This window comes from Hirundo rustica, chromosome 23 (genome assembly GCF_015227805.2).
Source record: "Hirundo rustica isolate bHirRus1 chromosome 23, bHirRus1.pri.v3, whole genome shotgun sequence".
NCBI classification, from domain to species: domain Eukaryota; kingdom Metazoa; phylum Chordata; class Aves; order Passeriformes; family Hirundinidae; genus Hirundo; species Hirundo rustica.
This window is the reverse complement of record NC_053472.1, coordinates 1,654,291-1,789,090: the sequence shown is the minus strand read 5'-3', so window position 1 is coordinate 1,789,090 and position 134,800 is coordinate 1,654,291. Positions and strand designations below refer to the sequence as shown.

Below are 134,800 nucleotides of genomic sequence, written 5' to 3'. Positions count from 1 at the left end.
GGAAAGAGACCTTGAGTCCGATTTGGTGGCTCTGAGGCTTGGGGAGCTCTGCAGTTGGGAGCTGCAGGAAGAATGGAACATCTTTGATGAACATGATTTCTGCCTGTTGCATTCCCAGAAAAGCTGTCTGGTGTGCCATAGCATCCTCATCCCAACAAGTCACGTTCTGTCCTTAATTCTTGCTTGTTCACTGACACTCTGTTCTTTTCATCCAGCCCTTTTCCTATTCCCTATGTTCCTGAACAAGGATTTAGCCTGATTTTCTGTCCTCAAACTCATCACCTTCCCACAGCAGCACATGGAGAGCTTTTGGTTTTCAGGTTTGACCTTAGAGCTGGGATTTTAAGGCAGGTGATGGAGAATTTGGCCAAACCCTTTCCAGCCTTGCCAGGATCCTGTGTCCTGCACAGGCTGATGCTGTTTCAGCCAAGCAGCAGGAGGTTTGCTGGGAATTTAGGCACGGGAAAATGAGCCTTGCCTTGTGCTGTGAAGCTGTTGTGTGAAGGCCACACAGCTTGGAGGTCACAGTCCATGGGGTCCAAGTTCCACAGGTGTGCTGGAACTTCATAGTTTCATCCTCTTCCAGCCATTCCAGGTGGCTGCAGTGACAGGATGCTCTGGGAAAGTGCACGTGAGCTCAGGTGCTGCAGTCAGAGCTGTGCGAGTCAAGGGGTCTTTTCAGGCAGTAAAAACCCGTTTTGTTTTAAAGGAATGTTCTTGAAATAATGGGCTCCAGTTGTTTCTTCAATACCAGATTTTTAGGCCTTTTTTTAAACCCGTGGGAGATTTTCTGCTTCTCTTGCTTGCATCTGTATGGAAGGTGGAATCAAAGATTTGTCCTCCTAATGGCACATTGCTCAGTTGGGCAGAGAGAACATTTCAGGGCTGGAAATCCTCTGGCTGTGGGTGCAGCTGGAGAGCCTTTCCCCTGCAGAGACAAATCCCTTCTTCGAAGTTGCTGTTAAAACTAATTTGGAGGCATTTTCAAAATGTCATTTCTCCAGCTACTGCAGAAATGTGAGTTCTGCTTTTATTTTGCCTTTCCCAGAGTCAATGCCAACCCATTGATTCAAAGAGAAGCAGTTCCAACATCTTAACTCCTGACTGAAGGGATTCCCAAGTATCACTGCCAATCTAGTTCTGCCTTTGTTGGGTTTCCTGTGTGTAGCAACCTCCTCCTCCACCAGATGGGTGACTGGAGGTTTGGGCTGGGTTGTGGTTGACCACAAAAGTAATTTGATTTTCAAAAGGAAAATAAATACCTTGAAGATGCTGGTTCAGTGCTCAGGAAGAACAAAGCACAACTGGGAGTGCCACAAACCCACATGAAATGGGAAGGGAAGGAAAACCACACCTGACTGTCAGCTGTTGGTATTTCTTGCTTTAGGCAACGCTGGTGATTGCGGGGGCTCGTTTGTAAGGGGGCTGTGGCTTTAGCTGCTCTGTGATGTAAACAATCTGTTTGTAAATCTTGCATGGAGTTGTTTTCTAAGGCAGGAAAAGCTGCTCCAGCAAAGCTGTCTCGGAAGCAGTGCTTGCTGTGATCTGGTGTGAGCTGCTGGATGTTAGAGGATTTCAGCCAGAATTCCAACCCTGCGTCAATGAGTGGAGTGGCTGTCTTTGTGATTAGACATGTCAAATGATGGAGCGTTGGTGCATTTCACAGCAATCAGCCAACCATCCACCTTCAGAGCAGCTTTGCCTTTGATTTGCACTGACAAGAAGGATGGAGAGGGACTTTCTCCAGGCGCCTGGAGTGGCAGGACAAGTGGGAATGTCTTCCCAGCGACAGGGCAGGGCTGGATTGGATACTAGGAAAAAATTCTTGTGACGGTGGGGAGGCCCTGGCACAGGGTGCCCAGAGAAGCTGTGGCTGCCTGTAGGTTGGGTACCTACACAGGCTTCGCAGGGAATGGTCATGGCCCCGACCCTGCAAGAGCTCCAGGGGGATTTGGGCAACACCCTGAGACACATGGTGGGATTGTTGGGGTGTCTGGGCATGGCAGGAGTTGGACTGGATGATCCTTGTGGGTTCCTTCCAGCTCAGGATATTCTGTGATTCAGTGATCTCTGCAAGCTGAGCTCTGTCTGGAGGACCATCCACTACACCTAAACTCTTTCCAAAGTCAGTGGCTTGGTGGGTCTGGAGGAGGGCTGTGCTTCTCTGCCTTCTCAAGCTCTAATAAGTTCATTCCTATTCTTTTCATCCAGTGCTGGGTTAAGAAAACCAGGAGCTCAGAGCATCAAGACACAGAGGCTGCCAGCCTTTCTGCAGGCAGTGCTGGAGTCTCCTCTCATTTAAGGATCTGGCTCAATTAGCAACAAATCCCTGAGAAGGGTCTGAGTATCCTCAGCATTCTGATAGCAGCAACCAATGGAGCATCTTCCCAGGCTGTGGATTTGAGCCTGCAGCACTGTGGGGTCTGTAGTGATAGCACCACACGTCACTGGTTTCCTCACCCTGATGGGACACAGCCTGTTAAACCTCAGCTCCGTTCGCTCTTGGCAAAGTCTTGTCTCATGGGGGCTGACCTCTGCAATTGGCTGTGGAGCTTCTGTTAATAATTCCTGTTATAACAATTCTGTTAATAATGTCCAGGCAACAGCCTTTTTTTATTATATTTAATTGTGATTTAGAAATTGGCAGTGGTGGCTGTGAGTTTTCGTTCGGTTCCAGCTCTCCCTAACAAAAACCCGTGTCTGCCCTGCCTCAGCTGAGATCCCCCGACCTGTGCTTTCAGGGTGACTTCGCTTCTGCATTGTCCAAAGTGAGCTCTGGTTCTTACTCAATCAAGACAATCAACTTGTCTATATTTACCCCCAACCCTTCTCCCCTCAGGGCACTCCCATCACTTTTCATCTGTACTGGACCCAAATCCTTCAGGAAGTCCTTGTGTGTTTGGGTAAATCAGGATACAACCATGGCCTTGCTCTTTGATGTAGAGAGTAACTCACTGTGACAGCCGTCGAGTCCCCGGGGCTGTGTCCCCAGGGCAGATGTGCAGCCAGCTGTGGGGCTGGAGCCTTTGCAGACTGGGCTGTGGCAGCTCCTGGGACTGGCTCTGGCTCTTGGGGGCCTCTTTGAGTGCTGGGCTCTCAGGTTCTGCAGAGGGAGATTCCTGTTTGTGTCCTCATGCTGGAGATGCAGTGATGTCATCAGCTGCTTTCCTGCAGTGGGGTGTGGCTCTCCCAAGAGCTTGAGGTGCTGCTCTTCTCATTTTGTTTTTGATAAACCACAGAAATGGGACTTGTTGAGGCAATACCCCATGTAAATCTTGTGTTCTCCTGCTTTGCACATAGCTGTTAACCTAAAAATTCATGAGCTGAAGCTATTGCACAGATTTGTTACCTTCTGCTCCCAGGAACTTAAAAATGAAGATTTCAAGGCCTTTCACTGTCCTCTACAACCATTCCGGGCTTCAAAAGCTGTTTCTTTTGTCCCAGTGTAGTTTCATCTTGTGTTTCCTGTGAGTATCCTGGCGTGATGAGGGAGGGAGCTGTTGGGCACTGCTGTTCTTAATTCAGGATATAAAGCTGAGAGCTCCTCTCCATTAAGTAAAAGAGCATCTTTGAAGCTGAGTGTTGTGCTAAGTGCTGCTCTGGGACATCAGGACCCCTTTAGGCTGCTATCAGTGAATCAATTTAAAGAGATGAATGTGGACACAGCCACAGGCCACCAAGCTGCTCTGCAGAGCCCATAGCTTCTCCCTGAGTAGGAGCATGTCTCAGATCAGGGATCTGGAATTCCGTGTTGGACGTCCTCAGGTTATATATAAAAAGCTTGCTGTGGATTCGTTCTCCCTCATCCTATTTTTTTGCTGGAAGGAGGACCATGTCTGCAGCCTTCCTAAAGGTTTTTCTCATCCTCATCCTGCAGTTCCTGCAGAGCTCCAGGTCCTTCGGTGGCTTCACTTGTAGAGATGAGGACTCGTGAGTTAGAAATGGTGAGAAAATCCACATTGAGCTTTGTGACTGTCTCCTCCTTTGGTTTTCCTAATTATAAATTAAGCGGGGCTAATATGTGTTCGTGTTGCAGGCAGTGTTGCAGAGCAATAAGCAAAAGCCTCGGTCTCTTCCAGTCTGAGCAGTCACTGGGCAGTGATCAGGTCTGTTTTCAGTTACTTGTCCTAAATTTCCCGCTTTCTGTATCTGTATCAATATCTGTATGTGCACTTCAGGAACCACGGAGCAGGAGTTGAGCTGGACACCAGGAGGAGTAGAGGAGGTGCGTAAGAAAAAAAAAAAAAGCAGATCTTAGATCCTGGAGATCAGAATAATGTGGTGAGAGAAAAGTTCAGGGTTTTAAAATGTCCAGGTTTCCTGAGGTCTGAGCAATTATTTAGGTCTTACCAGGCTCTCTGAAGAAGAGAAGCCTGTGGGCTTGAAACAAGGCTGACTCGTGGTATTTGGAGGGATCATCAGGAGAAGTTGTAGGGACTGCCTGTTGGAGACACTGGGAAGAACCTTCAAGAAGAAAGAGCTAGCAGGAATCTTGATTCTCCAGCACACAAAGAGTCCCCAGCTGCTTAGCCACAGGCCTTTTGGTGCTTTGGAAAGCCCTGTGTTTGAGATTATCTCCCTCAAATTTTAGGTTATCTGCTTCCAGAAGTGGAGGTAACACAACCAGGTGAGCATGTGGGCAGTACCCCTGAAGTATCTTGACCTTTAAGAGTAATGAGCACTCACACTATTGCACATTTATTTTCAACCCCCTTCCTGTGTTGCTCACTTTAGTTTTTCTGCTAGTCTGCATTGACTTGCTGCTAAATTATTTTGATAGTAAAATAAGCCACATTGCAGCCTGACTGAAATAATTAATTGCTACTAGGCTGCAACCTAGTGTGGGATCCTCCATAACCCCATTGGTGGGGAGAGATGTTTGAAGCACTTGCTGAAAATAGGGTGTGAAAATAGAGTGGCTGAGGGTGTAGGGCATTCCCAGCGGGCTTGGCCCGGCCTAAGGATGCTTTGGAAACAGTTTCTTTCACTTGAAGGCTGCTAATAAATTTTGCTGGAGGCTCTAAATCTATGTTTAACTCTTATGGATAAGCTGGGGCAAGTACAAGCACTGGGGTTTGGGAAATACATTTTAAAAAATCTAACTAGGGTGGATTTTGGAAAGAGTCTGGGAATGAAATGACTTTGCCCTTATCTGTCAGTGAGGTTTGAGCTGAAAGGAGAGAAATTGGAGCGAGAAAGCTGAATTCTAACAACCAAATGTATCTGTGCCCCAGCCAATACCACCAGGTTTCTAGGCTGGGGTTTGGTTCTAGGTTGCCACGGCAGGTTGTTTTCCACCCTGCTCACAGACACAAAGTTTAAAATGTGCTGGTGTCCATCCAAAGAGGATCTGCCTGTTTATCCTGAGGTAGTTATGGCAAAAGTGGGAAGGGTTCCACCCTAAACCGTGGAGTAACTCATGCCTGTTGCTGCCTGTGTGTTTCTATGGGTTATTTTTTTTATTTTGTGTTATTTTCGTGTGTTTTTGTTTAAAACAGCAGGGTAATACTGACTTGCTGCTTAGCGGTTTTGCTTCTGCCCCCAGGGCTCTGAATCTCAGGAGGAAACTGGTTAGAAATGTATCCCTTTGCTGCTGATGCTGTTAAACCAGTGTGTGAGGAGCATTAGGTAGGTTCCAGCTTTCTGGAGTTTTAAAAGTTCCTTTCTTTGGGGGGAAAAAAAAAAAACGAGTAGTTTTTGTAATGATATGTCCATTGCAGTCCTCCTGCAGAAAGCAAGGTAACAGGATTAATCCTTCCCAAATTAATGCCGCTCTGGAATTCCAGAGGCAGCTTTGCCGTTCAAGTCAGAACCTCAAAATCTGATAAATTTAATTTCTGAAAAAGTTAATGTTTTCTAGCAGTTTACCAATCGGAGAAAATTCCCAAGGCCCAGCAAACCCGGGGCGCATCACTGTCTTTCAAAATCAGAGCAGTGGTAGAATTAAAACCACGTTGAGGGTTGTGTAGAAAGCTTTAGTTTTTTTTACCCCCAAGTAATTGTCTTTTGCTCCAGATTAGGGGGAAAACATGGATGGAACCATTGGCTTATCCAGCAGCAATGAAGTGGCTTTAGCCCTTGATGGGGGATGTCAAAGGGATCACCAGAACTGGATGAGGCTTTGGCACCTGTGTGGGAGGTTCTGCCCCAGCTCTGTTTGAGGGGCTGCTCACACCAAGCCACCTCAGTGCTGTTACTTACTTGATGCTTGATATCAAAGTCTGGGAACTGGGAGCATTATTGATTTGACCTCTTTTAAATTTCAGCAGCTTCACAAGAGACAGAGTGAGTTAGTAAGGAATGCAAAAATATGTAAGTAATAAATATTTTCCTAGCTGAATAGCTTAGGCATATCCATTTTGTACCTTGTGTCTTCTTACCAGAGTAAGGAAGGTTGGACTGTCTTTGCTTTTGGGGGAAATCTTTCTGTTTTCCTTTCTCTCTCCTCCCTGCTTCCCCCTCTCCAAGCTGTGGGCACAACACCAGCTCTGCTTTCTCCTCCTCGTATTAGGTGTGCATTTTCCTGGCTGATTGGTGTCTCTGACTGGGGGGGCTCTTGGTATTTTTATTTTATTTTTTCCCTGCATCCGTAGGAGGTCCAGGGATTTTATTTTACTTTTTTTTTTTTAAGTGAGAAAGAGAATAAATCACCCAAGTTAAATCTGAAGGATCTGTAGCCGCTACACGACTTGTCCTGTGTCATAGATGTTAACGCTAAGCGGGAATGTCGGATATATGTGATGCTTCCTGGTGGGTGTGGATTAATTTGGGAGCATTGCTCATGAGCGTGGGGCAAATATGACCAACAGAAATAACCCCCAAATAACCCCTAAACTGTGGCTGTGTGTGAGTGCCTGTGTGCTCGCCCAGCCCCACGCCCCCTGAGTGAGCTGCTTCTCTCTCTCAGACCCTCCGCAGGTGCTACAGCCGCGTGAAGGAGCACGGCGTCGGCAAGAGGAAAAGCAGCTACACCTTTGAGCAGCTGGAGCAGGTGTTTGGGCAGGGAGGATGGGACTCCCAGCCCTGCCAGCCCGTCCTCATCAACAGCAGCGGCTTGTACCAGGAGCTGGAGTCGGACGGCAGCACCATGGAGGAATACTCTCAGGAGGACTGGGGAAACCACAGCCAGGATCTTCACTGCTACCAGACGGGCGAGCAGGAATTGGGTGAGAGATCCCCAGCCTTGGATTTTTCCTGTGCTGGTAGCTGTGTGGCACACACATATCTCTGTACCGGCTTTCACCTCTCAGAACGTGCTCACAGTGCTGAGCACATCCCTGGGGAGAAAAGGGACAGAAATTCCTCAGTCAGTCAAAAGCCAGCCGTGGTTCTTGAAGTGCTTTAGGATCAGGACTGGAGAGAGGAAGGGCTGTGTGGCGAGAAACAGCAGAGGTGGCACCTTCCCTGTCTCCTTTCAGTTTTACTTTCCCTCAAGGGATTCAGGAGATATTTTCCCTTTCAGTGGTACCTGGGTGTTACCATTCAAACACCATTTTAAATTGTGAACAGAGCTCCAGCCTGCTGCTGGCAACACCAACAACTGTAAAAAATGTTGCTCTTTTTTATTTACCTTGATATGTATTGATATATTAAATCTGTCAATATATTTATATTCAGAGGTGTGGCCTTTCTAAATGAAAAAATAGCAGCAAGCTCACACTCAATGTCTGACACTTAAACCGAACTCCTCCACGTGTTTTTCTTGCCCGAATTATTGCCGTCTCTGCCTAAAAGTCAATATTTTAATTAATTTGGAGGTTTAATTGTTGCCCATGGCTTTTTGAACTTTTATAAACAGATCGGAGTACCACATCCCTGATAGAAAGCACACTCCAATCTGAGCAGTTTGGGGTAGGAATGGGTTTCTTGAGGCATATTTCTCTCGAGCTACTGCTCTTAGGAGTGTGTGTGTTCCTCCCTTGCCTCAGCAGGGTTTTTTTCACAGTGGAAGCTTTAAGTTGATCAGACCCAATGGAGACCCAGGTGAAGAAGGTGAATTGTATAAAGGCATTTTTCTCCATTTTTAGGATGAAAGAGGGAGAGGAGATGCAGTCAGGTGTCTGTACACATCTGTGTTTGGGGGACTGGTGAGTCAGGATGCTTTGAAAGAGCCTTAGATCGCAGTTTAATGTTAAAATTTGCAAATTGGCTGTTAACCGCATTCCTGATCCTCAGACTCCTTCCCTGGGGGATTTAAAAGTCAGAAATATGTGGGAGAGAAACAGTGGGGAGAAGAAAACGTTACAAAACATATGTAAATGATGGCTAATTCTGTCTGGTGTGGCTGGTTCTGGTGAGTCAAGCTGGGAGCTCCTGGTTTGTCACCAGTTTCGGGGACATTTGCGTGCGCTCGGGCTGGCGATGCCCTTCACGCTCAGAAGTTGTGAGCGAAGCGCTTGGCACACAGCATCTGAATTGAACACAGATGCACTTCTACTGCTGCTCCCTCTTGAAATGTGCCATTAGAAGCAGAATTGCTTTTTTTTTTTTTTTTTCTACTTGAAACAATGGAGTTTGCAATTCTGTCAATGTGTGATTTAACAGGAGGGATCGGAGCCTTGTCCGTGAAAGGTTTTGCACTTGCAGAGAGAGATTCAGATCTTAACTGACCGTATCTCTTCCAAGTTGAAGAAAAACCCAATCAATTACAGAGGGTGTAGGAGCTGGAGCTGTCTCATGCAGAACTCCAGCAGACTGCCTGGCTAAGGAAGCAACTCAGATTTATTTTTTATTTAATTTCAACCTCTTAAAAAAAAAAAAAAAAAAAAAGCCCTAAGAACATTATTTAAAATCTAATTATGTGTTGGAATTTTACCTTTCAGATGAAATGCCTACCACGAAAAGAACACTAAAGATAAAACAGGAATCTTCAGAAGACACGCAGTAAGTAATTTATGAATGTTTTACCCTGGAATGTATTTCCCTGGGGATGTTGTGCAGGAGGGGAGGATATTTGAAACTTCTGTTTATAATTATAAATACATTGTGCAAGACTATTCATACGGCTGAATCTGCTTTATGCATTATTCCCATTACCTCAGCACAGCTGAAAAGCTTCACAACTCTGTTTCTCCTTGGCTTTGCCACTCAGCAGAGAAAACGAGACTTACTACATGGATGTGAGGACTTAAACCACGAGAACAGCTCCCTTCTTTGGTGGGAAGGCATGCCAAAGCTTGGGAGTCTCCAATTTTCATTTTTATAACTTTCCAGACATCGCTTGGAACCTTTTGGCTGGGTTTAATCTCACAAACACTGGAGCCTTTTGAACGCTTCGAGCATGCCACTCTCCCTCTCATCTCCAACAAAAACACAGAGCATTCCCAAAAATGAAAGGAATTGTGCTGTATTTACTCTGTCCAGGGCTGCTTTCTGCCAGCCTTTAGGGGCTGTTGTGGATCTGTCTGCAGTAGGAGTGAGCCCAGACTCACAGATCCTTTGGAGTTCCACACAGGAGCTCCCACACCGGTGGGTTTTAGTGTCACTGGGGTTTTTTTGGTAGAAAATCAGCTGCTGTAGGGTAGGAGGTCAGCAGCACTGGGAACAGCAACAGAACGTCCCTGATGAGTCACAAAGAACAAAGATTTTTGTACTGTAACTCAGTGAAAAAAAAAAAAAATCCCCTACCAAATGTAACATAAATATAAATAAGTACAAGTAAATTTAAAATAAAATGACTTAAGAAAATAAAAATTATTTTAAAAGAAAAATAATTAACAAAAAGTTTCCATGGCGGTGGTGTAGCTTCAAGTGGATATTTACATAAGCAAAGGTGACTTTTTTTCTTCACGTGCAGCAAATTCACTTTAACAACTCAGGGGCAACCTGGAGAAAAATAGCTTTTTTCAGTATAAATTTTCATATACTGTCTGCTTGAACAGTTTCTTGGTGCTGTTCTGGAGTAATTTTACTTTTAAGGAGCTCCTTAGCAGAGAATCCTGAATTTTCTGAGGTGAAGGCTTGGACCACATGAGTCTTCTCTTCCAGGTTTTAATGTGTACATGAACAGCTGAATTAGATTTTGGTAAATGAGATCTTTCAGAGTTTTATGTTCATTTTTCCCCCCAAATTGCCCCTAAAATGCAGTGGAGTCTGAACTCTGGGGCATTTTGTGAAGCGTGCCAGCGATAAACTCGTCCTACGTGCAGAGTGGAAGCACAGAGCATTTTCCAATGCACAGATTTGCTGAAAGCTGCTTTTCCCCTTTTCTGTGAGGAGAAGGAACTTGTAAACTCTGACTCAGTAGGTTAAAAGCAGTCAGAAGATGCATGGCTGATGCAAAGATAAGCTGGGTATTTATTTATTATCTTAAAAAAATAAAATTTCATCTAAAAGCCGCAGTAGATAAATAGTTGTCAAACTCTTTCATCTCTTCGCACAGCATTTTAAAATGCAGATAGCGGAGTTCAAAGAAGGGTTCATCTGCCTTCTTGGTCAAGGGCAGACTTTCAGCAGAAATTTTCTCCAGAAATCATTCAAATCCTGGTGAAACTTGTGGTGTGCTTTTGGACCTAGAGAAACAGAATTCTAGAATGGTTTGAGTTGGAAGGAACCTTAAAGCTCATCTCATTCCAACCCCCTGCCATGGGCAGGGACACCTTCCACTATCTCAGGCCGCTCCAAGCCCTGTCCATCCTGGCCTTGTACATTCCAGGGATCCAGGGGCAGCCACAGCTTCTCTGGGCACCCTGTGCCAGGGCCTGCCCACCCTCACAGGGAAGAATTTTTTCTCAGTATCCCATCCATCCCTGCCCTCTGGCACTGGAAGCCATTCCCTGTGTCATGTCCCTCCAGCCCTTGTCCCCAGTCCCTCTGCAGCTTTCCCCAGAGCCTTCTCCTCTCCTGGTGAGCACCCCCAGCTCTCCCAGCCTGGCTCCAGAGCAGAGGGGCTCAGGCCCTGGGAGCATCTCTGGTGCCTCCTCTGGACTGGCTCCAGCAGCTCCAGCTCCTTCCTGTGCTGGGACCCCCGAGCTGGAGGCAGCTCTGCAGGTGGGGTCTCACCTGAGCGGGGCAGAGGGGCAGAATCCCCCCTCCCCTGCTGCCCACGCTGGGGATCAGCCCAGCACAGGGGGGTTCTGGGCCAGGGCCTGGCCAGCTCTCACCCACCAGCACCACGAGAGCTTCTCCCAGAGCTGCTCTCCATCCCTTCATGCCCAGCCTGGATTGATCCTGGGGTTGCCCCGACCCAGGTGCAGCACCTGCCCTTGGCCTTGTTGAAGCTCATGAGCTTCCCCAAGGCCACTGACGGAGCTTGTCCCAATCGCTCTGGATTCCACGCCGTCCCTCAGCCATGGAGCAGGAGCACATGGAAGGCGAGCACGTTGCTGCAGGTCACAGGGCAGGTTTATGTGAAAGCCAAGAGCTGTTTAAACCCCACCACTGGTGTCTCGTTCTCTCCTCAGATCCCCAAGGACCCAACGCAGCGATGGCTCCGGGAGCTCGCTGCACTGAGCAGTGCTGGGTTAATATTTGTGCTCTTTGCTTGTGCTCGTAATGGGCAGTTTTCTGCCATCAGCTCATACATCTGAGTGCTATTGGCACAGGAATGGATGTGAGCAAAGGAGAAAGCAAGGGGTAGGGAATGTCTGGACCAGGTTCCTCAAGTACCAGTTAATAAATATGGTTGAGTGAAGGAGGGCTGGATGAAGATAAGGTGTAACGGAGTCCCAAAACACTGAAAGGGCTGGGGAAAAGTGAGTTATAAATCTGGGAGGAAAAAAAGACCAATTGCAGCTTTAGGGATTTAGTGGGCATCCTTTAGATAGCTTTTAGTTAAAGCACATGTACAACCTGCCTGGGTGCCAGAGGGCAGAAATCCCACCTCCTCTGACCTTCCCAACAACGTGGGACAGCACAGCTGCCCCCACTGAGGCAGTGTGTCTCCATGTGACACAGAGAGCCATGGGCTCCTCTAGGGGGGCATGGGAAAGGTGCTGCAAAGGCCAGAGCCCCTCTGCCCTGGAGCCAGGCTGGCAGAGCTGGGGGTGCTCACCTGGAGAGGAGAAGGCTCCAGGGAGAGCTCAGAGCCCCTGCCAGCGCCTAAAGGGGCCCAGGAGAGCTGGAGAGGGACTGGGGACAAGGGCTGGAGGGACAGGACACAGGGAATGGCTCCCAGTGCCAGAGGGCAGGGATGGATGGGAGATTGGGCAGGAATTGTTCCCTGTGAGGGTGGGCAGGCCCTGGCACAGGGTGCCCAGTGGCTGTCCCTGGATTCCTGGGAGTGTCTAAGGCCAGGCTGGACAGGGCTTGGATCAGCCTGGTCTAGTGGAAGGTGTCCCTCTCCATGGCAGGGATGGGAATGAGATGAGCTTTTTAGGTCCCTTGCAGGCCAAAGTGTTCTGAGTCTGTGACACACAGGGAACTTCCCACCTTTCACTTTATTTTTGACAGTCGAAGCAGAGGGCAATAGGTGACCCGTGTCCATGTCCCATCCTCCATCAGGGTTCTCCTTCCCCATCTCAGCTCTGCTGTTGCCTGTCCTTGGCCGTTGTCTCCAAGTAACCTGTTTGGAGAAGTGAAATACTACTTAGGGACTTTGAGAAGTGGTTTTCTTCACTGCCGGTTTTGGGAAGATGAGCTGGAGAAAGCTGGTGGATCTGCGCTGAGAGCAGCTGTTCTGGGCCCTTTGAAGTCTGCCCGGTTTGGAAACAGCTCCTTAGAACAAATTTGCGCCTACTCTTGTCTCAAGTCTTTCCTCATTTGAATTGCAAAAGCTTCCGAGGAGGAAGAAATGCAGGTCCCAGACTCCAGCAGGGAGGTGATGGTTTGATGATGAGGGAAAATCCAGCTCTAGGGCACCTTCTGCAGCTGAAAAGTGAGATTGTCCTGAGACACACAACAGCTCCCATTGTCCTGAAAAATGAATCATATTAACAATATCAATAAAACAAATGCATAAGTACATGTTTAATAATTTTAAATACTCAAATGAAAATGACATTTGAAATAAATGATTAAATAATAGTAATTTTTACTGCCCATGATACCTTTGCTTGGCTGAGTTGTTAGAGATCCTGGATACAGCCTGGGAATGCAGAGCTCAGCCAAGTCAGGTCCCGGCAAAAGCGAGAAGATGCTAAACCTGAAAAGCAAAACTCCTTAAAATGAGTCTTTCCCAGTTTTCCTGTGTGCTGGAAGCGGTGGGTTCCCTGTGGAAAGCCCTTCTCTGTCTGCTGAAGCTCTGCTCTCATGCAGTGATTCCCGTTCCCTGCAGGAGCAGTGACTGATGCAGTCAGGCTCGGGCTCTGGGTTGTGCCGAGCTAAACCGAGCAGAGTATTTATAGTGCACTTAATAAAGGTGGGGGCTTTGCTTTCAGTTCCTCACTCTGCTCCTCAGCTGTTGAATGAAAACCTGCCCACGCCGTGCTCTCCTGTCTTTGCCTTGGGAAGGGAATAGCTGGAGCTCAGCTGTCACCAGGAGTCGAGCGTGTGTGCCAGTGCTGAGACACCTGAGCTGTGCTCCAGCACTGTCCTGTCTCCTCGTCTGTCCTACCCCCTTGTGCCCACACGGTAAACTTGCACTTCCAGAAGCCTCAAAAAGCTATTTTCCAAGCATGGCAAAGCATCAGGGAAGCTTTAGATCAGTTTTGCCACAGTGTTTGAGTAAGTGGAAATGGATTTGGGGTGAACACGCATTCTTCTTGTCTGGGATTTCTCTCTCTTGACTCCTCAGGAATAAGTTGCAGTAAGAAACAGAATTTCAGTGCTGATGGAATCAGCGTTTTTAATAATCCCTGGCACAGACACGGCTCTGCTTGTCCAGCCTGTCCTTCTTCAGTGCTCTAAAAACTCAGTTGCACACCAATTGTGGTGTAAATGCACTTCCCAAGTGCTTTTGAAGGTCTTTTCAGGGAACTTCTGACGTGGTTGGTGCTACAAGGCAGGTGGGATAGATGAGGTGGTGATGGATGTGATGCCAGTGTCACTGGGAGGAGGGAGCTGTCCCAACCTGGATGCTCAGAAACGCTCGGGGGGGCTTGGACAGCACAGGTGAGGTTTGCAGATGGTGTGCACCAACATCAAACCAGAGCTCTGTGTCCTGAGCCCAGTGCCCTCAGCCTGCTCCAGAGGCCTCCATCACCTCCAGCACACCCAACAGTTGGAGAACCTTGCCAGAATCATGTGCCTTTATTTACAGAATCACAAGTATCTAGACCTGTAAAAGCAGGGCTTTTGGGTGAAAGGCTCAGAAGTGGGGCCTCTCCAGCACCACAGGAAGGCTCTGCAGCTCCCAGCCCAGTTTTCTTTGAACTCTTATATACATTCTGATGGAAAAAGACCTACTCCCCATAGGGATTTATTGGGCAGGAATGCACCTGCCAGAGTCAGCCTTGGTTTTGGGGTGTCATATCTGCTCTTGGAGACCTTCATGTCCCTCACCAGTCTGATTCTGGACTCCACTGGGAGGCTGTTGGGTAGGGCAGGTTTTAGGGAGTTTAAGTGATCTTGAGGAACCTGCATGGGGAGGGAAGTTTGGCCTGCAGAAGAAAACGTGTGTTGCCTGGTACAGCGTGTCCTAGAGGGATGTGGAAGGAGAAAAAATCCTCATGGAAGTGCAGTGGCCTCCACAGTTCAGCTTTCCAGATGTGGCACAATGGATAAAGGAAGGAGAGTTCCATGGAAAGATCCTTTACATCCAATTTGTTGGACCAAGAGAGATTTCTCTGTTAGCAAATGAGTTGCAATATCTTCCTACAGCTTTGATTATAGGACAATAACTCCTGGAATTAGGAGTTCTCCCTCCCAGCTAATTGCACCCTAATGGTCTCATTTATCCTGGAGGAAGCTGTTCCAGCTCGCTGCAGGTGCACATGGATGTTCTCTCCTGGTGTAAACCCCTCTCTGAAACCTTGCTGCTGGGAGTGAAGACAGATTTTTGGGAGCATGGGGATTTCTTTATTGGCTGCTGTCTTTCCCTCAGCATCCAGGATGTGTCTGAGAACATCTTCTGCTCCAGAGGGTTGGTCACTTGAGCTGTGTTTCCACCCCAGCACCAGGACAGAGCCCTTGGGAGTGGATTCATGCCAATTTTTACAATTACAGTCCCATTTGCTGGCATTAATTTGGGGATAACAAGGAGGCAGAAGTGTTTTGAGTGGCATTTGTGGCTTCGGGATGCAGCTCATGGACCATATTCCGACAGAACCCCAGGACTGTAAAGAATGACCCAGTAGTTGAGTGTGTATTTATTCAGCAGTGCCAGGTGCTTCCTTGGAGATGCTTTGATATCAGGAGGAGTTGGGGTTGGGTTTGTTTTGGTTTTGTCAAGATTAATTTCAAATTTCCCCATCGGGGCATTGTTATAACCCATAAACTGCCCCATAATTTATAGAGTAGCAAGAACAATCAGGCAGGAAGGCTGACGGAATTAATGTTTTCTGGAGGTTGGTGCATTCGCTGGGGAAGTTTTTCAGCTCTGATGCCTTTATCCTTCTCTCCCCGTCTCTTCATTTCCAGGAAGCGCGACGTCATGCAGAACATTATGCAAATCTTGGAGTCGGTCCAGTTGAAGTGGGAGCTGTTTCAGAGCTGGACGGACTTCTCCAGGCTCCACCTTTCTAACAAACTGGCCATTTTCGGCATTGGGTACAACACCCGCTGGAAGGAGGACATCCGTTACCACTACGCAGAGATCAGCTCCCAGGTGCCCCTCGGCAAGCGGCTCCGGGAATATTTCAACTCGGAAAAACCGGAGGGTCGGGTGATCATGACCCGAGTACAGAAAATGAACTGGAAAAACGTTTATTACAAATTCCTGGAGATCACCATCAGCGAGGCCAGGTGCTTGGAGCTGCACATGGAGATCGACTGGATTCCCATCGCTCACTCCAAACCCACTGGAGGGAACGTGGTGCAGTATTTATTGCCAGGAGGGATCCCAAAAAGCCCTGGCCTGTATGCCATTGGATACGAGGAGTGCCACGAGAAACTCCCCTCCCCTCTGGCCGAGCACCGGGCACCCGACCCCGGCAATGAGACTCCAGGGGAGCTCGAGGTCCCCTCCCCACAGGCCTCCCTTCGGGTGGATATGGAATCCGCCCGGATTATCTACTGTTACCTCGGCATCGCCGAGGTCCGGACTCTCCAGCAGTGCCTGTTTTTACACTTCCAGGCAAACACCAAAACCTTCAGCAAAGATTGGGTCGGGATCAACGCCTTTTTATCTCAGAACTGCGTCGTAGAACCCGGTGTCTCGCCCAAATCCATCTACATCAAATTTGTGGAAGTGGAGAGGGATTTTCTGTCTGCTGGCTCTTTGGTAGAGTGCCTGGAAAAAGCCATCGGGTACCCCTTAAAATTTAACAACTGAGCCTCGTCCTTCATAAGGATCAGGGCTTTCCGCCCCATTTTCCATCTCACTCGGCTCCTGTCCGTTCACATCCGGGCGCAGGGGACTTTTCCGCCTGGAAGCGCGTTTCGGGGCGCGCCGAGGCTGGCGGGGCGCTCCCCACGCGCCGGCTCCGGCCGGGCCGGCCGCTTCCCCAGCGGAGCGGCGCGGCCGGGAGGAGCGCCCGGCCCACCAGACGACTGTCGGTACATTCCACGTGGGAACGAGCTCGTACACGCGGCGTTTTCGTACAGAAACTGAGGGTTTGGTCTGTTCCTTTATTCCACGGTGTCTCATTTGGATGCATCCGTCTCTAAGTGTTACTCTGGATCTGACTCAATAAGCAATAGATAACGGCGAGGGAAACCCCAACTCCCGGCCCGGGGACTGTTTTTCAAAGCCACCCTTAGGTATCTTGTATATAATTTAGAACTTCACTTTTTTCACCATCGAGTGTTCTCCTCTCTCCGAACAGTGTTGCCTGCGAAGACTTTGGGTTCCGTGACGTATTCCACATCCTTAGTAGCGTTGCCATATCTGCTTTTATTTTATTTTTTTAACGTTAAAATAATTCCTGGCCTTTTTTTTATTTTTTTCTTTAATTTTTTTTTTTCTCATTAATTTTTCCCTATTTTTCTCTCTTTTTTTTGTCTTTTTTTTTTTTTTAATCATTACATTTCTCTTATTTCTCTCACTTTTTCTTTTTTCTCTGTTCTTCATCTTCTTTTTATCTTGCCTTTTTTGTTTGTTTCTTTTTAAATTTCTTTATAATTTTTTTTCTTTCTTTAATTTGTTTTTTTATCATCGCTATTTTCACTTTTTACCCTTTTTTTTTTCTCTTTTTTTTTTTTTTTCCCCCTCCTTTCGTTTTTTTTATCTTATTTTAAATCGAGTTCCAAAACTCTCTGTGAGAATAACCTGGCAGCTGGGGGAAAAAAAAGCAAACAAAAAAACCCACGACGGTTATTTTTATTTGTTTTGTTGTCGACCCATTGCTTATGGATACAATCAAAGCTGTGAGAAGGGGAAGGTGGGGAAGGGGGAGGGAGCGGGAGGGGGGTGGGGGAGGACGCATTTATGCCTTTTCAGCGTGTTCCTGGTCCAGCCCCGCGCGCAGCCGCCGGGGCCGGTGGGTTTTATTTCCTGGAGCTCATCCATCGGTGACGTTGTGACATACGATGAATGTGTCGGTCCTAATAAAATCAAACAAACGCGTAACGGAGGCTTCCACGCATCCTTCTCCTTCCCTGGGGGAGTTTTGGGGAGAGGTGCTGAGTTCTCCCCTGTGGATATTCCCATCAGGGTTTTGTTCCTGGGGTCGTTGTTGAAGGAGTTGCTTATTTTTTGTTATTTTGACGTGGGGTGAGCACCGCCAGAGCCGGTTGCTCTCCGTGGCCCCCAGAATCCGGGAGAGAAGTGAGGATCGCTGCCCGTCTGGAAGTTGGCATCGCCTTTGGATGCAGCTGAGCCCTGAGGTGGTGGTGTGGGGAAGGGGAGCAGGTCACCAGTGGGTCACCCACGCACCCTCCCCGCTCCCGCTCCTCAAAGTGGAGGGAGCACAAGGTGAGTTGCCCCAAGGAGCTGCTGCCGAGTTGGAAGCGTGGGATGTGGCGGAGAGGGCGAGAACGCTGCCCGGGAGAGGTGGGGTCCTGCTGGGATCAAGCCAGGTCGATCCCCCAAAGCCTCCTTGCTCCTGGGATCCTGCGGTCCTGGAGGCCAGGCTGGATTTACGGGGGGGTGGCGAGGGCCAGAAGGGATTAACTCTGCCCCCACCGCCGCCTCCTCCAGCAGTGTCTAATCCCCGCTGCTGCTTCCAGCTCTGACCCCGCTCTGATCGAGGACTGGGATAACCCTGGCTGAGCCGGGGAGGATCCACCCGGGGCTCCCGAAAACCAGGTAGTCAAAAATCGCCCTTTTTTTTTTTTTTAGATACCGTGTTTATTTTTCAGGATCGATGCCTTTATCGATTGGGGTTGGACCGGGGCTGAGGGAGGCAGCGCGGGGATGTTCCACCCCGTGCGAGGGATGAGGCCGGGGAGGCTTTGGGGTCCCTTTGGGGAGGTGACATTTGACACTGAGGCGCAGCGCCGAACCCACCCTCAACCCTGACATATACCTAATAACAACCCCTACAATTAATTAATAATCAGAGAGGCCGGACCCCTGGGGGAGGGTCAGTGCCGGGGACGGGACACCCACACGGGGAGTGGTGTGGTGGGCTCGGGGACACCCACACGGGGAGTGGTGGGCTCGGGGACACCCACACGGGGTGTGGTGGGCTCGGGGACACCCACACGGGGAGTGGTGGGTTCGGGGACACCCACACGGGGAGTGGTGTGGTGGGCTCGGGGACACCCACACGGGGAGTGGTGGGCTCGGGGACACCCACACGGGGAGTGGTGGGCTCGGGGACACCCACACGGGGTGTGGTGGGCTCGGGGACACCCACACGGGGTGTGGTGGGCTCGGGGACACCCACACGGGGAGTGGTGGGTTCGGGGACACCCACACGGGGATTGGTGTGGTGGGCTCGGGGACACCCACACGGGGAGTGGTGGGCTCGGGGACACCCACACGGGGAGTGGTGGGCTCGGGGACACCCACACGGGGTGTGGTGGGTTCGGGGACACCCACACGGGGTGTGGTGGGCTCGGGGACACCCACACGGGGTGTGGTGGGTTCGGGGACACCCACACGGGGAGTGGTGGGCTCGGGGACACCCACACGGGGTGTGGTGGGCTCGGGGACACCCACACGGGGACTGGTGGGCTCGGGGACACCCACACGGGGTGTGGTGGGTTCGGGGACACCCACACGGGGTGTGGTGGGCTCGGGCCCGCCCCCACCTGCTCGTCCCCGCCCCGCTGCCCCCGGGCCCCCCCCGGCACCTGCTGCGGCGGCGGCTCCGGCCATGGGCGCGCTGCGACGGGCGGCGCTGGCGCTGGCGGCGCTGCTGGGTGAGCCCGGGGGGCACCGGGGCTGGGCACCGGGGGGCACCGGGGCTGGGCACCGGGAGATGCGGGCGGGACGCGGGAGAGCCGTCGGGATGCGGCGGTCAGGCTCCGGCGGTGCTGGGGGAAGCGCTCGGGACGCGAGGTAGAGCGGAGGGTAAGGGGCAGGAACCCGGGGAGAGCCCGGCGGGACTCGGGAAAAGCGGGATGAATCGGGGCAGGAACGAGGGAGAGCTTTTGGGAGGGCATGGGGCAGGACCCGGAGATAGCGAGGGGGTCACCGGGCAGGGTGTGGGAGCAGCCGGAGGCACCCAGCAAGAAAGCCGGGAGCCCAACACCGCCAGGCAGGATCCTGGGGAGCTTTGGGGTGGTACCGGGGGCGGGGGTGACAGCACCCACCTGAGTCTGTGCCCCCAGTCCCTACCTCAGCAGGCAGGAGGAGGGGGAAGGATCCACCCCGCTCCCCTTTTAGGAGTGCCCAGAGTGGAGAAAATCTGAGTCATCCCGGGAAAAGCCATTTATACTTTGGAGCTGCCAAAAAGCCGCTTCCAGCACCCCCAAACCCGAAGCACCCCCATATGGGGACACGCCAGGGACTCCAGTGTGAGTGTCCAGAGTTCACCTCCCTGCATTGGGCAGGAAAAAATTCGTTTGTTTTCCGTTTTTTGCTGGTGCTCCACAGCCATCCCGGCTGGTTTTGAGGTGAGGGGTCCCGACCCTTCTCTGACCGTGGGGTTTTTCCCTTCTTCTGCCCCTAATTTCCCACCCTATTTGAATTTTTTTGGAACTGCCACTGTTGCTCCAAAAGGAAACATCCTTTGGCGTTCCCAGCGAAGGAGAGGCCTTTGGAGAAAGGAAACGGCCCCAAAAACAATGGCAGCAGCATTTCCTTCCAGCAGAACACTGGGTGGGGGTCATGGAGCCGTCACTTGTTCCTCCTTGAAGGTTTTCTTCCTTGATAAAAGTTAGCTGAAGCATGTTGGTATAAGGCGTGGGGGCCGCTCAGCCCTTAAATCCCACCAGAGCGCTCCTTTGCCGCATCCCGATGGCATTTTTTGGATGAAATCGTGATGGATTCCCACAAAAAAAAAAAAAAAAAATCACACTTGAGCCCTGGGATGTGACACCATGGGCAATGACAGCTCAGAAATGCAGCAAAAAGACCCTTTCGAACCCCAGATGTGTGTTTTTCCTTTAGGTTTGCTTTCAAGCAGTCCTTCCTTGTCCCGTGGGATCCTCGTGGGACTGTGATGGGGAAAAGCAAAACGAGGGATGTTTGCCATCCCTGTTCTCTCCCCAGTCCCTATCCCCATCCTACCCCAATCCCTTCCTCAATCCCATTCCAACCTCATCCCCTGCCCATCCCATCTCCGCCTCTCTCTCCCACACCAGGGGCGAAGCACGTTTCCATCTATAGCAAAGTCACATATGATTATTGCATTATTTAATTTTTTTTCCCCAAATTTGGTCTCTCTGGAGGATACGGCACTTTCTGCCTCCCCCCCCCCCCCCCGCCCCCGGGGTCGTGAGAAATGCCTCTGTGGATTTTCCCAAGGGACACTGCTCCACAGCCCGGCCTGTCCTATCTGCCCGTTTATAAATAGTCAAAGTTAAGGGAAGAAGAGGAAAAAAAAAATTCCCCAAAAATAATTTAAAAAAAAAAAAAAAAAAAGGGGGAAGGCGACTGGCTGCGTCACAGCGCCGAGATGCTCCTTGACCTTTTTCCAAGCTTTTTCAAGGGTCCCTTTTCCGGCCAGATTCCCGCTGTGTATTTTAAATCCCAAGCTTGATCTTTTGGGATTTAATTTGGGTCTGGGTTTCACATGACTCCAGCGCCTTAATCCTATCAAGCAGGGTCATCAAACCCCAACCGCCTCCGGGATTTAATTCCCCACACAGTTAATGGTTTAGAGACTCTGGGAGGGGGCTGGATTGGCAGTTAGCTTTTTGGGGGGGTTCAGGGCTGTGCCAGAGTCAGAAAACAGCGGGTTTTTTGGAGGATGGGGCTGAAATTATTGCAATTTTAAATGGGGATAGGGTGATTGATATCAGCACAGGGATTAATGTTAAGATTGCGGGGATTTAAAGGTGATTTTTTTTTTTTTCCCCCCCCATAGGGAAAAAAAAATTCAAAGGGAAATTTAAAGCTTTTTTAAAATCCTTTTGTCGTGGGAAAATTTAAAGCATTTCGGAACGCTAAATTGTAAGATAGTTATTCCATGGGGGGGGGGTCGGAAATCATAGCTGTTTTTAAAAGGTAAATTTAAGTCTATTCTGTTTTTCCATATGCAAAAAAAAAAAAAAAAAAAATCCCAGCAGATGGGCTGGGGCCGGGGGGAAAACACCCGGGCAGGTGTTTAGCTCAGGGCAGCTGGGTAAAAATCCAGGTTTTGAGCCCAAAGAGCAGGCGGGAGGGGCTGAGGGCTCCAGGCCCCCCCCGGATGCGTATGAGCACCGCGAGCGGCTTAATTTTTTCGATCTGGTTAAAGCATTAGAGGATTTGGAGCGTCGAGGTGGCCAAAGCCAGAGCTGTGCCAGGGGGTTCAGTCCCGTGCCTGCCGCTCCAGACCCAGCTCCACCAGCCGTTTCTGGGGTCACATCTGTCTGGGAGGAGGAATTCGGGCAAATTCTGCAAGAAAAAAAAGGGGATTTGGGGGAGCCAGCGGCCTTCAGATCTGGATCCATCTCCCCAGTACGCTGGAGGGGAGATGATGGAGCCGGGATCTCCTGTTGCCGCAGGAGTTTTTAGGATGACGGAGCAAAGCTGCAGCCCCAGAGCACAATTAACACAATTAACGCGGTCGTCATTAGGTTTCGGAGTTAGCACTCTGCAGCTTTGAGGCGCACGGGGCTGTTTTAACGCCTCGGGGTGCGACGGGAAACCTCTGGCTGGTTTTCCACTTTTCCCTCTCTGGAGCCTGGATTTCCCCAGGAATCCCCAGCACCTTTTTTGTGCACAAAAACTCATGCTGCTGGAGGAGGTAGGATGAAAAACCGGGATCTTCCCGGCTGTTGGGGATGCACAGGGGTGTAGAAGCTGTGGAGTCATTTATGGATGCCATCTGCATCATTAATGAGCTATACCATGAAAAATATTTCATTTTTGTTATTTATTATCATCGTTATACTTATTATCACTCTTTTATTACTATTGTCATTTTAATCACTGCTATAACGGGTATTATGACTGTTATAACTGTAACGATTACTTTTATTAAATTACAATTATTCTACGAGGTCTAGTACCTGTTATCTCTAATATTTCTAATGGAAATTACAATACAATTATTGAGTATCATCTATTTTCTTCTAGATTAACCCAATTTAACACACTTTATAATAATAGAGGATCTGGTCTGAAAACACCTGGATTTTCCCAGCTTTTGGGAATGAAGGGAGGTTTAGGGCCTGTGCCATCTGCATAATTAATGAACTGTATGATTTTGATCACTGTTTTTAGTAGTATCAGTATTATAATTATCATCATAATTATTATGACCGTTATCATTATTGTATTGGAATCATTGTTATAATGATTATAATCACTATTACCATTATTATTGTTACCACTATTAATATCACTTTCATCATTATGGTTCCCACTTTTATAGTTATTATTCTCACTTTGATCATTACTCTCATTATTCTGAGCACTATTATCACTCTCACATCCCCACTATTATCCCCATTCTTACAAAAATATACCTGTACTTATAACTATTATAAATTACACGTTCTCGATGATCTGTTTTATTCTGGGAATTCCAATTTAATGAGTCGCCATCCCCTATTTCTTTCCACTTTCTCTAAATTTAATACAATTATCTGTACAATTACATATAAATACGCTATAATTACCATTATTTTTCCGTACTGTCTATTGGATCTGATGCCACAGCTTTGTACAATTAATAAATAATATTATCGATGATTTGGGACCTGCTGGTGCCTCCAGCATCTCTTCCCTCCCCCCAAACCCTCCAGGATTTAAAGGTTTATGTTCTTAGCCCGGGTGAGCTATTTTTACGCATCCTCACCAGACTGGGCCTTATTTCTCCCAGTTTTTCACCAGAGAAAGGAAATTTTTTTTATTTTTTTTTTTAAATTCCTGAGAAGACTTATCAGCCGGAGCAGAGTTTCCTGCCTGGAGCTGGAAGGCTCCGTCCGGAAATGGCACCAATGCCTTGCCAGGAGGAGGGGGGATGAACGGATGCAGGAGGAGGCTAAAAATACCCCCCAGCGCCTTGTTTTCCTCTTCCCACCCTGGAAAAATCCAATTAAAACCTCTGAGCTCTTAGGGAAAAGTGCGAGTTTATTGAAAGCTCCTGAAATCCTTCAAACCCAGCGGGGGTTTTCCCCTCAAACTGAGGATTTGGGGTGAGGGGGTAGCACCATCCTTTCCCCCCCCCCTGCATCCCGATGTGAAGCATCCCTGGGGCGCCGACAGGAGCAGGGCCAGCCGGGGTCATGGATCGATGGGCGGATGCAGGGATGGAGCCGCTGGGATGCGGGGCCTCGGTGATGTTCCCCTAGGAAAAAAAACAAACCAACCCCAGCACAAACCCGGCCTTGCCCAGGCAGATTCATTTTGTGGCCGAGCCTCAGGGGCAAAGCTGGGGAATGATCTTCCCCCAGGAGCCGAGCATCCCTCTCCGGCCCGTGGTACCCGCTCTTAGCCCATCGCCTCCTCCCAGTGCGGCTCGGGCGGATGCTGGGGTGCAGGGAACATGGTGACAAGGGGTTGGGTTGGGATATTTGGGGGCAAATGAGGTGGGGAGCCACTGGTGGATTATCCCAGTTTAGTGCTGGCAGCAAATAGTGAGGATACTGGGATGCTGAGTGAGGAAGTGCGTGTTGGGGAGCCCTGCAAATAAATCCCATGGGATCTGGTGCAGCATCGTGGGGGGCTGGGAGTGCCCCAGTACTGAGCTAAGGGGGGGGTCTGCCTGCTGGAGCTGGCCGTCTCCTGGGAGGGGGAACCTGGGCCTTAGGAATTCCCAAGCCGAGTGTGGGGCGGAAGCTGGGATGGGAGGGAACAGCAATGTCCTGCATCCTCTGGAGCAGGCGGAAAGCCCTTCCTGTGGGAGGGAAGGAGGCTGAATGTTCTCCTGGCCCAGTTTCCTGGTGATAACTTGGGATTGTTGGTTTTGTCTTGGGAATAGGTTTTTTCTCACAATGAGTGAGGTTTTGTGGCGAAGTAGCACCTGGGGTTGAGTCATTTCCCGGTTTCTTCCCTCTCCCGTGGACAGGTGTCTCCTGGGCTGTGCTGGAGGTGCACGTGGGGACGAGCTTGGTGTTCTCTGTGGAGGGGCAGCAGGCGGTGCTGCCTGCCTGGTACACCAGCCACTCCCAGAACGAGCCCTACGTCACCTGGATGCTGTACAAGACCACTGGGCCCTTCCAGGTGAGACGAGGGCAGGGGCTGCAGGATGGAGGGGGCCAAGCTGGGAGGTGACCATGGAGGGGGTGCTGGTGGCGCCCATGACGGGGGGAAGATTATGGTGCCAACCATGGGGTAGTGGCCACCGTGCCCGTGGTGGAAGGATGCCCATGATGGGGAGGTAGCCGTGATGGAGGGAAGCTCGTGGTGCCCGCCGTGTGATGCTCCTGGTGGGATGGAGCTCATGGTGCCAGCGTGGGGAAGATGCCCACAATGGGTCAGTGCCCGTGAGCACTCGTGGTGCCTGATAACAGGTCAGTGTCCAGGGAAAGGACACGGCACCCATGATGGGGAGATGCTCATGGCAGGGATGTGCCATGGGGAGATGCCTGTGGTTCCCACAGCGGGGGCACGCTTGTGCTGCCCGTGGTGGAGAGCTGGCCCATGATGGGGTGAAGTTCGTGGCGCCCACCATGGGGAGGTGACCACCATGGGGGACATGCTCATGGTGCCCATGGTGAGGACACGGTGCCATCCCCATACCCATGGGGAGCTGCTTGGAGTGCCCGTGATGGGGTGGTGTCCACAATGGGGGAAGCTCATGGTGCCCACCATGGCGGGGTGCCCTTGATGGAGGAAGCTCATGGTGATGTGTAGGTGCCCACAATGAGGTCATGCCCACAGTGCCTGCAGTAGGGAGGTGCTTGTGGCGCCCACAGCGGGGAGAGACGCAAGATGGGGAGAGATCCAAGACGGGGAGGTGCCTGTATGGGGAAGTGTTTGTGGCGTCCACAGTGGGGAGATGATGGTGGTCCTCATGACAGGAGGTGCCCACGCTGGAGAGGTGCTCCTAGCACCCATGAGGGGAGATGCCCACACTGAGGACCTGCACAGGGTGCTGCAATAGGGAGGTGCTTGTCCTGCTCACAGTGGAGAGAGACCCAGTTGTGATGAGGAGATGCTCGTGACGGGACGGTTGCTCACGGTGCCCATGCCAGGGGTATTTGTGCCTGTGGTGGGGAGCTGCCTGCAGTTCCCATGTCCAGGATGCTCAGGGGAGGTAAGGCTGGAGGGGCTCATGCAGCAACCATTGCTCTAGGAAATTTGGGATTTGGGGAGCTTTTCTCTCCAGCAACACCTTCCAGAAGTGAAAGCATGTGGTTTTTTTCCCGTGCAGATCCTGTCATACCTGGGCGGGGTAGTGAAGGTGGAAGAGACGGATCTGAAGCCCCGCATGGGGTTCCTGTACCCCATCCACAGCCACAACATCTCGGTGTTCATCAACGCCACCCGGGAGCAAGACTCGGGTCAGTACATGTGCTCCGTCAACGTGGTGGACGACACCATCAGGTTGGACAAGAACGTCGGCATCATCAACCTCACCGTCCTGGGTAAGGCTCCCCCTGTCACCCTGCACCTCCCCTGGCCCTCCCCGTGGTGCCCCTCGGGACTAACGTCGGTGCCCGCAGTGCCGCCGGCCGCCCCCACCTGCCAGCTGCACGGCAACGCCATCGTGGGGGCCAACGTCACCCTGAGCTGCTCCTCCAAGAAGGGGAAGCCCTCGCCCATGTACCAGTGGCAGCGCGAGCCGCCCGCCCTGCAGGTCTTCTTTCCCCCTGCCCTGGGTAAGGTGGCACCAGTGTGGGGCTGGGGAGTGGGGTGGGCGGGCTGGAATATCCTAAGGTTCAGCTGAATCTTGGGCTTCATCGCCTTAACCACTTCTTGCACGAGGAGGTGGAGGGTTTAGGAGTGGCTGTGAGGCAGCACCCACATTTCTCACCTGCAGACCGGGCCAGGGGCACCCTCAAGCTGACCAACCTCTCCCTGGAAATGTCAGGAGTCTACGTCTGCAGGGCTGAAAACCAAGCAGGTTCTAAGAACTGCAGCATTGTCCTGGAGGTACACTCAAGTGAGTACGTGTCCACAGGGTCGGGGAGGGGGACACAGTCCCCATGAGGTCCCTGTGAGAATGAGGGAGTAAGGGACTCTCTGTCTCTCCCTGGCAGCAAGCACCAAAGCAGTCATTGCCGGCGCCGTGCTGGGCTCCCTGGGTGCCCTTGCCACCATCATCTTCTTCGCCCAGAAGGTTGTCGGCTACAGGAGGAAAAAACGTGACAGCCAGGAGGAGGGAGCCAACGAGATCAAGTAAGGCGCCCTTCCTGTGGAGGGGACTCAAATCATCATTAGGTTTCAGGGTTAATGGGTCAGGAGGGTGTTTCTGCCTCTGGCCTGTCATTTCTCAGGTTCGGAGTTAATAGCGGGGAAGAATTCTTGATCTCTGGCCAGTCATCAATATGCTCCAGAGGTGACAATCAGGAAGGACGTTTTCACCTCTGGCCAGTTGTGGTTTCAGTGTTAACAAGGGCATTTTCCACCTCTGTTTTCCCCTTTCCATTTTGTCCCTCTGTTTGTGGGTCTGCGCTGTCTGCACAGCCCCATAGCTCAGGGGGAGTACGCAGGGGCGGGGAACGGAAGGGATCCCGGAGCCGATCCCCCTGACGCTCTCCCCTCTTGGCAGGGAAGACGCCGTGGCACCCAAAACCCCGACGTGGGCAAGGAGGCCAGCTTCAGACACCATGTCCAAAACCAGCACGCTGTCCTCCATCGGCGGCACCCGGCACGCCTACGGAGCCAGAGCCCCCTCCGACACCGCCTCCATCCTCACCACCACCGGCAGCTACCGGGGACCCCCGCCCCGGGGAGGGGGGCGGCCCCCCAACCTCTCTCCCCCTGCCGTTAACGGGACCTCCCGGCGCCGCCAGGATCCAGCCGCCGCTCCCGTGGGGTCGCTGCCCCCCTCCAGCCTGGCACGAGCAGGTGCCGTCCCTGTCATGGTGCCAGCGCAGAGCCGAGCTGGCTCCTTGGTGTGAGCACCCCCCCAAAAAAAACCCAGGGGTGCTCACAGCCAGCCTGCCCCGCTCCCTGTTTCCTGGGGTGGTTTTGTCCCTTTTTGGGTTTCCTTTTCTTTTTGACAGATGCCTCGAGCAGCTGGACTCATCGTGGGCGTGTTTAATGGGTGCAGAGGCTCTCTGGGTTTGGAGGGACCGAGACTCCCCATAAATATCAGCCCCCAAACCTGCCCCAGCCCTGCCTCAGGGGGGGTCCTCTTCTTATTATTATTTTTTTTTTCTATATCTATATATCAGGTGAAATGAGGGATTTTTCATAAAAGAGCATTAAAAGTGGGGGGGGGGGTGGGTGATGGGGACACACACACACACACACACTTTTTATAGGGGTTTTGTGATTAAAAGCTGCTGCGCTGCCCAGCACCGGCGCTTTGGGTGAGTTTGTGCGGATTTCGAGGCGGGGAGGGATGTCCCACAAACTTCTGGGTGATGTCATAGGGCAGGGTGATGTCACAGTGCACCAGCCAAGGTCCTGTGGGTGAGGTGGCATCGTGATGCACGTGTCACACCCCGTGACCGTGATGTCACACCCTGTGTCAGGAGGCATGATGCCACAATGAGTGTGTGACATCACAGCGTCTGTGTGATGTCATACAGGCATGTCACATGCCCATCAGGGGTGTCACATGCGCCTGCATGATGTCACACATACCATCACACAGCAGCAGTGACGTGACACGTGTCTGTATGATGTCACACCCACAGTCACACACAGTGGAATGATGTCACGCCAGCCATCACACACAGCTGCGTGGTGTCACACATCCACCAGTGACATCACACACAGCTGCGTGGTGTCACACATCCACCAGTGATGTCACACACACACCTGTGTGGTGTCACACATCCACCAGTGATGCCACACACACCTGCATGATATCACACATCCAGCAGTGACATGACACATGCCTGTATGATGTCACACCCACAGTCATGCCTAGTAGTGACATCACACACAGTGGAATGATGTCACTCCAGCCATCACACACACCTGCACGGTGTCACACGTCCAGCAGTGATGTCACACACACCTGCATGATGTCCCACATCCAGTAGTGACATCACACACACCTGCATTACATCACACATCCACCAGTGATTTCACACACCTGCGTGGCACCACACATCCAGCAGTGATGTCCCACACACCTGCATGATGTCACACGTCCAGCAGTGATGTCACACACACCTGCGTGGTGTCACACATCCAGCAGTGATGTTACACACCTGCATGGCATCATACATCCAGCAGTGATGTCACACACACCTGCATGATGTCACACAACCACCAGTGATGTCACACACACCTGAATGGTGTCACAGCAGCCATCACCTGTCCTGTAGTGACATCACCACCCCTCTCGTGCCAGCACCTCACGAGCCGTCTCCCACGCCAGCTGTCACACGCGTGGCAGCGCTGTCACACGTGTACCTGTCCGATGCCACACGTACACATGGGAAATCACTGCTGGGCACCACCTGCCCCACGCCCCTCCCACCCCTGCCCGCTGTGACCTCACCGCTCTGCCGGTGACATCAAAAGGCACCGAGGACAGGCCGGGGCTCTGGCAGGGGTGTTTATTGGGGCAGGGGGCGTCTGGGGTGGGTGAGGGCAGCCAGGGCCAGGGGCAGGGCCTGGCTGTGGGGGGACCCCGGGGGATGCATGCGGGGGGCAGGGGGTGAAGCGGGGGCTCCTGGACCTCGGCGGGCGGCGGCGGGAGGGGGTCGGTGGAGGGAGGTTTCCGGTGAGCAGCTGGTGGCCCCTGCAAGCAAGGAGAGAGCGAGTGGTCAGCCTGGGCCTGGGCCCGCCTGTACCCAGCACCCTGAGCCTTGTTTGTACCCTGTGCCCTGTCTGCACCTTTAGTGCTCTCTGTGCCTGCCTGCACCCTGTGCCCTGTCTGCACCCTGCACCCTTCACCCTGCCTGTACCTTGCCTGCGCTCTGTGCCCTGCACCGGCGCCCTGCTCACGCCCTGCACCCTGCCTGCAGCCTGCTCACGCCCTGCACCCTGCCTGCACCCTGCTCACACCCTGCACCCTGCCTGCACCCTGCTCATGTGCTGCTCCTGCAGCCTGCACCCTCTCCATGCCCTCCCCCTGCCCACACCCTGCCCGTGCCCTACTTGCAGCCCGCCCACACCCTGCCTGCACCCTTGTCCTGCCTCCACTGCTGCCCACACTCTGTCCTCACCCAGCCCAGGAACCCGGGGGGAACCCCTCCCTGCACCCCTCTAGGCAGAGCAGCATGGCAGGAGGAGGGGAACCTGGCTCCCCTGCTGCCAACCTGCTCAGCCCCCCATAGAAGGCATCCCAAAAGAACCTCTGGGCCCTAAGAAGCTGCATAGCACTTGCACTTGGCAGCTGCCTTCCCACTGCAGCCCTGTGACATCCTCGCTGCAGCCCCATTGAATCCCCACTGCTTCTCCACTGCATCTTCAGTTCATTCCCATTGCATCCTCACTGAATCTCTGTTGTTTCCCCACTGCATCCTCAGTTCATCCCCACCACATCCTCACTGCATCCCCTTTGCCATCCCACTGCAGCCTGTGTTTCCACATTGTCCTCACTGGATCTTCAGGAAATCCTCACTGCATCCTCAGTTCATTCTCAGCCCAGCCCCACTGAATTCTCTCTCCGTCCTCAGTGCATGCTCACTGAATTTTCACTGAATCTCCAGTGCATTCTCGATGCCACCCCATTGCTTCCCCACCACATCTCAGTTCTGTTCCCACTGCACCCTCAGTTCATCCCCACTGTGTCCCAGCCGAGTTCCAGTTCCATCCCCGCTACATCCTCCGTTCCTTCCCACCGCAGCCTTGTTGAAACCCCACTGCGCCCTTCTCCTCCTCCCCACCGCATCCCCTGCCGCATCTCCATCCCCACCGTATCTTCCCTAAATCTCCATCGCGTTCCTTCTCCATCCTCACCGCATCCCAGTCTCATCCCAGCTGCACTCACGTGGCCGAGGCGGCAGCACGCCCTCCCCGCCGCTAACCCCGAACCAGCCTCGCCGGCCCGCGGGGCCAGCCCGCGCTCACGGCACCGGCAGGGCACGGGGCACGGCCCGGGCACGGCGCAGCCACCACCCGGGCTCCGGTGCCACGCGGCCTCGGCACCGTGGGCGCTTTTTAAATTTACCTTTTCCTGCCAGGAGACTGTGACACAGGCTTTTAAAAATAGCATGTGCTGAGGCGAGGCGCTCGGGGTGGTGTTGCTAAGGGAGAGATTCAATCCAAATCTAGGGCTGCGCCTCCCCATCCTACTTCCCATCTTTCCCAACTACTACGGCGCGCACCCAAAATTAGGGCAAGGCAGGGGCTGCCTGCCTGTGTGGTTCCATCTCCTGGGAGGAAAAACCCCTTCTCCACCCCAAATCTGTGCAGGGAAGGTTGCTCCATCCCAAATCTGTGCAGGGAAGGTTGCTCCATCCCAAATCTGTGCAGGGAAGGATGCTCCATCCCAAATCTGTGCAGGGAAGGTTGCTCCATCCCAAATCTGTGCAGGGAAGGTTGCTCCATCCCAAATATGCACAGGGAAGGATGCTCCATCCCAAATCTGCATAGGGAAGGATGCGCCATCCCAAATCTGTGCAGGGAAGGATGCTCCATCCCAAATCTGTGCAGGGAAGGATGCTCCATCCCAAATCCACACAGGGAAGGATGCTCCATCCCAAATCTGTGCAGGGAAGGATGCTCCATCCCAAATCCACACAGGGAAGGATGATCCATCCCAAATCTGCACAGGGAAGGTTGCTCCATCCCAAATCTGTGCAGGGAAGGATGCTCCATCCCAAATCCACACAGGGAAGGATGCTCCATCCCAAATCCACACAGGGAAGGATGCTCCATCCCAAATCCACACAGGGAAGGTTGCTCCATCCCAAATCCACACAGGGAAGGTTGCTCCATCCCAAATCAGCTTGGGGAAGGATGCTCCATCCCAAATCAACACAGCAAAGGATGCTCAGAGCAGCATCCTAATGGGACTGACCCAGTTCTGGGGGGAAGAAGCGGGATTTGGGATGTACCTAGTCGCCGTTGCGGAGGTCGCCGCCGCGGGTGCTGTTGGCGCACTCGGCGTCCTTGGTTTTCCGGTCGATCTCACCCCCTTTGATCTTCTTGCGGGTCATATGGCCACGGAAACTAGCCTGGATCTTGGCAGCTGCCGCGTTGGCATCAGGATCGTCCAAAGGGATGTCCAGGATGTCCTCGTCCAGCTTTGTGCAGGCTCCCTCCTGCCGGTGGCAATGGCGGGGTTACAGCTCGTGGGACCTCAAACAGCGCAGCCCCCTCCCCGCGTGAATCCATTCAAGAAGGCCTTAAATGAGCCCCTGTTCTAAAAATTAGGGGGAGGGCTGCTAAAAATTAGGTCTACTCATTAAAAATCAGGCTGCTTTGCTAAAAATGAGGGGCTATGCTAAAAATCAGGGTCCCTTGAAGGTGTCTTGGGGAAATGGCAACCAAAGCTGCAGGCAAGGGAAGATGCTTCACCTCCTGCTCATCCCTAAATCCCACCCTGGACCACACAGCTGCAAGAAGCCAGACTCCAGTCAGGGTTATGATGCGGGGAGAGGAGAATCCATGGGAGCAGAGGATGGGTTCCGGGGGTTATTTTTGGCATGGAGCCCGGGACCATCCTGCACAAAATGACCTGGTCATGCCTCAGTTTCCCCTTCCCTTGTAGCCTGTTGCATCCTCTTGCATCCTTCCTCAGGGTTTTGGTTGAAAACTCCAGGAAATTTGGGAAAGGAGTGATGCCAGAAGGGAGGAAAAGCCCCGCCAAGGACAAATCACCGTAACCCATTCCCCTCCTGCCACATCTCACCAGAGCAGTTGGACTCAGCACCAAGTTCAGCAGGGGGAAAAAAAAAAAAAAGGAAAACAAAATGAGGTGGAAATGAGCTGGCACTGGATGATCCAAGATCCAAGTGCCGGCAGCTGTGGGGGTGAAGCCTTCGTGCTGCCCCATGAGCACTTGAAAGGACTTAAAGGAGTTTGGGGGGGCTTATTTGGAAGCTGTAGATTTGGGGAGGAGGAAGCTGGAGTGTGCCACAGCTCCACGAAGTTGCTCGGGTTGTTTTACCATTGTGAAAGGTGAGGACAGGTCCAAGGTGGAAATGATATGTCCAAGGTGGAAATGATATGTCCAAGGTGGAAATGTTCCAGCCAGGGCTGGAAATCCTATAGCCAGGGGAGAAATCCTATAGCCAGGGGAAGGAAATCCTATATCTAGGAAAGAAAGCCTATATTCAGGAGAGAAATCCTATATATGCAGAGGTGGGGGAGAACAACATACATCCAGGGGAGAAATCCTATATACAGGTGGGAGAAACCTATATCCAGGGAAGAAATACTATATCTGGAGAAGGGAATCCTATAGTCAAGGGAGAAAACCTATACATGGAGGGGCATATCCTATATCCAGGCGAGAAATCCTATATCTAAGAGAGAAATCCTATATTAGGAGAGAGGAAATCCTATATCCAGGGGAGAAATACCATATACAGGTGGAGGAAATCTATCTTTGTGGGGGCATTTCCTATATTCAGGGGAGAAATCCTATATTCAGGGAAGAAATCCTACATACAGGTGGCAGAAACCTATATCCTAGTTGAGAAATCCTGTATGGAGGTAGGAAAAACGTATATTCAGGAGAAAAAAAATCCTATATCCAGGGGAGATATCCTATATTCAGGGGAGAAAACCTATAAACAGGGGGCCATATCCTATATCAACAGGAGAAATCCTATATCCAGTGGAAAAACACATATCCATGGGGTGAAAACCTCTATGCAGCTGATGAAAACTTGTATCTAGGGGAGAAATCCTATATTAGGAAGGAGAAATCCTACATTCGGAAGGAGAAATCCTACATACGAGGGAAAAAGTCCTATACATAGGGGAGAAATCCTATAGCCAGGCAGGAGAAATCCTATAGGCAGGGGGTGAGCTTTGCTTCTCTGGAGGTGCCCAGGAGGAGAGATGGGGGCTTTTCCCTGTGCTGCTGTCTTAGCAGGAGGGTGAAAACAGGGGGAAAAAAAGTGGGGAAAGGGGAAAAAAGGGGGGAAAGTGGGAGGAAAACGGCAGGAAAAGTCAGGGGATCAGGGAGAAAGGGGGAAAGGATGTGGTTTCCTCCCCAAGCCGACTGGCGGGCAGGAGGGAGGGGAGCTCACCCTCGGGTGAAGGGAGAGGGGTCCAACCCCAAAGAAGCCCTTTATCCACACGCAACCCCCGATCCCACCTGCAGAGCAATTGTGGGGTGGGGGCAAGAAAAAGCCAAATGAAAGCTGGATTCGAGCACGGGGGAGTTCTCAGCGGGCTGCGGGGTGCAGGATGCTGGCCGTGCTGTGGCCCCGGTGGGATGGATACCGAACTGGGGATTTGGGAGGTCCGGAGGGAAAAAGGACAAGGGGGGGGGGGGGGGGGGGGGGGGGCCGCAGCAGCGCTGGGGAGGGGTCGCGGAGTTGGCTGAGCTCTTGGTGGGTGCAGCACCCATCGAACCCCCCGCCCCCACCACCCCAAAGCCCCCGGCCGCCCCCAGCCCGGAGCAGTGAGAAGGGATTCAAGGCAGGAGCGGGTGCTGGGGGGATCGGGAGAAGGGGGACCTACATTGCAGCAGTCCATGGCGGAGGGCGGGTGGGCGGCCAGCGGCGGGCGAGGGGCTCCGGCAGGATCTCGCTTCCCCGGCAGCTCTCCCGGCGCAGGTGGCAAGTTGAGCGGAGCCGCTTGCCTACGTAATGCGCTTTCCTCCGGGCGAGCCTATCAGCCCGACACCCCTGCCAGGCTTTTGGGGGGGAAGGAGGGGTGCCTTCTTCTTTTTTTTTTTTTTTTTTTTTTCCCTCTCCCTTTCTCCTATTTTTTTTTTTATTTATTTTTTTATTTTCCCTCCTCCAATTTTATTTCACAGCCTCCAACTCCCTCCTAACATTTAAAGGAGCCGGCAGCTCGCCCTGGAGTTTCGTGGAATGCAACATCACATGCAGGGGATGTGAGCCAAGATGTGATGAGCCTTGCCTTTGGCGTGGAGAGTTTTTTGGGGGGTAAAGCTATAGTAAATGGGGGTAATGGGTTCATTTTGGGGGGGATACGTGACCCACAGTGATGCTGGAGGCAGGTTTTGCCCCCCCGGTTGACTTGCATGGGGGGGAAGAAGCCTTCTTGACCTACTTAGGACTTGGTCCTGAAGAAGGGTGAGGATGAGGATGGCGAGGATGAAGATGGTGAGGAAGGGTGGGCATGGTGGGACACAGAGTCCCACTGAGCACCCGCAGAAGCCCGGGGGTGATGTGCCCAGCTGCAGGCTCCAAGCAGAGGAGTGGGCTCCACTTCTGGGGTCTGGGGGTCCATTCCCCACCCATAGGAGCATCTGATCCCCTCACATTTGGGGTGTTCTCCAACCAGACCTGCACTCCCAGCCGCTTTCACGGCCCTTGGTGCCCCCTGCAGACCCTGCTGCCACCCCTGGACCATGCCGAGGTGCTGGGACGGGCAGGACGAGCTGGGGCACCCCGGAAACAGGAGGGACCCCCAGGGCAATGCGGGGGGCTGCAGCCCACAGCCCCCCCATCGCCTGCCTCGCTCGCCTCTAATCCGGGTTTGGGAGTTGCTAAGCAACTGCATAAGTCGCCCGTGGGCTCCGCGCCTAAGCTGCTCCAGCCAGCCCCCAAAACACAGTGTGGCCCCCCCAAGGCGGGCACCAGCACCCCCCGACCCATCTGCACAGTCGGGCCCCGCTGGCTCTCCCTGGCCAAGATTGCTCACACGGGTCATCCTGCTTGGGGGCCTGGTGGCACTGACCTTCCTCCTTGCCACCACCACCATCATCATCATCCCTGTTAGCATCCCTGTCCCACCGACATCACTGTTTCTGGCACTGGAACGGGTGCTGTCCAGCAGCTGCTGTCCACCAGCCCTGTCCCCATCCCTGACCTCATTCCTATCACCTCCACCACCTTCTCCATCCCTACCGTTGTCCCTGTCCCCACATCTATCACCATCCCAGTCACGATTCCCATCCCACTTCTTGTCCCCATCCTCTTCATAATGCCAATCCCTGTCCCCTTCCCAGTTTCAACCCCATCATCTCTGTCCCCCGCTCTGTCCCCATCCCCATCATCAGCCTCATCCCCGTCCCTGTCCCCTGCTGTATCACCATCCTTGTTCCCATTCCCTTCCCATCTCCATCTCTTTCTCCAAGACCACTCCTGCTGGGTGGAGGTGGTGGCACGTCTTGTCCCCTGACCCCCAGCTCCCCAGGACACCCACACACCCCGCTCCCCATCCCCAGGTACATCCCACCACTGCCACCTCCCTCAACTGCTTCACCCACACTTGGAGGCTGATGGGGGTCACCCCCTGCTCCAGCACCGGCCAGGCACCCAAATTCCCCCTTGGGAAATGCTCCCAAGCTTTCCTCAAATTCCCCTGTGAGCCACTGGCACCCAGCTCTCCCCACTGGAGCCACTTTTCCACCGTCACTTCTTCCCACCAGCACACCAGGGTGAGGGGAAAGGGGGGATGGGAATAGCTCTGCTCCAGAAAACCCCGCTCCAGCTTCCAGGAGAAGCCTTGGCAGCTCTGCTGGGATTTTTCATGGAAAGAGATCCTTTTCCCTGGATTTTAGACCCTCCAGATCCATCACTGCCTGCTCCAATGAGAGAAGACCAGGTGTTTTGGGCGAGTTAAGTGGGAGGGGGTTTTGGAGGGATTCATCTGTCATGGATCTGAGAAGTTAGCCCCAAAATTAGGATTAGTCCCTCAATCAGCCCCCCAAAACTGCTCCATCCGTGGCACCCGGGTCCTGGCACAGCCGCCGAGCGCCGCCGTCTCCCGCAGGCTGTGGCTGCGGAGGAGGGACGCGAAATGCCAGAACATTTCTAATCATTAATGGCGGGTTTTGAGCCCGTTCCAGGCTCTGCATTTTTCCTCCCTGGACCCCTTCATCTGGATGATGCTTTTTCAGGTGCTCCAGCACCTCCAAAATTTGGATTCCAAGGAAACAACTCGGATTTTGGAAGGGGAGAACGGGAAGTGCAAGCTGGCGAGACCTGCTGAGAACATCCCGCCATCGTGGTTCGAGATGGTGGCACCGAGGTGTTAAAAATCCTTTTAAAAAAGGGGAAAAAAAAAATCCTTAAAAGAAAAGGGAATTGGATGCTGGAATGATGCCCTGGGCGGGCAGTGCTGCCGGCTGCCGAAGCAGGAGCCGGCAGCCGGCGAGGCGGTGCTGGAGGGGGGGGGGTCAAGGCGTAGCTGGTTGGCATCAGCCCTGGCACGGGGTCCCCGCCAGCTTTTTTTTCCCCATCCCTCCTTCCTGTTTTTCCCGGGGGAGCCGCTGTCATGCCCCATGCCGTGGGCGAGCACCACATATGGCGATGGAAAACAGGAAAGAGGGGGTAAAAACGGGGTGAGTATGGATGGGGGGGTTCAGTCCTCGCCAAAAATAGAGCAGCCGGCTTCGACGCAAACCCCAGTTTTTGGGGGGGATTTTGAAACCAATCTGGGTGGGAAAATATGAATTTCACAGGTAGGAATAGGACTGGGGGGCCCTTAAGTGCACCCCAAAATTCCATGGAGGTATCTCAGCTTATGGAGGGGGGTAGGAGAGGAGCAATGTCACATCACTCCTTCACGCTGGGATGTTATGAAGTTTCTTCCAACCTCCAGGGATGCAGGGGCCTAAATATAGAGGCTAAAAATATCATCTGGTGCTCAGCTCAGCCCCAAACCCAGGATTTTTCGGGGAGAAATCTCAGGTGATCGGCGCTAATAACGGCGGGGACCTCGTTAATAAAGTTCCTCATTAAAACAGCACCGCAGGGGTGGGATGGGCACGCAGAACCCACCCACGGGAAAAGGGCAGGAGCCAGGGGAGGACCAAGGGGGTTTTTATAGTTTTGGGGTTGGACGGTGGGTAATGGGGGATTTGGGGCAAGTGCTGTGGTTGCATCTCCGGAGAGGTATCCCAGTTCATAAGGGTTATGGGGACATGCTCCCCTTTGGCTCCTCTCCACGCATTTTGGGGCGGGATCACGGTGATCCAGAGCTGTGCGTGCTACCTGCTCCCCCTGGTGCTGCCCGCTCCTCTTCCGTGTCCTTGGCCTCCTTAGGGTGCCGGAGGAAAGGAGAAAATTTAGATGATGTGGCACAAGGGTGGCAGGGACGGGGTGGGAGCAGGAACCCAGTGCAGCTCTTGGCACCTCAGATTCTCTGGAGGGGCCTGGAGTGGAGGGCAGCCTACCTGGGAAGGGGGCCAGGTGAGACGGTCGTCCTCCAGCATGGCTCCCCACGCCACCGGGTCAAGGCCACCAGCTGGGGAAGGAGGAGGCTTGATGCCACACGCAATGGGCACCTGGTACCACGGGTGATGGGCACACGGGACAGGCACAACTTCTTGGCTGATGGCCAGAAATGGAAGGCCTGATGGCCAGAGGTTGGTGGGCATTTGGGACAGGCACGGGGCCATGGGCAGGGGACAGAAGGGGAAGGTTTGATGCCCTGGGTGATGGGCACAGAGGAGAGGCCCGATGCTGTAGATGGTGGGGACATGGGGCAGGACTGACACCCTGGGCAAGGGACACCTGGGGCAGGTGACGGGCAGACAGAGCAGGCTGGGCAGGGCATGGCAGTGTGAGGGTGGATGCTGGCCACTCACCCTCTCTCTGCTCCAGCAGCTTTTGGAAGTGCTGAGCTGCAAAGGCCACCACGTTGGTGGGCTGCTCCCGCAGCACTTCCCGCACCAGACCCTCCAGCAAGTTCCGGAAGCCGGCAGGCACCCTCATGTTGGTGTTGGAGTAGGCGATGGACATGGCCGCTTATCCCGGACTCCCTGCAGCGGCACATCCCGGGATTAACCACGACTCACAGTGCCCGGTGCCACCGGGCACCGCCGGGACTCGAACCCACGGCCCGACGTCTGCCAGAGCCGCCGCTAGGGGGCGACACGCCCCCTGCCCGCCGCGCACGCGCGCTGCCGCCTCTGGCTGCGCTCGCGCGGCCCCGGCCGGGGCGGGGAGAGCGGCGCGGGGGGGCCGCTGTTCCCCGCCCCCCGTGTGCCCTTCCCCCGGTGTGCCCCGGTTTCTCCTCCCGCAGCCCCGCAACCCTCGGCCCCGCGCTCCCGGCCTTTCCCCTCGGCCTCTCCCGTCAGACCCGCACCGGGCCGCGCCGGAGCCTCAGGCCGTGGTGCGGACGCCGTCGCTTGGCAACCGCGCTCCCCCTTCACGGGCGGTGCGTGCACAGGCCCCGCCCCCGCGCTGGGCCCGCCTGAGGGGCGGTACCGGGCGGCACCGGAGGGGACCGGGCGGTACCGGGGGGTCCCGGGGAGTAGCGGCGGTCCCGGCGCCCTCGCAGCCCGTTGTCCCCCCAGGATGGCGGCGTGGCCGCTGCTGGCGCTGCTGGCTCTGGCTCCGGCTCCGGCGGCAGGTAAAGGGCTGGGGAGGGTCAACCTCCGACCCCCCAGCCCCGCGGGTACCCTCTGCAGCCAGGCCCTCCCCTGACACCCCCCTCCCGAGACCCACTTCGGAGCGCTTGGCGCCGCCAGAACCCTTGGCATCGTAACAGCCCCGCTCCGATGCCCACGGAATTGCCTAAGCCCTCCCAAGCCCTGATTTGGTGCCCTTGGCACAGTCTGAGCCTGGTGTGCATTGGCACTTCCTCAGCCCCGCTGGCACGGGTGCCCCTCTTGGCACGTCCCATAAACCTCCCCAGCCCCAGACTGGGCTATCAACTTTGACACCCTTTGAACCCCCAGACCCTGTTTGATGACCTTGGCACTACTCTGAGCCCCACTTTGGGGCCCTTGGTGCCCTCCCAGCCCCACTTTGATGCCTTTGGCATCCCCTTTAGCCCAGTTTCGATGCCCTGGTTGCCCCTCATCTTTCACACTCTTTACACCCCCAAGCTCTGCTTCTGTGCCCTCTGCACTCCCAGAGCCCCAGTTTGACGCCCTCTGCACACCCTGAGTCCCACTTTGACACCCGTGGCATCCCCCCAAGCCCCAGTTCAATGCCCTTCGCATCCTCTGAGTCCCACTTTGATGCCCTTCACACCTCCAGCCCCTCTCCAGCACCCTTCACACCCCCAGCCCCTCCCCAACGCCCTTGGCCCAGCACTGCTGCCGTGGGACGATGCTTTACGTAAGGTGGGAGCCGCATGCGGCTCCTTGGCGGTGTCTCGTGGGCTCTCCTCCCTTCCCTCCTCCCTTCTTCTTCCCTTCCCTCCTCCCAGCTGCTTTTTATAGCCTCCACTCTTCCCTGGCGTCTCAGTTTTAATTTTTTTTTTCTCCTCCGACTTGTTTTTTATGTAACTCCCGGAGCCTCGTGGCATGAGGCAGGGGGACCAGCAATGCAGCTGACTCCTGAGGGGCCGAGGACGTTGTTCCTTTCCTTCCTAAAGCCCAGCCTAGGATGAGCTGCGGAGAAGATGAGGCTCCATGAGCTCTGATTTGGTCACTGGGGTTCTCTGCCCAGATCACCCCTCACACATTGCTCCTGACCCCCTTTTCAAACATGTTTTTCTTTTCACACTGCAAAAATGGGGCTTTTAGGGGTGCCAGGGCTGAGCCTTCTGCTTCCATCCCCACTGAAGGTGCCTTTACCAATGCTGCTCACCCGATGTTTTCCATCCCACCCCTTGACAAACCTTTTTCCATGGGAAAAATACATCAAAACATTCATTAGCAAGGCTGAGCTGGGAGAGACACTTCCAGCTGTTATTAGAGGAATTTTTACCAAAATCTGTATCCAAATCCGTGTAATACAAGATGTAACATGCTCCCTCTTCTTTGGGAGGTGAATTCCCTCTTGTAGACTAACTTCTGCCTCTTCCTTAGCTCTGTGGTGATTTTGACCAACTTAAAGCCGACCAGAAAGCTGTAAAATAAGTGGGATCTCAAATAATCTGTATTTAAGAGGGGGTCAGAGGCCATGCTGAGGGTATTTTTCTCTCAGAGCTGATGTTTGCACTGTTTGCTGATTCCAGGGGGAATGTTCAGCTTTGCCTCCTACTATGGTGACCACATGGTGCTGCAGAAGAAGCCGTCAGGGGCCGTGGTGTGGGGCCACGGGGAGCTGGGGGCCACAGTGACCGTGACTCTCTCAGGGGCCAGTGGCCTCGTCATCATGGAGAAAACAGCACAGGTTAAAGGTCCGTCCCACTGAGCTTCTCACTAGAAACAGGGGCCGATGGTTTTGGTGGCCAGAGAACAAATCAGAGCTGATGGTGGGGTGAGACAGGGTTTGGCACCACCCCTGTGTTTGTCACACTGCTGGCCTGGGGCTCCAGAGGTGCTGGTGGCATCTCCAGCTCATGCTTTTCCCTCTCCAGGAGACCTGGGGGGGTTCAGCCATCCCCCTCCTCAGCAGCACCAGCCTTTGCTCACTTTGGTTCCCAGCAGTGGATCCCGTGGGCGCCCAGCGGGAGCCGAGCTGCTGCTGGAGTGGGTGGCACCGCACAGGCTGGAGCCGAGCGATGAGGCTGTGCAGGGAGAAGAGGAATTTAGCTGCTCTCCCTGTCTAAGGAATCTCCAAAGAACTCCCGGCTTCTTTTTTGCTCTGTGCCACCTGGGAGGATCCTGTGGGATCTCTAAGCCCTGAAGGATGTTGTCTGTGCGAGCAGAGCCTTCCTGGAGCTGGGAGGGCTCAGGGGCACCTTCAATCCCAGCTACATCCCTGCCTGAAGAGTTGGGAGGGAGCTCATCACCTTTGGAGGGTAAAAGTGCTGCCCACGGGCACCTCCATAAGTTGAAGAGCCTGGAGGTGTCTTGTGGGAGAGCAGCGATCCAGGAGATCTGCAGGATCCAGCCAGAAAATCCACGCTAAGCTCCAGCAGAATATCTTTATGCTTTGATTTGGCGCCTCTAAAATTAGCTGGAGACATCTCAGTGTCACACACACCAAGCTGCTCCTGTAATCCCAGTTCCTCCCAGCAGCTTCTGCTCTGACACACATTTGTTTTCCAGGTTTTCTTTTTTAACCCCTGAATTCCTGCAGGAGAAAGGTCCCTCTGACACCACAGAGCTTCTGAAATCCACTTCCCCAACCTGCCTCTGTGGTGGGGAAGCTTTTTACTGTTGCCTGTCCTTCCCCTCTGGTTGTTGGCTGCTCATAAAGTTCTTGAGGCCTTCAAAAGGGTGGTGGAAGATAAGCACCATCCTCTTCCTCCAGGACCTTCTGAGACTTGGACAGTTGTCCTGGACCCGATGGATCAGGGCGGTCCCTATGCCCTGACAGCTGAGCAGGGCTTGGAGAACGTGACACTGCGGGACATCTACTTTGGAGATGTGTGGCTTTGCAGTGGGCAGAGCAACATGGCAATGACAGTCCTGCAGGTAAGGCCCCACAGCACAGATAGGTAGGGATCAGGCAGGGAAGCACCTTGCATGCTCCTGGCCTTTCTTCAGGTGGCCAATGCCAGCCAGGAGCTCGCCGCCGCCGCTCGCTATCCCTACGTGCGTATCTTTGCTGCGGCGCCTGCCCGCTCCGATGTGGAGCTGGAGGACCTGGAGCAGATTGACTTGCCATGGTCCATTCCAACGGCTGGTGAGTGCAACGTGCCTCCAAAAGAGAGCTTGGAAATGGCTTTTCTCCCACTGTTTCCCTTTGCAGCCTGCTGTTTCTTGAGCAGAAAACCTGGGCCACGGGAATTTCACCTACTTCTCGGCCGTGTGCTGGCTCTTGGGGCGCTCCTTGTATGAGGCTCTGGGGTCCCCCATCGGGCTGGTGGAGGTGGCCTGGGGAGGGACCCCCATCGAGGCCTGGTCCTCCCGCCGGGTTCTGCAGGCATGTGGGCTCCCGGAGGACACGGGGAGGTGAGAGAAGGTGCTGTGGAAACACCTCCTGCCCTGTGCCACACTGCTTTTGGGGAGTATCCTCATCCCTTCCCACCCACCTCCTCTCCTGGAACCTTACAGCCCCCTCTATGCATCATTATGCCCACTCTGGGTAAAAACCTCTCTCATGCCAAGAGCACAAGGCACAACTGGGTGGGTAAAGGGGGAAGGGAGGGACCCCAGATCTCCCTTTGGGATGGTGCTTGCTTTAACCCAAAGCCTCCCTTGTGCTTTGCACTCCCTTTAAACCTAGCTTTATCTTCCAGCACCTCCCCACATCAGCATCTCTCTGGCCCACAAATGCCCTCCGTGCTCTGGAACGCCATGATCCACCCGCTGCTCAACATGACCCTGCGGGGTGTCGCTTGGTACCAGGGTGAGCCCCCATTTCTATCACCCGGGGTGGAGCACTGTCCCACCGAGCTCTCACCAGCCCTTCTTTCTGGGGGACAGGTGAGGCCAACACCTTCCTGAACACAGACCAGTACAACTGCACCTTCCCCGCACTCATCACCGACTGGCGCCGGGCGTTCCACATTGGATCATCCGGGCAGACGGAGCCACTTCTCCCCTTCGGCTTCGTGCAGGTGTGAGGGTGTGAGAGGCAAGGACCTGAGGGATGCCCAGGTGTAAACACATGGACGCACCCTGCCAAGTGCTAAAAATCCCAGGCAGGGACCACAGTGGCCAGTTTTGGGATCTGAGCCATGCCTCAGTTTCCCCTGTGCCTTTCAGCTGTCCACCTACCGCCGTCGGAGTGCGGATGACAGCTTCGCCCGGCTCCGTTGGCACCAAACAGCCGACCTGGGGGTTGTTCCCAATGCCAGGATGCCCAGCACTTTCATGGCCGTAGCCGTGGATCTGGGCGATGAGCAGTCTCCCTATGGCAGGTGAGTCCTGGACTGGGGTGAGGGTGTAGGGATGGGGTTTTTGGGTACGATCCCCATCTTCCTCCTCTTCCTGGGCAGTATCCACCCCCGGGACAAGCAGAATGTGGCGCACCGACTGCTGCTGGGTGCCAGGGCTGTGGCCTACGGGGACAAGGACCTCGTGTTCCAGGGTCCATATCCCACCCGCGCTATCCTGGAGGTGACCAGGGGGCTGCTGAATGTCACCTACAGCCAGGAGCTCATCTGCCGTCAGAGGGATGCACAGGCATTTGAGGTGAGGAGTGGGATATCCTCTCCAAAGAGCTGCAGAATGGAAGGCAACACTGATGGGAGCTTCTCCCCTCCCAGGTGTGCTGCTCCAGCCAGGCTTCCCCGTGCCAGTGGCTCCCGGCACCAGTGGTGGCAGTAGGGTCCCGCACGGTGACGTTGGCCCTGAGTGGCTGCAGGACGCTGGTGCTGGGCCTGCGCTATGCCTGGGCCGAGTGGCCCTGTGAGTACCAGGCCTGCCCCCTCTACAACCCCCAGGGGCTTCCTGCACCCCCCTTCCTGCTGGACACCCTCCCTGCAGGGAATGCTGCCGGAGGGAGGGAGCTGCTGCTCCTCCCCGGCTCCCCCTGAATTAGCGAGATGAGTGAGCTCAGGCCTCTGGCAAAGCACTCGTGGCTCCTGGCACTGTCCCTTCCCAAGCTGGGGAATCAGAGGCTTCATTAGTACTTTATTAATTAAACAACTTTTCAGCTCCTCTGTGGACTCAAGCCAAGGCTACAGGGTGGGGGGAAGGGGGAAAAGAAAAATTATGTAAGGAGAAGCAGCAAAAGGCACCAATGGGAGCTGGACCCCTCACTGCTCCTCCCTTGCCCATGGAGCTGGTCCTGGCCCCCCAGACATCCCATTTCTCTGGGCATGGACTGCTGATCCCCAGGGTAGGATGCTCACAGGACCCAGGGATCAGCTTCCAGCTGCAGGGTGGAGAGGGGGAGAGAGGAGCTCTGCCAAAAAAACACAGCCAAACACGAGGGCTGGGCTGGGACAGGGAGCTATGGAGCTATTCCACCTCTCTCTCTTAATAAACCGTTAATAAACCACCTCATTTTATTCCTGGATCCTTTTATTCCTTCAGAAGAGCATTTGTAATCCTCCATTCCCCACCTCTTGCCGTAAGAGCAGGGAAATTTATGTGGAAGAAGCAAAGTGTGGCACCCAGCACTTAAAATAACAGACCCGAGAGGTTCTGCACAAAACATGGATTGTTTAACCCTTTTTTGCTGGACAAATGTACATAAGAAGGGAAAGTCCAGGTGTAGGAAGCACAGGTGGGTTCAGCCCTGCTGCTGCAGGACAGCTGTGTCAGAAAAGTGGATCCTGGGATCACTGGCTCCCTGCCTGCTGTCTGCTTCTGGGTCAGGCAGAGCCAAGCGAGTCTCGTGAGGGTTTTCCCATCGTTTCCACTCCAGGCTTTGGTTCTAGACAAGCGGGGAAGAGCAGGCAGTTAATTAGCTGGGCAATGGCAGACTAGGATCTGGGCTTTTTCCAGCACTGAGTAACTGGCCCAGGAGCCAGCTGTGCTGGCCCTGGGTTGCCATGGTAATGAGGCTGCAGCATCCAGCTCAGTCTGGATTTTTTTAAACCATAATTCAGACTGTGTGTTCAGGGCCAGGAATGAAGCCCAGGGCTCTTGGCTCCTATCTGTGGGGCTGGGCTGTCTCACACAGCCTGCAAAACAGTTGCCTGGGGCACCAGGGGTCCCTGTGAGACCCCAAAGGAGGCATTCAGCTCCCCAAAATGCACAGCACGTGGGAGAGGGAGCAGTGCAGGTCCTGGGTATGCAGTCTATCTTAGAACCCATCTCCATCTCCACACACAGCCCCACCAGTGCCATGCAAACGGGAGAAGGGGGCGGGCATGGCATCCTTGGCATCAGCCTCCCAGGATTTAAAACTCCCAACCCCACTCCCAGCAGGATAAGCTGCCAAAAACAGGGACCCTCCCAGCCCTGCAGTTTGCCCAGAGCTTGGATTTAAGCAGCAATCTCTTGGCTTGCTGTTCCTATAGCAACCCCTGCCCACACCTTGGATCGCAGTAGCATTACACTCTGGATGCCAGAACCCCTTTCAGGATTTGTCAGCCCTCACAGTGACCCCCAGCTATGCCCCAAACACCTTAAGGTCTTGGCAGAGGATTTTGGGGTGGTCCAGCCACATTTTGAGGGTGGGATCTTGTGGTGTGGGAGCCAAGAGAAGAGGGAAGCAGTTTTCTCTACCCAAAAAGCCTACCTAGGGCTGCACCATTGGAGAGGGCTGTACTGCCTCCGGCCTCGGGGGTGCAAGCTTGGTGTTTGGGCTTGGTGGTCTCCAGCCCAGCCAACAGCGTCATGAAATCGATGACAGTGTCGATGTCCTCCTTGTTGGCAGTGGCTTCCCTCAGGGCACTGACGGCATTGAGGCGGCTGAAGGAGGTCAGCTCGGAGATGTTGGCGCGGAGGAAGAGAAGGATGACGTTGAGGTCATTGAGGGGGCAGGTGAGCATCCTGCGACTGAGCAGGTCGAAGGCAGGCAGCATCTCATAGACAGAGAGCAGCCCCTTGTCCCACTGGCAGAGCTGCAAGGCGTTGTAGATGACAACGGGGATGAGGAGGACATAGACACTGCCAACTGAAAGGCTGATGATCTGGAACACGGAGAAGAAGACCAGCTTGCAAGGGATGAGCTGGGGGACGTGCGGCTCCGCTTGGAGCAGCCCCGTTTTGATGGAGCAGCTGAACTCATCCTGGAAGAAGATGTTAAGGTGGAGAAAGACCAGGTAGAGGCAGGTGGCAGCCAGGAACAGGAGCAGCAGCAGGTTCCGCAGGATGTAGATGACCACCAGGGCATGGGCGTGCTGCTTGCAGGTCAGGTACCGCTCCAGCAGCGGGAACTCAAAATACCTCTCCCGGCGGGCCCTGCGGGTGGAGGGACACAGGGAGTGAGAGCCACCCCCCCATTTCACCCAGCTCCATCCTGGGTGCAGCCACAGTGCCACATGGAGGGACTCCAAGGGCCACGCTGACCTGGCCTGGCCTCACCTCTCGTACTCCTCCCAGAATTGCTCCGGCTCGGCACTGGCCTGCTGGATCTTCTTCATGTGCTGCACCAGGCGCACGGAGCGGTTGTAGGATTTATCCAGCTCGTCGATGATGAAGAGGAGGTCGCAGTGCAGGGCGGGGGCGGCAGCGTAACGCCACAGCAGGTACGGCAGGTACATCAGCACCGCCACCACCAGCAGCGAGTAGGGGAACACCTGGGCAAAGAAGACAAACGGTCACCGAGGATGTGGAGTTGCTCTCGCTGTGGACATCCAGAGGATGCAGGAGCACCTAGCTGTGACTTTGACCCTACCTTGAGAGCCCAGAGGGACTTGGTGATGGCACGACCCTCGGCGTCGAAGCCATGGTGGATGAGGGAGTCCCAACAAGCCGTGTCGGTGTAGGCGGACTGCTTCCCCGTGAAGTTGGTGGGAGAGAAGCAGCTGATCTGGGAGCCTGGGGTGAGGAGGAGGAGAGCAAACCTCAGCCATGGAGGGTGGAGGAACGCTCCAAAGCCACGAGCCAATGCCTTACACCAGGGTAATTACATCTCAGGCATTGCTTTGAATCAAAAAAAGCTTTTTTCATGGTCATTTTGGAGCTGCTGTGTTTCTAGCAGTGACTTTTCCTTCTTTTCCCAAACACAAACCCTTTTGTGTGTAGTGGTGTGTACACAGTGTAGGGAATTATAGCCTGGCCAGCCAGAAACTGGAGTAAAACCAAATCCTCAGGGAGAGCAGCTGGATGTTGGCCGAGGCCAGATTTAGTCTGAGGTCACAATGCATCCCTCCATGTTGCTGGCACCCTCCTCCTCCTCTTTTTCTTCCCTGGAAACAAGCCTGTGGTACCCGAAGGTGCTGGGCGCAAGCAACGATGCTGGACATTGACTCAGTGCTGCTCCTGGGGTTACCACAGCTGTTCCCAGGCTCCCCTAGTGAATTATGATCCATTAAAAACAATCAATTAACACCCCCGAGGCAGAACGGCTCCTGAAACGGGACTTCCAGGCTGGTCTGCTTTGGATCAAGAACACAAAGGGTTTGCCACAACAACCAAAACCACCGCTGGTGATTGCCCACGACCCGAGGAACACATTGGAAAAAACCGCAACTCACCAGCAGAGAACTCCCGGGCGAAAGCCAGTGAGACGAGGAAGAGGGGCAGCCCCACGGTGACAAACTTCAGCAGGCGATCGCTCGGCAGCTCCAGCCGCAAGCCCTTGGCTCGGGAACTGCTGGGATCCGGGAGCAGAGCATCGGAGAGCATGTACTCAGCAGCCGTGTGTGAGAGGGACATTTTGAAGCGAGGAGGAGACACCAGCGAGGGCTGCCTGAAGTGTGAGCCGCTCAAGGAGCGACTTTGCCGGGCTGAGGAGTCCCTGCCGAGAGCCCGCTGAGCGCAGTGTCCGGCAGCTGTGAACGACAGCTCAGACAGGGCGTTAAATCGCCTCATAATTACAGGGGAAGCCTTTTCACAAATAGAAATAGAAAAACCCACGCCAGCAGCCGCAGCAGTGAGCTGGGAAGGCAGCAGGCTGGGAAGGCAGCTTTCCTCCCCGACAGCATTCCTGCAGGGCAGCGTTCCTGCCCGGCCACAGCCGCTCCTGGCTCCCTGTGGTTTTATGTCCCTCTCTCATCAGCCAACAGGTTTCTGGCGCTGCGGCCCCAGGGCATGGGGGTCCCCAGCTATTTTCAGCAGGGAGCCAGGGCACTGGGCCCTCCCACAGCAAGAAGACCCAGTCAGATACACAGTGGCCCCGTAGGGTACAAAAAGCCCTTTTCAGCAGCCAAACCAGCCAGAGGCCAGAGAACGTTCTGCTGCCCAGCCCCAAGCTCCTCAGACAGGTCAGGAGACACCAAACGAGATAATTTTGAGGCAGAACATCAACTGCAATTCCCCAGATCATCAATCCCTCCTCTTGCCTCCCCTCTCAGGGCACAGGGGGAAGAATTCGGCTCTCCAAGGAAAGCGCCCAAAGGCAAGGGATCCCAAATAAGGGGTTCTAGAAATAAGGGCTAGGGTAACTGAAGGAGCAGTGGGACAGAACAGTTTCCCAGCAGCACAGTGCTGAGAAACCCACATCAATGCTGCTGTCAGCACAGAGCAGGGACAGTCTCAGAGCTGCTCAGCCCAGCTCAGCCAAGGAACTCCGTGTGCAGTCTCCCCACACAGCAAAAAAATAGCACAGCCACTGCCAAATTGCACTTTCGAATGGATTTTTCAATGAAGGGACTTCTCCAAATCTGAGCCAAACAACTCTGGAGAGACAAGTTCCAAAATCTGGGAGGGGCTGCAACCACGTCTGCTCAAACCTCCACAGGGACTGAGTCCCACCTGGCTAGAGCACAGAGACACACACCACCTTCCCTCAAGGGAACTGAAGCTTTTATTGCCCAGAAACAAGTCCAAAACACAAATTAGGCAAAGCCCAACTTCCACCCAGCCTTGTTCGTCTCAACCAGAGGCTCTTCAGTGTGTCCAGCTGCTTTCCTGGGCCAGAAGCACGTGCAGGCTCCCACTCTGAATCCAGCAACATCAGCACCAGCACAGACACTGCAGGCTTCACCCCACCACTGGCTCCAAGCTGGGCACAGCTGCTGCCATGTGCTGCAGATGCGGAGATACGTGGCACCATTCCAATCCTGCCTCATCAGTCCTTAGGGATGTCCAGCTCTAGTTTCCTCAGGGTTTTTTGGAAGAAGAGGGGCGGCTTGCAGACAAAGTCTAAGGGCTGGCCCAGGGGCAGGCAGAGCCGGTGGGCGTGCAGGTGCAGGGGCAGGTGGCGAGCCTTGCTCTGCTCCAGCTTCAGCCTCTTCAGGGTGAGCTCAGGAAGCTTCTGCAGCAAGGACAGAAAATGTTCCCTTCAAAACTGCAGCTTTTCAGCTGGGATTTGAAATCCCCAGCTCACGAGGAGCTGGGGGACACAAGGGGGGGCTGTATCCAGCTCCGGCTGCTCCCCAGTGCAAGACCTGCCTTACCTGGGGCGCCAGTTTGCTCCAGTGTGAGTATTTGTGATCCCCCAGGATGGGGCATCCCAAGCCATAGGCCAGGTGAACCCGGATCTGGTGCTTCACCCCTGAGGAGAAAAGGGGAAGAAAAGAAAGGTGGCATCCACCTGTGCCTGGCCTCAGCACCCACCACCCAGTGCTGGAGAAAGCCGTGCCAAAATCGCTGGCAGCTGGCAAACAGCTCGGCAGCAAAGCATTGCCCCAGCAGGGCTCATTCCCAGAGCTCCGTCCCAAACAGGATTCCAGTCACGTCTAACGACAAGTTCCCCCTTCCAGAGCTGCTGCTGACTGCACAGAGAGCAGATCCAGCCCCGGGACAGCCGGGCAGGCCTCACTCACCGGTGATGGGCTGCAGCTCCAGCAGCGAGCAGGCGGAGGCACCGGCCAGCCGGCGGTACCGAGTCACCGCGCTCTCAGCGTTCCGGTTCTTGCGGATTTTCATCACCTTCCCATCCTCCGGACACAGGCGGTAGTTGGGAGCCAGCGTCATCTGAAGGGTGGTCACAGGGGGAGTCGGGGGAGACGGGAGGGGATGCTGGGGCTGCCTGGCCAGAATGGCGGCCTAGGGAACGGGGGACTCACCTTGTAGTGGGACTGGTGGCTCCGCACCTCCTTTTCCACAATGGGGATCTCAACAACGCCCTCAACAGGGTCTGGGTCCCCCAGGACAATTGCCCTGGAAATGCAAAGCAGAGGTCTGCAGGGTGTTGCTCTCACAGGATGGGAATCCTCTCCTCAGCCCCACTCCCATGAGCCAGTCCCATAAAAAGGTGCTGAAGGGTGGAGTTAAGCAACGCTCCCTGCTTCCACAAAGCCCCCACACCCCAGGGATTGTCCCCTCACAGCCCCTTCTTCACTCAAACCCTTCCTACCAGTAGATCTTCTCCACCTGACGGGTTTTGAAGAGCAGACGGATCTTCTCCGCTGCCTCTTTGCTGCGCGCCAGCACCATCACACCCGTGGTCTCCTTGTCCAGCCGGTGGCAGAGGTGGAGGGGGTCAGCTTTCATGTTCTCCAGCATCTTGGCCAAAATGGGCAGCACATCAGCGATGCAGTTCTTGATGCCGGGGCCGCCTGTGTGACCCAGGGCGGCAAGGAGTCTCACCTCTCGTATTCCCCATGCACCCTAAACCGCCCCAAAATGCAAGGGGAAGGCCGAGATCTGACAGTGACCAAGTCCCTGGAACCCTCCCTGGGAAGGGAAACCCCAGCACAGGAAGGACAGAGACAGAGGATCCCCGTTAGCACCATGGAGCCGTTTCCATTCCCCACTGCTCCTCACCGTGCACAGGGAGCCCATAGGGTTTGTCTATCACCACGATCTCCTCATTCTGGTATACAGTTCTCTCCTTAAGGATCTTGGCCAGGACATTGGGGTGAACCTGCTGTAGCTGCTGGCTCAGTGCAGCGAGTTCCCGGAGCCATCGCTGCGTCGGGTCCTTGGGGATCTGAGGAGAGAACGAGACACCAGTGGTGGGGTTTAAACAGCTCCTGGCTTTCACACAAACCTGCCCTGTGACCTGCAGCAACGTGCTCGCCTTCCATGTGCTCCTGCTCCATGGCTGAGGGACGGCGTGGAATCCAGAGCGATCGGGACAAGCTCCATCAGTGGCCTTGGGGAAGCTCATGAGCTTCAACAAGGCCAAGGGCAGGTGCTGCACCTGGGTCGGGGCAACCCCAGGATCAATCCAGGCTGGGGATGAAGGGATGGAGAGCAGCTCTGGGAGAAGCTCTCGTGGTGCTGGTGGGTGAGAGCTGGCCAGGTCCTGGCCCAGAACCCCCCTGTGCTGGGCTGATCCCCAGCGTGGGCAGCAGGGGAGGGGGGATTCTGCCCCTCTGCCCCGCTCAGGTGAGACCCCACCTGCAGAGCTGCCTCCAGCTCGGGGGTCCCAGCACAGGAAGGAGCTGGAGCTGCTGGAGCCAGTCCAGAGGAGCCCACGGAGATGCTCCACGGAGATGCTCCCATGGCCTAATCCCCTCTGCTCTGGGGGCTAGGAGAGATGTGGGTGTTCACCAGGAGAAGACTCCCGGGAGAGCTCAGAGCCTCTTCCACTGCCTTAAGGGGCTCCAAGAGAGCTGGAGAGGGACTTTGGACAAGGGTCTGGAGTGACAGGATAACGGGGAATGGCTTCACTCCGACATAAGACAGAGTTAGATTGGATATTGGGAAGAAATTCTTCCCTGTCAGGGTGCTGAGGCCCTGGTGCAAGTTGTCTAGAGAAGCTGCGGCTGCCGCATCCCTGGGAGTGTCCAAGACCAGGCTGGACGGGGCTTGGAGCAAGCTGATCTAGGAGAAGGTGTCGCTGCTTATGGCAGGGGTGGCACTGATGTTTTTCCTCCCATCCCACCCGATCCCTCTCACTCTCGAGTCCCTCTCCCCGTGACCGCCCGCGCTGTGCACGCCGGGAGTTGTAGTCCGGGGACCACAGGCCCAGCGGCCCGCACTCCGCTTACCTCTCGCTGTTGCTCCTCGCTCTTCCGTAGCCGCTCCGCCAGCTCCTCCGCCCGCAGAGCCGCCGCCACCCGCCCGCTCCCGCAGACGCCACGCACCGCCCGGGCCAGCCCCGCGCCGCTCCGCCAACAACGCCTCGCCGCGCCTCCGCCCGCCGCCATCTTCTGCCTCCTTCTCCGCGTCCCTCCGGCGGCCAATGGCGACGCCGGGGGTGCGGCACCGCGGAGCGTCTGTCCAATGGGAAGGCACCAACAGCTGATCGACAGCCGCGCTGGCCAATGGCGGCGCGCGGGGGTGTTTAAACCACAGCGGCGGTTGCGGCTCACAACGGAGCAGCGGCAGCGGCGCGGCCGGGCTGGAGGTACCGGGAGCGAGAGGGGTGGGGGGTCCCGGCCCAGGACAGCCTCAGCCATCGCCCTCAGTGCTGCCTCACTGCGAGCTGGGGGCGCTGAGCCCCCTCCCACTGCCCCCAAGCCAGAACACGACACCGTTATACGGGTTTTCTTGAGTTTTATAAAAAAATAGCACTGAAAAAAAAAATTATTTTTTTCAATAACAGTAATTTAAAAAAGAGTGAAAGACTCCGCTGCCCGCCTCCCCATGCCGAGGTGCCCCGTCACTCGGTGTCCATACAGATCCTCTTGGGCAGCTGCTCGGGGGCTCCACTGCTGCCCCGCTTGCCCTCGGGGGCCTCCCCGGCCCAGTCCCCCGGCACCCCCGGGCCCTGGGGCGGGTCGATGCGGCCCCTCCGCACGAAGTGCTCGATCCGGGCCTCCAGCCCCTCGCATCGGGGCCGGGCCAGCAGGGGCTTGTAGGTGCGGGCTTGGACCCCTTCCACGAAGCCGCTGATCTGGCTGTGGAGTGGGGGCTGCAGCTCACCCCAGGGCACCACGCTGCTCCCTGGACCTGTGACATCATGGAAAAACAACATTTAATTACCGCGTCCTCTCCTTTTTTTCTTTAACGAGTTAATCCTCTGTAATTCACACAATCCCTTAGTGGTTGTGCCGGAGTCGACCTTAAAGCTTATCTTGTTCCATCCCCTGCCACGGGCAGGGACACCTTCCACTATCCCAGGTTGCTCCAAGCTCTATCCAGCCTGGCTTTCAACACTCCCAAGGATGGGGGAGCCTGGGCACCCTGTGCCAGGGCCTTCCCACCCTCCCAGGGAAGAATTTCTTCCCAATATCCCATTTAACTCTGCTGTCTGTCAGTTGTGCGTTCCAAGTTACTCCCCCCAAATTCCCTCTACCTTTTCTGGTGGCCACGGGAGCAGCGTCCAGCCCTGCCAACATGTCCCGGAGCACGTGGGTTTTGACGGCGTGGCTGGCCCAGAGCTGCTGCAAGTGTGTCACGTTGAAGCCCTGCACCTCTGGGTCGTAGAGCCACTGCAGGTCTGGGAACTCACAGTTGTACAGGACCAGGGGGAACTCCACCGCCATGCTGCAGACAAGGACAGGAGGTGAGACCACAAAACGGCTCCAGAACAATGGATCTGCCAAACCCAGTCCTAACCTTCAGAATTAAGAGAACAGAACTTCCTTTCTGAGTAAAAAGTGACTTATTTTCATCAAATACCAAGGACTGTAGCTATCAAAACTTTGCTCAAGAGCAAGAAAACAGAGATCCTTGTGGATACATCCCAGCAAGGCCGCTGGCAGCCTGTTTCCATGCGTGAGACTGCTTCATGCGCTGGCATGGCTCACCAGCGGCACTCCACGCACAGCTGCTGCTCCGAAGAGCAGCCCATTGGGTTTTCCAGACCAATCCCTACCTGTACTGTGGTTTCCGGGGGTTCTTCTCCACGTTCAGCAGCTCGTCAATGACATCCGGGCTCTCCATGCCTTGGCCAATGAGGAAGAGCACGGCCATCATGCAGCGGACCTGGTGGTACAGGAACGCCTGTCCTGTCACCTCGAACTGGCACAGCCGGAAGGGATCCCGTGGCCCGGCTTCTCCTCCCCTGTCCGCCCACGTCACTCTGGCGCTGAGGATCGTCCTCTGGAAGTTGAGCACCCCGTTGGCCACGTCCATCTTGCAGAGGTTGCGGAAGTCGTGGGTGCCCACGTAGCGCTGGGCCGCGGTGTCCATGAGGGCCACGTCCAGCTGGGCGCAGGGGAAGAAGTACCGGTAGGTCCGGCTCAGGCAGCTGAAGCGGGCGCTGAACTCTGGCTCCACGGGGGCCCAGGCCAGCACCCGGATGTCGGGCGGCAGCACCCTGTTCAGGATGTGGGTGTAGCGGAGCTCCTCCTGCTGCCCCTCGCCCTCGTGGCCGTTGAGGTGCTGCCCCTCTGGCAGGCTGGAGCGGAGATCCAGGGAGATCACCTGCAGAAATGAGGAAAGCCAGGATTAGAGCGTGGACGGATGGGCACAGCGGCATGTGGAGCCAAGTCATCCCACACCTCTGGGAAATACATCCACGATCTCCTACAGATGAAGGTGGCTTCAGACAGGCAATCCTGCCATGGCTGAGCTGCGAGTGCCTCTGAGGACCTGAGCAGATGCCATGGATTCCATTAATAAAACAGGGAAAGCTGCAGGCTGCCTACGTAGCACGGTCTCGGAATGGCTTCATCTTTAGTCACTGGGTTATAATGTGCTTTTTTTTCCCAAGCTGGAGGTGATGACTGGAAGGCAGTAACAGCCTGGCTGGCCGGGAAGCTTGGTGTGGGGACAAGTTCATTCCCACCGTGGGTGCTGGGTGCTGAAGTGTAAGAGAAGGCACCAAATGCCCTGATTTCATGTGGCTCATCATGTGAAGGAGAGCAGAGCAGCCATTTGAAGCTAAACCTATGCCAGCTTTGCTTTCTGTGCTGGGATGGAAGAAAGGAGACCCAGCCCTATAGTGAAGCCACCAAGGTTGTGTTCTCCCCAGTGTCTCAACCAGCCGGATGGCTCCATGCCCACCTAGCAGGCCAGCTCGCTTCCCTCTCTCCAGCTCCCACTCCCACGCTCCCTTCCGCTGGCTGCAGCTCCCCTCAGACCCTTCTGTGCAGAAATTCAGCTGCCTGATGCTGCAGGAACAGAGCCAGTTCCTGGAGATGTAGGGTTTTTGTAGGGTTGGTAAGTTAAATCAGCTGAGAGGGCCCTGCCAAGGGCAGGGCATCACCGAGCTATTGGGGAATCTGCAGCCTAAACCACGTTTTATCCTCCTAAAACAGGGCTATGGAAAACAACTAATATGGGGGAAAGGGCACTAAAAACGCCTCAGAGGTCTGAAATCATCACTGCACATGCAGGAAGCCATTGCCAGGTTTGCTTCCAGGGTTAAGAGCTGATAGCTTTTAAAGAATGAATCCAAGCTGTGCCATGGGACAGCAATCCCATCAGGACTCCATCCCACCCAGAAAACCCGACAGGAACCTCCATGGAGGTGCTGACCTGCCCGAAGGCACTGACACCCTTGTCCGTGCGCCCGCAGCGGTGGTAGTTGGACGTCTGTCTGTCGTCCACCAGCCGCGTCTTCTTCAGGGCTTCAAAGAGCTTCTCCTCGATGGTGTTGGGGGTGTTCTCCTGGCTGGCAAAGCCCTGGTAGCCCCAGCCCAGGTAGGCGATGCGCAGTGCCACGTGTCTGCGGCTGTGGGCACCGAAATCGAAGGGCCGTTGTTGGCGTTTCCTGGCTTTCCCAGGGGCTGGAGGAGCCTCTCTCCTCCCAGCACCCTCCTTGTCCTCCCGGAGCTTCTCCTGCAGCCGCTTCACCTCCACTTCCAGCTCCTGCACCCTCCTCAGGAGCTGCTTATGGTCAGTAGCCGTGCTCTCCTCAGCCATAGCCGCCACCTTGGAGCACCAGTTTGTTGCTGGTGGATCCTTGGGGTCTGCAGGGAAAGAAAAAAAATGGTGGATTTGCATTTTTATGTGGTTTTTAATAGATCTCTAGGCTTGTTCTGCAGAAGAACTGTTACCAACAGAGTCAGTCTTTATTGTCTGAGCCCCTTGGTGTTCCCAGGGGAGGACAGGCAAAGCAGGACCACCAGTGCTTAGCTGGGGCAGCTCCATCTCACTCAAATCTCTTTTTTTGGACTCTTCAATCACTCCTCTTCCCCCAGCTGATGGGATCTGCTCTGTCAGCAGCAGCACGTTCCCTGCGAGCCGTCACGGAGCCCTTGTCACTTTCACACCTGCATCCCCGCTGCAGACAGCGTGCTGATGGCTGCCACTCATCCCGCCCCACCATCTGCTCCCACTGCTCCCAGCGGCACCGGCAACACTCGCGGCTTTTCAAATTGCCTTAAAGGGATCCTAAACCCGTGCTGAGAGTGGAATCGGTGCCTGGATCCCTTTTTGTCACAGGGCTGGGGGTTTACTATCACCAGACTCATAAATGAGCATCTAAGCACGCTGCACTGAGCCCTTCCCTCCTCTGGAAGTAAAACACCCTCTTGGATGTCTCTTGATTAAATTATGACTAAATATTCTGGGTTTAGAAGGAAAGGTACAGAAAAAGACCATTAAGCTCTCGCCCAGTGCATGGAACTTGCCCTGTGTTTTTCAATTCTAGTGTAGTTTTCTAGCAGGAATTTAGGGGTTGTGTTTGTGTTACTGTAGGGAAGAGCCTTCTGCTGGCAGCAGGAGGTTTAGCAGCGCACTGAGGACACCCCCAACCTAAATCAACACCCCTGAAACCCCAAAACCTTGAGTGTCAGAGCCCCTTTGACATCTTTAGCCAGCCTGAATTTACTGCAATAAATTAACCCTGGTTTCTTTTTCTGCAGAATCCACCCAGTTTGGTGGGATCCATGGAGAAGGTGCTAGGAGCAGAGAGTGAGGAGCAGCTGACAGCCAATGTGAGTGCCTGGCAGGGGGGCAGCGAGGAGCCATCGTGTTCCTACAATGATCCCTGTGCTGACTTATCCATTGATTTTGGCACACAGCTAGACCTTCCCATGGATCAGAGGGAAACCAGAACGTTGGTGATGAAGAGGAAGGTGCTGAGGCACGGACCCAATGGAAGGGTGGAGGTTTTTGATGAGTCACGGAACGCCAAGCCACAGAGCCTGGGGCATTACAGCGCTGTCGAGGACGGCACCATCTCCCAAGGGGAAATAGACACCAGCAGCAGCACCCTGGAGCACTACCTGAACTACGACTCTGATGACCTTGGGGACGACCCCTACTCTCTGATCGGAGATTTTGGGAGCGACACTATATCCGAGTACCCCATTCCGGGGCGAGCTCCCACGAACTACATTGCTCCACAGGCTGCTAGAGCCAAGAGAACTGACCCAGTGGCCAAACTTAACGGATATAAACAAGACTGGGAAAGATTCAGCGTTCCCGGGCAGGATGCGCATCAGAGCTTGCGCTGGGCCGTGCGGAGGCAGATGCTGCAGCCGGGGCTGCCGCGCCAGGTGCAGAAGCGCCTCGTCCCCAACACCTACGAGGTGCCCACCATGAAGAAACGCGACTCCCTGCGCTTCGGTGTGCGCTGGGACCTGGCTCACAGGCTCATGCCCCGCCGGAACAGCTCCTCCTAAAGCCCCAGCCCTGCTGCTTTCTCCTCCTCAACATCCTCCATAGTCGGGAAAATCCCCGTGATGTACTTCAAGCAGGTTAAGTTTTGGTGTGGAGGAGGTTTTCTTTGCAACGTCTCGGCAATATCTTCTTTCCCCAATAAAGCATCTGCAAAGATTCCTTATTCTGTGGGTTCATTAGAAACTCTCCAGGCAACATCCATTATTCCAGACTTATCTCTGCATCACCTAACTCTGCTGCCTTTGCCTTATTTTACCTCATCTTTAAAATAAAGGAGCTTTAGGATGGAAGCAAGGTATTATTAGTACTACTAGTAGTGTTATTACTATTATTAGTGTTATTTTTTTCCCAGATATGGGAATGGACTGAAAAGGCGGCAGTTCTGGTGCAGGAAAGGGTCCCCAAAAGCTCAGTGGGATGGCTGGGAAAGAGAGTGGGATGATGGGAAGCATGTGACAGCTCCAGCCTGGAGTTCTGTGTCCAGCTTCCCCTGAATCTCCCCTGGGGTGATCCCAGATGGGGGACACACAAGCTTGAGGATCTGCCTGTCACCCCACAGTGCAGGGGTTTTGGCATCTTGGGAGACCTTCCAGGTTGGTGGTCCCTGACTCTCCAGCAGCCTGTGGATCCTCATCCATCTGTGAAGGAGTCTTTTCCCCCAGAACCCTTAAAATCCTCCCGCAAACCTACAGCTTCCCTGCTCCCTCAGCACCCAAGGGCCCCTTCCCTCCCCTCTCAGCCCCTGTAGGGTCCCTGTCTGCAGCAGGGGACCCTCCTGCTCTACAGGATCCCTGTCATCCAACTCCTCAGGGACCCCACTATGCTATGGGGCAGTCTATTCCCCAGAGACCCCCAAAACCTTATGGGGACCAGTGCTGGCACCATGTAGGACCCCTCTGTGCAACTGGGGACCCTCACTGCCCTATGGGGTCCCTGTCCCCCAGCACCCCAGGGACCCCCCAAAGCCGCATGGGATCCGTGCATCTCCATCACCCTGGGGACACCTCCTTCCCCCTTGGTGTCCCAGAACTCAGCATCCGACGGAGGGGTGCGGGTCGGACGCACAGCCCCCAAACCCTGCAGGGTCCCTGAACTCTCCCTCCTCCATGGTCCCTGTCCCCAGCACCCTTGCGACACGCTCTGTGCCCCAGGACCCCCCTCACCCTTACAGGGACGAGCGCTGGCACCCTATGGAGTCCCTGTGTGCAGCACGGGACCCTCCCCGCCCTGTGGGGTGCCCGGCACCCCAAGGACGCGCACCCTACCGCGGGGGTCTCCGCTCCGCCCGGCCGTGCCCGCTCCCGCCGCCGCCGGGGCCGGATGTTCCCGCCCCATCCGGCGCTGCCGGAGCTGTGGGACGGCTCCATGGCGGGCTCGGAGCGCGGGCCGGGCCCGGCGGGCACCGACGGCGGCCCGGGCTGTCCGTGGCTCGGGGCCGCGCTGCGCCGCTCCGCGCTCCGCTGGCCCGGGCTGCGCTGCCCCGAGCGGCCCGGCCGCGGCACGGCCCGCGGGCTCGGCCTGCTCCCCGCGGCCCCCGCACCGGCCCTGGCCCCCGCACCGGCCCTGGCCCCCGCACCGCCCCTGGCCCCCGCACCGCCCGCGGCCCCCGCACCGCCCGCGGCCCGGGCCGAGGCGGAGGACGAGGAGAGAGGTGGGTCCCGGAGGGGATCTCGCTGTCAGCCCCGCCGAGCACGCAGCGAGCCCCGCGGGGTCCCGAGGGAGGGGCGGCCCCACGATATATTTAGTGGTAGTTGAATCGAGAGTGTTTTAGCGTCCGAGGAGGGAAGGGCTCGGTGCGGTTGTTTAGATGCTCGTTTATGAGTATGCTGGTAGTGAGTCTGGAGTAGTGGATGCTGCCTGCGGTGTTTCTAATGAGCACACAGAACAAAAAGAAATCCTCTGGAGAGAGAAGGGGAGTCTCATTGCGAGCCTTTTGTTGTAAACTAAAACACAAGAAGTTCCGCCTCAACTTGAGGAAGAACTTCTTGACACGGAGAGTGGCAGAGCGCTGGGACAGGCTGCCCAGGGAGGTCCTGGATTCTCCCTCTTCAGAGACATTCCAGACCTAAAGGAACACATTCCTGTGTCACCTGCTCCAGTTGACCCTGCCTTGGCAGGGGCTTTGGACTGGATGATTTCCAGATGTCCCTTCCAACCCTAATGATTCTGTGATTCCAGTTTTTTTATTTACGGAGTTGCTGCCTTTCCCAGTGTCGCTGGCAGAGCTCTCGCTGATGAACAAATTGATCCACACATCCCTGGTGGAGTCCCAGCAGCATGTGGAGATCCTGCAGCGGGATCCCAAGTCCCCACTCTTCTCCATCAAGACCTTTGAGGAGCTGCCCCTGTGAGTTGCCACAGCCCCTGTGACCCCACCATGCTCCAGCGTGCCAGCCTCCTTCACGTGGGCGCTTGGGCTGCTTTGTTTCCACAGGAAGAAGGAGCTCTTGCAGGGGGTTTATATGATGGGCTTCAACAGACCATCCAAAATCCAGGAGCAGGCTCTGCCGCTCATGCTGGCATACCCGTGAGTAGGAACGTGGAGCAGCTGAGCCCCGGCTCCTTGTGGCATCCCAGCCCTGTGGTGCCAAGCAGGAACGCCCTGACCCCTGCGTTCCACTGAGCTGCTTTTGCCTTTGCAGGCCCCAAAATCTGATTGCCCAGAGCCAGTCAGGGACAGGGAAAACAGCAGCTTTTGTCTTGGCCATGTTGAGCAGAGCCAGTGCCAGCGAGAAATATCCACAGGTAACGCAGGACAGGGAGAGCTGCTGCAGGAGGGGTTGGCCCACGCTCCCAGGGCACTGCCACGGGCAGAGCTCTGGGCATTGTCCCTGTTCCTGTGTGACTTCACCTACTGGAGCGGGATGATAAATGGCCAGGGCCCGTCACAGCAGCAGGTAGGACCAAAGCACGGTGCCCACCTCAGGGAGGTGCTTGGACTTGTCAGAGTAGCTCAATCCAGGCTTCAGTTATCCTGGAATTTAGGTTTTGAGGAGCAGCTGCAGACACTGCTGGTTTCTGGTGGTCAGATACTCCCAGTCCCCTCTCTGGGTGCAGAACCAGCTTTGCCAGCTGTTCCCAGCCATGTGAGATCTCATATGTGTGGACAGTGTGACTGAGCTAGGGCACAAGAACAAGCTGCACCGCGCTTCTGAGAGAGGAACTTCCTCCTCAGAGACAGTCAGCAGCTTCTTTCTGCCCCTTTGGCTGGAGCTGGGAGCACAGCCCGGCCCCTGAACCTCCCGCTGTGCCGTGCTGCCCCATCCCCTGCGCCTCATGCTGCGGATGCTCCTGAGCTCCTCTTGCTCTCCCTGCCTGCTGTGCCCCATCCCGAGCCTGACATCTCCTTCCTCTGCTCTCCTTCCAGTGCCTCTGCCTGGCTCCCACCTACGAGCTGGCTCTGCAGATCGGGCAGGTGGTGCGGGCCATTGGGAAATTCTGCACTGACATCAAGGTGAACTACGCTGTCCGGGGAAACCGAGGTGAGTCCGGCCCTGCACAGCTACCAGCACTGCTCCAGGAACGGGAAGGGAGCACAGGGATCCTCTCTTAGAGCCCAGGGACTGCCCAGACATCCATGAGGGGCAGTGAGGTAGTGTTAGTCCCCATCTCCTACTGAGGAGGTTTTCCACCATCGCTGGCTGTTTGCAGACTCTTTTCCCATATGGGGGTGGTTCCCAAGGCTGTAGGGAAGCATCATGGTGACTCTTTGAAGGCATCACTGAGCAGCCAGGGTCTGAGCAAGCCAAGGGAAAACACAGAGCACCAGAGAGCTCGGTGCCCGGAGGCAGCCAGATGCCTTTTCCCCCCTTGCAGTTCTGAAGGGCACAGTGCTGGAGGAGCAGATCGTCATCGGAACGCCGGGCACCACACTGGACTGGTGCTTCAAGCAACGCATCCTGGACCTGACAAAGATCTCCTTGTTCGTGCTGGACGAGGCCGACATCATGATCGACACGCAGGGCCTCTCCTGTCAGAGCATCCGCATCCACAGGTGAGGATTGCTGAGAGCTGATTCTCTGCTTTCCCTTCTCTTCTCTAGCTTCAAAGGAGTCTGTCACCAGAGAGCTGTAAGAGTGTCCTCACGATGCCAAAGAGGCTTGTCCACAGGTTTTTCTGTAAAACTGCATGCACCAGACACACAGAAAGACACTTGACCTTCTGCCTTTCCTTTGAGCTGGTACAGGCCTTGGATTGACTCACTGAATCATAGAATGGCCTCAGCTGGAAGGGACCTTAAAGCCCATCTTGTTCCCACCCTTTTCCATGGGCAGGGACACCTTCCCTTAGAGCAGGTTGCTCAGAGCTCCATCCAGCTTGGCCTTGAACACTTCTAGGATGGGGCAGCCACAGCTGCTCTGGGGAACCTATGCCAGGTCCTCACCACCCTCACAGAGAAGAACTTCCTCCTAATATCTAAACCAGTTTTCTTTCAGTGTGAAGCCATTCCCCCCTTTTCCCATCACTCCAGACTCTTGTAAAAAGTCCCTCTCCATCTTTCCTGTCAGGCCTCTTGACTTGCCTTTCCATTGAAGGCAATACAAAATCAATTTAAATTAGGGTTTCTGCCCTTCTTCTGGGCAGCAGCTCTCTCTGGGGCTGACTGAGCTTTTTCCCTGCCCCAGGGCTCTTCCCAAGAGCTGCCAAGTGCTGCTGTTCTCAGCCACTTACAAGGAGCCCGTGCGGGCCTTCGCCGAGCGGATCATCCCCAACCCCATGGTGATCAAGCTGCGTGAGGAGGAGCTCACCCTGACCAACATCAGGCAGTACTTCATGGTGTGCCAGAGCTCGGATGAGCAGTACAGAGCCCTCTGCAACCTCTACGGCACCTTCACCATCGGTCAGGTCATGATCTTCTGCCAGGTAAGGCCCCTGCCTGGGAGAGCCCTGCACCACCCCTCCCATTGGGAATATCAGGAATGGGTCATTCTACAGTGTGGGCACAGTGGGCTCCTCCCAAAACTCCCCAAGGGAGTGTTGAAAACTGCCACGAGCTCCCTCAGAAGGAGCAGGGGACTCTGGGGCGGGAAGTGCTGGCCTCAGCCTCTCCCCGCGTGTGCAGACGCGGCGGCTGGCGGACTGGCTGGCGGGGAAGATGAGCCGGGACGGGCACCAGGTGGCCATCCTGACGGCGGAGCTGACGGTGGTGCAGCGGGCCAGCGTCATCCAGCGCTTCCGCGAGGGCAAGGAGAAGGTCCTCATCGCCACCAACGTCTGTGCCAGAGGTATCCTGAGACACCCAGCGGCCCAAAACACCGCAGGCGTGCTGTTCTTCCAGCCCCTGTGGGACAAGGTATCCCAAGAGGATCCTTGCCCTGTCTTCCAGGCATTGATGTGCAGCAGGTCACCACCGTGGTGAACTTCGGCATCCCCATGGATCAGGACGGCGAGCCGGATTTTGAGACCTACCTGCACCGCATTGGGAGGGCGGGACGCTTCGGGCACCGCGGCATCGCCTTCAGCGTGGTGGAGAAAGGGGCCCTGGAGCTCGTGCACAAGATAGAGGAGTATTTCCGTGAGTGTCCGCGCTCCGGGAGGCGGGGTCGGGACTGTGATCCCCTCCAGCTCATTTCCTGTTCCCATATAGTCCTTGTCGGGCTGCTCCTCTCCCCAGGGCTCATCTCGCTGGGAACAAATGCAGCTTTTAGGGTGACTTTTGCTCCCCAGCAGGCAAATTTCCCAAGAAACAGCCATGGAGGTTGTGTGCAACTTGCAAGGGATGTTACCAGTCCCTAGGGTGCCTCAGCATCCCTCCTTCGGGCATTTTTTCTGCCTTTCCTTGCAAGCTCTTGTCCCAGGGGATCTGGTGCCCCAGCTTAGCTCAGCCCTGCTGTGGGAGAGGAGATGGCAGCTGTGGAAATCTTTCCTGAGTGGAAATTGATTGTCACTTGTTAACATCAAGAGGATTTTCATGGGATTTGCCAGATGCCAGGGCTGCACTGATGGTTTTTTGAATCCCAGTGCCTGTTTTCCCTGTGATTTTTAGAGGAAGCTTTCTGATGGGCAGGAAACGGTGTCCCTTCCTCACCTCCAGCCTCAGAGCCACTCAGCCCTCTTGGTTCCTTTAAATGTCCACCTGTCCTTGGAACCTGGAGTGAGCCTGAGGGAGACACCAGGCGGAGAAGACACGAGCCACACGTTCTGGCAAAGACTGTTGCTGCGGAATAGAAGCAGTGAGCAGCTGGAACAACTGGCATGTGGATGAACCCAACCACAGCCATGGCCAGCAGGAGCCAGTGTGAGGATGAACTCCCAGCGCTCTGACTTGTGCTTTTCACGTTGTGATGTTGCCTTTGGAGGGTGCAAACCTTCTCTGTCCTGCATGGCTGTGGAGATGGGAGCAGGGAGCGGGGGCACATCAGAGGCCGAGCTCTGCCTGTGGGGCCGCTGCTTACTCCCGCTGCCGTGCCGTGGCTGCTGCCCTGAGCCCTGAGCCAGTTCACCTCCCGCTTTCTCCCAGCTGATTCCCCCGCTGATCCAGTTCCCCCTGCACTTCCTCTCCCAGTCGATTTCCCTGCAGAGGGAAATGCTGCAGTGAGCACTCTGGGAGCGTGGGGCACTCTGGTGGAGCAGACACCAGCTCAGGGGAACGAGCTCTGCGCTCACATCCCAACAATTGCTCTTTCCTTCCTACAGAGACCACGATCAAGCAGCTGGATCCCTACAACATGGACGAGCTGGAGAAGCTTGCAGCTGAGTGAGGAGCAGGAGTTCGTTCTCCCAAATCCAAGTTCTAGTTCTAAACAGGAGGAAAAGTTATAGGGGAAAAACTTCCCGGTTCTCTTGTATCCTCCTGAAGCTGTTGAGTTTTGTTGTGTTGCCTGAGGAGAGGCTGGAGCGAACCTTGTCTCGCTAGATGGCAGCAGGAATCCACTGCTGCCATCCCAGATCCCGGGACAAAACCCGAGTGTTCAGGGTCCCGGCAGTGCAGGAGAGAGTTTGGAGCCCCGGGGGTCCGAAATCCAAGTGTTTGGGATCCCATCAGTAGAGCAGAGAGGTTGGACCCCAGGGACCTGAAATCCAAGTGTTCGGGGTCCCAGCAGTGAGGACAGAAGTTGGACTCTAGGGACTGGGCTGTGTTTGTGCCTTTGTTAATCCTTAATAAATGGAATTGTTTGTAATCACCAGGATGGCTCCTTCTTTACCAAAATTCTCTGAAATGTATCAGCCCTCGCAGGTGGGGTTTGATTAGCTCAGAGTTGACAATGGTGTCGTTTGTTGGCTTGGGAACGGCACTTTGCTCTCCTCATCCAAATTTCTATCTAAACCCAACCTGAACGGGCACAAAAAGTGACCAAAATGTGACGAGAGCACAGCCAGGGGCCTGTGGGAGTGGGAGCAAGACCTGGTGGTATCAGGAGAGAGCCTGGCCCTGGCTCTGCAGCTCCTTCCTGCCAGCTTTAACCCTTTGGGGCATTTCAAGCCCCACTCTTTGTGGGGAGTAAACACATTTGGTGTGAACAGTGTGGTTTTGGTAAGCAATGAATTCTGATTAAAGGATCAGGGAGGGAGATGGGAGATGGGAGGTAGTTTTCCAGACTTTGCTGAGTGTTCCGTGATCCCCCTCACCATGTGCACCCCCAAATCCCCCCTGGTTTGCTCCAGCCCCCTGGCATTGCGTTACGGCAGAGTCGCCCCTATGAATGTTTGATGCTCTGGGGCGTGGCAGACAGTGGGAGATGAAATATCAAACCTTGCTCCTTGCCTGGCTTCCCCAGCTCCAAACCCCCCAGCTTGGATCACAGGGGAGTGGCAGTGTATTTTTCCCTCCTTTAGCCAAAAAAACCCCAAAATTGCGTATGGAGGAGGGAATGCTCCGGAATTAAATTCCCACATTGAGGGGAACGCAAGGATGCTGCCATTCCCACCGCATGTGCACCCCTCCTCAAACCCTGAGATTGCAGGGGCCCAGGCGGCAGCGGCGTCGGGTTCCCCCCGTGCTGTCAGGTTTGATCAATAATTAACAATTAATCAGGGCCGGGCTTAATTACCCGGGGGTAACCGGAGAGCAGGTCGCGCCGGAGAGCGCAGCCCTGCTTCGGCGTGCCGGCGCTGGACATGGCGCCATGGAGCGCGGCCGGGCACCGCCGCCGCCTTGGAGGGGTCCCTGGATCCTGTGCCTGCTGCCGGCGCTGGCGGGGGGTGAGCACCGGGCCGTCCCCGCGTTTCCCGGGCGGGGGGCGAGCGGAGGCCTGACGGAGGCGCTGCCCCGGGGCAGGGCAGCCGCTGGCGGCCGGCGAGGCGGCCTACGAGGAATGGCGGGCGACGGGCGTGCGAGGCCGGGCGGTGGAGCTGAGCTGTGGGCCCGCGGCCGCGGCCCCGCCGGCCGTGGTCTTCTGGAGCTTCACGCCGCAGGGAGAGGGGCTGCCGCGGGCCGTGGCAGTGGGCTCGGGCAGGGAGGTGGCCGTGGCCCCCGGCGCGCGGTTGCTGGGCCGGGTGACGCTGCGCAACGGGACGCTGGAGCTGCGGGAGCTGCGGGTGTTCGCCCAGGGCCGCTTCCTCTGCCAGGGGCTCTTCCCAGAGCGCGGCCGGCTCCGCGTGGGCTATGCCGCCGTCCTCCTGCGTGTCCTGGGTAAGTCCCTGGCTGTGGCCAGCCTGCGGGGACCTGCTGGCCAGCAGCAGCCGGCATCACACCCCCTTAGATCGCGGTCAAGCCCAGCCCCTCGCCCGGTAGTCTTCCACTGGCCAACAAAAGGGCTCCACAAGTCAATAAAGCCTAGTGCAAGCCAGTGTAGTGTCCCACTAGCCAATGCAGAGTCCCACTAGCCACCACGGTGGTTCACTAGCAACTGTAGTACCCCATTCGCCAACAAAGCACCCTACTAGTTAGCAGAGTACTCTGCCAACGTAGTCTGCCACTAGCCAGCAAAGCATCCTACTAGCCAACATAACGCATTGCTAGCCACCATAGCGTCCCATCAGCCAACGTAGCTCAACATGAGCCAACACAGAACTCATCAGCCAGCCCAGAGCCCCACCAGCCACCACAGGACACCATCAGCCAGCAAACCTCCCTTGCCTCCAACTAGTGCAGCCCCCTACTAGCCAACATAGCAGCCACGCTCATTTCCTTGCCCCAAGCATCCCATCACCCCAAACTGGTCCCGGTAGCTGTCCCAGCCAGCACCCGTGCCCACAGGCAGGGCCTGCCTCAGTAGCCTGCAGGTGTCCCCACTAGCCATTCCACTGGCTGCCATGGCACTTCACTGGCCACACAATGCGTCTGGGCGGGGGCAATGGGGGGCCCTGGGGCGTTCTGATGTCTGTGGGGGCCGCTCACGCTCCGTGTCCCCAGTGCCTGTCTCCAAGCCCTTCGTGCGGCCGACGGCGGCGGCGGCGGCGGAGGGGGCAGCGGTGGCCCTGACGTGCTCCGTGCGGGAGGGGACGGAGCCGCTGAGCTTCTCCTGGCAGCACCAGGAGCCCCGGGGGGGTCCCTCAGTGACCCCCGCGGGGCTGGGGGACTCCAGGGCGGAACTGCGGCTGACGCCTGCCAACCGCAGCCACACGGGCTGGTACATCTGCACCGTGCACAACGAGGTCAACAACCAAACCAGCGACCCCATCTACCTGGACATCGTCTGTGAGTGCCCTGGGTGCCACCCACCTCGGGGGGGGACGCTCAGCTGCCAGCTGGGGGGGGCATCTTCAGGGCTGGTGACATCCATAGGGTGCCTGTGGCCGCCACAATGCTCCATGGTTTGCCCATGGACGCTGAGCACCCTGCCACCGTGGTATGTCCATAGCTGTCATGGAACACCCATGCACACCATGTATCCTACCACCGTGATGCCACCATGTCTCTATGGCCACCACGGTACGGCTTGCTGTTGCTTTGTTCGTGGCCATCATACACCCCAGCAGCATAATTCCTCTCCAGCCACCGTGGCCATGTGAGCGCTACCACCACGATGGATCCGTGGCCGCTGTGCATCACGGTGTGCCCACAGCCCCCGTGGTGCAGCCTTTCTAAGGGGGCTTTGCTGCCCTGCTTCCCACCAGCGGAGGAAGACCCAGGGAGGGCCTTGTCCCCTCAGTGGGGACATCCCTGTCTAAAGGGCCTGGTGTCCCCACAGATGGCCCTGACGAGCCGGCCATCCGCGTGGAGCCCTTCTCCCCTGAACAGGGGGGCTTCTCCGCGGGCGAGCGCGAGGACGTGGTGCTGAGCTGCCTGGCTCCCTCCAACCCCCCCAGCCGCTACGTCTGGCTGCACAACGGGTCCCAGGTGCACGTGGGCCAGACCTACGCCATCACTGCCATCGCCCGCGCCCAGGCGGGCACATACACCTGCCTGGCCGAGAACAGCCACCTGCAGACCCGCACCCAGGCCACCATTGTCCTCACTGTCTACTGTAAGTAACCCCAGAGGGGGGCCCGTGGGTCCCCACGGGGTGAGACGGACCAGCGCAGCTCCCTGGTGAGGATGGGGGTGGGAGGGGCAGTTCGAGGTGGGGCTGGGGGGGAACCCACACTCTCCCCCAGTGCTGATGATCTCCAGCAGATCCACCAGCCGGGAGCCCCAGCTGCTCTGCCCTGGCCTCCGAGGATCAGCGGGATGTGGCCCTGCGGTGCCGCTGGCTGGGGGGCTTCCCCCTGGCCCGGCTGCGCTGGGTGGGCCCCCAGGAGGAGGAGGAGGAGGAAGAGGGGTTGATGGGATCCAGTTTTTCCATGGCCACCAGGATCCAGTCAGGGGCAGCCACCAGGAACGGCAGCTCCTTCTCCTGCCTGGCCTCCCACCCCGCGCTGCCACTGGGGGCTGCATGTGGGACCACCCTGTGTGAGTGACATTCTGCCCCGCAAGCCCCTTTCTGACCCCCTGGTGTCACAGCAGAGCTGCAATGCCCCCGTGCCGCGGCCAAACCACGGGATGGGCACTCCAGGGTGCTGCCGCCTTTCCCGGGACCTTTCAGCACCTCCAGCTTGCTCCAAAACGGGGGACGCTGTGGCCAACACCCCCCCCTTTCCCTGGGGTGTGGGGGGGATGTATCACCTTTTTGGGGGTGCTTCGGCACGGCCTGGCAGCGCCCCACTCTGACGCCGCTCCATCCCGCAGGGGTCCCGTCCGGCAGCCCCACCTGCGCGGCGGCGGCCACCAAGGGTGACGAGTACGTGATGCTGCGGTGCCGCTGGGAGGGGGGCACGCCGCTCGTCACCCTGCGCTGGCGGGACGCCGCGGGCCGGACCTTGGGCGACCCCGCAGCCTCCACGGCCGTGCTGGTGCTGAGCACCGACGGCAGCCTGGGGGGCCGGGAGTTCGTCTGCGTGGCCGCGCACCCGCTGCGGGCCGCTGCCGCCGAGTGCCGCCTGCGGCTGGGTAAGCCGGACCCGTCCCCTCCACCCGTGCCACGGCGGGTCGGCACGTCCCTGCCGGAACCGTCCCCTCCTTGTCGCCGAGTAGAGGTCCCCGAGCTGGAGGCGGAGAGCGAGGTGGCGGTGCTGGAGGGCGGCGAGGCGCAGCTCGCTTGCCGGCAACGCGGCAGCGGCGCCGGTCTCGGCGCCGCGCTGGCTTGGTACGACCCAAAGGAGCGCGAGGTGACGCCGGGGCCGGCCAAGTACCGGCTGGAGCAGGGAGAAGCGTGGGTCAACCTCACCGTCCGGGACGCCGAGTGGCCGGGGGACAGCGGGATCTACCGCTGCACCGCGACCAATGCCGTGGGCACTGCCAGCCTCCCCGTCCGCCTCCGCGTGGACCGTGAGTCCCGGGACGGGCGGCAGGGGTGGGCCGGGGGCATCGAGCCCCTTCCTGCCGGCTGCCGTCTCTCCGCAGGGTACCCGGCCCCGCCCAACGTCACCATCAGCAAGCTGCGCTACACGCGGGCCCGCACCGAGGTGCGGCTGGAGTGGCGGACGCAGGGCGCCGGTAACCTCACCGGCTTCGTGGTGCAGCGGCGTCAAACCAAGAAGCCCCTCCGGGAGCCCCCCAGCCCCTGGGAAACAGCCGCCGGCGACATCGAGCCGCACTCCCGCGACCGGCGGCTCGGGGGGCTGGACCCCGCGGTGCTCTATGCTTTCCGCGTCCTGGCCGTCAACCACCGCACGGCCGGGCACCCCTCCGAGGTGCAGACGCCAGGTGAAGCGGGCAGGGGCTGCTGCTCCGTGGGGGCACGGCGAGGGTTGAGTGGAGAAGGGCAGCGTTTCCATCCCGGCGCAGCTGAGGAGCCGAGTGCGAGCAGCCGTCAGTAAGGTTTCAGGCACGGGCTCGCACCCTGCCTGGCCTGTCCGGGCTCTGCCCGGCCTTGCTATGTTCCCTCTGCTCTCTTCCAGCCGAGCCTCCCTTCGAGGCCTACCCGGCGGTGACGGGGGCGGCGGTGGCAGGGATGCTGGTGGCCACCGCCGCATCTCTCCTGGCCGTGCACTGCCTCGCCCGCCACCGGGACGCCCTCCCGCGTGAGTGCCGGGGCCGCGGGGGCTCCTCGGGGGCCACGGCTCAGCCCCGACACCCACAGCTCACCCCCTGTGTGTCCCCAGGGCTGCACGACCTGCTCTTCCGCACGTGAGTGCCCAGACCCCTCCGCCCCGCTGCTGCCGTGCCCGGGCACCGGCGACACCCCGCGTCCTGCCCCCAGGGCCGCGCCGGGCGCACAGGAGCCCGTGGGCACGGCGGAGGATGCTGAAGCAGCCGCAGGCGGGGAGGAGGAAGCAGGGCCAGCACAGCGAGACTCGTCCGTCCCCGGCACGACACCGGCACAGGGAGACCCGTCCGTCCCCAGCACGGCAGCAGGTAACGGGAGAGCTGAGGGCTGAGCCACCCGCCCCAGGCTGCTGACACAGCACCCACCCGGTGGCTCTCCCAGCCCTTGCAGAGCCTCTCTCGGCGGCACCGGGCACCACCGATGACCCACCAGTTAATGTCACCATCGCCGTGACAGCGACGCCTTGACCGCTCCGGCTTTTTTTGCTCTTTATTTCCCTTTCCTCCTCTCTTCCCACCACGGGACGGCAGCACCCACCTGGGCTGGGAGGCAGCCGGCTCCAAATGCAGCACCCGGCAAAAGCCCCTCCAGCTCAGCCTCGGGCCTGCAGTTACTGCTGGAGCTAAAATAAATATTTAGGCTACAATAAATAGTTTCTCACCGATGGCAAAAAAAAAAAAAAAAAAAAAAAAAAAAGCAGCCCGAGGGCTGAAGCGCCGCACTCCGCACCAGGGCTGGCATCGACTGGGGATGCTGCTCCGGGACTGTGCTGAGGTTTCTGTGGTGCCAAAAACAGCCACAAAGCTTTTTGTGGGACGGGGCCTCATCTTCACCCCAAACTCCCCCGTATGAGGCCAAACCGCGGGAGGTTAAAAATAGTGATTGGAGCTGGTTTTTCACGGCATTGGTGCAAGCACGAAGGGAAGCAGGGTCCAAGGAAAGTGTCAGGCAGTTCCCAGCTTTCCTGAGTCCTCATCATCTGGTGTGCGTGGGAAACAAGGGCACCTTGGGCGATTTTCTCCTGTATTTGGTTAATAATAATCCATTGGGAAATATCCAGCCACACGAAACCAACCTTGATCAGCGCCCACAGAGTATCAACCCCCTCACCAGCCATAAAGCAGCATGGATCCCTTCATCGAACCACCCCCAGAAATACAAACCCTACCCAAAGCCCCTGCAAAACCACCACTTCCAAACACATAACATTCCAAAGGAATATTACAGCTTCTCTGGAAAACATCTTTATCTGACACACCCACAATACAGGGCAGATTTAAGCAAGGTTTAAAACCATGGCTAAATTTCAGTGTTTGGGGAAAACAAAGCAGCCAGAGTTAAATCCCAACCACTCCCCTGTCGATCTCTGTTGGAAAAGGGGAAAGCCTTTGCAACAGGCTCTGCAAAAGGAAAATCCAGGCAAGGTGAGGACAAGATAAACCAAAAGGGAGGAGGGAGATCTGTGGTGGCTCTGGGGTACGTGGCAGCCAAAGCCCACGGGTGTGAAGTTCATGGGGTGTAGAGAACTTTGGAATAAGGCAGCTCTAGTAGGGAGGATGCACAACCCTAAAAGAAAAAGGCAAAAGAATAAATAAACCCACAAATAATACAGTAGAAGAGGAGGCTTTGTGGAGAGCTCATTGTGGCCTTCAAGTACCTGAAGGGGCCTTGTAAGAAGGAGGGAGAGGGATTTCTCATACAAGCAGATAGTGACAGGACAAGGGAGAACGGTTTCACACAGCCAGGCTTAGATGGGATACTGGGAATAAATCCTGCCCTGTGAGGGTGGTGAGGCCCTGGCACAAGGTACCCAGAAAATCCGTGGCTGCCCCAGTCTTGGAAGTGCCCAAGGCCAGGTTGGACAGGGCTCGGAGCAGCCTGGAATAGTGGAAGGTGTCCCTGCCCATGGTAGGGGGGTGGAACTGGATGAGCTTTAAGATCTCTCTCAAATCAAACTGTTCTGGGATTCTACAAAACATCAAAAACCCCATCCCAACACTCAGAGTAGCCCAGAGAGCTGCTGCTACCGAAGCACATCTCAAAGGCTTCCTCCTCACACAGACATCACTCCCCAAACCCTGGGACTGGTGAAGCTGCACCAGGAGCCCTGAGCTCTCCAGGGCTCTGGAGCAGCTGCAGCCAGGCTGGCACGGCTCCCTCCCTTCCCAAACTGGCCAGGGACGCGCTGCTCTGGGCTGGACAAGTCACCTGGGGGTGGCCATAACTGTAAATTGTGCTTCATTTCTGGGGCCTTGCACTGTGGGGGGAGGGAGTGTTTTGCAAGCACTGGTTTGGTTTATTTACTGGGATTAAATTTGGAAAGGAACAATTAAAACACCCACCCAAGCCCTGCAGTTAAGGCTGCAGCACCTCCATCGTGCTGTGTCCAGGATGGGCAGGTTCCTGACAGCCCTGCTCAGGGCTGGTGGGAGCTGCTTCACCGTAACTGCTTTCATTTCAGAGCTCTCCAAGCTGTTAGTAATCCCTCAAAGCAAGAGCTGAACTGGATTTTGTCTTCTGCGAGGGGAGAGTCAGACAGGCTGGATTTCCACCTGTACTTCTGCAGAAGGGTTATTGAGCATCTAACAACAGTCACTGACTCAAGTTCTGCTTCAAGCTGCACAGGACAGACTCAACCGAGGCTCATTTTTCTTATTAATCTTCTTATTTCCTCATCAGGATCTTCTCAGAGAAACCAAAAGAGGCCAGGAGGTGTTCATGGAAAGGAGGGTTCAAGTACCGTGTCACCAAGCTGCCAGGGAGGTGGCAGCTGTTGGTCATTTCAGACCTGCTTAAATCCCTCTCTTGGGCTCTTTTGGAAGCGCTTGTCCTGCTGGAAAATTGCCACGGAAACACACTCCACATATCCCATCCTCATTCTTTATATTATTGCAATTCTTTTTTTTTTTTATAGACATAACCAGGCTAGTTTTGCGGTGTGTGGGGGAAGAAAAAAAACAAAACAAAACAAACCAACCAAAAACAAAAAAGGGATTTCAAGGCATAAATAATATAAAAAAAGGCAACCATTTTGTAACCAAGATACATTCATATGACACTACTACAAAAAATAAATAGTGACTCTCTCTGTTATAATTAACATCCCCCCGTGACTCCCTTTCAGCGACGCTGCGGTGCAGTTCCTGGCGTTAAGTGGGGACAACGGTCACTGCCTCAGGTTTCCCGCAGCTGGAGCTGACAAAGGTCCCCAGAACCATTTAGGGTGACTCCGGATGAACTCCATCCTGGTTTTTCCTTACAGTCCTTGGAAAGAGGCTGAAGAATGAGGGGGCTCCAGCTCAAAATGTGGTTCGACGTTTCCGAGTGCACGCAGCTGCCGCCTGCAAAGCAAGAGCAGGGCGGGTGCTTGTGTCAGGTTTTTCAGGGGATTCTCTGTCAGCTCAACACAGCCACATGCCCCCAAAAACTCCTTAATTGCAGTGAGTGATACTCTTTGAGCTCAGGCTCATTCCCACCTGGCACAAGGACAGGGCTTAGGCTCTATCCCAACACACCACCCGTGTCGAACAGCTCACGCTGAGGTCAGCCCAGCACTGGAATAATAAAACCTGCTCCGAGATGGCTGTTGCTGAAAACAGCTATGAAATAACGCTGAACCTTCAGGGTCACAGCTCACAGAACTGCTACACTCAACCCCAAATCAGCAACAGCTCCAGGCATTTGGTGGAAATGGGTCAGTGAGGAGTCTGTGGCACCAAAGCCACACTCCTGATCTGGCTCAGCCTGCCAGAGGTGTGGGCACCTGAACCTCCCTTCCCCTCCTGCCACGGGGGTGCAGAGGGAACTGTCTGATTGCAGCACATGATTCCAGGCTGGGATGAGGAACAGGTTCTCCTGTCCACCAACAGAGATCATGACTCTCCCTGTGCCAGTTCCTGCCTCCCGGACAGCTCTGGAATGCCTGTGCGTCCTGTGTCGGGGCCAATGGGTGTGCTGTGAGTGCAGCATCCATCACTCACAGTCTCCTTAAGTGCTCCACGAGCCCTTTTTAGAGGCATCAATCACAAGGGCACGACAGGAGCAGGCACCAGAGCAGCACTGCTCCCGCTCTCCACGACGGGAAAGGCGGGACACGCTTCACCTTCCTCCAAGCCTGCTCTTACAAGGGTTTAATTACCGGCTTCCCCGCAATAAATTAAGCCCCCTACAGAACATTCCCAGCCTCCCAGCCTGGTGCTGTCCTCCCTGGGGTGCCTCACCGTCCATGCAATCCACGGAGAGCTGGCTCACGCCGTCCCGGCAGCAGGGATGCTGTGCCGGGGGCTGCTCCGCGCCGTCCCTGCCGCCCTGCTCCAGGTGGGCGCTGCACTCGGCGCTGGCCGAGGCCAGGCACATGGCCACCATGACGTGGGGGCTCAGGGGCTTCATCTCCACGCCGTCCTGCTGGAAAGGGGCTCCCAGGGGCACCATGGGCAGCGCGCTGCTGCCGAAAGCGCCGTTGGTTTTGGTGAAGCACCTGCGGGAGGGACAGAGGCCGAAGTTACTCAGAGTGGCTTCTTCCTCTCCTTCTTCCTCTCCTTCTCCTTCCCCCCTCCGTCAGCTTTTAAGTGTTTTACCACGTCAACGATCAGTGCATTCGTCAAATCAGTTTTAAATATGTTTGTGGAGCGATTCTGACGTTAAGAAAAGGATTTTTCTACTCCCAGCAGACAGCTGAAAACATTCAAAACACGCTCAGCTCCTCCCCCCATCGATCGAGACCCAATGACCTGACTTGTGAGTCCATTTCTCCATCAAAGCAACTCCATAAAACTTGTTTTCACTGCCAAGATAAAGAGCTCAAATTTGAAACCCAAGCAGCACGCTTAAGTACCTTGAAAAATAAATGCTAAGTGTTATTGGAGTGAATGCAAATTAGCAAAAATAGATGCAATATAACAATTTAACCTGTCCCCTTCTGCTGTGTAAGTCAGATTGTGGCCCTGTAATACCTGTGTGAAGCGTTGAATCAGTTGTTACAGCCGAGGTATTTAAGCTTTAAACAAAAAGGAGCAGGACTCTGACACACATGCCACTGTGGCACAAGGGAAAACACCTCAGGGTTTGCAGCCCCGTGAACAATGTGGCCTCAGGGAACATTTACAGAAACAATTCCTACATAACAGAGCCATAACTGCCCCAAAAGTAAAAGGTTCACTTGCACAGCTATCACAGACTTTGAGAAACTACACGGCCAAAATGCTCCTTATGTGGAGCAGGACATAAGGGAGATGGATCCGCAGATAAACCCATGGAAATAAGGATGGAGAGTGCTCACCCCCTCCAGTGACACCCAAAATGCTCCTGCAAAAGCTGAGCAGGCTGCAGGCCTCTGTGCTAGTGCAGATACAACTCTGAGCACCCTTCTCTTTCTTTCCTAGCAGATGCAAACCCATCCCTCACCTGCTTTGCTCACAGGGATCAGCCCAGTGCATCTGCTGTCTATCATCCCTGGGGCTGTTTAAGGCTGGCATTTGGAAACACAGAAATTGATCCCTGGGACCTGCCTGCCCAGCAAGTGGCACCCATGTGCTGCTCCAGACTGATTCTGGCCCCAAACTGAGCAGAGCAGATGAAAAATCGCCGGGAAGGAGGAGAGATGGACTGGGACACCAGCAGTGCCAGAGCAGCAGCCAGCAGAGCTGACCTCGACAGCAGCCCAGCACCGAGCTCAGGAGGGTTTAAAACCAGGACATGTTAACCTTGGCAGTCTCAGTTAAGTCCTGCCCAAGTCCCAGAAACCACTTTTATGGCATTAAAAAAGTGGTGGCAATAAGGAAAACCATCACGCTGGAGGGACCCGTCCTGCTGCCTAGAGCCTCAGCTCATCCCTGGAACCTGATGGGGACCTGAGATCAATGCTGCCAGAACTGAAAGAGCAACAAGACACCCAACAGCACAAATAAACTTGTCAGAGGAGGAACTGCAGTGAGCTTCCCCTCTGGCAGGAGCTTCACCTGCAACACCAGAACTGGAGAAACACCTGCTCCCCTCCCAAAAGCTGTGAGGATGGAGCAGCACTAAGCTTCAACCTTCACTCTCCTATTTTGTCCTTCTGCTCCTGTAACTGCCTCCAAAATCATTATTCCAAGTACCAAAATACCACAGAAGCCACTGGAGAATCCACATGAAACACATCTGGTCCTCAAACAAATCCATTTATTAGTTTGCCTTTCTCTCCGCAGAGGTTTTGACTGCACTCACTTATTATTTAGAAAAAAAAAAAAAGGCTCAGAGAAACCCAGCTAAATGTTTGGGTTTGCATGTTTCTGGGGGTTTCTTCTTAAAGATACAGAGGTCAGTGGAGTTCTCTGTATTATTGAAAGAGCTTGAAGGATGTTTCAACACAGCAGTTCAGCCTTCTAAGCTTCAATAACCACATTCTGATGGAAGCTAGCCATGGGGATATCCAGAGCAGAGCGTGGAGGAAGAATGATGTAAAAATCCCTGCTGTGGAAAACACATCTTCTATCAATTCTTTATATTGAAACCCTACTAAATTATAATCTAAAAGAATAATAATTTAGACGAAAAAGCTGGAAAAAACAAACTGAATTGGTTTTTTTGCTCCTACTTTTGAATTGTGCATTTCAGATCAAAATACAGTGAATTTGCAAAGGAAAGAGATCTGCAAAATGTAAATTCCTCGGCAAACGTCAGGTATCTTGAGAGCTTTAGCACAAAGGCACAAGAGCAGAAAAAAAGATCAATTCTCAATCCTGTCAACCACAGCCTTTGTCCACTACAGCAAAGTGGGTCTCCAGTTTTCAGCAGCTTCTCCCTCTGGCAAGGCTCCACGAGCAGTTATGAGGGATAAAGTGCTAATTTAAACAGAAGACCCAGGGATTTCAGCACTGGAATAATAAAACCTGCTCCGAGATGGCCGCTGCTGAAAACAGCTATGAAATAACGCTGAACCTTCAGGATTCATTTGCACGTGGTCACAGCTCACAGAACTGCTACGCTCAACCCCAAATCAGCAACAGCTCCAGGCATTTGGTGGAAATGGGTCAGTGAGGAGTCTGTGGCGCCAAAGCCACGCTCCTGACCTGGCTCAGCCTGCCAGAAGTATGGGCACCTGAACCTCCCTTCCCCTCCTGCCACGGGGGTGCAGAGGGAACTGCCTGATTGCAGGCTGGGATGAGGAACAGGTTCTCTTACCCATGTCACGGGGACAGCCCTCACCTGTGCAATGAGGTTGAACAAAATGAGGAAAACACTCCAGCCTCAAATTCCCACTCGCCAAAACCTCCTGAGCTGATGGCACTGACCCAACAGGCCTTCGTCCTCCTTCTCCCCTTCCTCCTCCTCCTCACCCTGTATAGGCCCAGCTCCCTGGTGTAATGCTGAGGCACGTTCTGGTCCTCTCCAGTCCCCTCTCCCATGTCCTCTTTCCGTTCCCCCAGCGCCAGGACAGGAACGGAGCGGTCCCTGCTGTGCAGCTCCCTGCCAAACCGAGGTTAATGATCCCCTCCGGGGCAAGGCAGCTGCAAGGGACAATTTGTTTCTCTATCAAGCAGTCAGATATAGAACGGGGCTGTGAAAACTCAAAGTTCAGGCCCTGCTGATGACCTGTCTGGGAGGAGCAGTGCAGTTGCAGAGGATGGAATTCTTTCCCCCGCTTTCTTAGTGGGGGGGGGGGGGGGGGGGGGAAAAAGAGCAAATTAAAAAATGTGTTTAAAACTGGAAGCAAGCTCTTAATTACAGCGTGACACATACGGCATGTTCCAAATTACTGCGAGTCTCAGACATCCTGGGGTGAGCTGCTGCACTGCCTGCTTGAAATCACAGTGCTGGTGTGAGATGGAACTCACTGAGCTTTCCCGAGACCTGCCAGGGACACTGGGCCAGGCAAGACGTGCCCAGCTCCACCTGTGAGCAGAATCTTGTCAGCATTACACTGTCATGCACATATTTATGGAAGGAAGAAGGATTCAAAGCTCATTATAAGTGGTATTTTAAAAAGCAAAACTATGAAAATAAGGTGAATGTGTTTTCTGCCTTCAACAACAGCTTTATTGCTCCACAGGTGTTGGACTCGATGATGCTTGTGGGCCCAGCTCAGAACAGTCAGTGATTCTGTGATTAATTTCAACTCAGCTTAGCCAGATGCACACCAAAGGCAGCTGAAGATTTTAATACCGAAAAATCAAAGAATGACTGAAAAAAAAGCCCAGAACCAACCAGTCAGAGCAGCCCAGCTTGTCTGACTTTCAGTCCTATTTCTAATTATTAAAATAACCAGTGATTTAGTCAGAAGCCTAGGAGGACAATAATTCCAAAAGTGAAAACTTAACCATTTTTATTAGGTTTACGACTCCCAGCTACAATGCAGAAGACAGATTTTCCCTTATTCTACACAAGAATCCTTTTACCCATGGAAAAAAAATGTATCCTGCTCTGACAATGGCTGGTCAATCTCCTCCTGAAGGCCTCAAGAACTCCAAATCCCACGTTTTACAAAGAACAGCATTGTGAAGGCAAAGGGGCAAGTTGGTTAGTGTTCTTAAGGGAATGTCAGGAAGTGTAAAATATAGAAGGCCAATTAAATCCGATTTGACAAGCTCCATATGGAATGATTCTGTTATCTCAAAGCTGAAGAAAACACAGGAAATACGGATTTTTTTTTAAAAAAATCCAGTGCCCAACCTGCCTCACTTCCTAGAGAGCATCAGAGGAGCACGTCAAGCAAAGTGAGCTCTGGGGCTTTAACAACTCGTTTCATTCTCTCCTATGGACAATCCTCAACTGCACTCCAGGTGAATCCACGGAGCTCCTCGTGCCAGCCAGGACTCCAGCTCTCAGCTTTTGCCAGCCCCAGCTCCAGCCCAGCACACAGAGCTGCTCTCTGGGCAGCTTAGCTCTCACCTGTTATTGTTCCGACAATTCCGGCAGCTGATGCACTCCGAGGGGTCAGCCTGCGGCACCGCCGTGTACAGCCCACCACCCTGCGGCAGGAAGGATTAATAATGACTAATTAGAAACCGAATCACTGCTGGGACACCCGAAAGCTCCGGGACTCCGTTTCCCCACTCCGATCACGTTATCGATGCCCCGCTCCGGGCTGTACGTGGCACGGCAACACTGAGCGATTGTCCAAAGGCCAGGGGAGGGCTTTGCCAGTGTGTGTGTCAGGGAAAAGCAAATAACTGCAGCTTAGACAAGTATGTGGTCATTTCCCTGGTCTGTTTTCAGCTTAACATGCTGAGGTTTAATTTAATAAACACACTGTAAATATATTTATTTTTAACGCCGACGACAGACACGACAGCGAATTGCCGTTCATTAGCACGCAAGGCTTGTCTAGGGAGACAGAAGATTAAATTTGGAGGGCTGATGTCACATGCAAACCCATCCCACTTTCCTGTAATTACTCCGATTAGATCAGTTTACTTCACTGCACCGATTTTTGAACCGTTTCGTATTTGTACAGATGGGGTAATTCCTCAGCCAGCAATGACTCCGGGTGAGAGGGATTTTGTGTTGTTGGTTTTGGCTAAGGGGGCCATTACAAGCCAGTTGAAATGCCCAGATTAACACATACCTCATTGTTAGGGACCAGGCAGACAGTGATGCAGGAGCCACTCCAAGAGGGCTGCAGAGCCAGGATCTCCAGGAGGGAGCCAGGCTGGGAAGGCTCACCTGGCTTTTGGCAGCTCAAGTGCTAGGGAACTTCTAGCAAACCCTAGTTTTGCAAAAAACAGAGCTTATCCCGAAGTTTTTGAGGGATAGGGAGGGCTCCGGAAATGCCTAATTAGTCTTGATTGCCATCCTGGCCAGTTTCTCCCTTCCTCATTTAACCCAATCATTGAAACAATAAAGAGCGACCTAAGGAGGATCAGAACATCCTGTTCCTCTGCCTAGCCTCGCCCACGTGCCAATCCCAGCCCCTCTCCACAGGCAGAGATCGTGTCACATCGTGTGACTCAAACTTTCTACAACAGGGAGTGGGGCAAGGAAAACTCGACCCCATCACCTGTTAGCAGCAAAACAGCAGCGTTGGGTGGACACCTCACGGCACGGAGGGCTGAAGTCCCAGACCCCCCCGCCCAGGTTTCTGACCCTCCAGGGCAACCAAAGGAATGCCCTGGACTCCAACAGCAGAGATCGTGTGACAACATGTGACTCAAACTTTCTACAACAGGGAGTGGGGCAAGGAAAACTCGACCCCATCACCTGTTCCCGGCAAAACAGCAGCGTTGGGTGGACACCTCACGGCACAGAGGAGCTCCAGGCACCAAGAGCTGTGTCATCACACATGTATTTCCTTCTTTCACCCCCCCAAAAAACGTGGGGGGCAAAACATAATGCAAACTCCCAGTCTTTCTCCCAGGCGGAGAGTTTCACCCACTGCGAGGTTGGACAGGTCAAAAAAACCCAGGTCAAAAAAAAACCAGGACAAAAAACCCCAAGTTTGGGCCTTGGTTGCTCTTGAAAACAACCAAAAGTGGGCACTTCTTGCTGCAAGGACAGAATGGGGTGAAGAACTGACTGGTCTAGGCTCAGACTGGAGGGAACTGAAGTGGCAACTACTGTGCAAGTGCTAATTTGTTGTTCAATAAAATGAAGTGCTTGTGCTCAATTACCAACACAAACAATAGACCCGTTTTTTTTCTCCAGAAACAGCATGGGTTATTCAGACTTTTGAACTTTTTCTTTCAGTTTTCCTGGGCAATGTTCACAGTTTTGAGTAAGTTTAGTAAGTTTGAATGCAAGCCATCTGTTTCCATAGACAATAATGAAATCATTATTCTCTCTTGGAAACAGGACACGTTTCAGCAAATGAAGTATTTTTCCACAGCATACAAAGGCTGGATCGCAGACTGAAATTAGTTTTTAATTTTATTTTCAGTTTCAAAACAAAAAACGAGCCTGTCTCCACAGTCACAAACAGGGGACTGGAAAAAAGAAAAAAAAGAAAAAAAGAAAAAAAAAAAGAAAAAAAAAAGAAAAAGCAGCGTTACTGCTCTGCTGCAGTTCAAGATGTATGGGGCACTTCATTCCATGGAACCTCCTGCGCCATTCGTGCTTTGCCATAATTAATAGCATTGCTCAGAGTTACAGATCTGAAACAGGTGGGGGAAAAACGGGTGATCCATAAAGCTGCAGAGTAAGCAGCTATAATTAAATGTATTTAACTTGGAGATTGAGAAATACCATATGTACAAGCAAAGTATCTCAGCCCAGCAATGAGGCATTCTCAGAGCTTACATGCTGTTAGGAGGAGGGCAGAGGCAGATTTCCCAGAGTAAGTGGAATTCTTGCTGTCATCCGATATTCTCAAATGAGAACCGTGATGTTTGTATCGCAAATATCAGCCCAGTTGCTTCCTCTGGGATAAGGGATTCAGTGGAACTGGCTCTTATCAATGGATGAGTATTCAAGCCTGCTTCCACGGCCCCCGAATGAATCCCAAGGCCTGAGCCAAGCCTCCCACCCGCTGTAGGAGCTTACGTTCATGAGGTGATGGGGATGTTCGTAGTCCACGTGCGTTCTGGACAGGGAGTTGGTGTGCCCTGGGTACAGTCCTGCTCCTCCTGCACTCATGATCCCATTGACACCATTGGCCACTTTGTGGTGGACGTGGGGACAGCCGTTGCTGAGGCCGTTGCTGAGGAAGTTTCCGTGGATGCTGCCATTGACCCGGCTGGTCCCGGGTAAGGTCGTGTACTCAATCATCTGCCCGTTGACATCTGCCCCTTGGTAGAGGTAGCCAGGAGGGTCGTACTCTGCAAAAGACAGTATCACTGAAAGCACTTTTATTGCTAAATCGGAAGCTAAACGAGCATCTCTGAAAAACAAAGAAGCTTATTTTTTCTTTCTTCAGCTTCTGTGAACTAAATCTGGTATCCGACTGCTTAGTGTACAAATGTAGACATGGAAAACAGCCACATCCTGCAGAGCAGACCAGAAACGTTGGTCTGGAAGGATCTGGCTGATGTCAATCACGACAAGGCCTTTTGTATCACCAACAGCCCCTCTGCTATATCTGCTATAAGCTGCTTCCAGAACATCTCTCTGGGCTGCAGCTGAAGACACTATCTTATCTTGCAAGAAGTCTCTTTTCATTTCTCTCTGTAGGAGAGTAAGAACATTTAAAAATAACCACAGGCTGCGGCAAGAGAGAGGCTGATTTATGCAGAAGGAGCAGAAAAGGCCAGTGCAGAGGTTCTGCTGGCTCTGGGTTGTTGGTGGGCGCAGAGCACCTTGAAAAGCTCCTGCTCCAGGCTCCTGCTCGCTAATGAACAGGTTTTCTTTATTAACACCTCTCTGGAAGATTTGGCCATTGAATGCCATCTCATTGTGCAGGGACTAAGAGGTAACAAGGGACTTGTCCTAGAGCTGCAAGTTCTCTTTCTTTCCAGATGCATTCAAGAAAGGGAGAGATCCAGGCTTTAACTCTCCACAGTTTTAACAAGTGATTACGATTACACACATTCTGCCTCTGCAACCATCGGAGACCAACGCAGGGGCTTAAAGTTAAACACAAACTGCAGAAACTTTGCCCAGGCCTTTCCCACACCATTCTCTGAGTGAAACTGCAGCACCATCCTCCAGGGACGCAGCAGCACAAGGGAGCATCAGCGTGAAGAAACGGAGACACCGCTGCTCTTAAAAAGCCAAGTCTGCACCTAAGGCAGACCGGGAAGTACAATTCTCTACAGAAACGCAAGCTGGCTCCTAACGGGAAACTGCTTCCCACCCATAAAACGCACCATGGACATTCCTAATTTTACTCTGGCCAATATTCTCCTCACGAAACCAAACCCTCCCCGCCCCCCCCACTCACTCTGCATGGCGTTCTGCTGCCGGTTCTTCCAGAGGCACATGGCGATGAAGACGATGAGGATGAGGACCATGACCCCCAGCACGCAGCCCACGATCAGGTACAGCATGTCGCTGCTGCGCACGGGGCCGCTGGCGGGCACGGCCCCGCTGCCCCCCGCCCTCTCAGGGGGGTTGGGTGGCGTGCTCAGGTCTCTCACTGGATATTCAGACGCTCCCGGCGTGCGTTTCACTGGATGAGTAGAGACAAGCACGTGTACATCCGCTAAATGCATTTTCTAAGCGTGGGTTTGTTTTGTTGTTTTTTTTTTTTTGCACCGCGAAGTGAAAATAATTATTGCGGAGCCTGAGTCCCAATGCCTGGCAAAGAAAGCTTCCAAGCCGATGTTAAATCCTACAATGAGAATGCCAGCTCCTATTGGGTAATAACTGTTTGCCTTGGAAAACGGTGATTATCCCGCCTGCTCACCCGCTCCTTGAGGTCACTGGAACTTTAACGAGTGAGGTACCCGTGGCTGCAACTGCTCTAACTCTCAACTTGAAAGAGCACAAATCTTTCCACTCCTGAGGTCAGGAAAAACCACAACACTCATTTCTCTCGCCCAGGCTCTGCCAGATGACCTACCCTTATCTGATGTGAACCCTGCTAACCCCCTTTACAAACCACACAGTTGAAGATCAACCAAGAGATGAACAGAAAATCACCCAAAATGAGATGCTAGTTTAACCCAGGAATTGCATTTACATTCGTTTCCAGTACACCACAGTTCAGATTTATTCCATTTGGCACTAAAAACCTAAAAGAGACGCCTGGCTTAGGAGTGAAGCTGGTCAGAGAAATACAAATACCTACATGAAGGTATGTTGGATAAGCTGGATCACCCTTATAAGCCTGGGGGAGATAAATTTTAAGGAAGAGGCAGTGTGAATGACAGATTACATCTTGCCCCTTTTAAAATGAGAGAAGAAAGTTATATTCCTTGCAGGAGAGAGACCAACTGTGTGTACAGCCTTGCAGCCCTGCAGCTCCTACTCCTTCCTTCAAAGGTTTCACTGCTCACTTTGCTGAATTTTGATGCTTCCGCTCCCAGAGGGCTTTTTTTTTTTTTTTTTAAAACATTTTTTCATAGCACTGCATTTGAAGTTTACTGTCTGCATTTTCCCTTTACAGCCTTACTTGGTTTTAGAGATTAAAGGAGACAGGAATTCTTCGCAAAATAAATGTGACTGCCATATCTGACACTTCCCGAGAACAGTACAAACTTTGTGCCAGAGGCATGCAGGATTAGGGATGGAGGCAGCCAACACAGCCATCAATTGCCGTGGTCTGCACTTATACAACGTGTCACAGAGCCCTGAAGACATAAAACAGACGTACAAATCAATTCTGTCATCTTCAGGCGCATGGTTGTCTCCTAAGGAGAGGCCATCAGCACCGCAGAGGCAGCAGCGCTATCTCCGAGGGCAGGCAAAGCTGCAGAGCTCTGCTGAGCGCCTCAGGAGCGCAACGGATCGCTTTCCATATGTTCAAAACAACCCCAGCTTCAGAAGACAAAACAATCCTCCGAAACATTCCAGAAAATCATGGTCATCGTGGCAGCTGACTTTTGTGCTGCACAGAAACTCCCCCAGCGGATCGTTCCCGTCCCAAAGGCCACCTCGGCTCGGCCCCGCAGCCTCACCTTTGGTCTCGCAGATCATCACGTTGCTGTACTCACTCTCCCCACCCTCGTTGTAGCACTGCATCTTGATGTCGTAGGAAGTTTCAGGCTGCAGGTGATTTATCAGGTGCCACTGCTTTGTACCTGCGGGGGGACAAAAAGTAAATCGACCGCAGTTCAACTGCCCACAGGAGGCAGAATTATGGATGAGTGCATTGCAAGGACCTTTTCTACTAAATGCAGCACTGCAGCTTGTCTTGTTAGCATAAAAATCTTCAGTAACAGTTTATGGAGTTAGCTGAAACCATGGTCCATGAGTGGCATCCCTGCTCGTGGCAGAGGGTTGGAACAAGATGATCTTGAAGGTCCCTTCCAACCCAAATTATTCCATGACTCTTGCGTTATCTTGTGAAATTGATTATTAGAAGGGCCTTGAGGGTTTTTTCAGTATATTCTTTTAAAGAAAGTCTTTCCCTACAAAAGCCAGAACTCACTAAACTCATGTCTCAGACATACAAGTGCCCACACATGTGCATTTAAATTCAACAGCAGCCCTGTGCACCCCAAACACGGGAACTGCCAAAGGGATGGGTTTAGGGTGGATTATGCTGACTATTTACAGTACACCGGGCAAATAACAAGGAAAACTGGCACAGAGAGCTTGGGACAAGGGAAGAACTTGGCTGTGAGCAGCCCTTCTCGAGGTGAGGGGTACCACTGCAGACATCGGTGTCTGGACACATCTGAGTTGCTCAATTTGGCCGAAACCCCCGAATAATTGAAAGCGCATTTTCTGAACCATCCTGGGAACGCAGCAAGGCTGTCCCGGTGCCACTGCCCCTGCGGAGCCCGAGCCCCAGCCCGGGCCAAGCAATCTTCTCTAATAGGATGGTTTTGTCATCTCTGGCCCCCGGCCAGCATTTCATTTAGACACCCTCCTGAAGTACTGAGCACTTCAGGATAAATCACTCCCAGTTTTTACTTTCACGGGCTTGTGACAAATTTTACCAAACAGCGACCCTATTTCTTTTTTTTTTTAAGGGAGTTTAATTAACTGTTCGAGTGCTCTTAATCCCTCTTGGAAAAATACCACCTTGAACTGTTTCCACTGTTTCTAAGGAACCACCTACTGATTTAAGCATTAATAAAAAGGCTTGGCAGGCTTGGGGCTGTCAGTGTGATGATGCTCAAACTCCTCCAGGACCCCAGCCCAGGTGCAGACCCCTCTGCCCGGCCCCAGCAGGGTGGGGGCACCCACAGGATCCCCCTGCACCAGGGGCTGTCCGTGCCCAGCTGTACGTCCCAGTGAGGATGGACAAGCCCTGGTTGAAGCTGGAACCGCCTTTCCCTAAATCGCACGTTTTCCCAAGATTCAGGCTCGCTTTTCCCGGCTTCCCCACCCCCAAGCATTCCTTTCGGTAATTACTACACCAGGTTTTAGGTTTCCGCTTCAAACCATTAGTGGGACTGGAATCAGTACAGGCACTTTAACTGTCCTCTCCGTGCACCATTAGCGAGGGAAAACATTTCAACAACTGACATCAGACTGCATTTACATTTAAAATTCAATCTCCAGGATCCTCGGAACAGAGAAATTCGAAGCAGAAACAGAGAAATGCAGACCATCCCTGCAGGACAGGGGTGATTTTGTTTTTTTCTTTTGTTTAAAGCAGCTGAGAGATACCGAGGAGCCATCAGAGTCAAGCTTTTGGCTTGTTTTTTTTGCTTTCAAATAAAATCTGATTTTGCCTGTAGCGGCATTTATAAGGAAAAAAAAAAGAAAAGGTTTCTGCAGAGTTTTGAATGTCTCGAAAGACAAGACTTAACAGGAAGCGGTGAGGAAAGCCTGCGGCAAGCACTTAGCACAGGCATCACAACACTTTTTCCACAACTCATGCAGTCATTTCAAGATAAAATTCCCTGTCAAAAACCAAATTAATTCAAAGCTAACGAGGGGGGGGGGGGGGAAGTGAAGAATGAGTGATTTATGGCAAAAATACCTTAAGTCACATGTTCCTCTACATATTTCACATCAAGAGCTTCCAATCACAACTTAATTGAAAATAGTTCTCTCCTTTTTTTTTTTTTTTTTCCCTCCTGAAAAGCTAATTTAGGGGAGTACAGTAAAGAAAAGTTGAAGTTTAAATCTTTCCACCGAGTGATTTCTGTTGCAGGCTCTGGCAGAGCAGAGCAGCTGCTAATGGTTTCAGACTGCCACAAAGAGTTCAATACACACACGCTCGGGGAAAAAAAAAAAAAAAACAAAAACGAAACAAGCTAATTTCACAGCACAGTGGAGCCCACTTAAACAACTAACTGCTCAGTGTATAAGATTTATAAACACACAAGTTCTGTCTAGCAAAGGCTAAAATACATTTGCAGATGAAGGTGCAGCCTGCACAAGGTTCTTTAAAGCCTCTGAGCTCAAACTCTGGATCTTTAATAGCTTTATAGTGTGCAAAAGCTTATGTCATGCATCAAAGTACTATGTGCAGTATTGTCTGGCAGGGGAAAATTTTCAAAATAAAGGTCCACTCCTCTTGTAACTGAATAAATGAGGGGGAAAAAAATAATTAACGTCATCGGGCCAGAATGAGATCACTGCATTTGCTCAGCCCGAGCAATAAGGACGTGAAATAAAATAATGTTAAAAGGGTTTTCCACTTCTGGACTAATATAGACGTTATCTAATAACTTCTTCCAGGAAAATGATGATCTAATATGCACAGGGGAAAAAAAATAACTTGATTAAAAGGCAAAATGAAGCACAAACACACTTGCATTTGCAGAGTGCTACAGCACTTGAGGCTAAAAGCGACTTCCTTATAGAAGGAGAAGTGATTAGGCGAGGTAAGAGGAGAGAAGGGCAATTACACACAAGGTACTACCAGCTTAGAAAGTCCATGCTGGGGTAAATAAATTTAAAAGCCAGCTAGTTGTTGGCACAGTCTGTACCCCAGATGTTTTTATCCCGGGTTAAACCTCACTTACACCGCTTTCTCTTTATACAACTTGAAGCTACACCAGTTTAACTAGACCTTCATTAGGGATTTGCAGCTGTGTAACAAGCCAAACTTAAAGCCAGTATTTAGCTCCCGAGCTTCCACGTCAAAGAGGCTTCAGAAGGAAGAAACCAGCTCACGTGTGGGCAAAACCCGACGTCAGGGAGTTGAGATAGCTCCTTCTGTGAGATATATTATAAAGACTGCTGGGGAAAAGCAGTTTAGATTTCCTATAAACACAGCCAACATGGCTACAGGGTGTTCTTCCCCTTCTCCAAGCACGCGTGCCCGGCCCCGTACCGTCCACGATATCCCGCTTGTAGTCGCTGTCGTTGTCGCTGTCCGTGGGCCGGTAATAGATGTAAAATCCTTGGATGGGCGTGTTGTTGTTGCTCGATGTGATGTACTACAAAAGAATTCGAAGAGACCGCGTGAGAGAAGGAAAGTTTTAACCGAGTCCTGCGGAGTTGTCGTCACCGAGTATCTCGTCCTCTGCAAAGATGAGTATTTTTAATGAGGTTGTGTAAGCCAAGGTGATTGAACTCCCCGGAGTTGCCACAGAGTAGGACTTGGATAAGAGACTGAGCTCAGGCCAACACTTTCCTCCCACTTCAATTCCCAAACCCTCAGTTAGGGTTTGACCATGCACAGCCTGAAAATTTGCATGATTAATGGAAACGAAAAGTTAAAACCATAAAACTCTTCAGAAAGAGTTAAGGTCACTCTAAAAATCAGCTCAGGAATCTTTAAGTTATGCAGCCTCCTGAGGAACCAGAGGTTATTTTAAGTTTATTATCCTTAACATCTCTTAAGGCTGAGCTAGCAGAGCAAACTAACACAGGGAACTCTACACATTAAATCCTCCAAAGTATACCAGGGGGTTAGATTTCAAAACAAGAGCAAAGAATTTCTGTGGGTTTCAATAAGGACTTTAAAGTACTTGTTTACAATAGACGAGGTAACAGGGGAAAGGAAAATGTTTCTCTAACATGAAACCTCCACTGGATGCGAGGCAAGACGGCGGGTTTGAAACACGCTCCCAAGCCAGCCCGGCCTGGATTGACAAAAGCAGCAGGAATTGAAGGAAACAGAGCCAGCTCACTCACAGCTCATGGCATGAACAGGGCTCGGGACAGAGTTAAGCCCACTGGTGCCTCTGATATGTCTGTGCCAGAGCAGGTGGACTGGGGCGGCCGCAGCCTCTCACTGGAGCCGCCAGTTGGGCACATCTGGCGTAACCCGAGGAGGGGTGTGTGAGCTCCCCGGGGAGCTGGAAGGGGAGTGGGGTGGAGGGAAGCCGGGAGATGGTGCCAAAAGGCACCAGACAACTGACAGGGCTGCCTCTGAGCGGGAAAAAGGGTCTGGAAACGGGGGGGAAAGGGCTGGAGAGGCACACGTCCCATTAACTCCCCCAGCTCCACCACACGGACGCGAGGTGCCGCGATCACCTCTCGGAGGAAAACCCCCGCTCGCCACTCCGCAACCAGCCAGCTCTTAACCCCCAACTTGGCGGCCCAAGCTGCGGGAAGAGCAGGCGGGCGTTGTACCCACCGTCCATTTGAGCATGATCTGGGTGTCGCTGACGGCCTCGGTGTAGGCGATGTGCGGGCCGGCGATGGGCCGGCTGGAGAAGCGGCCGGTGAATCCGGCCACCTGGTACGGGCGCGACGCCGCGCTCCGCGGGCTCTCGCCGTAGTTGTTCACCGCGATCACTCGGAACCTATACATTTCTCCTTTTAAGGGAGAAGAGGGAAAAGAAAGAAGCCCTTGTAGCGAAACAAGCGCTGGAAAGGGGATTCAAGGAGAGACTAAACAGATTAGGAAGTACTTTTTGTGCAACGTCCAGTTAGAAAAGGAGGGGAGGCCTTGCCACAGACTGATGTGGAGATAGAAACAGCTACTAGAAATCACCCAAGGAAAATCCAAAGGCTATTGCACACACAGATGGAGATACCTCCATCAGCTCAGGAAGTCCCTAAACTGGTGGGGACTGAGAAGATGCCTCAGAGGATCCCTATGACCATCCACTCCATCTTCTCTTGTGTTTTTTGCCTGAGTTTTCAGGGTTGGACACCGGAAGAAGTCAGGACACACATTTTTCCACTGATGCATTTTTCTCTACATTCTCAGTGTTCACTAGAAGGACAACTAAGTTAAAAATAGCAGTGATACACAACCCTCCTCTCCGCATGAACAACTATTAAAGCATGGTGGGTTTTTTTTCCACTTGGAAAGCCAGAAATCAACTTGAATTCACGTAACGAGCTCCTAGGCCATACACAAAACCCAAACCTAATCGAGCAGAAACAGGGTAATCCAAGCAGAAGTTAAAATGAAAAAAAAAAAAACCCCAAAGAGCTGCAGTAATGAAAGATCATTTCTAATACCCGGCTCCAAGTTCCGAACTTCCACCGACAGCTTGGAGGGAGAGATGTTGCCAGCTGCGACGAGCCAGTCGCTGTTGCGACCCAGACGTTTGTACTCCACCTTGAAGGCAGTGATGGGGGAGCCCCCGTTGGCACGGGGGATCCACGTGACGTAGACGGACGATTCCGATGCCGTGGATATCGTGGGTCGGTCGGGAGCTTCTGGAACTGAAAGGGGAAATTCGGTTGTAAGAGGATTAGAGTCCGCTGAAATTTGATTTTCGCTAACAACAGATTAGACTCGTGGCTGATGATGGCGTTGGATTTCACATGTTATCAAGGAGAATCTCAAATCCTCCTGAAATCACCACTGCCCTGACTCTGCTGAAAAGGATGGATGATGAGCAGACAACAGAGGAACTGATGATCTTATCAATATAATATTAAAAAATTACATGGTATTGCACTACCCCGACCATTTCTACATGAAAACAGACACATACACTAAGTGAACAGGAAAAACATGGTTATTATTTTCAAGCCCCAAAATCCCCCCCAGACCCAATGAAAACTTCAACCCATCTGCATTAACAGGTGCTGGAGAAATGAGAAGGAAGAGAGAACAAAGCATGCACCAGGATGTACTTACGGAACTCACTGAAGTTACAGGCAGCAGTGGGACAGAGAGAAGGGAAAGAGGGGTATTAGTAAATCCAGTTGTAAAAGCTGTGAGGCTTTACTAAACCAGCCTGGATTCATGAGCATGGAGCTGGTGCTGAGGAGTGGAGCAAGGAGCAGCAGGCTGGCAGCTCTGGGGCATGAAGCCGCCAGGCACAATTAAGGTCCTTGCGTGGCTCCTCTGACATTCAGTGCTGCCACAAGCTCAGCTCCTCGCCTGTGTTATTAAACCTCTCCACTTACCTTTGCCTTTACCCCATATTTTAGATACCTTTGAGATCTCATCTCCTGAGTAAATCTGCCTGAACCAGGCCAAGGAATTCAAAGGCTTGGGGAAGAGGGAGGTGAGAACAAGAACTATAAATGTGCTCTTTTCACTGGAAATCAGACCAAACGTCACATCTACTGGGAAGGGCTCGTATCACCTCACCATTAGAAATAAGCCTGTCCCTGGGAAGCTGCAGGAAAACATTCAGAACAGATATCACACACTTTGAGAACTTAATGCTCTGACACAGCCATTTCCCATTTCCTCTCCCTCTGGCTCTTTCTCAGTGGAAGGAGAAAGAAAGCCAGAGTATTTAGCAAAAAGAAACGACAGAAATGAGCAGTAAGAACATGGGTCGTAAGCAAAAATTGTCTTGATTTTTGAGAGCCACACATGCAGGCAGCAGCACCCTTGGAAATAACCTATGTCACAGAATAAACAGGAAACAGAGGAGGCAATACAAGCACCTGGAGCAGTAATAAACACAGGTTAACTCAGATGCAGCTCTTTGCAACACAACTTTTAGTGCCCGAATCACAAACCGTCCGCGCTCCTACCTCCACTGTGACGAGACAGGTCCGGAAGGACGACACCGAAATTATTTGTGCCTTCGTGAACAACGGGATGTTTGGGGATTCCCACGGGTGGAGATGGAGCCTGCGTGTTTTTCGAGGATGATGTTCTTTCTAAGAGGATTTGACAGACAGTACATCAGTGTAGGGCCTGCGTAAGGAAATGCTGTTTGTCAACGCTCACTCCACAAGGTCACTCGCTACCGTGCTGCCCTGGCTCCAGATCCCAAGCTGAACAGTCAGGATAGCAATCAGGGAGTTTCTCTGGGAGAGCAAGACAGATTTCCCACCCACTGGCGTGGGTGATTGACTGTCCATGTGCAGTACTGACATCCACAGCGCTCAGTGGTGATGTGCCTGTGCTGCCAAGCCTTCTCATCACATCATCACCAGGTGGGGAAAATTACACACTGAAATCCACGTCTAGAGAAGGAGTAAAAATGCTGTGGAAGCAGCTGGAGCCAGTACACCCGGCTGAGAGGGCTTTGGACCTGTGGCAGTGGGGGTAGCAGGACAGCGGGGAGCAGGATAGGGATGGCAGTTCTGACTCCTCCCAGTTTGCCAGGGATTGACCACAGGACAGTGAAGAGGAAGCATCAGCTGGGTTTAATATGATGGGCTGTGACGAGTGGCTTTGCTGGTGTGAAGTTTTCTCGGCCCCCCAGTAAGCTGGGAGGGGTTAGTAGTAGGAGGAACATGAGTACGAACACTAGGATGTCTTTTATGGAGAAGTATGGGTGGAATGGGATTTTGCCACAGTTTGCAACAATACCCTGGGGGTTGTTTGAACCTGACTTGCGGAGGAAAGTGGGGTGGAGGAATGTGCACCTGTGATGACAAAGGGAGGAGGTGTAGGGCAAAAAACTCAGGTAAGTGTGGGTTTTTCTACAGAGAATCCTCCTCAGACTCATCCTCTGAGGGTCTGTGCAAGGAAGGGGATGGCTGAGAACAGGCTGGGGATGGATGACTGTGGCCTCTCCAAACTGTGTCTGGCCTCATGGTAGGACACAGCCTATGAAGGACGGGCAGCAGAAGAACTCCTGTGTTAGAGGCTTCTTTGTGTAAGTAGGAGCCAAAGTAGAATCCCCATCCAGCCTGCTGATAGATGCAGATGAAGAATGAGGCTCCCTTTGGAGCAGGTGAGGGACCAATCAGCCATACTGAACATTTCTGTGTGTCTGGGCAAGGCTGGTGCAGGCTGGGGCTGTGTCTGCTGGGCCCTGTAGGGTGAGCAGCAGGTCAGTCAGTGCCTGGGAGGGACCTAGAGTTTCATCAGGCAGAGATGTTCTGGGGAGTTGTTGATATTTTTAGAGGGAGGGAGATTTTCAGAGGTTGGAGGCCGTCAGTTTTGTATCTGTTCATTGACAGAACGATGAGAAGGATGGATAGGGCAAAGGATCTAAGTATGTTTCATGAATTTCATTAAGATATTAAATTCTTTTAAAAAGTTTAAGCTATCCTGTCCTTCATAGAACTCCAGAAGGGTTTGAGTCAGAAGGAACCTTTAAGCTCATCTTGGTCCACCCCCTCCCCTGGGCAGGAACAGCTTCCACTATCCCAGGGTGCTCCAAGCCTCATCCAACCTGGCCTTGGATACTTCCACTGAGGGGGCAGCCACAGCTTCTCTGGGCACCCTGTGCCATGGCCTCACTTCTCTCACAGGGAAGAATTTATTCCAAATATCCCTTCTAACCCTGCCCTCTGTCATTTAAAAGCTGTTTTTGGACAGTAGGACAAAAAATATCTACTTGTTTGTGTGCTAAAGAGCACAGGCACCAGCGTCCAAGCTTGAAAGGAAAAAATGCTATGATTAGGAATGTTTGCTTGTTGCTGTCTGTGCACAACTATCATAACAGCTGGCTCGCGGTCAGCAGAGATTGTCACGGAGGTGTCTGCAAAGCAAACCAGGAACAGCTTTGTTGATGCATGAAAACTCAGTGGTGCAGAGTTTCTTCTGTGATTAAAAACCTCAACACGGACAGGCTGCTCCCGACTTTGCTCCTTAAAGCAAGAGAAACCTCGCAGCACAGATCTTAACAATCACCCCAAAAATAATATTATCAAGCTTTTAACAGCTTCTACTTACCAACAGCCTCACGCTCAGGGGAAGTTTGCCCTCCAGCAATTTTAGCTATTAGAGGCCGCTCTTTAGCAAATAAATTGCAGAATATTTCACGTATGGCTTAGCAGATGCCATTAAAGGACTGATGTCATTAAATAAATGTCTCTGGAAGGCCGGGACACTGGGCACATTGTGCTGCACCTACCCTTGCTGGTGCGGAACGTCAGCATGGCCGGCTGGCCCTCGCCCGCGGCGCTCCTGGCCACCATCAGCACTTCGTAGAGGCTGGAGGGCTCCAGCTCGGTGAGGCGCAGCTCGTTCTCGCTGCCGGGCACTCGCACCGTGTGCCAGCCGCCCGCCGCGCTCACGCCGTCCTCCAGCTGCGCGCATGGGAGAAACTGTCAGCATGGTGTGCTCGGAACCAGGGACTGCCCACACCCCAGTCATGCCCCAGAGCAGCTCTGCCCCTCACCAAAAGTGTTCTCCTACTTTTATCTATGGTTTATCTCCAGCTGTACACAAGGGAGAAACTGTCAGCATGGTGTGCTCAGAACCAGGGACTGCCCACACCCCAGTCATGCCCCAGAGCAGCTCTGCCCCTCACCAAAAGTGTTCTCCTACTTTTATCTATGGTTTATCTCCAGCTGTACACAAGGGAGAAACTGTCAGCATGGTGTGCTCGGAGCCAGGGACTGCCCACACCCCAGTCATGCCCCAGAGCAGCTCTGCCCCTCACCTAAACTCCTGTCCTACATTTACCTATGGTTTATCTCCAGCTGCGCACACGGGAGAAACTGTCATGTGCTCGGAGCCAGGGACTGCTCACACCCCAGTCATGCCCCAAAGCAACTCTGCCTCTCACCAAAACCATTCTACATTCACCTATGGTTCATCTCCAGCTGTGAACACAGGAGAAACTGTCAGCACTGCACGCTCGGAGCCAGGGACTGCTCACTGTGCCCCAGAGCAGCTCTGCCCCTGGCCAAAATTCCTGTTCTCCTACATTTACCTATGCCTTATCTCCAGCTGCGCGCATGGGAGAAACTGTCAGCATGGTGTGCTCGGAACCAGGGACTGCTCACACCCCAATCATCCCCCAAAGCAATTCTGCCCCTCGCCAAAACTGTTCTACGTTTACCATGGTTTGTCTCCAGCTGCACACACAGGAGAAACCATCAGCACTGCATGCTCGGAACCAGGGACTGCTCACAGCCTGTACTGTGCCCCAAAGCAACTCTGCTTCTCACCAAAACTCCTGTCCTACATTTACCTATGGTTTATCTCCATCTGTACACAAGGGAGAAACAGTCAGCACGGTGTGCTCAGAGCCAGGGACTGCTCACAGCCTGCATTGTGCCCCAAAGCAACTCTGCCCCTCACCAAAACTGCTGTCCTACATTTACCTAGAGTTTGTCTCAGCTGAGCACGAGGGAGAAACCATCAGCACTTCACGCTCAGAGCCAGGGACTGCTCACTTCTCCTACAAATCAGCAGCTTTGCACCCAGTTCCACAGCACTCCTCGGATAAATCTGTTTTCCTTCTCCATGCACATACACACAGCTGGTTTTGACTGTGTTTTTTTCCTCATTTTCACCTGTGGCTAAAACTACAAGAGCCCAAACGATTTTCAAGCCTTCAGTCAGCCTTCAGCTGTGTGCTACTAAAGGGCTGGACCCAACACCCTAATGAGGAGACCTTCCCTGGACTTCAGCATTTAAAATATTTATTGGCTAAATTGGGCAACAAAAGGTATGTCTTAGTTACTCCTTAAAGACTGGAAAAAAGTCAGCAGGGAGGCCAAAGATTTGGGTTTATCAATGCATGTCTTCTTTTCTTTTTTAAACAGAAACACTTTTTAACTTAGCAGTGAAACCACCAGCTCTGTTAAAGAAAAGAAAGACATTCTGAGTAGTCTCTTAAAGCTTGACCTTTGCAGGAAAACATTACCCCAAATCCCAAAGGAAAAGACAAAGATTCCACCAAAAATAAACTACTAAACAATATAAGACATTAATAAAACATTGGAGGCAGATCTAAACGCTGTGGATTACCAAAGGTTATGCCAGAGGTCTTTGTTCAACTATTTTCTTCTACAGCAACCACTCCAAGGCTTTTATTCCCCCAGCTTTTTTTTTTTTCCTCACTTAAAAGAGGGAAATCAATAAAATAATTTAATGACATAAAGAGAGCACCACCCTAAAAACCAGGATAAATTCAATGCTGAGAAATGCATGAGTGAGCACATTTAATGTGGAAAGGATTGGTGTGAGAGAAGGGAGAGCGTCAAAAAGGTCAAAAAAGCATTCAGAGCTTCCAGGGCTTATGTGAACCAACTGCCTTTGGATGAGAAATTATCACCAACAAACTCTGGCACTTGGTTTTCAGGAACCAACAGGTCAAAAATCTAAGCATTCCCCCCAGGCTAAGACAAGATCAGGATGTAGAGGATTAAAAAGCTTATGAAAAATAAATCAAACAGCTTTGCCACGCAGCAAACTGGTTTGCTTGGAAGAACAGATGCAGGCGTTGCTTGGTTCCGATTTCAGAATCACAGAACCTCCTGAGCTGAAAGTGGCCCACAAGGATCACGGAGTCCAACTCCTGGCTCTGCACAGGAGACCCCAGGAACCCCACCACGTGATGTTAAGTGAAAGAGCTCGGTGTTGACACACCATTTTTAATGCCACAGTAGGTAAATTACAGCTCACTTTCATATTTGATAACTTCAGTTTAATTGATTCCCTTCGGGACCCAGAGCGGTGATGTACTAAGGTAAAACTCAGCTTCCCTTCTGCTCTCACTCACAGATTCAAGCTGGCTCACATTTAAACGCATTTTTAACCCCACTGACTCTGCACACAACACGCCCTGGAGCCCCGTTCTCCATAAAGGACAACAAAAGCCTGGACGAATCTCACTTAAAACCAGACAGAGCAGCGTGTCGGTGACGGCGTCAGCCATCCCTCAAACGAGCTGTGTGGGCACAGAACGTCGTGCTTCAACTACCGCTGTCTTCTGCCTGGCCTGAGCCCTCCACCAGCACCGCCGGTTCCTCGGGAAACCCAACAGAACCGCCATGGGTCTGCGCCACGTCCCTGCCCGGGGCTGGGGACGGCTGGGGACGGTACCTTGCGGTATTTGACAAAGTAGGCGTTGATGGGCAGGCCCCCGGCGCGGCCCGGCCGCCACACCAGGCTGTACGTGTCCGGCTTCGGCGTCTGCGGGGGGCTCAGGATGATGGGCGCCTCGGGCGGGGCGGCCGCGCTCGACGCCTTCTCCATCGCCGCCGCAGCCGGAGGAGATTCTGTTGGAGGCGAGCTTGAAAACGCCACCTCCGCACCAAAATCGGCGCCGCTCTCGTCGCTCTGGGCGAGCTCCAGAGGGGCTGTTTCTCCCGCTCTCGTGCCAGCTGCTGAAGGAACTGCAAAGGGAGGGTCTGGTTACATCCCCACGATGACGTATGTTCGCCCCACGCCGAGGGGACGCTAAATCATTCCGGAGTGACATTTCCAAACAAGCCCTGCTGCAAAACGCCAGGTCCAGAGGTGTCCACACAGATCGGAGCCTGGTGCCAAGCTGCGGCCTGGGTGTTTTTTCAGGGCACAGCAGTGGGGTTCGGTTTGTTTTATTTGGTTTGGTGTGTTTTTTTTTTTTTCACAGTGGCAAAGAGAGAAAACCTGAAACTCAAGGTCTACAGGCACAGCTTGACCGTATCTCCACTAAATTAAGTCACGGCAATGCATGTTAAAAGAAATAAATAAGTATATATAGCTAAATTTGTGAGACAAACAGAGCAATTTGTACGCCGTTGTACAAGGAACTTTTCATGGCCTGCACTGGCACGCACACAAGAGGACATTCTCCTACCCCAGTTTCTGAGGTTTCAGCTGTAATTTAGAGAAGCTTTGAAAGCTGTACAACTCAACTACTTCATTTGAAAATTTATGCTGAGAATAAACTCAGTTTACAGGAAGATCTACGTGCAATTTAATACCGACGCATTTCTAGAAATCCTGCTCCAGCCTCCTCCATCCCATTTACTTTTGCTGGTATGAAAAAGAAATCTATACAGGATCAGTAGTCTAAAAGAGGCCACGAGACAAAAAAAAATCCCCGTTCGGCTGATGCAGGGCTCGTCAGAATTCCAGGCAGGAAAAGGGAGGCAGGTTGGACATCTGAGATTATCCAGGACAAGAAAACATCAGTATTTAAAGCAAGAAGGTTTGGGAAGCGGCGCAGCTCCTCAATGCTGCACACGGCGGCAGCGGCACAGCCAGATGTTCGGAGCCCTGTCCGTCCTTTCAGATTTGTGTAGGTTTATGTTACGTGCCGGGGTCTGGAAGGGGAAGGGAATGAAGGGAACTTGGTTTACAAAACAAACAAATTCCTTGGTAATGTAAAGCCGAGGCAGTGTTAGCCTGGCTGACTCAGATTCCTTCAAACCTCCATTAAAATACCAGCAGCAAGTGTGGCTGCTATTTTTGGCCACTTTTTAAAAAGCTGGGAAGGAAAGTTCTCCCTTCAAATTGAAGACACGCTCTGGGCAAGCATTCCTTGTTTGTTTCTTTTCACTTATTTAGCAATGCCACAAAACTCAGAGACAGGAAGAGGGCACCACAACGCGGGGAGGATGTCCCCAAAGCCCAGATGGTCTTAAAATGCCAGAACAATCCCCAAGCCAAAGGGTATCTCTGCTGTCAGTGGAGCAGCAGGAAGGGCGTGACATTGGAAACAAATGGGAGGAGGTGGCAGGCCCTCAGCACCGCGGCGGACCCCGAGGATGTGGGTGGGCACGGTCTGGTTTGACGCCTGCTGGCACCGGGGACACAGACTCTTGAGTGGAGAATGAGTTGTGGTTTCAGCTGGTGACAGCAGACCCACAGCCAGCGCTGTGTTCGCTGCTGCAGGAGGGCAGCCGTCAGCAACTGCCGGGTTGCTGTATTTTCGCTTTGGAGAACGACCCCTGGGTAACAATTCCCATTAAGTTAAGTCGGATCTCAGCTCTGTTTGCGAAGTTTCTGGTATAATTACTACCCGTATAACCCAGCACATCAGCCTTCTCTCTGCTGCTGTGTCATTATGCAACTTTTTTTCGCTGTTGCTCTCAGTGCCATCCCTTTCCCCTTAGCCATGGAGATTTTCCTTCCTCAGCTTCCCAATCCCACTGAGAACACCAGCAGCACTGAGCTGGGTCAGGCTGCACGCACCCAAAATCCTGATCCCACCAGCAACTCGAGAAGGACTCAATGTCCCAAATTTGTATTCATAGAACACATTGTAAAATAATTGTAAAAGAATGTATTCATAGAATCTTAGAATGATTTGGGTTGGAGGGGACCTTAAAGGCCATCCAGTTCCATGCCCCACTGACCTTCCACCTGGCCAGGTTGCTCCAAGCCCTGTCCAACCTCAAACACTCCCAGGGATGGGGCAGCCACAGCTGCTCTGGGCACCCTGTGCCAGGGTCTCTCCACCCTCACAGGGAAGAATTTCTCCCCAGTATCCCATCCATCCCTGCCCTCTGGCAGTGGGAAGCCATTCCCTGCGCCCAGTCACTCCAGGCCCTTGTACAAAACCCTCTCCATCTCTCTTAGGCGTGAGAAGGGGGTCTAAGATCCCCCACAGATCCTTCTCCAGGATCTGGCTGTGCCCTGGGTTTTACCTCTGCTGTACAAACAGGTCACATTCCCCTGGCACTTCCTCCCTGCCTCTTGGACAGCCAGAGGATCCTCCCTGCTTTGCAAGCTCTCCAAACTTCCCCAGGGGCTGGGGAAGCCCTCTGACAACCTGGACGCAGCACTCCAGTGAGGTCACCCACACCTGGCACGTGTTTCAGATCACATCAGGGCTTCTCAGAGCTTCTCTAAGGTTTCTGTGGGAGCAACTTCAGCCCATTTGTCCCTGAAACACCCACCTGTGCAGACTAAACGGTCCTTGTGGTTTTCATTCCCTCTCCTGCTACTCTGCCTGCCTGCAGTGTATTTTTCCCCTTCATTTCCATCAGATGAAGTTATTTGGGAGATTTAACCTTGTGTTCAGTAGCTCTGGGAAGCTCCTGCCATGCAGGCCAACCCCACAACTGTCTAAAAAAGACTCAGAAAAGGGAGGGCCGTGGGTACAGGATCCAGAGGCAGCATTTTACATTTTGGTGGTTTCTCACTATGATGGCAGCCGAAGTTGTCCTGCCTGCTGTAAGACCATGCAATGAATCACAGCCTGGAATAGATCCAGCAGAAGGAAAGAAAAAAAAAAAAGATGTATTTTTTTCAGCCAAATGGGCTCTCTTACTGTGTGCTGGGACAAGGCAAATTACAGGACTGGGTACTGAGGCTGAGAGTGCTTAAGCTGATCCCTTCTGCTGAAGAAATGCTCTGGAATTTCAGCTGAAGTCATTCAGGTGCTTCAGGAGTGTTACCTGGCAGGAATTCTTCATTAAACAGCTGAGTGTCTCAGCATGTCTTTGGCATGGCTGGGAGCTGTTCTAAACCCCTAACAGCCCTCAGAAAGTCCTCAGGGACTTTTATATCAAAACCAAATGCCTTAACCACCCTCTGCACCATAATCAGCAGCCAGTACAACGTATTAGAAACCGATAAAATTTAATAAACAAAGCATTAAAATTGAACTCACTGCCATAAAATTCTGAGGCAAAGCAGTGGGATTTTTCTCTTTAACACAGGCTGAATTCTGGGATGATATTTAGTTTCGTGTTTCCACTCAGCAAGGTCCAAAAATAACTGATTTATAAAACTACATGATGGGATCACTTTCTTGAGGTTTCTTCTTTCTTTTTTTTTCCCCCCTAAGTGAACCTTTAAGCATCTTTTCATGTTATTTACAGGAGTTTTAAACTCTAACCAAAGAACTTTACATATGGGGCCACATATTAAATCCCACTGACCTGAAATCTCCGCGGCATTCAGCTAAATTAATTAAGGCAAGGTGCTGAAAGAGGGGAGAAACTTAAGTAACTTAAGAAACTTAAGAGGGGAGTAACTTCACGCAACTAAAAATCTGTATCTCAGTTCTTGTGAAGGGAACTTGGGGGAGCTCAAACCTGACATTAATGTCACGTAATATTCCAGTGCGAGGAAGGGCACTGTCCCATCCTGGTTTAATGTAAGTAGCGTCTTTTCCTTGGAGCAATTTCAAGAAATAACTAAAAAATACCACCCCCGGATAGTTTTGATCACACAGGTGCAGTGCACACGTCATTCCTCCTCTGCCCAAGGTGGGAGGGAGGAACCGGTCCATGAAGACAACCAAGACTCCTCTGCTCCCTTTCCCCAACACTCCACCCCACCCAACCCGCCACTCCTTTCTTCTTTCGAGGCGTCCCTCACCTAAATCAGCGAGTCAAGAGGGCGGCCTGGGGCTTGCACTTACCGACCGTGAGGAAGGCGGCGGACAGGGCAGAGCCGTGCTCGTTGCTGGCTTCGCAGCGGAACTCCCCGGCGCGCTCCGGCGTCACGTTCCGCAGGCGCAGGGAGCCCCAGCCCAGGCGGGGCACCGAGGGGCACGAGGGCTCTGTCCCTGCCTGGGGAGGGCTCTGTGCTGTGGGGTGAAGCCCCCGGGCAGGGGGGCTGATCAGGAGGCCTCTGCTGTCGTACCAGCGGATCAGGGGAGCGGGAAAGCCGGTGGCATTGCAGGACAGGGTCGCGTCCCCTCCGGCCACCACAGTGGTGTTGGCTGGGGAAGAGATGATGATGGGGACAGAGTCTTTGCCTGGGGGGAAATACAACCAAAGAAGGAATTCAGCTAAGGGGTAGGACTCTTAATGCTGGAACAAGTCAATAAACAAGTCAATACAGCCTAAAAAAAAAATCACACGTGGTTCTTTCTAGCCATTTTAACAATTATTTCTTCTCTGCACAGCATCTCTAGACTCCCCTTCCAGACTGAAGAGATCAGCACAGACTCCTCCTTAGAGGAGGCTGATAAAAACCTACACTCAAACCACACTTTAAATTCTCCAGATGACAAAGGCTTGACTGTCGGCGAGGAACACAGAGCAGGCAAGGCTGGCTTAGTCCACTCCACACACACAGAGGCCATGAAATCTCTGCTCAGCCAGGCTCTGCACAGCTCACACCAACCACAGCTGGTCCAGAGAAGGTTCAAAGCTTCAGCTACGCACGACAGGGAGAGGACAGGGACAGCAACAGTCTTGCCAGCATCTTTGTGCCAGCAGAAATCAACTTCTCTGGGTATTAGAAGGTATCTTAGACAGAAAAAGAGATCAAAAAGACTACTGATACCTGATCCTGCCAATCTGATAGAGGGGAAGCGTGCATTAACCTCAGACCTGATGATTGTTGTGTAAACTTGATTATGGAACAGGCTTAACTACTCTGCAGCCAATACTACTAGGAGTACCAGCTCATCCAGCACAACAGGATCCTGATTCTATTTAAGAATAAATCGCATCAAATCCAATCATAAGCTGATTTGATTGCAGCTGATAATCCAGGTTTTAAATGTCGAGCAGCCACGCTACCCCAGAAATCCCTACATCTCTTAAAATCCAGCTCAAAGCACCTTCTTTGTAAGATTAGTGGCCAGAAACAAATTAATACATAATCTAGAGGGAAAAAAAAGAAAAACAACACAAAAGAATAAAGCTTAAAGTATAACTGCTTAACGTGAGCCCTTGAGGGCTGCAAGTGCTCCTACCTGGCTGGACACGGAGTCTCCCCGTGGACTGCACGAACCCAATTCCGTTGTTTGCCACGCACTGGTACAAGCCAGAGTCCTCCAGCGTGACCCCGCAGATCCGCAGGTGGCTCCCGGCGGGGAAGTGTCGCGGGGAGGGACGGAGAGGAGCGGCGTTGTGGAGCCAGGCCAGCGCGGGAGCGGGGCTGCCGCCAACGTCGCACCAGAAATGGACGCTCGCCCCGGCGGCCACGGTTTCGTCCTGCAGCCCCCTGGAGAGCGAGGCAGGTTCTGGAAATGGAAATGATTCCATGTAGGCGACTTAGAGTAAGTCCCGAAAAAACCGCTGGGAAACATTACACAGGTTTATCGCATCCAAAGGCTGAGCAAGGACCACAAACTGCGCAGCCCGAAGCTGGTTTTCCCACACCTGGGCTTATCTGAATGGTTTCTCCCTTTTATTCCAACAGCCACATGTTTGCATTAATCTTGTAAATAAAACACTTCTATTTTCAAAACAATTACTTAGCGACATCCCCCTAGAAGAGGTGTGTTGTGTGTCAACACTCTGTTTTCTGAGTAACTCTAGCATACGCATTTTAAAACCCAAACAAAATCTGTCACGAATGCAGAAAAACTCAAATACCAGGAAAATCTGCTACAATGGAAAGGGGAGGTGAGGAACAACTAGCAGCCAAACAAAATAGGCTGACTATATGATTATGTTTCTTTTGCTTTTGTTTATGTTCTCATCCAAACATATCACCCCTTCCCTCGCCAGCTTTTTGTTCACATACAACCTCAAAAGAAGCAAATCTGGTCCCTGGCACATTACTGCACTGGCACTCTGTAGGAAAATAAATGGATCAGTTCTTCCCTTGGAGTTTGTTATCCTTCTCTGTTTCGTTATTTCAGATAATGGTTTGAAGAGATAAACAATTACGGATTTTAACTTGGGAGAAATGATGGGATACGGTCATTATAAACAGACCTGTATTCTTTATTTTAATACGCTTAAGGCTGAGAAAGAATGCAAGGCCGTTTGGAAGCACACGCCAAAACTAGCAGGTATACAAAGGGTATCTTCACTCCTTACCAAGTACAGTAAGCGAATAGTTAACATATTTCACTGTTCCAGAGTCACTTCCCACCACGCAGGAGTAATTTCCAGCGTCCCATGGCTCGAGCCGGTCCGTGACCAGGTGAGAGTGCAGCAGCTTCCACCTGCCTCTCCTCAGCACATCCCGGCCGTCCTTCACCCAGCGGATGGGGGCTGGAGCTGACCCACTGACCACACACTCCAGGGTCAGGGAGCTGTGCCGGGGCACTGCCAGGCTCTGGGGAGCCAGCGGGTGAAGGATGTGGGAGCCACCTGAAGAAGGGCCTGGAGAAAAGGAGATGAATCGTGGAATATAATCACGGAATGGTTTGGGCTTCTGGTCACCTTCCACTAGACTGGGTTGTTCCAAGCACTGTCCAGCCTGGCCCTGAACTCTTCCAGGGATGGGACAGCCACAGCTTTTCTTGGCAGAAAGCTCACAGGGACTCACCACCCTCACAGGGACCCAACATCTAACATAAACCTACTCTCTATCAGCGCCATTCCCCCTTGTCCTGTCACTCCAGGCCCTCTCTCTCCATTTTTCTTGTAGGCTTCCTTCAGGTACCGGAACGTCACAATTAGGTCACCCCTAAACCTATTTTACAAGCTGAACAATCCTAATTCTCTTGGTTTTTCCTTGAAGGAGAAACGAATCAAGTTTTAAACCGCACCCTCCCATCCCATTCGCTGTCCTCCTCCAAGTCTTTCAAACACCACACTCGGGACTGAGCACAATGTCTTCCAGAAGTCCTGCTCCAAAATAGATTTGGGGACAGAAGTATTTGCAGTATTCCCTTTCCAGAGGTGACTGCCTGGGTTTTGAAAAGCAGTCCACAGTTGGGGGAAGTAAGAACTGAATGTGCAAAGAATGCAGGAGAGCTCTTACATAACACGGTGTTGGAGGCACTGATATGTCCTTGCTGAAAACCCCAGGGATGTTATTTATTCTGTTTGAGCTGTATTAATTCTGGAAAGCTGAACTGAATACTCACGTGTGACTGTGAGCTTCCGTCCAGTGAGCTCTACTCTGAGGTCGTGAGTAACTGGGTTGTACACTGCACACTTGTAGGAACCTTTGTCTTCTAAAGATACATTCAAAATTTGCAGGTTTCCAGATGGAAGAATTAGGTAGTTGTCTAAACAAGTGGGGAAGATGAAAAGGCAGTTAAAATTTAATTTGGTTTCAAAAGATTTTTGCTGTTTTTCAAGTTAATTTGTCTGCTATACCTATTAATTCTACACACACAATCACAAAGAAACCACCACGCAAAGGAGACTCATTTCCAAGGGTAGGTTTAGATAAAGAGATCTGCACAGGAAGTTCTGCAAGTTTCCAGAGGATGTTTTTCCTTTAGGTTCAAAGAAAAAAACTCCAGGCAAGCTTTTGTTGGATGCTTATATTGCACAAAACATCTCACCTGTTGATTGTTCCAGCCATTTCCCCCGCACTTGGAAGCGAACCTGTGCTTTGGGGTGACTTTCTGGCACCTTGCACCCGATGAGAGCTGTGCCTCCTTCCTCTGCTGCAACAGCAGCCGTCCCCAAGGCATCAAAATCAGCCAAACCTGCAGAGAGTCGGGAACAGGCTAAGAGCAGTCATGGCTTGGGAGAGGGGAAGGGCAGTAAGCTCAGTATTTGTGTTCAGAATTGAAACCAGTTGGTTTCGTGCTGATTTTCTTCAAAGGTGCAGCTTTTGGACATTCAACATCAACAAGCCTGGTCTATCCTGCAGCCCATAAGAGCATAAACCCTCCTTATCCACTTCCCTACTACAGAAAGCACCAGCTTTGACATGGGAACAGTGAGGAGAAAAAATAATTCCTACACCCCCTCAACTGCTCCCAGAAAAGACAGCAGACACTGGAAAGGCTGCAGGACTCCTCACAGGCTCCATGGGCACTACAGAAGACAATTCACACTGACAGCAGGAAGCCTGTCAATAAAAACATGGAATTGTCTTTCTGGGATGGTAATGAACACAGTGCAGTGGGGCAGGCAGAGCTCCCAGCACCTTCCTGCGTGCTGCTAAAACCTCCAAGGGAGGAGGGAAGTGTGAAAGCTGCTCTTCTACTCCCTCCACGTTCAAGCTTCTTTAAGGCTGTGAAGTTTTCCTACGTTGGCCACCCTTGGAGCTCTCTTGAGAGGCGCTGGCCATGGGTCAGTACTTTACCAAAACACTTCTAAGAGATTTTCCTCCCAAGGGGATTTTGGACATGCTCCATAGATGAGGTACCCTTCCAGAGAAATCACTCAAACCCTGCTTGACAAAGACCTGATTCAGACAGCCCCCAGATCCCAAGCAGACAAATCACACTCGTGCAGGAATACTGTACTCCTGTTCTCAGCACTGCACCGTCCTTTCCATGTGGAAGATATTGTCCTTCCTCTTCCAAATCCCTTAAGGTCACCTAATTTACAGATCAAGCACCAAGGCAAAGACTGATCAGAAGAACCAGTGCAACTAAGAGAAGGGGAAGCTCTCCCCAAGAAGAGAGAACACTGTCCCCACCTGAAGAACATCAACACTGGTTTGATCAAATCAAATTAAAATGAAAATCTGCAGCTCCCACTTATTTCCCAGACAACAATTCCCACAGATTTCACCTCAACTCTCAAGCACGCTTCTGCAATGGCATGGCAGCTCAGCTGTTCTTTCAACATCCTTTGTGAAGAGAAGCATTTGGGAATCTTGTATTTTCAGGCCAATTTATGGAAATGAGTATTACTTCATTGAATAACATTTGTGTTTGCTGAAGGAGACCCTTGAGATCCTTCAACTTGAAATGAGGCTGACGTCAACACCATATCCAGCAGGTATGGTTTGGTCTAGCTGAGGCTTTAAAAGCCTCCAAAGGTGGAGATCCACAAGCTTTTTGGGGAATCTGTTCCAGGGCTGCACCACCTGACAAGTCGCAGATGATGTCATTAAAAAAAAGGCAAGGAGTGTATAATCCTGAGGAATTATACACTGAGGGGCTGAGGAAAACAAACGCCCCAGAACATTCTGATCTAGGTGTTTTCTACAAGTCAAAGGAACAAACCATACAAGCCAGCTGAGGTCTACAGAACTGGCAAGGAGTAAAGAACAGAAATGAACTTACTGCCCATGGACACCGTGGCCGGCCGGCTCAGCACGGCGCCCACGCCGCTGCTCGCCACGCACTGATAGCGCCCACACGTCACCGGGCTCAGGGACACGATTGTCAAAGATCCTGCCTGGATTTCCACTTCTCCCACCCTGCTGTGCAGAGGCTCCCCATTAAAGAGCCAGGAAATGCGAGCTGTGGAGGGCTCGGCGGAGCAGCGGAGTTGGACGGGCTCGCCAGGCTTCTGGACAGTAGATGAGGGCTCAGAAATAAAACGGGGAGTTAGATCTGAAAGGAATAATACACAGGTATTGAGTTAGAGACCAGGATTTTGCACGGACACAGGTGATAATGTTAACGATGTGCTGATTGGTAGGAAAGACTCACCACATAAAGGGTCTCTAAACTCCGAGTTGCAAGTGATACTCAAGCAAGCGTTGCCTTTTCCTTGGCAAGAGGAACTCAGGAGAGATTCCTGCTCGCTCTCAAACGCTGGGAAAACGTCGAGATTCAAACCCCACGATGGGGGTAACGACAATTAAATGGAGGTAGGTGCAGCAAGGGGGAGGTACATCCCCAAGTGTGCACAAGGCAGAGGCATCACGCTTGCCAGGGCCAGCAAAAATTGCAATCCCACTGGATTTATCCAGAGGAAAACGGCGCCCGTCACCTGAAGAGATGGAGCACAGGAACACGCAGCTGTAGCTGATCTGTCCCATATGAAGCAGGCCCGGACGTGACTTGTAAAATGCTAGAAATGGCAGGAGCCTGCCAGGTATTTACACAGAACCGTCTCCGAGTCTGCAGAACTAATTAAAAATAGCCGGATAAAAAAAGCTGGACGAACAGCAAAGGCTCTTGCTAATTCCAAATACATGGACTTCATCAGGACAAGGATGATGAATTGGGCATCCATTATCTTTACTGAGTAAAGATGAACAGAAACAGGAAGAGCTGCTAATAAATAAAAGGTTCAGTTCCACAGAACTTGGTTATGAGAATCCATTTATTTGCCAGAAGAAAATTCCTGCTTGTTGGAAGAGATTTTTTTCCTACCCTGGCCAATGAAACGCTGGGAAGTATTTCCATTTGTTTTCTATTGAATTCTCCACTAAAGATTTTGCATAAAGGAAGCAAGCAAAAGGCAATTAACACCAGTAATACTTAATTAGCTAGTAATATAAATTAGGAGAAAAAAAACTAAATTAAAAATAGACACATTGGCAGGGAAAAACAACTTCTATTTTGTAAAGGACCTAAGGAATTCCAGATAGTGCGGGTCAAGATGATATTAAATGACATCCAAGTCAGAGACAGTTTTCTTATAGGTGGGGCCCTGGGTTCATGCTTTTCTTCTCAAGTCAGTCCATCCCAGCTCTGGTTATGAGTTTCAGATGAGAAACTGCACATTTTTAACTGAACCATAAACTATCTGCATAAACATAAAACAAAACTGGAAATTAAAGTGTGGCTTCACTTAACAAAAAAAGATGAAATCCATAAAAATGGTATCCAAACATTTCGCAGGACTCCAGATGTCCATTTTTAGCTTTTAATTAGAAAACCGTTTTTCCTATTAGTTCAGTTTGAATTTCCAGGGATAAGAAAGAAGCACTGACCTTTCAGTTTGCTTGCCACCAATTGCTGAAATCATACTGCTACTTTCATCTTCGCCCCTGCCCTCACTTCTGACACCAACACTGCACTTTGCGAAAAAGGCAAAATTGGTAGCAGTGACCCTGCAGCTGGAATTTATCTCCTATGACTGCTTGAAAAATAAAATTTATCCCATTTGCTCATAACGATTGGCTATGAAGTGCTAAAAGTAGTAAAAGCTTCTTTTTTGTGTGGTTACGTTAAGACAAGCTGACTACACAGAGCAGATGTGTCAATTAAAACCATCCCTCGTCTTTTTTTTTAACGCCAGAGCCAGTTCCAACTGCAGCCACGCATCAGCTTTCGCATTTCAAAGGGCTGATTCCCCTCTCCCCCTGCAAATCCAAACCCCTCCCGACCCCTGGGAACACAAGATGCACTGCATGCAGCAGAATCGGCGTCCAGCTGAATCCACGGAGATCCCAAGGAACAAACACAAGTAACCCAGAGTCTTCCATCTTCTGGCGCTTGCCTTGAGCCAAGTTTTCACAAGCAAAGTCACATACCGCGTGTAAGGCCGCCTTTCAGCGCTCCATGCTTCCTTAAAAGCAGCTTATTGACAATATCCACTAAAGCTGGCCATTTTGAAACGCACTCCCAAGCGTCGCTTGTTCCAAAGCTTGGGCTCAACCCCAAAACCTCAAACTCCCCGGCTTAGGCGAGGCCTTACCTGTGCTGGTGACAGTGACAAGGCTGGTGGCAGCGATGAGGAGCAGTGCCTGGAAGCGCCCGGGGGCTGGATGCATAGCGCCAGATTTTCCAAATTGAAAGCGCGAAGCTCCAGACTAAGACGAGGCACGGAAACAGCTACAAAACAAACAGGCACATGTCTACTGTGACTTTCAGGAGTTTGTCTTTTAACTCCCCTACAACAAAGTGTTTGGGGTTTAAAAAAAAAAAAAAAAAGAAAGAAAGAAAAGCACAACCAGGAAACAGCCAATATTCTTCGCAATATAGAAACCATCTGTAAAAGTGAGTTAGAGCTGAACTTCACTGTGGTTCCAAGTACTATTCTTAATGTAAGAGTTTTTTCCACAGCTGGGGCATGAGGCATCCGCATTGAACCGCTCTGCCTTGATAAATTAGACTCTGTTCCACCCAGAGGAGCTGGAGTCCAAAGTAAACAGCTTATCTATTGGAGATAATATTGTTTGCAAACAATAATCATTTGACCATCTATCATCAGGCTGCACTTGTTTTACAAGTTTCTATGAATCTACTGCTGCAATGCCGCTACCGCTCTCAATCGCTCTAAACCTGCTCACTGAGACCTGTCATCTGCTGGCTCCTTCGGCTGGGCTTTACAGGCAAACCAGAACAATGAAAAAACACCAATATCAGTCTTGTTCTCATTTATATTCACCCCCAAAAAAGTGTTTTCTCCTATATACTTTTGGGGCATCCATTGTATCCACATTTAACTCCACGGCTGCTTCTAGAGAGAGCAGTCCTTTCCTCGGCCATATCACACACGACCATTCCTCTGTGTGAGATCTCACTTTCATCATCAAAATTAAAAACCACATCATTAAACCAGCAAAACACAAACTAAATATGATCCCAGAGGTCTTTTCCAACCTAAATGACTCCACAGTAAATTATTAAACCAACGGATTATGAATTAATCATGGAACCAGCAACAGAACTTGAGCGAGGTGAGTCTCAGGAACAGCGTTTCTGACACTCTGAGTCTCAATCAAACACTGATTTCTCCAAGAAAACAATAAATCCACAGCTGTCGCTCATGTAAATGTCCTACTGGCCTTGTGTAATACTTATGATGGATAAGATCTGAGCTCATTTAGCACAGTTACTTCATTTATCAGCCCGGCCATACAATTCTGCTGCTGATAACACTCAACATAGACTTCAAACATCTCATCTATCAGCTGTGTATATAAACACGTATCCAACACACACACAATAACTAGGAGTTTTACTCGAGCACAGAAGCAAGTGCAGCAACACACACTTATTCCTACACTGGTAGGAACAAGTCCCAGTTTATTGAGTGCTCACAGAGCCATCTGCTTCCCAAGGGGCTGGATCCGGATCTCAACAGCAAAATTATTCCTGTGGTTTATTTAAAAATAACCGTATTTTATCATCCCAGCATCACTGTAAAGTACATATGCAAATCAGGCATCAGGAAAAGCCTCCAATCGTGATTAAAGGATCACTCTGGATTTTATGGAGCTGTTTGCCCACTGCCACTTCTGCCCACAAACTGCACTCCGGGTTACACTGACAGCTTGAGAGGGCAGCAAGAAATGCTGTCGAGTCCTGCTCCCATTTCTGGGCAGTTTTATCCGATCCAGCAAATTTATTTCAGCTGTTGGGAAGAGCCGGCGATGCTGTGGCCCAGGCTGGCTCCCAAGGCGAGCCGGGGCTGTTTTGGGAAGCCGCAGATGGCAGAAGAGCCCAGCTGTGTCGAAGGGGTTGGTTTATTTGAATTCTCCCTCGGTTCAAGGGCAGGAGCGCCGCTCCACCAGCGCACGCAGAGGACAAAGTAAACACCCAGAGAACTTGTTAACATCAAACACTTTGCTGAAGAGGGCTGGGGGCAATGTTGCTTTTTGCCAAATCTTCCCTCCACTATTTATTTATCAAAAGCAATGAAACGTATATTCTGGGTCAACTTTAACCCCAGCACATGGAGCTACTGGGTTATTTTGCAGCTGTCTTTTTAAACAAGGCCAGCTCATTATCTTTAACTAAACTTTATCTTTGGAGATCTACTTTATCCAGGCTCTGATTTCCCTCTGTTTATCTTTCTCCTTACATGTTCCTCGCTGCCAGTGTCAACAGCTACTCCTCTTTTGACCTACCAGTTTGGCTTTTGCAGGCTTGTGGAGTGGTAAGATCAACTGCAAAGCAGTGAGTACACACAGCGAGCCACAAAGACCAAAGTTCTTTGACTGGGGGGAAAAAAGGAAAAAATATTGGCTTTAACTGGAGTAGGATTGTTCAGCATCAACACTCGGGCATCTGAATGAAGAGTCTCAACATCTGCTTCCGAAGGGATGGCAGAAACATCTTGCTCACTGGTAGTTACGGGAACACAGGGCCAGATAAGACGCAGCAACACAACATAACCCAAAAATCCTTTTCTTTTTCTTCTGCAGATGGTGACGCTCCAGAAGCCCCTTGTTAAATACAGAAAAGGGGGCAAGACCACAGCTCGTAGTTTTTTGGTCTTTAGCAATCCTCTGGAGAATTTTTCGCCTCTTTAATATTGTATTAAAAAAGCCCTAGGGATGAAAAAACACGACTCTTTCCCTTTGCTATATTTTCAATAACCCCGAAGGGTTATTTTGACAGCAAATTTGGGACATTTTGACAGCAAGTACCAGTCACTGGAGTCCTGTTGGGGTCTGAAACACAACCACCCTGGTTAGATGCAGCTCCATTTCAGTGCCCTAGTCTCCAAGATGAGCTCTGCTCAGAATAACTCTGCCCACTGTTCACTGTTCCTAGATTGGGAGGATTTATCTCCATCACTTGTGGATTAAATAGTCCAAATTATTTCGAAGTAAGAAGCGTCACAGTCTGAGCATTTTAATCTAAAAGAGAAATTATTCATACAAATAATATTCAAGGGTGATGAGAGACAGACGTGGCTTTTGTGGGAAATGCACGTTTCACTTTCCCTGGCCATTTCTCCAGCCCAGCAGAAAGGCACAGCAGAGCAAAGGCCAGCTCTACTTCCAGACCTCTTCACCTAAAGTCATCCTCCAGTTATCTTCATGCAGCACTTGACCTCCTTGTCAGCTCTAAAGTAGGTTATTGCTCGTGGATCAAGGGAAACAAGGAAGATAACAGACTGGTGCCAGAGGGAGGGGTCATCCCGACCATTCCCATGGATGCCTGCCCCTCGGAAGCATGCTGCACACACAGGGGCACCCAGAAACGTGCGCCTGGTGCTCCTGGACGTAATTAGTAAGATGAAGTGTTTCTGCACACGACACAATTCTAGCTGTGTGCCTCATTTGTCACAGGCCCTTTATGAAAGGGCTGTGGGGACAGGCGTCCAGCAGCTCCCAGTTTCAGCCCCGCAACCTCCAGAGTGCCGTGCGCAGGCACGAAAATAAACCAGAGGGGAAGGGACAGTTCAACAGCCCAGCACAGGAGCAGGGCTGTCCCCAACGCCAGGATGGCACACAGGATGCTGCAGGGCAGCTGGCACAGGGTCACACATCTGGAGTGGCCTGGAGACCTCACCAGGATGGACATGGGCCATCCCAGACCAGGGAGCAGCCCCTGGACTCACTGAAGCACCCTACTGAGCCAAGATGTGGAGGCATAGGACCAGAGCAGCTGGGATTTCTGCAGCCCTGGCAGTGAGCCTCTTGTCTCTTCCCAAAGCTTCATGTTTGTTGCTGTTTCTGCAGAAACCAGTGGTCTCCAACGTACAGCTCCACAGGTCTGGTCCTGGCACAGTACACTTAACCCTCGCCTCCAAATTAACTCACTCCTACCCATGCTTGCCCCCAAATAAGGTTTCACACTCTAAAAGATCACAAAACGCTGTTTTCCGTGCATTCCCATGGTGCCAAGCTCCAAGTGTCCTTCCAAACACAGCTGAGATCCTGCCCCACTTATTTACTGGACCGTGAACTTCTCTCCACCCTTGCAGCCGAAGCCAGAGTCACTATGAAAAGAGCATTATCTCATCCCCATTTTGGTTTAGCTCCCTGAATCATCTTCCTGCCATCTCAGACCAGCTGGCAGGACAACCACCTCCCTTCCCAACAGCCACCACCCCATCTCGATCTGTTCTGTGCTCCTGCTCCATCGCTCCCCCCTCCAACGCTCTTCCAGCCTCCAGCGAGCTGCTCCACGAGGAACAGCTAAATGAGGAAGGGTTTCTGCACCACCCAAACGCTCCAGGTCCTATAAATGTTGGGTAGAGCAGAAGGAGGAGGAGGAGGAAGGAAGCAGCACGCTCAGGAACAGAGGGAGTTATTCAGGTTGCCCACTCCACCTCCAGGAGATGAGGGCCTTTGCTAAGAAGCCCAAGAAAAAAACGACTGAGCCTCAGGAGTGGCACTGCCCACCAGCTGCATGGTGACAGCCCTCTGGAGCATACCAGCTTTGGATACACACATTTCCCTTTTTTCCTAAACAGCAGCAACTCAAAATTGATTCATCCCACCTCACTTTATAACGCTATATGTGATTTAACACCCAAAGCTCAGCAAATTGTTGTTGGGGTTTTTTTTTCCCCTAGATTTATTAGAATTACCAGGAAAATTTTCTTTTAACCTGCTATCAGTACAACAAAACCCACACATTTTCAAACCGCCTAAATTTAGAGCAAACGAATCCCCTTGAAATAACTAAACTACTCTGGCTTCAGCCTGAGCAAGCTGAGTTAGATCATTAAATCTCACACCAAGACACCTTAGGGAAAAAAAAAAAAGGGAAAAAAAAAAAAAAAAGGAGGTATTGAAGCCTGTGGCATTCCAAGAGAAAGCAATCAGACATTCCTGCCGCTCGGCTCCTCAGTGATCTCCAGAGCCTTTGATCACTGACTGTCTTCATGCTGTCCTCCTGGGGTCTGGCAAAATGAGTGTAACAGCTGGCACATAGACTTCATTAGCTTTCCGGGCTGGGAGGAGCGGGCTGCAGCCCGGGAGGCAGCGGCAGCCTGCCCGCGGTTTCACGGACGGATCTCCCCGGTTTGTTCCCGGTTTGTTCCCGGTTTATTCCCGGTTTGTTCCCGGCGGTGCCGCGCAGGTGGGAGCGGAGCGCTCCGCGCCGCTCCCAACGCCACCGCCGCCCGCGGGATGCCACGGACCCACAGCGCCAAAAGGCGAGGGAAGCCTCGTTTTTATGAATGCCTAATGACCGCTCAATCATTAACATCAACCTTTAAAAAGCAAATGCAGCACCTACGGTGTTCATTACCCTCCCCCTCCCCCCCTTTCAGGGGTCTCAATCGAGTCAGTCAAGCGTGCAAACCGATCCTGTCGCCAGCAAAAGCATTTCCTTTCACTGTGGTCAGCCAAAAGCAGGGGGAAAAAAATGGAAGTGACTTGGAGTTATGGCACCAAAAAGGCCAGACAAGCAAGGAAATAATCAACTCCACATGAGCCACTTCGAGCCCATCACAATGAAAAGGGCCTACGACTAACCCCAGGAAAGGTCAGCGGGACTATGGGGGTCAGAAGCTGAAAAAGGCAATAGCGAGCAGCTGCCAGCTGCAATAAGAATCAATGTGTTCCTAATTACACTCCGAAGAGAGGGCTCGAGCGCCGGGAAACGCCGGGCTGTAATCACAGCTTGGGCAAAAGACATTCAAGTGCTCCCGTTTTACTCCTCTCCACCTCGAGCACTGGAGCTGCAGTTTGTGCGCTGCTAAATCACAGGAAGCCGAGCGCTGGAGATAAGGAGCCAGGCAGCTACAGAACGGTTGGGGATTTGGGGAGAAAAAAAAACAAAACAAAAACATAATTAAGCGTTTGTGTTGGAATTGTGGCATCACCAAAGAGAGGATTTCGTGAGTGTAAGCGATAAAATTACATCCTTCAAAGGGATTTTGCATGTGCTTTTAGGAAACGCACGGAACTCTGCCCCGAACAGTCCCACAGGCCCGGGATTTTCTCAGTCCCCCCTAAAAAACATGTGAAAGGCAAAACCCCAACAAAATCAGTTTACTGACAGTAACTCCATAAACCAAGCGTGAGAGACACAAACGGGTCAGAACACAACGAAACGGATGCCAAGGGATCCGCAGGAAAACTGAGTGGAGAGGCAGTTAAAAATTACAAGAAAAAACATCCTTTGATGTTCTGTTCATATTTATTTATTGCATTTTAAACAAATGAAAGTGCACCCTCCAGATCTTTATCAGAAGGATAAGGATCTCCCGAATATAGGAGAGAAACTACAGTTGCTCAAACTTTGCAATCATCAGCTTGGATTTCAGTAATGCCTCCTCATTTCTGCCCATCCCCATGCCCGGCACCCACACCCATCAGTGCTAAACCAGATCCAAGTACTTCCTATGCTGCTTCCCATCTAAGGATTCAATTGGTATTTTTACTTCTTTTTAGGTAATGTATGTTTTTATAAAGCAGCCTTGCATGGAGCTTTTTTCTTGCTTCACACCATTTAAACCTCCCCCATGAAATCAGTGATGAATCCAAAGAACAATTTTGGGGACTAAAGTCCCTTAACAATTGTGCAGCAATTTCCAATGGCACACCACTTCTCACAGAATGGCTGGAATTGGAAGGGACCTTCAAGACCTGAAAGTTGATATTTTTGTCAAAAGACAGAGCAAGTGTTTGCTCGGGTGCAGATGGCAGGAAAAAACAAACAGTGCTGAGCAAACGAGACAGTGACTGAGTCCCAGACAGGACAGGGGATCCCACATCCTGACAGGCTTCCTCAATAATCAGGCAAATGTGTTTCTTAGAAAGCTATAAAACACCCTAAATAATGGCATTAATTTATTCTAACTGCTCTAGGTAAGATCCAGTGGCCCAGGACAAAGGTGACTTGAGAAGAGGTTAAGCAGCTGAGGAAAAAAATAGCAGTATTAGCCCAAACTATGGCCAAGAGGCTGCGTGCCTCAAAGATGGAGAAGGAGGTCGTTTTTATTGGATTTTTCTATTTTGCTTTCAGGCCTGGAAAGTCTCATGGTTGGTATCAGCTGTTGGACTTGGATCAAAGTTTAGCCTTCCATTAATCTTTTGAGTTATATGTGAGGCTGATAGAGAATTCTTTTTTTTTTTTTTTTTTTTTTTAGAAGACAGTTAAGATTACTCAGATACTTAATTTGCACTCCCATATTTCAAAAACACCTTGACTTTAGAACCTCGGTCTTGGCGTACATATGGTCTTGATAGAAGAACGCATGCTTTGGCATGGACCGGAGGAATGGATTTGGGAGCCGAGGGAAGGAAATTTAACAGTTTGTGCACTGTGCCTCGGCACACACGGATGAAAACACGCCAGAGTCACGATTCTGCTCCCGAGACACATCTGCGCTCCGAGGGAGGAGAGCTGGGCTTCCCACCCCCGCCATCCCGACACCGGTCACGGCAAGACAGGCAGCAGGAGAAAAAGAAATAAATCATCCCGGAAGCCACACTTTCTTCTCCACAAACAGGCATAACAATTAGTTTAATTTTATTATTAACTTCGGCAAAAGAGCTGAGACAGTCCCCCTGCTGCCATACTAATGAAGTGGGAACGGCTCCTGCCTCCTCTGGCCTCGGGGGGAAGCGAGAGAACAGAGCATTAGCCTGACGCACAGTTCTGCCGGGCTGCAATTATGCTTAAATGCCTAAATCAGGGCTTTCAGCCCCCAAGGGAGCCAAGGCTATCATTAGTTTAACAGTTCCATCACAGTAGGCCAAAGACATACGAAATTCTCACCCTTTGCTCTTCGAGCCCGGCCCCCCCCCAGATCTCCCCCTGCTTTGTCACTACTTCGCCTCATATTTCCATTTTCTTCCCCACAGTTAGCTCAACACCTGTGCCACACCCCTGAAGGGACACCTGTGACAGCTCTGCTGCCTTCAGCCATGTCCCCAAGGGTCCTTGGGCCAACACCCCCTCCCCTCCTTCCTCAGGCTGGCCTCAGCCTCGGAGAGAGGCGCCTGCTTCACTGCTTCGGCTCTGGTTCTCAGCAAGAATGAGATTTCGCAACCGGTTTCTTCAGCCAATTTAAAGATGGGCTGCTGCCGAGGAGGGCAGCAACACCTTCCTTCAGGACCTGGCTTGCATTCTTCCTATCTGCACCAGGGATCCTGCGGCCAGCAAGTGAGTCAGATCTGCTGGCAGATCCAGCTGAAAACTCAGCCAGAGAAAAAAAATGAGGTTCAGTTTTCACCTGGATGAGGGAGCAGTTCCAGCTCCCCGCGCGGGCCCGGAGCACGGGCCCAAAGGAGGGGCTGGGAATGGACATCCAAGAACAGGAACTTTGCACTCGAACAGCGTGAGGCTTCAGCTCAACTCACGAAGCACCGCCCTGGTATGTTGGATAAACCCCGGACTGCGCAAGAATGTGTGCAAAAATGAAGAGAAATATACAAAACCGAACTCCAAGTGAGCCATGCCCCTCTTCTCAAGGGAGCTAGGGAACTCACCATCCTGATTATCCGAGCTACAGGTGCACACACCACAGGAACCTGGAGTAACTGCCTCAGGGGGTGTTTTCTTCCCCTCCAAAATGTTTGCACTTTGCATGTCAAGGACCATCACCCACGATAATAATTTGTCTACGGTTTCTAAAACCAGAACCCAGCATGAATGAAAAACAAAAAGCACTAGAATCACAGTCTTGTTCTGGTCATCAGAAAAAGCTGTCAGACTCCCAGACAAAGATGCTTGTGTCCACACAGGCCTCCTAAAGGTCCACTTCCAGTGGCAGGTTCCACTTCCAGGCACTCTCACACCTGGGCAGTTCAGCTGCAAGAAAACATTGATGGAAAGAATTGAAACCATGGCTGAGCTCTGTTAGAGGACAGCGAGCTCATTCCCCGGGCAATTCCAGATGAACACCGACACCTCGTCCTTCGGTAGCCTCCAGCAAGCAACAGCTCTAAAAAACGCAGACAAATGGGTTCTTTTAGCTGCACTAGCCCGAGTCCAACTCGGTCTGTTGTAACTTGCAGGGATCCATGCTATCCATGAGCCCTTAAAGGGAAGCACAGCCATTAAATCCACACCTGCAGCCAGAATTTATAGCAACCTCATCTACTGCTGTCTTACATCATAGGCAATTAGGAGCCTGTGAACTCATGGCTGCAGGATATGGGAGGTGCACTGGAAGCAGAGAGCCGAGCCTGTGTTACAGCACAGTCGTTAGTCACCTCAGAATTCACCGTGCCTGCAGACGGCTGGAACTGCGCACACATCGCAGCAACAGACCCATTTGGACCCCGCTTTCCAAACAAAAGTGCTGCCCTGCGCTCCAAGTCACTGCTTCCCCTCTTGTTACAGCTGTCCACACGCTGTCACAGGCAACGCCAACACTCCCTGCTGCTGGACCCAGGCTCCAGGCAGAACAATGCTTATTAAAAAGCAAACCAGCTAACCAGGGACAGCTGAGGGAGAGAGCAGGAAAGACCCCGGCCTTTCCTCCCCCGATTAAAACAAGCCTTCACACAATCCATCCTCCAGCCTTACAGTAATTCAGTTTTACTGCTCTCCTCCCCTCCCTTCCCCCCATGCTCAAAAGACCAAACCTGGTTTCAAAATTGAAGTCCGAGCTCTCCGGCAAACGCACGCTCCTGCACTTCTTCACCCCGAGGGAAGGAATCCTGACACAACTGACAATATTGCTTAGCTAAAGGAGCCCCTTTGCCTCAGGCCCAGATAAAAGCAGCAGCTAGGCAGAAAAATAAATGGAAAAACTGTGATGGTCAGGCCGGGTTTGCTCCAACAAACCAACCTGGCTCCCGGGCAAGGAGAGGGGTGGTGGAACATGGGGGAAAGGGAGAGAGGCTTTGGGTTGGCTTTGCTCAGTGGTGTTGCACAACCGAGCACCGGTGTAGCTTCCCGCCTCCTTCCTCACGCCAAGAGAGCCGAAGGAGAGCGCTGATCCAAGGGAGGGAGGCAGCAGTCATCACGAAGCTCTGAGGGTTTGGCTCCTCCAGCCCTCCTGCTTCACTCACTGCAGCCAAGCTCAGCCCCGCCAGCAGCAGGGACCCCTGCCCGGGGCTGGGGGCACTCGGGGCAGCACCCCCACGGTGGCAGGTCGTGAGTCAGAGCCCAAACCTCCTCTTGCCAATCAGGGCCATGGCAGCTGTTCCCAGCAGAACCAGTTCAAACACGAGCAAGCGATAGGAAAGGAGTTAAGTTTCATCACAGGGACCGGGGAGAAATTTCCGCCAGGTTCACCTGACTGCGCCCTGTTCTCACTCGCTCAGGCACATCCCGCTTTGCCGAACAGGATTTCTGCTCGGACGTCCAACAGTAGAATGGAAATTCCTGGAGACACCTTCCCAAAGGAAGAGGGATGCCACAAGCCACAGCTTCGCCACATAGGGAGAAAGTTCCAGACTCTTCGTAGCACATCAACTCCCCCACAAGACTTTAATGCCGAGCTCAGCAACATGGGGGCCCTGCAAAGATAACCGGCTGCCGGGACTGATTCCATCCCACGTTAGCATCCATCAGATAGCAAGAAAAACAAGATTAAGCAGCACCACGGCATTAGTCTTCATTTAAACTTGGCAAAGAAAGCAAATGTTTCTTTTTTGTTGGCTTCTCTCTGTGTGTTTTTTAAAGCAGTCCCAGGCTCAGCCAAGGAAAGGTGCCTGGACTGTTTAATGTTGGGGGATTAGAAGGGACAACACTCGTACACTCGCCAGAGCCCAGATAAGCAGAGAGTGCTTGGGTTAAGCAGGCAAGCATCTGCCTCCTGCAATATATATACACTGTCCCAGTGAAAATAAACAGCTTCACACCTTTGGCTCAGAGAAGGACTTGAGCTTCTTCTGCATCCTCAACCTGCAGCCTCTCCACTCGAGGATGAGGGGTCAGAAGGGTGAAGGTTACTCGCAGTTCCCTTATTCCAAGTCTAAGGCTGGAAGCTTTCTTTCTGTCTCCTCTCACACTGGGTAGAGTCTTTTGCTGCTGCACATCAGATCTGGTGTTGCTTCCTTGTGTTCACTGCGCCCAGAGCTGTTTCAGACAAACTCTGAACACGTAAACTTTCTACACGTGCCGGTTACGTACAAGCAACGACAAACGCGCCAATTAGGAAAAATGCTAACTTGGAAACTGAAGCCTTTTTTTTTAAGTGCTCAGCCACAAAGTCCATAATCTAGAAAACCACACCTCGATTTAATACTGCCACCCCAGTCACTGGAAATCACAGGGCTGAAGAGTCCAGCCACACCACTGCAGTACCCACCACCTACAGGCTGCTCCAAACTCCCCGCTGGTCCATCTCGCACAATTTGGAAGTGCAGTCTGCACCCCAAAACCATGCCTCAGTCTGAATAGCTGAATTTAAAATTATATCATTAAGTTTGAAATTTCAACATACTTAGAGAGTTTTGATAATAACATTTTTGATTACATCCGTTGCCAGCTTCCTTCTACACCCTGACAGAGATTTAAAGTATACATTCCTATTTCATTCTGCAACAGAGATTAGTGGCAGGAACAGAAAACATCTTCTGTTCCAAAAAACCCTCGGGGTTTTCCTCCTTCTCTTGCATTTTATTAGAGGAGTCTCAAATCTCCATCAGGCTGCAATACACTGTCACTGCAAAGCATTCAAGGCAACAAGTATCTGAGAGCTCCACTGAAACACACCTTTGGAAAAAGCTCCCCAGAAGAGATTTCCAGAGCTATCCCAAAGGTGAAAGCGCTCCCCAGCAGCAACAACCCTCAGCAAGCCTTATGAAAATTTGAGCCTACGCTTGAGTGTATGGCACACAGAGCCCTAATTCAAGAACTTTTGTGAACTCTTATTGTGGGGAAGGGGAGGGAACAAAGGAAAACCACATGCTATTGTTTATTTTGACTCCGCAATACATTTAATCTACATGGAGCTGGAACATTACACAGCAAAACTCCTCAGCTCCCAGAAATTATGCACAGCCAACAGCAGCAAAGGGAGAATGCCATTTTAAGTATGTTATCTTCACCCCACAGAGCACAGAAACTCTGCAAAACACAGCTGAAAGCTGCCACCAATGCTTCCAACCCCACACCCCGAGAGCATGGGACCAAGGCAAGGCTACTGGCACTCACGATACAAGGAAAAGCCAAAGCTGGGGACTTCCACCAACTTGACCTTGAGCTATGGCAGCTTTTCTCAGTAAGACTGTGACTGCCTGGAGGGGTCCCTGAGCATCTCACACCCTCTTTGAGTCTTATCAACAGGAGCAGACCTTAATGCATTTAAAGCAACAAGACCCAGCATATGAGCTGCTGAAGAATTCTCCCAGTGTATCCACAGAGATGATAACAGATCTCACTACAGGAATTCCACTGCTGTAGCTGCACAACTCCCTTCCAGCCCTGCATCCTGCTGGAGGTGTGCTAACAAGGACTGCCCATGTGTCACTGAAGGCCTGCAGTGTCCGGCTCCAGGACACCCCCAAGCAGCTCCAGAAGCCGTGGCTGTGCTGCTGAGTTACAGATCTGCCCTGGCACAACTGAAGAGCCATCCACCTAAATATCGTATTTCTGTTCAAAGCCACCCACTGCCATCCCCTTGTGCCCAGTGAGTTCACTCCCCCAACATTCCAGCTCCTTCACACAACTTCTCCTGGACACAGAGCCCTCTGCCTCTGTCGGGGCACAGTCACTGCCGCCGAGGGACCGGAGGCGTGCAAGCTCACCCCGGGCAGTGCCAGCATCAACACTCTCACCTCCAGCCAGAACGTGCAGACAGCTGATGTCATGGCCAGAGCAGACAGGTGACATCACAGCCCCCGCAGCCCACAGGCACCTTCTCTCCATCCTGGTTTATCTCCTGCTGCACCTGGGAGCAGCGGCCTTTGGCACAGCCCCATCCTGGCCCTGCGCTGGCGCAGACACAGGTTGCTGTGAGGTTTCAACAGGCTGAATGAAACGGTGAAGAAAGACGTTTTTCAGAGGGGGTGGGGAGGTACACACGTACTGAACAAATCATCTCTTTGGAGCGCTGACTCCTACTTGTTCTCAGTTATATTATTCACTCAAGGGTGGATTAATCCATCACGGCAAAGGAATCTCCTGATCTCAGAGATAAAGGCAACAAGTCATGCACTGACTGTCTGTGGATCCTCCTGGAAATGGCCAGCCTTGCTCATGGCCTTATTTGGGCCGATCTATCAGCTCTCAACTAACAACAAGAAAGAAAAAAAAAAAAAAAAAAAAAAAAGAAAGAAAATTAAAAACTGAAAACATACCACCTGTCCACACTATCTTCAAATGGATTGATCTGAAAGCAAGCAGGGCATTCCAACTCCAAACAATCACTGTTTGTTTCAGAAGGGGCCACGTGAACTGTCCCCTTCCCTTGCTGTTGTTCACCAGGAGAAGAACAGTCACCTGGGTCCATACCTTCCAAACTGGCACGGAAAAAAGATTAATTTCTTGCAAGATGCTTTAGAGTGAGGCCTTTTACCCAGATAAATTGGGACTGGGAAATAAAACCCCCGGAATCATCCCCCTACAAAAGCATCTCCAGCTAGAGCAGGCTGCACTTGGACACAAGGTGCCTGCACAGAATATAACAGCAATTCCAGGAGGCTGGACACCTCCAGCATGTCTGTACTTCAGTGCTTCAACAGATGCCACAGAGCGATTACAGACACATTCAGGATCTGTCTGTTCTTCACCCAAGATTAAGGAGGGCAGAGAAGCACCCCTCTGGCTGGAGCTGGCAGCCCACCACACCCAGGGCTCACCAGCACACACAAAGTGAGCTGGCAGGGAATACTTCACAGGCAACACAACCCCCAAACACCTTTGCAGGACAAAACACCCCCAAACCCCACCAAAAATGTACATTTGTAGTGCTCAGCCTCTTTGCCAAGACTCTTTCCATGACGAGCTGCTCATGGCTTGAGCCTTTTAGTCTTGGCATTTTATAGGTTCACTGCAAAGAAAACCACAGGCTGCGAGGCAGAGCTTCCATACGTGGCGAGGAAGGAAGCATTAAACTTCTCTTTGAATTAAACAAATAAGGCTCAACCACTTGGTTCATTATCAGATCCAAGGGTTGGAGTCTGCGGGGAAAGCTAAACAGCAGAACCCAGGGTATAAATCAAAGATGTGATCAGAGAGACAGGTGAGGCTGAGGGTGTGGTTTCACCTCTCAGCTCAGCCACTGCCAAAGGGATGGTCTCCTTCTCCTTCCCTTGGTCTCCTTCTCCTTCCCTTGGTCTCCTTCTCCTTCCCCGGCATGCTCAGCTCCCCTGCCCCAGCTCCCTCCTGCTGCCAAGCTGATGGCAATATCCCAGCCAAGCTGGTGTTGCTCGCTCTGAGCTTTAGGGAGCTGTTTTATCCTTCCCCCGTGCTGTTTCTGTGAGCTGGACTGGTTCAACTGGGCATTTCCAGAGTCAGGAGATGGAAGGAGCTGGCCAGAACCCCTCCCTCTCCGCAGGGCACCCACCCTTGGCTCAGCAGCAGAGCGAGCGCACAGGATCAGGAGACAGCAAAGCCAATTTAGAAGCCGGTGTTGCCAAAAGGGGCCATCCCCCACCAGCCCCTCCAGCCCCCCAGGGCCTTCCCAATCATCCAAGTGGAAGATTTAACAACTATAACTGCGGGGCAAGATCCAAGAAAGTTTGGGGTAGTTTTGTTGGTTTTTTTTTTTTTTTGAAGGGTTAGCTGGAGTCACTCCCCTGCGGCTGCTCCAGTGCTGGATTCCCGCAGCGGGGAAGAGGCAGGAATGTACCTGCCACCTCCTGCAGCAGCGAGTTCCTCAGATGGAGCTGTAACGTGAAACTGCGCCCAAGGAGCTGGGGAGGGGGGAAAAAAAGAAAAAGAAAAAAAAAATAGAGTTCCACCTGGCTAGAAGAGCTCCAAGATATCTCATAGGTATGGAAAATGGGAAAACAACCTACCTTACATGATTGTTTTCCCTCCTGTTGAAAGACAGCAGATATTTCTCACACAGAAAGAACAAGTATGGGCTTAATGGAAATGGCAGGTGGTCTGGATGTACAAGGCTTTTCCCCTAAAGTGATCACTGTCACTGGAGAATCATCACCCCCACCAGAAAGGGAGAAGTGAGCTGGGGAACGTAAGTGGAAAACTCTGAACACACTCAGCCCTGGAAGTTGTGCTAAGCCATCTACCAAGGAAATTATTGGAAGAACACTCAACTGAAAAAAGTGAACATATACATACAGACACAGAGGAAACTATCTAGTCTAGAAATTCTTGGGCCAGTGTGGTTGGAGACCTCCCACCAGCCAAAGTAATACAGCAAGGAGGTTTTTGCTGACTTTGCCAAAGACAAACACCATCCCAGAGCACTTGATGCAGGATAAGGGGACACACAATTGCAGGGTTTGCTCAGGGAGGCTTCCAGGAGAGCAGAAAGTGAGCAGGAAAGGGAAAACACCTGGAGAACCAACCAAGTACCAGCCCAAACAACAAAATGGGTCGAAATAGCAAAAACAGTAGACAGAGAATACAGTTTGGTGCCTACATTATCAGCAAGAGTCAGGATTGCAAGGTAAGCTGCAGATTCCCATTTAAGGAGGAAATTTGACCAGTTCCATTTGAAACAAGGTTTTCAGCTCAGTCTCACCCCAGCTGCAGACAGCAACTGGCTCTGAAGCTCCCCAGCCCACTGAAACACCAAAAAAACCCCAGAGTACTGACAGCAAACCACTGCAGTGAGGAGGAAGGGGCAGGACTCAGCTCAAGGGAGCCACTCACTAGTCAGCAGCTCATCAGCCAGGCAGGAGACAAAAACATGACTCTGCATACAAAGGGCAAGTTTACAGTATCAATTAATTTATACAAATGAGATGTTGCCTAACAAAAGACTGCTCGGCAGGTTTCCGAGTTGCCAATCGAAGTGATTCCATAGAAAACGTTACCTGAGATACCCAACCCCAGCAGGTTTGGGGGTGAAGACCTGCTCAAGTCTCAGGGCTTCTGGTACTAAACCAAAAGTTTCAAAGCCTCGTGGAAGCTCACCAACAGGTTCATCACATTTCCACGTCATTTTGCACAGGATTCTGTACCAAGACCAGGGCACTGCAAAGAAACCCCTCAAGTCACATCCGTGGACTTGGGAACAAGGAAGATGCAGAGCTAAAAGGTCTGGCAGAAAGAGAGGAGGTAAAGGAGCCCTTGGAGAAGGTGTGAAGAGCGGGTTTAGTGGGGGATTTGGGAAATCCAAGTGACGTTTCAATCCCTTTTTACACCCAGAACTAGAAACAGCTCACGTGACCTGCAGGGGACCTTTTCAACATAGCTCACTCTATGTGCACATACAAACACCCAGAGATCAGGAGCTGACCCACAGCTCCTCACACCCAGCCCTGCAAACAACCTGAGATCACAGCAGCTGGTCATGTTGTACACACCCGGTCTCACCAACACCACCACCAACCATGCGGGAGAAGGTGCTGCAGACTGTACCATCGCATCAGAAAACAGCTTTATTCCCAAAATGATTTAATCATCACAGGCTTCCCAGATAGTCTTTTAGCACTGAGACTTCGTTGGCCTCGCAGTTCAGGGCGGTGCCTCATCTTGAGCACCCACCAATTAATGCCCTGGCCATGGCACACCCGAGGCCTCGTTAGGCAGAGCGGCGATTTATGAGATGCTGAACCCTGACGTGGCTGTGCACTCACAATCCATCGCTTTGCTTCCCCCATTTTCACATCTGCAGAAGCGGTCTTTAAACAAGCCAGGGTATTTTTAAGCTCTGACACTTAAAATCCTCAAGTGACATCACCTGAAGTTGGAGCACAGCTGCTTTATTCCTCTGGCACACCAGCAAGCCAAAGTAAGCAGGAGCCTCGTTTATGGGCTTACAGCACACCTTGAGATAATGAAAGCACTGGTGGGACTTGCCCTGCACAGACAGGCCCCTCCTTGCAAGGCTTCTCTTCCCCCCTCCTCAGTTTTGGGGTAAAACCCAAACATTTTAGCAGCAGAGCAGCTCAGTGATCCAGCAGAAGGGGCGGCCCAAACCCCACTGCCACTGTCCTGGGGGTTTGGCTGCAAAGAACACAGAGCTGGTGTCCCACCAGAGAAAATGGATGAAAATTCACCAAGACTGCACGAAGGATGGCAAAAACCAACCCCTCAAGCTGCTTCCCGTGGTGTACCCGAGCTTGCCTGCCCACACTTCACCTTGCACACACAGGGCACGGCTGTTTAGGAGCACTCGGAGCAGCTTAAGGGTGAAAATCACATTAATCCGGGCGACAAAGCCACGGCGCTCATCCTCGGGTGAGTTACTAATCCCTCCACACCGCAGCAGTTCCCATCTCACTTCCTACCCCTTGAGGAGGAAAAAAAAACACCCACCTTTTAACATGGTAGGTAACTCAGTGGATCCCACCTTCTATCCAAGTCCAGCTTTTAACAGCTTTGAGCAAAAGTCCTGGTTCTACCCACAAGCCTGAGGATTTTCTGGGATGCAGACCAATCCAGTCAGAGGCTTCCCTCTCCTTATGGAAAGGGGGAACACAGGTCAAAAATATTTATTTCTTTTTAATCACTCCATTACCAAGTCCTCCCCACAAGATAGGCTTGCAGCTGCTTAGAAAAAAGCAGGGTTTGGTTTCAATGTGTTTGACTCATGGCTCTCAACACCTATTTTAATGTGGTGGAACAAAAGCATGCCGGCTGTAATTAAGGCAAATAACATCAAGTTCAACAGAAAAGCGTTAAGAAATTGTGCCGGGAAACGTTCGCTGCAAATTTTTGGAATATAGAAGGAGCTGGCCATCGCCCACAGCAACCGCTACCACAAAAGCACTTTTTCTCCTCAAAGCAGCCACGGGCAGGCTGTGCATCCCATAAATCCCAACTGTCAAAACACCCGAGCCGTGGGAGATGAGGAGAAAAAAAGCTCACGGGGTCCACACAGCTCAGCTGGGAGCGCCAGCACCCCAGGATTTTACCTGCTTTGTTCAAGGAAAACACCGGGCCACGGAGGATAAAACACCAGAGAACCAAAGCTTTCCACGCTGCCCGTCACCTCGGTGACCGTGGCTGGTGTTTGGGTCGGTAAATTGCATTTCTGGTGCATGTGTGAAAGATACAACTCACTGAGTAAACAGCCCTTGAGAGCTGACAGCTTTACAGCCACAGGCTCGGCGCGACTGCTCCTTCCCAGGGGCAGCAAAGCAGTTGGGGAAAGCAGTAAAGTAATAATTAAAAAGAAAAAGCTACATAAAGCCATCACATTTACCCTTTCACCAACCCTTTACGCAGTTACGAGGCGGGAGCAAAATAAACATCGCCTGTTTGCTGCCCGACAGCGTGTCACGGGAAAAACACGTCCCCTTCGGTTTAAAAAACATCAAAATTGGAAGCGTGGAATAGACGACTGGAAAGTTCTTCCATTTGAAATCAAGAACTGTATAATTTCTATTTGTTTTTGGCAAAGAGGCAGGCAAAGCAAGGGAAAGTAATTTAAAATTCGCGGATCGCGTGGCTTTAAGAAGGTAGGCAGCTTAATGCAATAAAAATAATAATAACAGAGATAAGATGTCAGGATGCTTTACAGCCAGAGACCTCAGGCATCACACACCACCTCCTGCCTTAGGGAACGACTTTCCACCGCTCTAATTGCGGAGAAAAGTGACCTTACAGGTTAAAAACATTGAGATTAACCATTTTAAGGCGGTTAAGAGGCTGGGCGCGACCCCAACCCCATCCCCTACGGCACCTCCTTCAAGCAGAGCAGCGCTTAAATGACAAACAGAGCGGAGCGGAGGCGCGTTCCCTGCGAAATCAGACCATAAATCAGAGCCGGGCAGCTCGGAGGGTTCGCCCCGCTCCCCGGAGCGCCGTGCACCGGCTCATCCCCGCGCACCGCGGGCACGGAGGAGCCCTGCGGGCTGACAGGAGCCGCCACCTGCGGCCGCCCCGGGCCGCGCTCGCCCCTCCCGGCGCCGCGCTCGCCCCTCCCGCCCTCGCCCCGGCGGCGGGAAGCGCGCACGTTACCTCTCCGCCGCGCCCCCTCCCTGGTCCCGGTCCTGGTGCCGGTGCCGCTCGGCGGCGGCTCGCCAGGACATTCCAGGCTGGGGCGGGCGTCCCGGCGGGCGGGAGCCTCCATCCAGCGCCGCCCGGCCGCTCGGCGCCGCTTATCTCCCCCCTGCGCCGCGCTCCCCGCCCCGCTCCCACCGGCGCCCCGTGTCGGGGGAGGCGCCGCCGCCCCGCCCCGCCCCGCGGAGCGAACCAACGCCGGCCGGGCCGGGGGGAAGCACGGCTGCCCCGCGGGCGGACCCACCGCCCGTAGGAGGGGAGGGAGCGTGCGGCCGGCGAGGGCGCTGCGGGCCCTTTAAGGGGGAACGGGAGGGGTGGAGGGGATGCACGTGCGAGCGGGGTCGGGGAGAGCGTGGCTGGGACACCGCGGCCCCCTGAACCGCCGGGACCCGGCCCCCTGAACCGCCGGGACCCGCGGGACCGCGCCCCCGAACCGCCGGGACCCGGCCACCCGAACCGCCGGGACCCGCGGGACCGCGCCCCCGAACCGCCGGGACCCGGCCACCCGAACCGCCGGGACCCGCGGGACCGCGCCCCCGAACCGCCGGGACCCGCGGGACCGCGCCCCCGAACTGCCGGGACCCGGCCCCCTGAACCGCCGGGACCCGGCCCCCTGAACCGCTGGGACCCGCGGGACCGCGCCCCCGAACAACAGGTGCACCGGGGCACCCGCGGGCCTGGGAAGGGCAGGGAGCCGGCACCCACCCAGCCGCAGTGCCCACGTGTGACCGGGCACCGAGCAGCGCCGCAGCCGCTGGGCTGTGCTCCCGCGGGACCGCTGGACAGAGCCGCAGGGCTGGCCCCCGCACGGCCTGGCCACCCTCCGCACCTGTGTGCCGGTGTGACAGCCGCCCACACCGCCGGGCACCCCGTGCCCCCGTCCCAGCGCCGCACCGTGGGGCACCCGTGTGGCCTCCCGGGAGCCTCCCCCTCTGCGGGTGCACAGACCATGCCGTGCCCGGCCCGCTCAGTTCCACGGTTCCCGCTCCGACTCTCCCGCAAGCAGCTGTGTGTTCGGAGTGTCGCTGGCGTGAGGGAGTGGCTCTCGCTTTTTTCAAGGGGCTGGGAAGTGCTCCCGCACGCCGCACATCCTCCGCGTACCGTCTTTCTCCAGGTGATGCCACCCAGAACCCCGTCCTCGGGAGAAAAATAGCAAAAAGGGGCTTTATCAAGGGCTCATACTGTGCCCAAACCATTGATCCCTTCCAAAAAAACCCAAATACGCACAAAATGCCTAACGTGCCTTGTGTTTTGGGAATTTGCTATGTTTTGGTCGCATCCACAAATGGTGACTGGAAAGAGATTTATCCCAAGGGGAGTTTCACCTGGAAAGGCTTCAGCATCACATGGAGCAGACTGCAAAGAAACACAGTTGATCTGTTTAAAAATAAAGAAAAAAAAAAAGCTTAAAATCCCCCCTGAAAGCTAGACTTGAAATAAAATCTCCTGGTTTTCAGACAAACCTGGGAGACCAAAACGCTGCACTACCCTGTGTTTACCAGCCCTAATTTTATCCCCCAGGAGGTTTCCTGTAGGACGTCATTATTTCCACAAGTGTGAAAGGGGAAAAAAAAAAAAAAAGAAAAGAAAAAGAAAATGAAGAGTAGAAAAATCCTCAGCAGATTTAAAGTCCCACAATCTGAAGAAAACACCCCAAAATAAAGTCGGGGTTTGTATAGCTGAGGAATTAAATGACTTATGGCAGCCACTGGAAAAGATGAGGGTTTCAGGATTGTTCTCAGCACAGAAGAGATGGCCAAGTCTGGATTTTTTGGGATAAAAATACTCAAAATGAGGATCATAATGAAGGTGTTTCGCAGACCAGGGGTGATGCCAAATTGCGATTTCTCCCTGTACAATTTTTTTGGGGCGATGTTTTCCCTTCCTTGGGCGCATTTGCATGAGAATACCCTCTTGGGCAGGAGAATTGCTGCTTAATTAGCGAACAGCAATCACTTTAATTAGCATGTCTCCATGCTCCCTGCTTTTTTGCATAGATTCAAATGAGATGCTCATTAGGGAGCAGGCACCCGGACAAGCTACGCCCTTTAGCCGCTCACTAACCCAATTAACTTCAGCCAAACCGTGCCGGGCCCTGTGCCAGGAGGGATGGAGCTGCTCCCAGAAGGAAGGTGCAGAACCTCTCCCTTCAAGCTGCTCACTTCCTCCAAACCTGTGAGGTTTCCTTCCTTGGAAGGTTTTTCTCCTTCAAGGTTTTCCTCCTTGCGAGATTTCCTTCCTTGCCAAAGGTTTTCCTTCTGGTAAAATTTTCCTCCGTACGAGGATTTTCCTGCATTGAAAGTTTTTCCTTCCCTGGAAATGATTCCCTTCTTCGAGTATTTCCTTCCTTGCAAGATCTCTTTCCTTGCCTAAGGGTTTCCTCATTGCAAGGTTTTATTCCCTTGAGAGATTTTCCTTCTTTGCTATATTTCCCCCCACCCAAAGTTTATCCTCCACGTAAAGTTTTCCTCCTTGCAAGGTTTTCTTCCTTGGAGGTTTCCTTCCTTTCAAGACTTTACCTCCTTTGCAAGTTTTCCTCCATGTGAAGTTTCCTTCCTCACAAGGTTTTCCTCCATGCAAGGTTTCCCCTCCTCGTAAGGTTCAGTGCTGGGATTTGGGAGCAGAAATGAGGGTGACACCCCCCAAAACCCACCCTCCCTCCTTGGGGATCCTCAAGCCCTCTCCGTGCCCCTTCCCCCCACCCAGGTGGGGCCATCATTCCTGGCAGGAGCACGAGGGAATTCGAGGCTCCTCTTTGTTTTTCCGCCCAGCCAGCGCGGTCCCAGCGTGGTTGGGGTTTCATTTTATTTTATTTTATTTCTCCCGCCCCGTAATCCCATCGTCTTGTCACGCTTCCCCGGGAAGCGGGGCCGCTCCGAACAAAGCCCCCGGAGCATCCCGGGCTCCCGGAGGGGGTTTTGCAGCTGCGCCTCGGAGCGTGACCGATCGGGAATGAGCCTTCGCAGCGCGTCTAATGCCGTTTGGACAGGGAGCCTTTCATCCGCTCCTGGGAGTGAGGCCCCGGCACGGAGCCGGCAGCTCCGGCGCTCCCGGCCCCGCGGAGCCGATCGGCAGCGAAGCGGTGAGCCGATGGAGAGCCCCGAACTCGCCTCCAGCGCTGCGGGTTTGGGTGCAGAGCTCGGGGCCGGGGTGGAGGGGATGAGGCTGGGAGATTGTCCCCGTCGCCGTGGTCCGGTCGCTGTTGTGGTGCCCTTGCTTCTCTCCCTGGCAGTGCCCCATCCCAATTTCCACCTCCACCTCCTTGTCCTGGTTCTCATCATCCCGGCCCTGACAGGCGCCTCCTTCCAGTTCCCATCCTGCACCCAGCAAGTACCATGTCCAGGTCCCATCATCCCACCCCTGTCCCCATCAGATCACTCATCCCAGTCCCCATCATCTGTCCCTGTCCCCAGCATCACATCCCGGTCCCTGTCACCTTGTCCTTGTCCCATCGCCCTGGCCCAGATCCCAGCAGGTGCCTTGTCCCAATCCCAGTGTCTGTGCACAGGGCCAGCCCAGCGCCCCGATGCCCTCTGGCATCCAGTGATCTCCATCGAGGGAAGGTTTGTGGGTCCTTTTTCGGGAAGGGGACAGCAGGTGCCAGCCTGGTGCCCCCCAGCCTTGGCAGCGCGGGTGGCACTGAGCGGCAGCAGCTGCGGAAGGTGCCCTGCAGCGCGGCAGGCAGCGTGTGTGAGTGGGGAATCTCGGGATTCCCGCGCCAGGGGAATGGATCGGGAACAGGGCACAAAGGCTGGAGGGGCGCTGGGATGGAGCACACGTGGAAACACACATCACCTGGGAAGAGAGGAGGGAGATGAGGAGATGAGAAGAGACAAAACGAAAATGATGAGGATAGAAAAGAGAAGATGAGACAACAGGAGAGGAGAGGAGAGATGTAGGAAGAGAGGGAGGAGTAAAAGGAGGAGAGATGCCTCTAAAGAAGCAGTGAGCTTTGCCAACCCATCCCTTCATGCATTGGTCGGGGGGGGGGGGGTTGTTTTTTGTTTTTTTCCCCCCGGTGAAAAGTGGCTTTTTGACCCAAACACAGGTTTTCATTGCAAAGGGTTATTTTGGCTGAAAGGCTTTTTATTCCTTATTAAAAAGAAAATTGGTGAGGTTGGTGGGAAGGGTCACTTCTGTAAAACCTCTTCTTTTCTTAAAAAGCCCCAACTAATCTATTTTGGCTTGGGTGGGTTTTTTTGTTGTTGTTGTTTTGTTTGGTTTTTGGTTTTTTTTTCATCAGAAATACCTCTGCGGGAGGCTTTGGGAGTGAATCATTCCCAAAATCCCCTGTCCCAAGCCGTGCCTGGTCCTGCCCAGCTTTATCATCTCCCCTGCAGCAAACACCCTGAGGCAACAAAAGAAAATTAGAATTATTAGGAAATACTTTTTTTACTTTAATCTTTTATTTTTTTTTTTTTTTTCCCCAGCAGACTAGAGAGTGGTTTTATCTAATTTTCCTGTGTTTTGGTCATTTGACTCCATGGAGCTGCTTTGGCACTGAAAATTCCCTCAGTCTTTAGGAAGGAGCAGAGAAGCTCCCCATGCAGCGATTGCTGGGTTTCCCAGGGCACTGGGGTTATCTCTGAGAAGAACCCAGGCTGCTGGGGTGGGACAGAGCTCCCTGCACCCCAAGAGGGTTCTGAGGGTGATAAAAGTTTCGGTGAGCTCTCCAGCACCTGCCTGCCCCAGGCCAGGCTGGAATGAGCCTTGCTGGAGGCTGTCTCCAGCCTGGTCTCCTGCACAGACCTTGGGCCCACAGTCCAGGCAGCTTCTCTCTGGATGGACCTCAGCGTTGCAGGGATGTTGTCTCCATCCTTGCCTTCCTGGTGGATCCCAGATCAGTGTTGTGGGTCTCTTGTCTCCATCCCTATCTCCTGAAGGATCTCAGGTGGGTGCTGCCATTACCTTCACTCCATCCCTGTTTCCTGAAGGATCTCAGGTGGGTTCTGCCATTACCTCCACTCCATCCCTGTTTCCTGAAGGATCTCAGGTGGGTTCTGCCATTACCTCCACTCCATCCCTGTTTCCTGAAGGATCTCACAGGACCTCAGGCCGTTGCTGCAGCCAATCTCCACCTTCTTGCGCTCCCCAAAACCCATCCCACCACCTCACCTTGCTGATGGCGCCCGTTCCCAGACCCAGCTCGTGGTGGACGCCCCTCAAGAGGCCAAGACCGTGGTGGAGGGAGAACCGGAGACGGGCGGAGGGGACGGAGCTCCTTCCAAATTGACACCATATGGCTGCTCCTTCTCCCCGGGCCCAGTAAATAGGTCTTTCATGCTGGGCCGGTTGCCATAGGAGCAAACACGCAGGAAATATCCCAGATAACTCGAATAGTGGCGAAAACATATGTTTTGGATAAAACCCGGCGGAAAATCGCCCCGTTTAACCCCTCCAAGGCAGTTTCAACCCCCTTTGCCACGCCTCGGCGCGTGCATGCGGCGGGGAAACTGAGGCACGCCGGGTCTGGGCCCCTCGTCGCCCTACAGTGGGAAATCTGACGGGATTTTTGCCATGAAGCGGGGTTGCTGTCAGGTTCCCAGTGTCAGCTTGCCTCCTCCTCCTCCTCCTCCTCCTCCTCCTCCTCCTCCTCCCCAGAGCCCCTTATCAACAAGGATGGCTGGATGCAAGGCCGTGTGCAAGCATTTTGCTTTGATTTGCCAAGGAATTTGCTTTGCTTTTGCTTTTTTTTTTTTTTTTTAATATTTTCCCCTTTCCCCCCACCCCTCCCCACCCACCCCCCTTTCTTCTCTTTCTCTCTTTTTTTTTTTTCCAGCCTGGGCCAAACCTTTCCTTATCGCATCTGGCGAGCAGCGGGCCCCCAGCGCTGCCCTGGCCGCCGGCCAAGCGCGGAGCCGACGGCCGGGCGGAGCCGCGGCACGGCCAGGTCTCCCCGCGCCGCCGCGTCCCCGGAGCCCGAGCCTGCAGAAACCAACAGTCCTGGCTCTCAGGAAGGGGAAACTGAGGCACGGGAGGCCTGAAAAGGCGCTGCAGGTGTTCCCGTAAAGTGGCTTGGTGTGTCTCCGCTTGCTGCGAGTATCCCAGTGTGCCACAGAGATCCCTGTGTGCTGCTAACATCCCACACAGCCTAAGCATTGCCCTGTGCTGCCAGCATCCCTGCAGGCTGCTGCAAACAGCCCTGGGTGCTGCTGGCGTTCCTGTGCATCGCCAGCATCTCTGTGTGCTGCATCCTGCATCCCAGAAACATCCCTGTGCATCGCCAGCACCCCTGTGTGCTGCATCCCAAAAAGATCCCTGTGCATTGCCAGCATCCCTGTGTGCTGCATCCTGCATCCCAGAAACATCCCTGGGCATCGCCAGCATCCCTGTGTTACCTGTGTTACCCTGTGCTACCAGCATCCTGCATCCCAGAAACATTCCTGTGCATCGCCAGCATCCCTGTGTGCTGCATCCTGCATCCCAGAAACATCCCTGGGCATCACCAGCACCCCTGTGTGCTGCATCCTGCATCCCAGAAACATCCCTGTGCATCGCCAGCATCCCTGTGTGCTGCATCCTGCATCCCAGAAACATTCCTGTGCATCGCCAGCATCCCTGTGTGCTGCATCCTGCATCCCAGAAACATCCCTGTGCAACAACAGCATCCCTGTGTTCTGCATCCTGCATCCCAGAAACATCCCTGTGCATCACCAGCATCCCTGTGTGCTGCATCCTGCATCCCAGAAACATCCCTGGGCATCAACAGCATCCCTGTGTGCTGCACCCTGCATCCCAGAAACATCCCTGGGCATTGCCAGCATCCCTGTGTGCTGCATCCTGCATCCCAGAAACATCCCTGGGCATCGACAGCATCCCTGTGTGCTGCATCCTGCATCCCAGAAACATCCCTGGGCATCAACAGCATCCCTGTGTTACCTGTGTTACCCTGTGCTACCAGCATCCTGCATCTCAGAAACATCCCTGTGCATCGCCAGCATCCCTGTGTGCTGCATCCTGCATCCCAGAAACATCCCTGGGCATCAACAGCATCGCTGTGTGCTCAATCCTGCATCCCAGAAACATCCCTGTGCATCAACAGCATCGCTGTGTGCTCAATCCTGCATCCCAGAAACATCCCTGTGCATCAACAGCATCGCTGTGTGCTCAATCCTGCATCCCAGAAACATCCCTGTGCATCAACAGCATCCCTGTGTCCTCAATCCTGCATCCCAGAAACATCCCTGGGCATCGCCAGCATCCCTGTGTGCTGCATCCTGCATCCCAGAAACATCCCTGGGCATCGACAGCATCCCTGTGTGCTGCATCCCTGCATTCCAGAAACATCCCTGGGCATCGCCAGCATCCCTGTGTGCTGCATCCCTGCATTCCAGAAACATTCCTGGGCATCGCCAGCATCCCTGTGTGCTGCATCCTGCATCCCAGAAACATCCCTGGGCATTGCCAGCATCCCTGTGTGCTGCTTCCTGCATCCCAGAAACATCCCTGGGCATCGCCAGCACCCCTGTGTGCTGCATCCTGCATCCCAGAAACATCCCTGGGCATTGCCAGCACCCCTGTGTGCTGCATCCCAAAAAGATCCCTGTGCATTGCCAGCATCCCTGTGTGC

The 134,800-nt window shown here is 52.9% G+C and overlaps 12 protein-coding genes across 38 annotated transcripts in view; 6 read left to right on the top strand and 6 right to left on the bottom strand.

Annotated features, from left to right (window-relative positions):
• Window positions 1-16,452, top strand: part of MSANTD2 (Myb/SANT DNA binding domain containing 2) — a 22,612-nt gene extending 6,160 nt beyond the window's left edge. Inside the window, exons 2-8 of one of the 13 annotated variants that reach the window (XM_058423412.1) lie at window positions 3,878-3,944; window positions 4,037-4,106; window positions 5,546-5,628; window positions 6,267-6,312; window positions 6,908-7,166; window positions 8,823-8,883; window positions 15,457-16,452. In XM_058423412.1, coding sequence (XP_058279395.1) covers window positions 6,301-6,312; window positions 6,908-7,166; window positions 8,823-8,883; window positions 15,457-16,309 — 1,185 coding nt within the window. In that variant the 5' untranslated portion in view covers window positions 3,878-3,944; window positions 4,037-4,106; window positions 5,546-5,628; window positions 6,267-6,300 and the 3' untranslated portion in view covers window positions 16,310-16,452. Of the gene's footprint in view, window positions 1-3,877; window positions 4,237-4,591; window positions 4,628-5,545; window positions 5,629-6,266; window positions 6,313-6,907; window positions 7,167-8,822; window positions 8,884-9,041; window positions 9,563-12,441; window positions 12,770-15,456 lie in introns of those variants that run through there. The other 12 variants (XM_040085284.1, XM_058423413.1, XR_005703954.1 and 9 more) reach the window with 12 other exon arrangements.
• A 2,760-nt stretch (window positions 16,453-19,212) lies between these two features.
• On the top strand, window positions 19,213-27,850 carry LOC120762658 (endothelial cell-selective adhesion molecule). Of its 2 annotated transcripts, none has more exons than XM_040085274.2 (7): window positions 19,213-19,284; window positions 24,528-24,682; window positions 25,836-26,049; window positions 26,128-26,283; window positions 26,445-26,567; window positions 26,665-26,803; window positions 27,177-27,850. In XM_040085274.2, exons 1-7 carry the CDS (start codon window positions 19,239-19,241, stop codon window positions 27,526-27,528), a joined length of 1,185 nt encoding a protein of 394 aa, XP_039941208.1. In that variant the 5' UTR covers window positions 19,213-19,238; the 3' UTR covers window positions 27,529-27,850. The 2 variants fall into 2 exon arrangements, with proteins under 2 accessions (XP_039941208.1, XP_058279394.1); XM_058423411.1 differs by lacking the exon at window positions 19,213-19,284 and adding an exon at window positions 22,064-22,259.
• Window positions 27,850-34,333, bottom strand: NRGN (neurogranin). The gene is made up of 3 exons (XM_040085273.2): window positions 34,175-34,333; window positions 31,594-31,800; window positions 27,850-29,330 (listed from the first exon to the last, which is right to left on the bottom strand). The coding sequence occupies exons 1-2, from the start codon at window positions 34,187-34,189 to the stop codon at window positions 31,594-31,596; spliced, it is 222 nt and encodes a 73-aa protein (XP_039941207.1). The 5' UTR covers window positions 34,190-34,333; the 3' UTR covers window positions 27,850-29,330.
• Window positions 34,334-36,884: 2,551 nt separating this feature from the next.
• Window positions 36,885-38,796, bottom strand: SPA17 (sperm autoantigenic protein 17). Its single transcript, XM_040085272.1, has 4 exons — window positions 38,720-38,796; window positions 38,220-38,393; window positions 37,806-37,876; window positions 36,885-37,669 (listed from the first exon to the last, which is right to left on the bottom strand). Exons 2-4 carry the CDS (start codon window positions 38,371-38,373, stop codon window positions 37,595-37,597), a joined length of 300 nt encoding a protein of 99 aa, XP_039941206.1. The 5' UTR covers window positions 38,374-38,393; window positions 38,720-38,796; the 3' UTR covers window positions 36,885-37,594.
• A 60-nt stretch (window positions 38,797-38,856) lies between these two features.
• Window positions 38,857-44,367, top strand: SIAE (sialic acid acetylesterase). The gene is made up of 10 exons (XM_040085042.1): window positions 38,857-38,986; window positions 40,544-40,708; window positions 41,728-41,891; window positions 41,964-42,102; window positions 42,188-42,371; window positions 42,659-42,768; window positions 42,846-42,979; window positions 43,128-43,282; window positions 43,361-43,556; window positions 43,631-44,367. Exons 1-10 carry the CDS (start codon window positions 38,932-38,934, stop codon window positions 43,898-43,900), a joined length of 1,572 nt encoding a protein of 523 aa, XP_039940976.1. The 5' UTR covers window positions 38,857-38,931; the 3' UTR covers window positions 43,901-44,367.
• Window positions 44,368-44,683: 316 nt separating this feature from the next.
• On the bottom strand, window positions 44,684-47,639 carry PANX3 (pannexin 3). The gene is made up of 5 exons (XM_040085232.1): window positions 47,459-47,639; window positions 46,657-46,799; window positions 46,344-46,558; window positions 45,556-46,220; window positions 44,684-44,745 (listed from the first exon to the last, which is right to left on the bottom strand). Exons 1-5 carry the CDS (start codon window positions 47,637-47,639, stop codon window positions 44,684-44,686), a joined length of 1,266 nt encoding a protein of 421 aa, XP_039941166.1.
• A 1,072-nt stretch (window positions 47,640-48,711) lies between these two features.
• RPUSD4 (RNA pseudouridine synthase D4) lies at window positions 48,712-51,964 on the bottom strand. The gene is made up of 7 exons (XM_040085059.1): window positions 51,806-51,964; window positions 50,634-50,799; window positions 50,224-50,425; window positions 49,934-50,027; window positions 49,691-49,841; window positions 49,322-49,419; window positions 48,712-49,179 (listed from the first exon to the last, which is right to left on the bottom strand). Exons 1-7 carry the CDS (start codon window positions 51,962-51,964, stop codon window positions 48,994-48,996), a joined length of 1,056 nt encoding a protein of 351 aa, XP_039940993.1. The 3' UTR covers window positions 48,712-48,993.
• Window positions 51,965-52,105: 141 nt separating this feature from the next.
• On the top strand, window positions 52,106-57,654 carry HYLS1 (HYLS1 centriolar and ciliogenesis associated). The gene is made up of 3 exons (XM_058423415.1): window positions 52,106-52,164; window positions 56,516-56,587; window positions 56,675-57,654. The coding sequence occupies exons 2-3, from the start codon at window positions 56,540-56,542 to the stop codon at window positions 57,275-57,277; spliced, it is 651 nt and encodes a 216-aa protein (XP_058279398.1). The 5' UTR covers window positions 52,106-52,164; window positions 56,516-56,539; the 3' UTR covers window positions 57,278-57,654.
• On the bottom strand, window positions 52,307-58,602 carry PUS3 (pseudouridine synthase 3). Of its 5 annotated transcripts, none has more exons than XM_040085153.2 (5): window positions 58,536-58,602; window positions 55,185-55,618; window positions 53,578-54,128; window positions 53,056-53,246; window positions 52,307-52,709 (listed from the first exon to the last, which is right to left on the bottom strand). In XM_040085153.2, the coding sequence occupies exons 2-5, from the start codon at window positions 55,569-55,571 to the stop codon at window positions 52,420-52,422; spliced, it is 1,419 nt and encodes a 472-aa protein (XP_039941087.1). In that variant the 5' UTR covers window positions 55,572-55,618; window positions 58,536-58,602; the 3' UTR covers window positions 52,307-52,419. The 5 variants fall into 5 exon arrangements, with proteins under 5 accessions (XP_039941087.1, XP_039941085.1, XP_039941084.1 ...); XM_040085151.2 differs by having other exon boundaries at window positions 58,541-58,592; XM_040085150.2 differs by having other exon boundaries at window positions 58,445-58,575.
• Window positions 58,603-58,867: 265 nt separating this feature from the next.
• Window positions 58,868-64,357, top strand: DDX25 (DEAD-box helicase 25). Of its 5 annotated transcripts, XR_005703927.2 has the most exons (10): window positions 59,053-59,622; window positions 59,710-59,802; window positions 59,918-60,020; window positions 60,643-60,757; window positions 61,092-61,269; window positions 61,901-62,138; window positions 62,338-62,500; window positions 62,602-62,790; window positions 63,283-63,513; window positions 63,912-64,357. XR_005703927.2 is itself a non-coding variant. In XM_040085155.2 (9 exons), the coding sequence occupies exons 2-9, from the start codon at window positions 59,510-59,512 to the stop codon at window positions 63,009-63,011; spliced, it is 1,413 nt and encodes a 470-aa protein (XP_039941089.1). In that variant the 5' UTR covers window positions 58,868-58,926; window positions 59,487-59,509; the 3' UTR covers window positions 63,012-63,421. The 5 variants fall into 5 exon arrangements, 4 of the variants coding, with proteins under 4 accessions (XP_039941089.1, XP_058279393.1, XP_039941090.1 ...); XM_040085155.2 differs by lacking the exon at window positions 63,912-64,357 and adding an exon at window positions 58,868-58,926 and having other exon boundaries at window positions 59,487-59,622; window positions 62,602-63,421; XM_058423410.1 differs by lacking the exon at window positions 63,283-63,513.
• Window positions 64,358-65,341: 984 nt separating this feature from the next.
• VSIG10L2 (V-set and immunoglobulin domain containing 10 like 2) lies at window positions 65,342-70,152 on the top strand. Its single transcript, XM_058423368.1, has 11 exons — window positions 65,342-65,417; window positions 65,494-65,847; window positions 66,571-66,855; window positions 67,349-67,624; window positions 67,774-68,049; window positions 68,326-68,964; window positions 69,040-69,342; window positions 69,537-69,659; window positions 69,741-69,765; window positions 69,839-69,993; window positions 70,076-70,152. The coding sequence occupies exons 1-11, from the start codon at window positions 65,342-65,344 to the stop codon at window positions 70,150-70,152; spliced, it is 2,589 nt and encodes an 862-aa protein (XP_058279351.1).
• A 772-nt stretch (window positions 70,153-70,924) lies between these two features.
• Window positions 70,925-127,306, bottom strand: CDON (cell adhesion associated, oncogene regulated). 6 transcript variants are annotated; one of them, XR_009208478.1, is made up of 21 exons: window positions 117,780-118,119; window positions 108,248-108,384; window positions 105,937-106,209; window positions 104,254-104,400; window positions 103,828-103,971; window positions 102,830-103,117; window positions 101,755-102,024; window positions 100,468-100,806; window positions 96,210-96,502; window positions 93,286-93,460; window positions 91,004-91,132; window positions 89,522-89,728; window positions 88,686-88,867; window positions 87,435-87,540; window positions 84,154-84,276; window positions 82,476-82,703; window positions 81,140-81,414; window positions 78,554-78,633; window positions 73,906-74,162; window positions 72,028-73,026; window positions 70,925-71,251 (listed from the first exon to the last, which is right to left on the bottom strand). XR_009208478.1 is itself a non-coding variant. In XM_040085160.2 (20 exons), the coding sequence occupies exons 2-20, from the start codon at window positions 108,321-108,323 to the stop codon at window positions 72,860-72,862; spliced, it is 3,759 nt and encodes a 1,252-aa protein (XP_039941094.1). In that variant the 5' UTR covers window positions 108,324-108,384; window positions 127,189-127,306; the 3' UTR covers window positions 70,925-72,859. The 6 variants fall into 6 exon arrangements, 5 of the variants coding, with proteins under 5 accessions (XP_039941094.1, XP_039941096.1, XP_039941095.1 ...); XM_040085160.2 differs by lacking the exon at window positions 117,780-118,119 and adding an exon at window positions 127,189-127,306 and having other exon boundaries at window positions 70,925-73,026; XM_040085162.2 differs by lacking the exon at window positions 117,780-118,119 and adding an exon at window positions 120,924-121,273 and having other exon boundaries at window positions 70,925-73,026.
• Window positions 127,307-134,800: the final 7,494 nt, after the last annotated feature.

Bases quoted from the DNA above. Each gene is read 5' to 3' on its own strand.
- SPA17 (XM_040085272.1), bottom strand. From the start codon at position 38,373: ATGTCCATCGCCTACTCCAACACCAACATGAGGGTGCCTGCCGGCTTC. The intron at 37,877-38,219 runs GTGAGTGGCCAG...CTCCTTCCCCAG, and splicing joins GCTGCTGGAGCAGAGAGAGG to CTGGTGGCCTTGACCCGGTG. The intron at 37,670-37,805 runs GTAGGCTGCCCT...CGGCACCCTAAG, and splicing joins TCACCTGGCCCCCTTCCCAG to GAGGCCAAGGACACGGAAGA.
- LOC120762658 (XM_040085274.2), top strand. From the start codon at position 19,239: ATGGGCGCGCTGCGACGGGCGGCGCTGGCGCTGGCGGCGCTGCTGG. The intron at 24,683-25,835 runs GTGAGACGAGGG...TTTCCCGTGCAG, and splicing joins AGACCACTGGGCCCTTCCAG to ATCCTGTCATACCTGGGCGG. The intron at 26,050-26,127 runs GTAAGGCTCCCC...CGGTGCCCGCAG, and splicing joins CATCAACCTCACCGTCCTGG to TGCCGCCGGCCGCCCCCACC.
- RPUSD4 (XM_040085059.1), bottom strand. From the start codon at position 51,964: ATGGCGGCGGGCGGAGGCGCGGCGAGGCGTTGTTGGCGGAGCGGCGCG. The intron at 50,028-50,223 runs GTAGGAAGGGTT...TTGCATTTCCAG, and splicing joins CAGGTGGAGAAGATCTACTG to GGCAATTGTCCTGGGGGACC. The intron at 49,842-49,933 runs GTGAGTCCCCCG...ACCACCCTTCAG, and splicing joins GCCACCAGTCCCACTACAAG to ATGACGCTGGCTCCCAACTA.
- VSIG10L2 (XM_058423368.1), top strand. From the start codon at position 65,342: ATGGAGCGCGGCCGGGCACCGCCGCCGCCTTGGAGGGGTCCCTGGATC. The intron at 65,848-66,570 runs GTAAGTCCCTGG...CCGTGTCCCCAG, and splicing joins CGTCCTCCTGCGTGTCCTGG to TGCCTGTCTCCAAGCCCTTC. The intron at 68,965-69,039 runs GTGAGTCCCGGG...GTCTCTCCGCAG, and splicing joins CGTCCGCCTCCGCGTGGACC to GGTACCCGGCCCCGCCCAAC.
- HYLS1 (XM_058423415.1), top strand. From the start codon at position 56,540: ATGGAGAAGGTGCTAGGAGCAGAGAGTGAGGAGCAGCTGACAGCCAAT. The intron at 56,588-56,674 runs GTGAGTGCCTGG...TTTGGCACACAG, and splicing joins AGGAGCAGCTGACAGCCAAT to CTAGACCTTCCCATGGATCA.
- CDON (XM_040085160.2), bottom strand. From the start codon at position 108,323: ATGCATCCAGCCCCCGGGCGCTTCCAGGCACTGCTCCTCATCGCTGCC. The intron at 106,210-108,247 runs GTAAGGCCTCGC...TATTCCTTTCAG, and splicing joins TGTCACTGTCACCAGCACAG to ATCTAACTCCCCGTTTTATT. The intron at 82,704-84,153 runs GTGAGGCTGCGG...CTACTCATCCAG, and splicing joins GATGATCTGCGAGACCAAAG to TGAAACGCACGCCGGGAGCG.
- PANX3 (XM_040085232.1), bottom strand. From the start codon at position 47,639: ATGTCCCTCTCACACACGGCTGCTGAGTACATGCTCTCCGATGCTCTG. The intron at 46,800-47,458 runs GTGAGTTGCGGT...TCCTCACCCCAG, and splicing joins CGCCCGGGAGTTCTCTGCTG to GCTCCCAGATCAGCTGCTTC. The intron at 46,559-46,656 runs GTAGGGTCAAAG...TTCTTTGCCCAG, and splicing joins AGTCCCTCTGGGCTCTCAAG to GTGTTCCCCTACTCGCTGCT.
- SIAE (XM_040085042.1), top strand. From the start codon at position 38,932: ATGGCGGCGTGGCCGCTGCTGGCGCTGCTGGCTCTGGCTCCGGCTCCG. The intron at 40,709-41,727 runs GTCCGTCCCACT...CTCTTCCTCCAG, and splicing joins GAAAACAGCACAGGTTAAAG to GACCTTCTGAGACTTGGACA. The intron at 43,557-43,630 runs GTGAGGAGTGGG...CTCCCCTCCCAG, and splicing joins GGGATGCACAGGCATTTGAG to GTGTGCTGCTCCAGCCAGGC.
- DDX25 (XM_040085155.2), top strand. From the start codon at position 59,510: ATGAACAAATTGATCCACACATCCCTGGTGGAGTCCCAGCAGCATGTG. The intron at 59,623-59,709 runs GTGAGTTGCCAC...TTGTTTCCACAG, and splicing joins ACCTTTGAGGAGCTGCCCCT to GAAGAAGGAGCTCTTGCAGG. The intron at 61,270-61,900 runs GTGAGGATTGCT...TCCCTGCCCCAG, and splicing joins CAGAGCATCCGCATCCACAG to GGCTCTTCCCAAGAGCTGCC.
- PUS3 (XM_040085149.2), bottom strand. From the start codon at position 55,652: ATGCAAATCCACCATTTTTTTTCTTTCCCTGCAGACCCCAAGGATCCA. The intron at 54,129-55,184 runs GTCAGCACCTCC...TCATTTCTGCAG, and splicing joins GTGTCAGTGCCTTCGGGCAG to GTGATCTCCCTGGATCTCCG. The intron at 52,710-53,055 runs GTAGAGGGAATT...ATGATGTCACAG, and splicing joins TCCCGTGGCCACCAGAAAAG to GTCCAGGGAGCAGCGTGGTG.